The 144,179-nt window shown below is 39.4% G+C and overlaps 3 protein-coding genes across 3 annotated transcripts in view; 1 reads left to right on the forward strand and 2 right to left on the reverse strand.

The window, feature by feature from the left end:
- Window positions 1-13,304: 13,304 nt before the first annotated feature.
- Window positions 13,305-99,777, reverse strand: alphaSnap (Alpha-soluble NSF attachment protein). Its single transcript, XM_067098575.1, has 6 exons — window positions 99,454-99,777; window positions 46,444-46,640; window positions 43,737-43,843; window positions 41,345-41,503; window positions 30,194-30,367; window positions 13,305-17,446 (listed from the first exon to the last, which is right to left on the reverse strand). Exons 1-6 carry the CDS (start codon window positions 99,543-99,545, stop codon window positions 17,300-17,302), a joined length of 876 nt encoding a protein of 291 aa, XP_066954676.1. The 5' UTR covers window positions 99,546-99,777; the 3' UTR covers window positions 13,305-17,299.
- Window positions 99,778-106,240: 6,463 nt separating this feature from the next.
- Window positions 106,241-125,442, forward strand: LOC136835279 (ubiquitin-ribosomal protein eL40 fusion protein-like). Its single transcript, XM_067098576.1, is given in 7 exon segments — window positions 106,241-106,265; window positions 111,428-111,530; window positions 113,525-113,611; window positions 114,819-114,837; window positions 114,839-114,943; window positions 125,059-125,132; window positions 125,372-125,442. Coding segments are annotated over 5 exon segments (387 nt in total). The 5' UTR covers window positions 106,241-106,265; the 3' UTR covers window position 125,132; window positions 125,372-125,442.
- Window positions 125,443-126,132: 690 nt separating this feature from the next.
- Window positions 126,133-144,179, reverse strand: part of FIG4 (polyphosphoinositide phosphatase FIG4) — a 147,008-nt gene continuing 128,961 nt past the window's right edge. The window contains 3 exon segments of the mRNA XM_067099669.1: window positions 126,133-126,609; window positions 133,271-133,341; window positions 141,026-141,205. Of these exon segments, the coding sequence (XP_066955770.1) occupies window positions 126,419-126,609; window positions 133,271-133,341; window positions 141,026-141,205 (442 nt within the window). The 3' untranslated portion in view covers window positions 126,133-126,418.

The raw sequence follows: 144,179 nt of genomic DNA on the forward strand, positions 1-144,179 counted from the left end.
TTGGTTGGTCTATCTTATGGAGCCCTCTATGGGCCCATGAGGGTAACTCCTTTGAGGACTCACAGCAGCTACCAAAAATAGGTTTTCCCTATGTCAAAACCTGTTTTATGCACTTGGGGTTGTTACAATTCCAATATGAGGAATGATTGTCTGGCCCACATACAGCAAATATTTCTTTATTAGTGCACCTACATAATAGCATGACCGAATTTATAGCAGTGATGGCATTGCAGGGTCTTAAGAACATAATTTCGTACATCTGTATTCTGCCTATCTATTTTTAATTTTCAAGAGTTAGTTTTATCCACAGAATTTCATCTTAGCAACTCCAACATGTAGTAATTTGTCTTTTTTGCTTTTAATTGGTAAGGTCTAAAGTTAAGGATATTAATGTACCAAAAATGCAATACCTGTAATTCTAAGAGTAATTTCTCATCTAGTAGTTCTTCCTCTTATTGGACGCGAGTAAGGACAGTTCTGTGTGTAGTTTCTGTCACATTTCATGTTTGTCACCTTCAAAGATTTCTTTAATATTTTGGAAGGCTATAAACTGGATTATATTGTTTAGTCAACCACTCATATTCTTATTAGAATTTTTTTTTTGCTGGGTATTCCAATAAAAGTTCATTTTCCAAATTGGCCAAACACACTTCCATTTAGTTTCGTTATGTACTACTGTACTATAAATCTTGACTGTCTGTTATGTGTAAATACAGAATAAGAAGAGGGAGCCAGCTTTGGTTGAAAACCATGTTACCTCTTTTTGTAATTAATTTTTCTTTTTTACTGTATGTCTCAAGAGTAACAATACTCGAACCTTCAGTTTGTTTATTGGGAAAGTTATCTGTAGTAGTATTACTTACCATTCCTGCATCATCATCATTAATTAAAATTTACTTTTGATATGGACGTAATACATTATATCCAGGATGGATTCCCACCCACCAGGGGGTCCTTACCATGGGAAAAACAATGGGTACTGTATTTCCCAGTTAACAGATGTCGTAATCCACCTGAATACTGTATACAGTACACCTTACTCTCAGTCTTAGCCTGTTAAGCATGATTAAGCATGCAGTAATGTGGGCAACACCAAAACATCAATTATTTGGAATGAATCTTACCTACTGTTGAGTTAGCTTTGTCTTCCTGCAGTTTGGTGAGATCAGCATTTAAAAAAAAAATCAAAATGCACTTCGCTAACTCGCTAGGACTGTCTTTGTATTCACCTGTTTTCCACCTGATGGTGGTGGAATGTTTATGTTGTGTTATATTTCTTCATGCCGTACACAGTCATGATCGGCTTTAGACTATATTTTGATGATTTCTGGCTAATTTCTCCTGTACGGTACAGTATTGTGATTCTTTTCTGTTTTTGCTTTATGTCATATACAACAAGCAGAGATGAAAGCATTAGGCTGTATAGGAAAGAGTTTGCAAAAACTGATTGTTTAGGTTTTACCAATAACAACATAGCCTATGTTAGCAGCTATGTTAGACTAGCTGCGCAGGCTCGAGTCTGGTTTTCTTGATGTGTAGATTGTGAGTGTTTGATGAGGATGTAAATTTTTGTGAAGTATCGGAAGATGATAGAGGCAAATAGTTTACGCAGACAATTGGGGCACACTAACAGTGTACTCAGTTTTTTCCTTTTGTCTTCCAGTGTTACTTCTCCTCCTTCAGTAGCCTCACATGATGAGTTGTTCTCTCTCTCTCTCTCTCTCTCTCTCATTTCTATGCCTTCTTTTGCTCCCCTAGGTGGTTAGAGAAAATAATATGTTAACTAATGATTGGTTTTTAATCAAAATATTGGAAACCAAAATCTGCCCCTCCCCAATTTCGACTTCCTCTTTCCAATTTCCACATACGAGTACTTGTCAGAGCCTTGGCTTCTGTCTGTAGCCCCAACTCTGGAGCGCCATACATCGGTTGGTTGTCTCCTCTGATAGAGAACCAAGGTGTGTCTCAGGACCAAGGTTCTGTTCCCTTCAACAACTCTCTTCCTCCGTTTTTTCCCGTTCGGTTTTGGCACTGAGCTGCCGCACAGCTCCGGCCAGATGGGTCCCGTGGTTTGACTTGCGTTAGTTTGCTCCAGTGTTGCCAACTGTGACAACCTGAAATCTACTAAACATAGTGGTTTTTCCTTTAAGTTGGCAATACTGGCTGACTCCCGTAACATCCCTCTGGAAAGTGTATTGTGATGTAGGTGGTCGGTAGTGTTAGAATTTCAGACATTTTACATTTGCCCCAGTAGTTCTGAGCCGCACATCTTTTGCCGTTTCTTGCCCCTGTATTGTCTGCCGGACGGTAACCTCCCCCCTTTTGCTCAGTTTTCTCTTTCTTGTATTCGTCACCTTGTGACAATTATTTCTTTTTGTATAGCGGCTCATCCTTTTCTGCCACTTACTTATCTAGAGTGAGTTAGCCTGGTGATGGTCAGCTCTCACTTTTCAGTATTCGCCTCTCGGATACCTTCACAGTTACTTGATGACATGCAAGAAACTTCTTCCCCCATCTGTGCAGGCGACACCACGGTTGTCAAGGTGACGTCATGCAGGAACCCTCTCCTCCACTTGTGCAAACAGCTTCATCCAAGGCCACTGGGACCTTGCTTCATCTGCCGACTTGGTTTTGTGGTGACGTCATGCTTCCCCACACTCTGTCCAGTATTTACTCTGGCATCCCGTTATGTCTTTACTGTTGTGTTCCTCCGTTTCATGTTTCAACCGTGATTTGGTTGATTTTCCTTTAGTTTTTAAGTGGTGCATAGTTTGCATTGTTCGTTTCCTTCCCTTTTGCTGAGAGATGATTCAGTGTGGCTGACTAGTTTGCCTTACCTCAGATCCTGTTGGAGAATGCGTAAGTTACACACAATTATGGTGAGCTGCATTATCATGATTGAGTCTTTGAAATGGGTTGTCAGTCAAGAAACAAAACTGTTTGATGTTATTAACTTTGCTCCCAGCAGGCAGTGTTTTTGTGATGGCAACTGTGTTTGTAGAGTGAGCCTTTTATGCTAGCTCTCGGATACCACTGCATCTTTTTCCAGTTGTGAAGCTGCTTAGAGCTGGGTTAGAACTTGCATACAATATGCATTTTTCACCACCACCTCTTCAACTTCAGTTTCAAGTTCTGGGACCTAGGAAACAAAGACTCCTGGTAAGTTAATTTGGCTTAATTCTGAGGCAAAAGCACCTTTGAATGCAGTATTTAGTTCATAGTGTTATAGCCTGATTAATGTAAGAGTAATAAGTGTGTAATGTTTTTGCATGCATATGTAGATATGTACAGTATATGTAGCCAGTCCCCGCTTACCGGCAGCATTGGTTAATGCCGATCCAGTTTTACGGCGCTTGTCTAGCGATGTAATTGACTGGATTTTCGGCACCAGTCTCCAGTTAGTGGCGACAATATCCGGTTAACGGTGCCATTAAGCTGGTTATTAGTGCTGTTATCACCAATTTTCGGTTAGCAGAGCTCGGCCGGGAATGGAACCCCTGCCATTAACTGGGGACTGCCTATATAGCCTAGGCCTAAATTCAACATAGGCTACAATACATTAGGCCTAGGTCTAAATTCAACATAGGCTACAATACATTAGGCTAAGCTATCCCATGTTTACATACCTTAGGCTAAGGTAACATAGGCCTAATGCCACAGGTTAAAGATAAACACTGGCCTTGGCTTTGTGGCCAAAATTTTGGGACATAAGGGTAGATATATCAATCTATAACAGATAAATAGAATACATTAAAATATGATGTTAATATATAATAATTATATTAGTCCTGAAGATGATAGACCTACATCCAAGGCTAATGGGAGAAATGTCTTATTCCTTTTACAACTCAGTTGTAAAGTAACAAAACAGTCGTGTGAAATCATATACAGTAAGGTAGCCCTGCTTAACCATTAGTAGCTGTTTTTGACAGTGGTCCATCATTGTTTCCATAATCCCTTAGTGTTAAGGTCATCACCTAGATGTCTCGATTCAGATTAGAAATTCTTAGCAGTACCCTTGAAGTCTTCCCTATAGGGTCTTGGCCCTACAGCCTTAGAATTTTCCATTTACTCTCAAGTTCTGCTTCAGTAGAGTTCTGGCTCACATTCTCAGTAGAGAAATTTTACACATGTAACCTTAACTTTAGTTTTGAACTCTCAGTTCAAGTAGGCTGTGTAGGTGCTCAGTAGACCGTGTGCAGTTTTTTCAGAAGTGTCTGGCAAAGGGTCAAGTAGTTCATTTGGTAGTGATTGTTCTCAGGGAAAGATAATTTGCACTTTTTGTTATATTTTACCCGTCAACTTCCCAATATCCTTCTCTCCACACTCTTCACACAGAAAAGTTCAGAGTTTGGAAGGGTAGTTTGGACAGTTGTTATGCAAGAAGGCCATCGAGCCATGGGCATGTCCTGTCTCAACAAGTTTATTCATTTTATACTCCCTTTTCGGGGAATTATTCAGTTTGGTCCCAGCGGCTTTTCAGAAGAACAAAGGATAAGTTCTGTAGACATGTAGGACATGTACTTCCACTTCGCAGTACTCCTTCAGTCAAAGTATAGTATTATCCTGTGAGTTGAAGTCTAAGCACTATGGATTCATCTGCTTGGTATCAGAGTACAGTACTGTACTGTAGTTCTACCATATTTGCACACCTTGTTCGTTTCTCATCAGTTTGTGTTTATGATGAGAATTGTTTTATGCCTAACCTTAGGAGTGGACATTTTGTTCATTGTTGACTAACCATGCTTTTCTGACCCAGTCGGTTGTTTATATGGAGATGAGGCTCAACTATCCCTTGTTAGAAGTTTTTTCCTACAAGTAGATGGTTAACAATTTTCTACCGCTGTTGAGAACTATATGGCTTGGCCTGTAAACCTCAAGAACCTTTACACTGTCTCAGAGGCAGATTGAGGGAGCATTCTGAGTAACTAATTTTGATGTCAGAAAGTGGAAGTGTAGAATAATCTTATCCAAGTCTCAATTCTTACATCAGACAACAAGGAGACAGATCAAGAAATTTTTTCAGGCTAGCAGAGAAACTACCTTATCCTTTGGACAGAGTTCAGCAACATCATTCCTTTCCTTGTTTTGTCCTAGGGCAAGGTCTCCAATGAGATAGTCCCGTCTTCCTCAAGTTTGCAAGAAGTTGTGGAACCTTTAGGGAGACCCAAACACTCATCTGTTCATGACTGCCCAAATACTACACTGCCAGTTTACTGCACTCCATACCAGGATCCTCAGGCATGGGCAGCTGATGCCTTCTAGAATGGTCGAATCCAGACCTTTAGGCTTTTCCTCTGTTGGCTGTTTTTGAGGAAGTACTCAACAAGTTGTGAACTTGGAGATCACAAGGATGATTTTGTTAGCGCGTCCTTGGCCCCAAAGGGAATGGTTCTCCTAAATTTCTTTCCTGGTGGTAGATGTTCTTCGTCATCTTCCATTCTGGAAGGATCTTTTCAAAAACAATAACAGTGGTAATTTTTTTTTTTTTATCTTTGTGCTTGTCCTGTGTGAGATCTAGCACCCGTTCCACTAGGTATCTTGATTTAAGCTCTACCAATATCTCAGATATGCAAAGCATTTTTCTCTAACAGCAATCAAGGATCCCACTTTACATTGCTTTCAGTTTTACATCATGCTGACGGGAATATTTGCTCATGATTCAGAGTTTGAACAATTTTTCTGTCTTTTGTTTTGGGAATTTCTTCTTCCAATCAGGATTTAAAATGAAATTTAGACATAGGCCTTCAGGTGTTGACATAACCTCAGTTAAGCCTTTTAATAGAGCATCACTTAAGAACTTTGATGATCTTTCTTTTAGCTCTTTTTGCAGCAAAGTGTATTAGTGAGCTTCAAGCCCTTTCTTTTTAAGGGCTTTGTTCTGGTGGCAACTCCTCTATTTTTTTTTTTCCATACTTACAGAAAAGATATGGAGGAGTAAGCCTTTCCCAGTTTTGGTTACAGTGCCTAATTTAACTGCTGTGGTAGGCAATGAAGAAGTGGCTGTCTTAATGTCCAGATTAGACCTATTAAGACGTTATATTAGTGAGCTTCAAGCCCTGTCTTGTCCTTAGGCTTTGCTCTAGTGGCACCCTCTCTCCTTTCCTTCATTGCTTACAGAAAAGACTTAGAATTGAAAGCCCTTCCCAGGTTTGTGACATTGCCTAATGTAACTGCTTAGGTAGCATGGAATAATGGTTGTCTAATGTCCAGTCAGAACTCTTAAGGATTTACCTGGTCAGTCATTAACTTGTAAGAGAAGTTAAGAATTTACCTGTCATGTTAGAAAGCCAAACACTCTTATGTCCAAGATGGCTAAAGTCTACGCACACAGAATTGATTCCTGAGTATTTCGCCTTCTATCTCTGCAAAACTGGCCTTACTCACTTGGCCCTTTGGTATTGGAATGGAATTGGACAGGAAATTTGAGAGTAAAAAGGTTTCAGTTTAAAGGTGTAACAGGAGGAAATCCTCACTGTTATACTAAGAAACAATACTGTTAGGAGAGGGTGGAAAGCAAGATGGAAGAAACAGAATATGAACAAAGATACAGTAAAAGGAATGAAAGCGGTTGCAGCTGGGTACTGAAGGGATGCTGCAAAGACCCTTAAGTAATGCCTTCAGTGCACCACGTGAGGTGCACTGACAGCACTAGCTCCCTATGGGAATTGAATTGAATATAGAATTTAAAAATGTAGACAGGCCAAGCATCTAATAGCCAAAACAAACAAATCCCAGAAAGTACAACAAGAACGACAGTTAACCATGTTTAAGCTTATATATTCATTACATATTTGGTGTGTTACAATTTACTAAATATGAAGACTCTTTGGATAGCCCCACAATGGTTGAATGGTTAAACTACCAAATTAATAATAATACAGCAGCACAAATCTTTGGCCTTGCTCAGCCATGTCAGCATGCTGAGAATAACTATAATTAGTGCCTTGTTAGGATATCAGCACATTGGCAACCATGACAGAACAAGGAGAGAAAAATGTTATGGGAAAAAAGTTAAAAATCCCTGGCTAATTTGGCCAAAGCAACTATGTAAACTGAATCAAACTAGAGTTGCTCTCTGGTGCTCCTCAGCCACAACAAAGAGCTAGGAGTCTAGAAGGAAAATGTAGGGTATTTCAGCCACAACTTAGCAAGACAAAATTGTTCGTATACAGAACCAACCTTTGTTCTTAACATAAGGGAAAACTTTCTAGTGCCTGCTGGAGTTCAGTTTAAAAAAGTACAAGGATTTTGGTGGCAGTGGGAGTTAGCCAAGATGGCAGAAAGGAGGAGGGCACAGCCAACCTGCTTTAACCCAACCCAGCTACAATGCATCAGTTTCTCTTTGACCACCTTCATAGCAGGTCAGTGCTGTTACCCTCTCTGCCAAGAAGCCAGTTATTTTTGTCCCTCCTTGCCTGCATTACACCTTAGCATTCTGTTTTTTTCTTTTTTTTGTTTGCATTGTGTTCTGTGTGATATTGTGCTATTTGTGTTTTTTACCTTGAGCAGGCTATGCAAACCTACGAATCATCTAAGCTTCCCAAGCCTCAGAGGATATTTCCTTGGGTTGGTAACAGTCCTTGCTCTTGTTTCCTGCCTGCCTTGGATTTAGATCCCCATTCTACTTGTAGGAGGTGTAGCTCTAACGACTGTAGTGTAAGTAACCTATGTTCAGTGTGTGTTGCTTGGTCTCCTGGGCAATGGAAGAATTTTGGTAGGAATGGGAGTTATATAAGAGGAAATTGGCGACGCCATCTTGGGAAGGCTTTGTGTCCCAAGTATCGGTGAGTGCATTTATTCCTTCTTGTTCTGGCTCCTTACTAAAATCTCCTTACATTGCTGCTGCTTCCTCTCAGGAAGATTTTCTCCGTATTCTTCTATTGCTTCACCCTTAGAAGATTCGATTGGAGGTTCGGGAGAACTGGTAATTGATTTGGCTGCCCGTTGTTTTTGGGGAAGGCCCCCCTTCCCCCGTTCGTGCTTCTTGTGGAGCTGCTACAAGCCTTCTTGCTACCTCTCAGATCCGTTCTTCCGTCAAGGCACATGCAAGTGTTAACTCTGCCATGTCTGACGTTCCATGCCCAGTTTCTAACTCCGTGCTGCAGTATTTAGACAGATTCTTCCTCTAGGATCCCCAAATCTACAGATCGTACTTCTCCACAAGAGATCTCTGTTATATCACCTCCTCGTCCTGTTCAAGGTACAAGTGTTCTTCAAGTCCGTAGGAAGGACGATAAGGCCCCCCTTCAAGAAGTCAAAAGTGCAAAATCCCTCTCAGCACCAAGACTGTTCTCCTCGAAGGTCTTCTAGCTCACACAGCCGTGTCTCACATGTTGAGAGCCCTTCACAGTTGCATAACCTTCTGAGGCCTTCACCTCCACGTCATTGTTCGCGTTCACGTTCCCCTAGAAGGGACCTTGATCAGCATTCTCATTCACACTGCTGTGACTGTGATCTGCGCTCTCATTCACACAACTGTGACTGAGCTTCATGATAGGCGCTCTCGTTCACATGACTGTGACTGGTCTTCACGTAACAGGAGTCCCACGTGGCCTCATAACCAATTCGACGACCATCATCTCATAATTCTCGTCCCCATTCCCACAGACAGGATTGAGATCAAGACAAAGTTTCATCTTGTTCTTCAGATCTGCAAGCCCCCAAGGTAGTCTTAGGCCCCAAACGAGCCTACGCTCCAGTAATAAGTAAGAACGTTATGACTTCCCAACTTAACCAACAGGCCGGATCGTGACCCTTGCGGCCAGGAGGTGGGAATGCAGACCATCAAGAATTTTTGACTACACTGAAGTCGGTGATCTTATTCGTGAGTGTAACAACTAGCGAAGGAGACTGTAGCAACCAATTCGGATTTATCTTCAGATATTGAAGCCTTGCCGGGGCCTAAGAAAGGCGAAGACATCTGTAGGGTTGCCATGCTCTAAACATTCTGGCGTCATTCTTAACCAGGTGAATTCTCTTGTCCCTGGACAGGACAGTTCACTGTGTTCCAGATTGCTACCTCCACTTCTTGTCCAGCATAAACAGTTTTACGCAACCCCAATGGTTGCACTGCAGTTTAAACATTCTTCACCTTTCAGGAAACTGCTAGCTAAGAGTCAACTGCTTCATCGGCTCCAGATTGCTTATGGCTTGACCTTTGGTCAAGGGCAGTGGCAAAGATCTCTTCCACTGCTATGGGCAACTCTTGAAGAAAATGTCCCCTTCATTAGGTTGTTGCTGTCTGGCAGGAAGACCATCTCTTACTTGACCCATTTAACAGCTAACTTGTGGGCCAACTGGTTGCTTAAAAGAAGGGATGCTGCCCTCTTCAAGTTCTCAAGATATGTTAGTACAGATTCGGTATTAACCAAGAGGAATGGAGATATTTTAAGTTCATCATCTCTCTTTCTTAAGGACCAGCTTGACTCCGCAGTCGACAGACAGAGCAGATAATAATGACTGCCTTGTGCATCAAGCTGTCTCAAAATAATTATCTAGCCCTTCTCGTGCTGGCACTTCTAAACCCAGACCTCAAACTTCATCTTTCGTTTCCCCTAAGAAATCTCAAATCACGACAGGGCGGTACAGAGTTCATCAACCCTCTCCTTCTCCATCCAAGAAAACTCCTTAGCAATGGCCCTTTCAGCCCCATTCTTTCAGACCTGGGAGAGGGGGCAGAGGCAGGACAAGGGGAGGTAGACAATAGAGACAGCACCCCTCCCCACTTGCTGCCATTGGTGTAGGGGTGCGTGGAAAGCCATTGGGCAACTTGGCAGTAGCTCGGGCCAGAAACCTGGTAGTAGATGTTCTATGGGTGGGATATCTACCCCCTTTTGAGTTTCCTCCCTGTTCTGTGGGTGGGATATCTACTCCCCTTCGAATTTCCTCCCCCACTCTTGAAGTGTCCACCTCACCAATCGACTTACTCTCAAGAAGGTTCGGTGAAGCGTCTAGCTCTCCAAGAGGGAGTGAGGAAAATGATGGAAAAAGGAGCCGTGGAGATTGTGAAGGACCCCTCTCCAGGATTCTACAGCCACGTCTTTCTGGTCCCCAAAGCACTGGGTGATTGGAGACTGGTAATAGACCTGTCGACTCTCAACCTTTTCTTCAGGAGGACTCAGTTCAAAATGGAAACACCTCGCACAGTTCTTCAAGCCATCAGGGAGAAGGACTTCATGCTCACAATAGATATTCCAGTCCATCAATCTTCCCAGAAGTTTCTTCACTTCAGTCTGGGAGAGTTTACCAATTCAAGGTTCTTTGCTTCAGCCTTTGAGCAGCTCCACAAGTCTTCACCAGTGTGTTCACCGTAGTTTTGACATGGGCTCATTCTCAGGGAATGCGAATCTTATGATACCTTGATGACTGGCAAGCGCTGGCAAGTTCTCAGGTAAAGCAAATCCAACACAGGGACCATCGTCTTCAATTTTGTCACAGCCTAGGCATTGTGATAAATTTGAAAAAGTCAAACCTCACACCCAGTCAAAGAATTCTTTACCTGGGCATGCTAATAGACATGACAATAGCAAAGGCATTCCCATGAAACCAACGACTAGAAAAGTTCAGAAACTTTGCTCAGTCCTTCCTGTCCAAACAGAAGTAAACCGCTCATCAGTGGCAGGTCATTTTGTAGTTTACCTGTTGTCCTTTGAGAAACAAGTTCCTCACGGTTGAATCCACATTCGGTCTCTCTAAAATTTAGAGTTTTGGTTCCCTTCAAGGGATTCTCCCTTATTCCAAGTTTCTCTCTCAGGAGAAGTTGGGAAGGACTTAGCTTGGTGGCTGGATGACAGGAACCTGACCATAGGAGTGGCCCCTTCATTGTCCTCCTCCAGAGATTCTTCTGTTCTCGGACACCTCGTACAAGGGTTGGGGTAGCACACTTGGAAGATCTCCTGACATCAGGGGGTGTGGGATCACATCAACATCCTGGAACTGAAAGCAGCCTTCCTAGCACTTCAGAAATTTCAAGACAGTGTAATAGGGCACTCCGTGACCCTAATGTCCAACACCACCACATTGGTAGCTTATGTTAACAAACAGGGGCCAGTGTCTCGTCATCTTCACGACTTGACAGTAGAGTTGCACCAGTGGGTGGTCTCTCACTCGGTGGACCTCTCAGCCAGATACATCCCAGGCAAGAGGAACATGGTGGCAGACAAGCTGAATCGTTGAGGTCAGGTTCTGGGAGCAGAGTGGTCACTGCATGAGGAAGTGGTAGAAAGGCATTTTTTATATAGGGAAGGCCATCAGTAGACCTTTTCGCAACCAGACACAACAAAAAACTAGAGGTATTTTGTTCAGTCTTTCCAGCAAGTTATCAAGAGTGATGATTTCTCAGAACCTCAGAATGACCCATGTAGCTCCCTTGTGGCCACACGCATAATGTTATCCCAATCTACTAGCCTTGCTGACAGAAGCACCGAGAGGGGTTTCACCAGTCGGTAGGGTCCTCGTCATTTCATGGTTGGAGACTATCCAGTATCTCATGTGAGCAAGAGGCTTTTCTCGCAGAGCAGCGTCAGAAATGTCTAGTTATCTCAGGTGGTCTGATACAGCCATGTACCCGGGAAAGTGGGCCGCCTTCTGTATTTGGTGCTGTCAACGGGGTTTCTCTCCAGTCAGAACTGCTATTCAACAAGTAGTAGACTTTCTCATTTTTCTCCATAGGGAGAAACTCCTTTTGGTGTCAGCCATCAAGGGCTACAGGGCTGCTCTAGGTTCAGTTTTACGTATGAAGGAAGACCTATAATCTTCGTAGGAAATCTCTATGCTTCCGAGGAGTTTTGAGCAGTCTCACACATAGTCCATATGAACTTCTATCCCTTCCTTTGGAGATTTTGTTGGTAATAACCTTGACGAAATACTTTTATGTCCCATCAGGGCACTGCGTGACTATCTAAAAATGACTCTACATCTCAGACCAGGTTGTTGAAGACTTTCGTTGGTACAGGCTGGAAAAGAAGAAAGTGTCCAAGAATACTATCTCCTTATGTCTCCGTATGGCTTGCTTCACATTCAGATGCCAATACAGTGCAAACAAGAGCACATGATGTTAGGGGTCTAGGCCCTTCCATCGCTTTCAAAAAGAACTTGTCGGTTCAAAGGATTTTAAAGGCGGGTAAATGGCTTTGCCAAACCCCCTTCACATCCTTCTATCTGCAGGACGTTGCCAACAGGTCTTTGGACACTTTTCCTTGGGTCCAGTGGTGGCTGCTCAAGTTGTATAGCTGATCCATTGCCCTTAGCGGGACAGTTCGTATCTTTTCTAAGATGTTGGTGTTGAAAGAGTGAATGGAATGACTAGTCTTCTTCCTTTCTCTTTCTTTTTCTCATCTACTGGCATCATTGGAGAGAATTAATCCATCATGCGCTGGAACTGGTCAGATACAGGTGAGAGCGCTCCATTCCATTGTTTTTTTTTTTCTTCTTTTTTTTGTTCCTACACAATACAAACTATATATGGAGTCCCTTCCTCTCTCTTACAAGGGGAGCGAGGAAATGGCAACAATCAAGGTTGATGGCTAACGTAAGTTTTGTTGTCTCTTAACCTAGATGTCTGGCTGCTGAGTAACCTTTTACTTAACAGATCAGAGGCATATGACTCCTTCCTATGTCCTACTTTGGCCAAGAAGTGAGCCCAGGTGCATTGAACCTCCAGTTGGTTCTGAGGGTTTTGCTGTCCTCCCTCCAACAGTAAGTCTCCCATATGTTAAGACTAAAGGTTTGTTCTGTATATGAACAAAAGACAAATTTTAAATCGATTTGTATTTTACATAACTAACAAACCTGCAGTCTTAATGTATATGACCTACCTCAAGCCACCCCCTTATTTGGTTACTTGGGCTAAAGGAAACTGATGCGTTGCTGTGCCCTTCTCCTGTCTGCCATCTTTGCTAACTCCCATTGCCACCAAAATCCTTGTACTTTTTTTTTTAACTGGACTCCAGCAGGCACCAGAGAATTTTCCCTTACGTTTAGACAGTAGGTTTGTTAGTTATGAAAAATACAAATTGATTTAAAATTTGCCATTTCTTTATGTTTAATGGCTCTCCAGCCATGTGCAGCAGCTTGTTGAGGGACATCCTATGGATAGACTGTCCTGTTCATTATACAGTATATCTTTTTCTACGATGCAAGTTTTTCTAGAAAATTATGATACTGTCTCCCAAGTTCCAACAGAAATAGTACCAATATAAAATTAACTTTCATAATGCTAACACCACTGTATATCTGAGAATGTTATTTTAGTCTTCAACCTGAAATATGTCTGGTGTAAAGAACTGGACGAAATAAAACAGTTTATTTGAAGTTTGAGTGAATGGATCGTATTTAGATTATAATAGCGCTGAGCAGGGTAGATATATTTACAAAACGTAAGCACAAATACAATGGAATTATAGCATTAATTATTGCTACAACAAGAAACATGAAAATAAAGAACAGCCCCCACTAAAACAGCTTCATACATACCTATATGTCACCTAGGTGGATTTTTTAAACTCTCAGTGCTCCACCCGATATCCATTCTATTTACCTGCAAGTATGGGTTTCTCACAATTATGATTATGCAATAATTAAGTTATATTCCAAATAGAGCTCTTATGATATATGTAAACTTGTCCATAAGGTAACATATACCTTCTTTTATTAATGATTTCTTGTTAAAATATACAGCAGTTGATGTGATCATATATTTTTGTTTAAAACTGATGATCCAAACCTTGACTTTGTGCACTTAAATCCACAACCCAGTCTACATGTCATTACATAAGAGCTGTATTGTTATTGCATAGCTGAAAACCATTCATCTGCAGCTAACATGCAGGCTACTACTAAGTAGTGTTTGATATAACAATTTCCTTCAATTCAAGTCAGTAAAATTAATGATCATGTAAAATACAATTTACATTTCCCAAAAGTAAAAAGTTGAAAAAGTTTAGTGATATTCATGCCTTTGAACGAATGGGAGTTTTTCATTCAATATTCATTCTAAATAGAAATACACTATACTATATAAAAACCACGATGGCAAAACAGCTCATATGAACATAATATTTAGTATCTGAAAATAAACTATGTTCATTACAGAGCATGCAAATTTCTTCTGATACAAATCTTGATATGTAAAATAATGTGTACTTTTGCTTGCAAAACTATCTTTAAAATTACAAACAAAAGTAGAACTATTCCACTTGATTGAAATACTGTATTATAAAACTGGATCTGGTAATATTTTCTGATTGAACGAGACTCAAATATATACAAGCAGCAAATCAGATGCGTATGCACCTGAACTTCACAGTGGGGTCTACCCCTCCTGGGCAAAGGCAGGGTTTAGTGCCAATTTCTAACAGTATTGACTTTTGCACAACTACCTTTGATCCCTGTTTATAGACCATATATTCAAATCTGAAACGATATGACAATGGTAATACTGTTAGGAAATTCTATGACTTAAAGGCAACAATACACCAAACTAGTGTATTAAATAAGGATTCTGATGAATGTACTGTACGTACTATATATCTATGAATAGATATTTCACATTAGATATGAACTTTTCCTTTTGGCCTTGAAATGCTGAAGTATACAGCATATGGCTTATAAACTTTTTTGGAGATGGCATGAAAATACCAATATTTCACACCTGTAGTGTAATTTAAGAAACTTATTACACCACTAAAAACCCAAGTCTTATTTTACATAAATCAAACTAAATAAAAATCTCAAGAGTTTTACTGAAACTTCAGAGGCTCAGCAAAAAGTTGAATAGGTTACACACAAATCTCTTTCTTCTAGCTTTATACACTGTATAAAATTGTAACAGAAATTATAGAGATCAGGAACTTAATCTTCTTTCTGAAAAGTGACAAATCTTGTTACATATTACAGAAAAAATCATTTAAAGCACACAGCTTTCATTAGTCTACTATCAAAATAAATAAGATTAGTGTGCAGTTCCAACTACAGTGACAATGATCAATGGACTATCATCTATGATGCAAAACTATTTAATACATTGCTTAAGAGGAGATCGGAAGATTTCACAATACACCTAAATACTATGTATTTCTGTGAAAAATACAAAATTAACTGAAATAAAAAAGGAATAGCAAAATAATATATAGTATATTAATTTAATAAAAAATCTTATAACAAGCATGCACAGGTTAACATTCAACAAAAATGATGCTTACACTTCAACTGACGAAGGGCCTCAAAGTCTGAAAGCTTCAATTATATCTACAATCACAAATTATTCCAAGAGAAAGGTTTTTGTACCATACAAAATATATTTCCCAATCTGAATTACAATTACTGTAGATAATTTCTAAGTGCTAGTGTAAGAATGTCCTTAATACAAATTCCTATTAGAATAAAAACAGATAATGACCCCTACTTCATCTATGCCTAACACACAAGGAAAGTACTCTGCTGTCTAAACTTAAGTGTAGATCTTGATTAACAGCATCAGAAATAACTGGTAATTTATCAAACACATTATTCTTTTCCACGAGAGTTCTTATAAAACCTTACTTCCAAGATATATTTCAATTTGGTGATTGCAAATTTTGTAGGAATGTGGTGAAATTTACCATGGCTAATATACTAGAAAATTTTCAGAAAATAAAATCTAAATTTAGAAAGTACATATGTATATATATATAATTATTGGTCTGAAAATAAATTACAACCATCTACAGGAATAAAATTAAACATATACTGTATGTGCAAGTTTCAAATATTTTCCAGAGAACAAATAATTGATATAAACATTTTACTATGAACAATTCAAGAACACTAAAACTGCCTCTACAATTCTGAGTTAGAAATAACTTATTTCAAGGAGGAAAAAAAGACAACTAATTAATCTTTCTTATCTTCCTTCCCCCTAATTGCAAGAAGTCGATGTCTCAAGAAGGTAGCATGGTGCCACAAACAATATACCCAAAGATGACTTACTTCACCTCTTTCAAACTATTATTTATCAATAAACTTTGAAAATGCAATACATATATACTATGTAAATGTATTATATAGGTGAGCTTATCATCCAATTAATTCATGTACAGAATTTAGAAAATGAAAGTGCAAAGAATATGCTGTACATAAAATATTTCCTTATTCAGCTGCAAATTATATGCTGTACAGAAATATTTCCTTATTCAGCTGCAAATTATATGCTGTACATAAAATATTTCCTTATTCAGCTGCAAATTACTGACACCTCTCCATTTCACTTTACAAATTCAATTAAAAAAATTAAACGCAGTGAATAAATTCATTAGGTATATAGTGAATATCTAGCTGTATGCACAAAGTTGGATGCTATATACTGTATATATTTTCCAAGTTACTAGTTATAGTAAGAGCATGAACTCCATTTATCAGATACACATTCCTTGTTAATAATCATGAGCACAAACTAGCTTCTTAATACAAATAATTCCAGTCACCAGGTTTTCTTTCATAAGAACATACACTTTTTCTATATCTCCATGCAAAATTCTTATGAGCATACTCTCACAAATAAATCAGAGTTTAGATCTGCTTTTCATCACTAAATCTGCTACTCAAGGCCTTTCAATTTAAAATACCGGTTTAACATAAGATTGACTGCTATATATATTCATGTGGTCATCTCAAGAAAAATAATTCCAAATTCCAAAACCATTTTTAAATGTGGTCTACACAGTAAATACTCTGACAGACAGTAATATGTATCATAATACAGCTCTTCATAGACAGCAGTTATGCACAACCAAAATTCTGTAAAATCTAAAAAATTAGAAATGGCAAATACACTTTACTGCCTTTATCAAAGCTCTAAAAATCATTTCTAGGAAATATATTAGGATTCATTGATAGTATCAATAATTATCTGCTTTTCCACAGCGTGAATAGTGTGCCCTGATACTTAAGAGAGGTTATGATAATTCTTTTGCATGCAGTTTTACTTAATGGCTACAGCTGAACATGGGCGTTAATAATTCTTATCTACCACCTGCTCTTGTCCTCACATTTCAAAACTCCACTAAGTATCACAATAGTGCTAAATAAAAGTTATCATACTGAACTGTAGCATGCCACATTTCACTTTAAAAACTTAAAAATAATTAAAACTTCAATATACCAATAATGTCCCTATTTTAGTGATCACTTTTAGGATCAAGTACAAATGACAAAGCCATTTGTCATCAACAATCTTCCCAATCTGGCCATGACTATGCTTAACCAGATTATGCTGACCTTTAACACTGTTTATCTTTCTAGATCTCTCTTCAAGCGCCACTCAACAAAGGTCATCAGCATTGATGGATTTCTTGATCCTGAGCAGCATTGTTGTATACCACTGATCCAAACGAGAGATAGAGTCATACTCTTTGACTGTGTCAGTGAAGGCATCAACATTCTGTTCCTCCAGATGGTTCATTAGTGCCTGTATCAAAATCAAAAGGTATGATAGCTTTTGTATAAATTCTAAGGGAAGATTAACTTTATTTACAAAATTAAATAAAACTCTAAATGGTATACAAGTGGGATTTTATTTACATAATATTTATACAGAGGGCAAATTCAGCTCCTAATCCTCATTCTCTACCACTGTTACTAATATTATAATTATTAGCATATGAAGATTTCTTGCATATGCATGTAGAATTGTCGAAGAATATTACTACATAACAACAATACAAACTTCTTTAGCTTTGGAGGGCTACTGTCCCCATTGTTACCCAGCCCTTGAAAGCTAATGGATTCTGTATTGCTACCTACTTTAAAAATAAAAACGTTACACGAAAGGAGTTTTTTGCACCCTCATCACTGTACCCACACCAACAAAAATAACAGATAAAAAGCAGGGTCAAGACATCAAGACTCAACCCTATAGCTTTGCCAAAGGGTACCTTCATTTTGAATATCTATACAAGAGGCTGGACCTGGACTAGTGAACACCGTGTCTAAACTTGGGGTTTACTACTGTAGGCTGTCATCATTATTCAAAGAAAAAGTTGATGGATACACACACATTATTAGATATACTAAAATTATTAGCACAGTTAACCACAGGCTATATTTTTTCTCTTTTAAAATCTTTTCATACAAATCCATATTTATCCCAGACACTTAAGTCCCTTTTCAAGTAAGAGACAGAGAAAAACAGCAGTCAATCAGTAGTATTGAGCAAGAGTGAGGCAAATCCCAGTGTCTCACAAAGCTTGTCTTGTTACTTTAGTCATCTGATCCATAAGCTGTAGGAAATTAGCAGATCTGGATGATGGGATTGCACATAAGGATTGTAATGGGCTTCTATGAAAAAATCAGTTTTGTTTTCACACAATTTTGTGGAAACCCATGGATGGCTCCCAAATCTAGAAATGTAAAGGCAACTAAAATAATTTAAGCCATAAATGCATAAAATATGTACATATTCCATTTATAATTAAAATATACATACATCACACATCAACTAAAATATGTTAAAACCAACAACAGAGCCAAAATGACATTTTTATGATAAAATAAAACTTTATATATACTTGTCAAGTAATTACATAGTCAATTATTCTACCTCGCGCTGCAGTTTTTTTTTTAAATTTCACGGTAGCGACTTTTAATTGTTATACCTAGGTGACAGCCCCACCCTCTACAGGGGAATATTGGAACAACATGGCAGCCAGTTGAAAATTCATTTGTGCCCTTGTCCATGAGAGGGGAAGAGGGAGGGCTCTAATATAGTAATTTCTTGGTAAGTTTATAAAAAACTGTATTTTATCAATGTCATTTTTTTCAATGTCATTTTTATATAAGTAACTTACCACGTGATTACATAGGTGAATCCTACATTGAACGGAGGTGGGACACATGGGACATAAATCTATTCCAAAACATTACAGCATCATAATGACTTTGAAAGAGAAAAATCTGCCAGCACTGAACGCAATGCTTGTAGTTTCCTTACCAGGCAAGAGAGCTACTGCAGGCGAGTACTGCCTCTAGTTGGTGCTCATCTTGACCTATGGTGGCGTGGCAGTATAGCCCTGGGCGCAGTACCAAGATAAAAAAACCAGACAATGTTGTCACCTAAAATGAAGACGCTTGATGAAAACCAATACCCTATCCACTAAGACTGGTGGATACTCCAGGTACTTCGTACCCCAGGCTCCCCAAAAACTCGAAAACCCTACTTCAAGGCAAACAGATAGGAGAAAAAAAAAAAAAGTGCTTCCTATGATTCTTCACCTAATACCATGCCAGCCACCGATAAAGGCCCCAGGGGGCTGCAATCATTAAACACAGTTTCTACATCTTTCAAATAGTGAGAAGCAAAAACTGACTTGCACTTCCAGTAAGTGGACTGGATAATAGCGGACAGGGACACGTTATCTCTGAACGCCAATGAAGTGGACACCATTCTAATGTCAAGGGATCTTACTTAAAAGTTCGGTAAAAATTCCTCCTGGATCTGGGAGTGTGCTTCTTTAATTAAATCTCTCAGAAAGAACAACAAGGCATTCTTTGACAGAGGGCAAGATGGGTTCTTAACCGAACGCCAGAGGTTATTAGAAGTACCCTAATCTTTTCTGTCCTATGTAGGTAGTATTTCAGTGAGAAGTTCTTGACCGTGAAAGAGCAAGGCCAGGGCTTGGACGGGACCTCATTCTTCGCTAAATAAAAAACTTAGGGTGAAAGAACAAACTGCATCCCCTTCAGAGAAGCCCACTTTCTTATCAATGGCTTGAAGTTTGCTGATGCATCCAGCTGTGGCTAACACAAAGAGGAAGAGAGTCTTACAAGTCAAATTCCTAAGGGAAGAAGTCCTGAGGGGATCAAAATGATGGGCCTGACAGCCATTTAAGGACCACATCCAGATTCCAAGATACTGAAGAACTGCCCTTTTTAGGTTTCACCGTCTCAAAATGACTTCAATAGGTCCTTGATATTAGGGTTTGAAGAGAGATCCAACCCTCTATATTTAAAGACTGAGCTAAGCATAGCTCTATAGCCTTCAATGCTTGGAAAAGACAAGTTCCTTCTATTCCTTAGGAAGAGGAGAAAGTCTGCAATCTGAGTTACAGTGGTCGTAGAAGATGAGATATTGCAACTAAGGCACCACTGTCGAAAGACTTACCACTTAGCCTGATAGACGAGGCAAGATCTTCTGCACTGAGCAATTGCTTCTGCAGTTCCTCCTGAAAAAAACCTTTGCTCTGACCCGTTTACGGACAGTCTGAATCCTGTCAGAGCAAAGTGGTGTCTTCTGAAGTGTTGTCATCTGAGAAGAGACGGTTTTCGAGGAACCATTCTTGGTAAGCCTACCAGCAAACGAAGAAACCACTCTCACAAGGCCAAAAGGGAGCTATGAGGGGTCATGGTCATATTGCTGTGCCTCTGGAACTTGTTCACGACTTCCCTGATCATGCAGAAGGGAGGAGGGTGTACAAGTCTAGGTTTGACCAGTCTTTAGCATGGCATCCGTGGCCCATGCAAGAAGGGTCTTGGGCTGGCGAGCAATACAGAGGAAGACGATGGTTCCTGGAGGTGGCAAACAAGTCTATCATTGGTTTGCCCATATTGGCTATTCATAAAGTATCCATGGGTCAACCAGGTGTGACCAATTCAAACAAGATAAAAAGACTTCAGTGTGGCATTCTATTGGTTCAATGCATGCCTTCATTTGTTATGTTCATAATTCATTAAACTTTACCATTCATTACATAAATAATCACTGACTGGGATGGCTACAATTGATCTAGTCAACATAAATGAAGTTTTGACTGCTTTATTGGCATCCTCACTTCACCTTATGTCCACATGGGTATGGCTCCAACATTTGTAACAACTTTATATAATTTGTATGTAACGTGAACTAAATTTTCTGTATATAACAACTTTATATAATTCATGTAATGTGAACTAAATTTTCTGTATATGAGAATATTCTGGACAACTGTCCTGCAGGGTTTCAACAGCACTTCTCAAGTCACTGAAAAATAACAAATTTCTGTGGTGGCATATTTATAATAATCGAAAGTGCTGAATGTACTGCGCGCAGTTCACTATGAAAAAAATTTCCTGTTGTAAGGAAAAATTTACTCATTTTAATAAGTGAAATGGCAGAAAATCCCACACCTTTTAAAGGTTTGATGCAATCAATATAAATTGCATAGTTTGGACCTTTACTTCTTTTAAGTTCCACTATGTGCTGTTTATAATGTTCAGGAGTGTATCTAATATCTTTTGGACACATAATACAATTGAATAAAAGTTCTTAGCTTCTCATATTCTTGGCCAACTGTGTCTCAGCGCTTACAGACAGATGGGGCTACAGCTGGTGCATTGCTTTTAATCTTAGATAAAGGTAAAACTAACCACCACAACTGAAGACATTAGAAGTAAGGAATAACATTTTATTGTACAGTTAAACTTTGTAAAACATGGTATGAACATGACATCCTGAATGGAACATGACCTTAAAACCTGTAAATATTTTGCACACTTATCATATACGAAAAGTCAAATGTAAATTTCTGAAGATACTATCATAAAAATGCAACATTACAAAATTTCCCTGTTGTTTATGATTTTCTTACTATGGCAAGATTTACCAGTAAACCCTTTTAACATGCTACAATTTTATTTTCATCAGCTAACATTGTTTCCTTAAAAACAAGGTCATTTGAGATGACTGAAAATACCAATAATATTGGTAGACAACATTTAAGTTACCACTCTTCAGGTAACTCATGTGTTACAACCTGCCAGGTATGAATCTTTTTGACTGCAAATACTTTTTTTGCTCCTTCATGATACCATTCTTGATTTACTCTTTTAACCAAGAACAATGCAAACGCTTCATTCAAGGGTCATAAACAGGAGTTCAAATTACTGTCCAGCATAGTTAACCTTCTCCTAGTGTTAGGACAGGCTGATGAAAAATGTCACCTTTTGCCTTCAATATGCATGGTAAATTTCCAAGACTATGTCATAATTCTTACCTGCTGGAATGTATGAATTACAGTAATAACTGTGGAAGCAATACTGTTTTCTAGGTGGTGCTTTAATGCTAGTACAGTATCTGAAAATCCAGGTAATTTATAATTATATTCACAGGTTACTTCCTCATGCATCTACAATGCAGCTACTAGCTTATTTTCTTCAAGATTGATTCCTGAATATGATCTCCAATTGAAATACCTGTGCAATCTTCTCCATTAACATTCCACTGAATGATGCAGTCAGTGAAGACACTATTATGAGAGTGTAGTACAGTCTTCATTTACTAAAGTAGATGTTTTACTTTGGGGTTCATTGTAACTTGAATATTTATCTTTTCTTTTAACATTTTGTCTTATAAATCTTGATCATTTTCACTTTTATTTACAAATGTAATTTTTTCACAGGCTTTATCTACTGCAGATATGCAACTTTCTTGGTAATGTATCAAACATGCACATATGTTCCCATGAATTTCACATGCAACCATTTCCTTGGAATTTAATTTCTTATTTCCTTTGGTGAAACTTTTTATTGTGTTAATTAAAGCTTCCTTTGTTATTCTTTTCATCTTGCTGCATGTTTCCCAGAAACACATTACAGCCAGTTTTGACCAAAATTTTACAACTGTGGTTGTACTTGGTGCAGTTTTGCTATGGCTCATATAACTGCTGATGAGGTCATTCTTTCTCCAGGTATACAGAATATCATTCTTCTGTAATACATTGCCTCTTTTTTATTATGGTTTTAACAGTAATTTCTACATGTTGATATTTTACTTTATTTCTGGCTGAAGAGTGCTCAATTTGTTTTTTTTTTTTCCCTAATGACTGTATGAAGTTCAACGTTGTGCGGAATTTTGAAGTTTGATCTATAGAAGACCCGCCCGCCCCTCATGACGCCTCGATCTCTAATCCGTGTTGTCTACGAGTTTGGCCTCGCCTTCTGAAAGGGACACGCCCAAGCAAAGCAAGGCGTTACCCCTCCTTCCTTTGTTGCAGACTCTTTACGGTCTCCTTATAAGGAGCTCGATTTGGGAGTCATTGACAACCTATCAAACTATCTATCTACCTCATGGTCCGTGCCTTCCTTTCCCTGGAGCATAAATCCCAAAGAGTTTAATCTCAAGACTCATTGTCAATGAATCACCTGTAAATCCTGCCTGCCCGAATTCTATCGCTCCAGACACCTCCACCTCTTTTTCCCTTCGATCTGGGGAACCTTTGGCGCCTAACCCTTTATGCTTTCCAGCATGAAGGCACCTCCTATCGGGGTGGGGTACGGAGGTTGGTGGAATTGCATTTCTTCCCTTCCGCCTGGTATCCCCTTATCCGGGTTTTACCAGACTGTCAGAAGGAGCATGGTATCTATCTGGCAAGATCCCTAAGAGAGCCCTCATCTTCCCTAGGGGCTGGGCACATCGCCTCCGCTGAGAACTCTAACGGAGTGGCAGGGAGAATTCCAAGTTCACGCCAGCTTTGGGGTCTTACCGCGTTCTCTTTGGGAGACCTGCTTCCTACCCCTTGTGCCGAATGTAGCCCTCTTATCAACAGGCTTGTTTCGAACATAAACCGCTGATGCATTTCCGGAGACAGTTATCACAGATACGTTGACAATGAATCTTCTAACCCCGACTTCGCTTCTAATTTATTCAGCGCATAGCCCCTAAGCTCCGGAGTCAATTCCTCGAAACTGAAACAGGGTGTAAGGCAAGCTTTGCCAGGCCCTGGAATTTTTGACTTTAACAGAAACAATGTCAGTGGTATATAATGGCGTTCGTTGTTTCGGGTCCTGATAAAATCTCTCGCCAGGTTTTCTGTAGGTCCGCTTTATTTCATCAGTCCGTTGACAGCTGAAAACACATTTTTTGCCAGCCACGTTCCGCCTGAGCCGAAAAGTCTTATGAACAGTTTCACTTGGAGAATTATTCTTTCCCCAGGTGGGCGTTGTTACGGTCCGTCCGGGGCTACTAATGTTAATCAGAGCCTCCGCTCGTGGTGTCTACCTTACGGGCGGAAATAATCTGATCTTGCCGGGCCCTATCCCAAGTCCGCAAGAAGTTCATGTAGTTCAAGCGCCCCTGCTCAGGCGGTGGTGCAGGCTCTTCAGGTTCCTGCCCTGACAGCCGCCAGCCTCTCACTTTCAGCCTCCACCTCATGTGAGCGGGTTCAGCCAACACAGCCCCTGTAACCCCCTGGTGTCTCTGCTCTCCCATGCCTCCGCTGAGTTTTCTTTGCTTCATACGAAAAACCCAAGGAAAGAATTCTCACTAGACATTCTGCCAGAGGCTCTGACCTCGGGTTATCATAGGAGCAGGGAAGCATCCTGCTCCTCTCTCGAGAATTTGGGAAGGCATACGCTTAGGGGAGGCAATCAAGCCTCCTCCTAGTAGTATTTTTCATATGGGTGGGAGGTTGTACCATTTTTCGGGCCACTGAACTTCAGTCCCTGGGCCCAGAGTATAGTTATCAAGGCCCGGGTGGAGCTGACCATTTGTCCTCCCCAATCAAGTTCGGCCAGCCGTCGCCAAGGTTCTGGAGGACTTTGTGAATGGCCTGTCAGACTTTTTCAGTCTGCCAAAGAAGTTCCCTTCCACTGGAAAATTTTTCCGGGCGTGTCCCGCTTATTTTCCTCATTCAATGGCAAGTCTCGGTTGCTTACAGTCTTGTGGGTTCGGCTCCTACTGCTCCATGGTTTAACTACCTTATAGACCTTTCCACGCTCTTTCACATCTTGGTTGCAGGAAGGTTCTATCCCTTCTTGGGATTCAGACTCGGGAGCAGGGCGCACTTTCAAGTTCATGCCCTCCTCAATGCAGCCCCAGAATCTTTGCTAGCTTGAACAATACCGTAGTTCAACAGCTCCTGTATTAGAAGGTTATGCTAGCCGATATCTAGTTGCCTGGCTCATTTGGGCACCCAGCGCCGGAATTGCCTGAGGTACTGGTCATTATAATCGGTTTTCTAGAGTCTTTGGCTTAAGTACACACGAAGGAATCCCACCTGAATCCGGAGGGTAGCCTTCAGTAGTTGTGAATACAGTGGAAGCGGAAAGAGATAGCAAGGGCAACCTAACATGTCATCAACACAAGCATACCTCCGCCGCGCTCCAAGAAAAGGTCTTGGGCTCTCTCCAGTTTGCTTCAGTGGCGGTTCTCCTTCTGGAAGTCAAAGCTGGAGTCTATATCCGGGTATGGCGGAGTCAGGATGTGTCTCCCTGGTTCCTCCTGTTTGAATAATGGCCTCCCCGCCTGAACGGCTGTCAGGTGCTTATCGGCCAGTTCTCTTTTCCCCTCCAGCCTAAGTATTCCACACTGTCACCTCTCTGGGCGGGTGGGGTGGATATTTTTGGCCCCATGAAGTACATGGAACTTAGTCGGTCACGACCCGGCAGTTCCATATCAACGCTTTGGAGGGCTGTGGCAGTCTTCCTGTCCTTGCGGATCTTCTTCCTCCCAAGAGGATACATTTTAGGCTGGTTCTGAACAAACAGCAATAGTGCGCCATGAAACAAGTGGGTTCAAACCGAAGTTATCATTCAGGTTATGGTTCATTCTTCTCCATAACCAACAGGCACAAGTGCCTCTGTCTGCCACCCTTATCGTAGGGGTCCAAAAAGGTCACTACCTTTTCCCTATCCAGGGCCTCCCCTGGTGTCGGAATAGTCCTTAGACGGCGGCCATTCAGGTAGTCCCAGATCTTTTCCTGGACCTCAAGTAGGTCTGTTTGCAACCCAATCAGCCACAAACTATCAAGCTGCCATGACTGGTATAAACTCAGCCTGCGTCAGCCTCCTCAAAGTTCTGGTGCCCTGGCTTTGTGGTCTTTTTGTGAATTTTACAGTTTGGGAGGAAACTGATATTGGTCCTGTTATTACTGTTTTCCTAAAATCAGTCAAGGATCCTACTCTACTGCAGTATGGCTCTGCAGTTAAGTAACTAGCACTCTTCACATAGTTTTTGAAGCTACAGCAAATGATGCGCCGTGATTGGACCCGGGAAAGTGTTTTTGTTGGAACCAGACTCACAGGCCCTTAACTTTCATCCCTAAGGTCTGTGTTTGTCTGGAGACCAGTACTCCGTCCACATTGGTTTCCTGGTCTTTGAGTAATGTATCGGAGTTAGCTTCGTAACCAACAATCATCTTGTTCTTACCTTTCCTTGTTGGGGAAGACCCAAATTTTTAATCAGCTTAGCTTAGTGCTAGTTTTCATGTACTCTCTGCCCTGTCTAGCGGAACCAATCATTTTGGTTTCCCCTCATCAGGGGTAGTGTTGCGACATTCTCACCCTAACTTTCTATCTACAGTTGAGGGTCCTCATTTTCGTGGTCACCTTGGAAAGTACTTTCACAAGGTCTGTCTCTGTGCCCAGTTTTCTCCTTACAGGCTTTTTAGACAGGACCTCACAAATTTTGTCAGGTCCTCTTTATTTAAAAGGGGGTACTGTCATTGTGTCTGCTATTAGGCAGAAAGTATTTTCTTAATACAAAAAGCCTATTCAGGTTCAATTCTAAAGCTCATGATCTTAGACGGTGGCCACTTACATTATTTTCATTACATGAATTTAGAGGACCTTACTAATGTTCAGGGTGGAATTCTCTTTCTAATGTTCAGGTGGAATTCTCCCTAGTTTTCAACATCTCTATTTAAAGTCTTTAATAGCATAAGAATGATATTTATTTCTCTGTTATTATTTTTAAAGTCTTTAATAGCATAAGAATGATATTTATTTCTCTGTTATTATTTCACCGGCTGACACGGGACCCCGATCCAGAAAAAGGATTTTGACGAAGGAAAAATCTATTTCTGGGGAGGGGCCCGTGTCACCCGGTGACCCTCCACTGTTTTTCATTCTCTCCTCCCATGGTAAACATCATTCTAGTGGGGTGGGTGCTAACATGGAATGCGATTAGTGTTGCTCAGGTACAGTCCAGAGTGGTGCATGGGCCATCGCACCTCTCTCGTTGGGACTTTTGACATTGGGAATCTTTATAGGGCAGGGTCCCGTGATTGTGACAATCTCACCTTACCATATACGACTCCATTTCTTGAGTCGCTCTGGGGGGTAGTAACCCCAGCTTTACATTTAGCTTTTCTCTGGTATCTAGCAACGGAATTACCTAGAAATAAGTGCTGAATGGATTATTTCACCGGCTGACACGGGACCCCAATCCAGAAATAGATTTTTCCTTTGTCAAAATCCTTTTATTATTGTTTATATTTTTCTGCTTCTTGTTTAGGGAAATGCATTTTCTACTAGTCTTTTTTATTTTCTTTTACATTATCTTGCACTTGTAAATTATTATGGTTGTTTATTGAAAGTGTTTCTATAATTTTTTAACTACTGTGCTTTTTTTATTCTTTCTTAAGAGACAATGTCAAATGGTGTTGAAGTACACAGTTGAAGCAATTAGGGGAAGTGCAGATCCAGTTTGTGGTACGTTCTTCAAATCCACAAACTGCCATACCTAACTGCACATACCTCTTCACAACATTATTTCACAGATGCATATACAAAATTTGGAGCATAACTGACACTGCAGTGGATTAAGTATGCATGAGCATATTTCTCTACTCTGTTCAAGGATTTATTTTTATTTTTTTTTGTCCAGCAAATTCCATTTTAGCCATTTTTAAAGCTGTATTGTGGCTTGTTTTTACACAGAAAACTTACATTTCTAGTCATGGATTCTATTATAGCTTAAGGTTTGGCCTTTTCTTCTTTCTCTTCACAGTAAAGCAAAATTACTCTCCCTTGGATATGATTAAGCATACTGTGACTACCGACCATTACTCCGAGTCCTTGTAATGATTTGATAGTCTCAAAAACAAATGTCTGAGTTTTAATGGTAGTTTCTATCAACGAATCATTTGTTATTTGGGGTCGGAAGCACTCTTTCCATGTTTGATGTGGACTTGATAAATTTTCTCAAAAAAAGGAATCTTGACTAGTTATTTATTCCAATACAAGGTCAAAATGAACGCTAGGTCAGATCTAAAGTTTCTTTCCTCTCTTTCGTTGAAGTTTTGTTGGTATGGGTGCCACAGTAGTTATACTGGAATTTCACTTTTTGAAGGAGGGATATATCCAAACTCAAGCCCACTGTCATCACCTGTTTGTCACCAAATTTAGTTATTTTGCCCAGTATGCAATAAAACAAATTTCTTCTATTAACAGTCTCCAATCCACCAAGGGGTGCTACAGGGGATGAAAGTGGTTCTATTACAAATACTGGCCATCCTTGGGGAACTTCCTAGATATACACTTGTGCTCAGTGCCTTATGAGTAATCAGTTGTCAAGATGAGACCCAACACTAATGGCAAGGTTTGACATAATTCTTTTGCCTCACCAGACTACATCAATTGCAGCATAACCTTTCACACAAACACTCTTCTTATGGACACTGATGATACATGCCTTGAAAGTGAAAAAGATGGCAGTAGAAACAAATGTACCCTTTACTTCTAAAGAAGTGTCAAGGCAAACAATTCAAACAGATATCACAATGTATTTTTCAAAGGTAAACCCCATAATTCTGGCTCTATTTCCAACCCCTCCACCTCTTTCACACCTGCAATCCAAGAGGTTCCAGACTAGCATATTCTTCTCCTCCTCCTGAATGCACAGACAATAAGGATGAAGATCCAGTTGGCCTACCTCATTAAGCAAATTAATGATGATGAACATATAGTATATGAACATTTGTCTGTTGTGTGCATGTGTCTTTGCGTGAAGAACTAAGAACTAAGGGAAGGACATCTTCCCTATCACTTCCATCATCATCGTTAAACACTACCAAGTCACTGTATAAAAGAATTACTGAAAGTGGATAATATATGCATAAAGTGTGTGGTATTTTTAAGGATTTAGCCTTTTTTTCATTGGCATTGTGTTTTATAAATTTAATGACTTATATTATACAGTATAAAAAAAAAAAAACTATATATCTCTCTTTGACCCAACATTCTTGCCACTGTATTGTATACTAAAAAAAAGTGTATGATACTACTGTATTGTATGCAATTTGCTAAATAATCAACTGTTAATGGTGTTCAGCTAACTGTATTAGGACTCGACACTGGGGGCCTACGCCCACAAAGTCTGAGGGACAACTGTGCACCATTTTGCATTATATTCAGAAAATAGGGGAGATAAAGTGCAAGGCTCTAAAGTGGAATAGGGAGAAAGCCTCATAGCTGCACTAAGAAGTAATAGGGAGATTTGAGGAAAGGAAGTGGGAATGGAGGTAAAGTAAAAGGCTCAAAAGTGGGTGCAGCTAGGCACCAACAAAAAGCTTCAAACATCTTTTAGTAATGCCTAACGTGTACGAAGTGAGGTGCGCTAACATCACTAACTCCTTATGGTGCTGCTGTATGGGGTCCAAAGGGCCAGGGTCTGTCACTTCAACAACAGCTAGAGCTCCCACAGGAGGAGGGGGCATGCAAGTGGTCCAGAAGAGTACGAGTGGCATCAGTGTCAAAGAGTGGGCAGCAATTAGTGGTGGTGCCAACAGGATTGGCGGCAGCATGAATGGCTGACCCTCTACGTGACGTAGAAGGGGAAATATCCTCACCACCAGTATGAGTAGCATTGGCCTATTAGGCCTATCTAATGACCATCTGGGTGGCAATGAGTCACGGCACAAAGGTCTAGCGGTTGACAAGGTTGTGTCTTGTAGTTTCATTTTGCCAGTGGTGCAACTCATGCTACTGCAACTAGTGGAGGCATATTTACTGCCTGATAAAGTCTGTTCCTTAAAAAAATGGGGTGTTGAGTGCAAAACTGGAGAATGTTGCATGCTGGAGAGGATTATGCTTCTTGCAAGGCTTTCTGAGTGATGTTTACAACCTTTTCTGTACAATGTGAAGCCAGCAGTCACAATTCCACCTCTCCCACGCTTCACAAGCTTGCTGATGTGAACATTGCAGCTTCAAAAAACAAAGAGCCCAGATGATGGAGATCTTTACCCAACAAAGACATGAAGAGTTGCTGGCATTACTTGGAAACCTGACACTTGAGCTGAGGCATACTCAAAGCTGGGTCACACAAACATAGGAATAACCCTTAAGAACTTTATACTTACCTTTGTTACTTATGGTAAGGTGTACTTCAATCCAGTTATCAGAATAAAAACAACTATCCACTATATCTCTTATCTTCTGTTACCAAATACCTAGTGAACTGCCTTACCTTCAAGAGTTTACATTCTCGAGAATCTTGGAAAGCTGGGTACATTTCTTCATACTTCTCAACAGCAATTCTAGAATTGGTCAAATCTACACAGAGATGGCACAATGCAGCACGAAACATATATTCCTTTGCACTATATTTAAGTAAAGAACTCTCCAGTGAGCTGGTTGCAACCTGAAATTACATTAAATGTGATAGATTAGCATAACACTGTTTCAAATCATGTCTATGGCCAATGTAAAAAACCTGGAAATGTTATTACTAACATCATTCCTTTAAATCTGTGAAATGTGATAATGTTCCTAATAAACTGCAGTTTAAAACATTCTAACTTTACTGAATTATTAATAAGTAGATTAACCCTTAAACACCGACTGGACGTATTGTACGTCGACTAAAATTGTCTGTCGGGTGCCAAGTGGACGTACAGTACGTCGACTACAAAAAGTTTTTTTAAATATTCGCGGAAAAATAGTTATAGGCCTAGTTTGCAAAAGATTTTAAATCACGTGCCTTGAGGGATGCTCGAAGTTCACGGATCACGCTGTTGTTTTGTTTACAAGCGTTACCCAGCTGTGCATGCGCGAAATTCTTTCTTCTCACACTACAAAGCATCAGCGATGCATCTCAGAAATTCTTTTGTCAATTTGTCGTAATTTTTGCACCGTTTTATATTAGCCGTTATATAAAGTTTTATATATGAAAATGTGCGCAATTTCATGTAGAATACAACAAAAAACAACCCATAGCTTTTATAAGTTTTGAAATATTTTCATATAAATCACGATGTGCCAAAATTTCAACCTTCGGTCAACTTTGACTCGACCGAAATGGTCGAAAAACACAATTGTAAGCTAAAACTCTTACATTCTAGTAATATTCAATCATTTACCTTCAATTTGCAACAAACTGGAAGTCTCTAGCACAATATTTCAATTTATGGTGAATTTTTGAAAAAAAAACTTTTTCCTTACATCCGTGCGGTAACTGCCGAAAATCTCAGAAATTCTTTCATCACTTTGTCGTAATTTTTGCACCATTTTATATTAGCCGTTACATAAGGTTTTATATATGAAAATGTGCGCAATTTCATGTAGAATACAACAACAAACAACCCATGGTTGTAGCTTTTATAAGTTCTGCTGAAATATTTTCATATAAATCACGATAAGTGCCAAAATTTCAACCTTCGGTCAACTTTGACTCGACTGAAATGGTAAACGCAATTGTAAGCTAAAACTCTTACAATCTAGTAATATTCAATCATTTACCTTCATTTTGCAACAAACTGGGAGTCTCTAGCACAATATTTCGATTTATGGTGAATTTTTGAAAAAACTTTTTCCTTACATCCGCCCGGTAACTCGGCCGAAAATCTCAGAAATTCTTTCGTCACTTTGTCATAATTTTTGCACAATTTTATATTAGCCGTTACATAATGTTTTATATATTAAAATGTGCGCAATTTCATGTACAATACAACAAAAAACAACCCATGGTTGTAGCTTTTATCAGTTTTGAAATATTTTCATATAAATCACAATAAGTGCCAAAATTTCAACCTTCGGTCAACTTTGACTCGACCGAAATGGTTGAAAAATGCAATTGTAAGCTAAAACTCTTACATCCTAGTAATATTCAATCATTTACCTTCATTTTGCAACAAATTGGAAGTCTCTAGCACAATATTTGGATTTATGGTGAATTTTTGAAAAAAACTTTTTTACGTCCGCACGTTATGAATTCATGCATCATTTTGTGATAATATTTTCTCTGTGTTGCTTTGATCATTTTACAATTTGTTATATACCAAAATCATCGCAATTTAGTGTACAATACAACGTAAAAAAAAATAACTCATTAGCTTTAACCGTTTTGCTCACAGCGCGATTTGTATACAATTATATATGAAATTTTTTTTTGCGCTTTCATATATTTCAATATTTATATATGATAATGATATTTTTTATCATTTCTGGTGGTTGCATACTAAACTTCAGGCAATGAGAAAAAAAGGAGCCAAAAATGAACTCTTAATCTTAAAAACTAAGCGTGCTGTGATTTTTTGAAAAAACCTTTTTTCCGCTTCGGCGCTAACTCCCGAACGCCGCCGGCATACGGCAGACACTTTTGTAAATAAAGGCTTGGCGTTTAGGGTTAACCATACAACTGAGCTCATCTAATTATTGTCACAGGGTTGGCCTGAAGGATTTGTGTTTATTAAAAATAAACCTCAATTTATTTTCTAAATTACAGTTGTCAAAAAATTTTAATCTGTAACCAGGTTAACTGAAAATGGTAGTAACAAAATTCAAACAGCTCAAGCTTAATTTTGAAATAAGGAACTCATCATATCAAAAGAAACAGTACACTCAAGTAATTTTGACTTGTCTTAGAATTGGTCATTCTTGTTTGACCCATGGAAACTTGATGAATAGCCCACATGATCCAATCCCTGTATGTTCAAAATATAAAGTAACAGTTTATAATTTTTTGTTGTGAATGTCCATAACACAATTGACAACTAATATCACGTTTTGGGAACAAATCAATAAAAAAGATCTTGTAAAAATCTGTCACTTTCAATTAACCCAGTTAACTGAAAATTATAGTTTTTGGCAAAATTTCTTTGATTTAGTTTACAAAACTTAACTTTAGTTTGTCAATTATATTTTGGACATTCACACAAAAAATGATCAACTCTTAAGTGTTATTTTACATTCTGTACATATAAGATCATATGGGCTATTCATCAAATATCCAGGGTCAAACAAGAATGACCAACTCTACGACACGTCAAAATTACTTGAATGTATTGTTTCTTTTGATATGATGAATTCTTTATTCCAACACTGAGCTTGATCTGTTTGAATTTTGTTACAACCAGGTTCAAAATTCCATATATTATGGCATTCATTGATTATACAGTACTGTAATGGATTTTAGAGATGTCGAATAACCACTAATATGAGTATCTAAATGTGTTCTTATCACAGTAATATCAGCTTTTCCTGCTAGGTAGGTTTCCTTGCCTTTGTTAACATGAATCCAAACATATTTCTATATTTTTTGCCATCTTCATATAACTTGTGAAATGAAAATTTTATTTTGCAAGGGTGTTCTTTACTATTATTTTGGAGGGCTTCTAGACCACTTCTCGAGTTGTTGGAATTACAAATTTTTTTTATGGCATATCTTTACTCATTTTCATGGCTTATCATATTGCAAAAATTCTGCTATAAAAACAGAAGCATTGCTACGCAAGAAAAATTGGTATTTGCTGGGTGATACTACTACAAGTCCCATCCATGATGAAAATTTAGAACCATCCTTGTATATTAACCCTTTGAGGAAGGGGGAGGGGTCAAAATCTGTCGGCACCAGAACACACCCTTCACTTCACTGCGGAGTTCGGGTCGTTTTGGCCGTAAGTCATTTAATGCCGTAAGCACGTTTACTTGTAAAATGGGTACCGTGTTTAGTACCAGCCCCTTGGGGATGTACCTAAAATATAAAATAATAACTGTAAATACCATAAACATAACTTGTGTTACGGCCTAAATGATTTACAGCCGAATTGACCAGGACCATCACTTCATTATTATTAAAAAAAAAAAGTTTAACCAGACCACTGAGCTGACTATCAGCTCTCACAGGGCTGGCCCGAAGGATTTGGATGAAATGACAGGTCTAGGCTAAGAAGCCTAGCACTGGGACCACATAGTCCACTCGGTATGGTGATGAATGAATATGAAATTATAAGTTGCACAAAGGCATAAGCTCTCATACTGGTACACACGCACACACAATAAATACATTTATACTCACATTTCCATATATACTCACCAAAAAGGTATATAAAAATTCAAAATAAATTAAGTAAAATTTTCAAATTTAGTTGTTCTAAAATTCATTAGGTTTTCGTATTTTTATTATTTACTTTTTATATTTTATCAATTAAATCACAGCTCCTCATGAACATTAAAATGGGTATTACTGAAAATGTTGAAGATTCCGACAAAATTTCTTGTATTGATCTAATTCCAAAAATTTGATAATCGCTGCAGGTTATATTTTGGACATTCACACAATAAATGTTTCACAGTTGTAACACTTTGCAATCTGGGCACTTGGGAGGAGGGCCACATGGACTGTTCATCAAGTGTCCATGTGTCAAACGAGTATGGCCTATTCGAAGACGGGTCAGCATTACTTGTGTGTGTCTCTCTTTCTGATATGACGAACTCCATTTTCCGACACTGGATTTTATCTCATTATTTTCGGGTTCTTCCTTCTATATATTCTGCCATTCACTTACAATGATTGTTTTTATATATCTAATCTAGTCACTAAAGGGGATGTCTACATTTGCTCGTCATGTGGACTGCTTCTTTAGCTGTTCTATCAGCCTCTTCATTTCCTTTAATCCCTACATGGGCAGGGATCCAACATATTTCAACATTTTTTCCATTATTATACAATTTATGGAGTGAAAACTTAATTTGTTGTACAAAATTATTTTTTTTATAATAGCTTTGGATGGCTTCTATAGTGCTTCTGGAGTTGCTATAAAACACAAAATTATTACATGAGGCCTCTCTAATTATTTTTATGACTGATGCTATTGCACATAACTCAGCTGTAAATACTGAAGCATTATCTGCTAGAGAGAACTGATATGTTTTGTTTTGGGATACCGCAGCATATCCCACTCCGTATTGTGACTTAGATCCATTGATGTATATTGCGTAATGTGAACCTTTTCGGATTATATGTTCTACTGTGTTGTCTATGGTGTTCTGGGGTATATGAATAACTTTTAGATAAATATTTTAAGTGTGTACAAATTCTCATATTTCCATATATTTCCATATACTGTATTTCCATATATGGAAGGAGGTAATTTTACTATTAAAGGTAATTGTACATTTATATTTAGCGACCCAAACAATCTTCTAATTGGGAAAGGAGGTGGATGATTGTTTATAAACACATCTTAATCTAAATAATTTTTTGGTTGGAGAATCATTTGTCTGAATTCTCAGAGCACTCTTCATTGTTACTAGCTCTCTATGGAGAGAGTTAGTTCACCACATTCAACTTGTAAAGATGATGGTGATGATCAAAAAGCTCCGGAACATATTCTAAGGCCTTCATTATGATCTGGGTCTAAAGTTTTTAACGTTGCGTCTGATGCCGAGCTATATATTTCACTTCCATAATCAGTGATAGAGAGCACTGATGCTTTATGCAGTACAGTAAGGGTATGTATATCGGCTCCCCAAGTAGTGTTCGATAGTTTTTTAGTTAGGTTTAATGCTCCTTTACATTTTGATTTCATGTATGTTATGTGGGCTTTCCAGTTCAAGTGAGTATCAAATACTAACCCCAAAAATTTTGTTGTTTGGCCAATTGGTATGGAATGATTTCTGATTTTTATATCTATTCTTCACCTTTTTTTTCATTTTTTATTTCTATAAACATTGCTTGAGTCTTTTGTATGGAAAATTTGAAGCCTACAGATGAGGCCCATTCATCTACAGGCAGTCCCTGGTTATCGGCGGGGGTTCCGTTCTGAGGGTGGGATGGTAAGTGAAAATCGCCACTAACTGAAAATCAGCGATTTCGGGGCTTTTTTTGCGATTTTCAGGGCTTATCGACGCCGAAAAGCGCCGATTTTCAGTTATCAGCGCCAATTTTCGTTGCTAGACAAGCGCCGTAAAACCGGATCACCGTTAACCAGGGACTGCCTGTAATTTTATTATAGTTTTATTAATGATTCACTCTGCATGTTTTACGCGAGATGCTGAATAATATATGGCAAAATCATCCATATACAAGTTACTTTTAATTCCACTAGGTAGATTACTATTGATATTTATTGGTAAAGTAAACAGTGTACCACTAAGGACGCTTCCTTCTGGAACACCATTTTCATATGGAAATGTACTTGACAATACAACATCAATTCTCACTTGAAAAGTGCGATTTGTCGGGTAAATGTCCATAGATGCTGTTTTTATGTAATGTTTTTAACACTGCATATCTCCTTGTAGTATCATATGCCTTTTCAATGTTGAAAAAGACTGCTACAGTAATTTGTTTACCTTCAAATCCTCTTCGCATGTGGTCTTCCAAGTTAGACAGAGAATCCAGTGTAGATCTGTTACAGTGACCCAAACTGAGTGGGAGTCAAAATTTTATTTTCTCAAATGTGCCATGTTGATCGACCATTTACCATTTTTTCTAGTAATTTGCATAAGCAGCTAGTTAAAGAAATTGGTCTGTAACAATTTACATTACTGATCTTTTCCAGGTTTGGGATAGAATAATTATAGCTTTACGTCATTCCATTAGAAATAAATTTCGAAGCCATAAGTGGTTATAAACTCTAATAGGTATGTTCTTTGCCAAAGATGCTAAATGGCAGATCATTTCAAAACAAATACTGTCACCTCCAGGGAAGATTTATTGCTGTTCAACAGAGCAAATTCTAACTCTTCCATATTAAATTCCTTTTCTATTTTAATATATATCTTCTATTGTTGCAAAATTTATTGTTATTACTTCTATACTATTTTTCTTTGTGTAGAAATGCTCATCCTAATTTCTGTCACTACTTACTTTTGCTAAATTTCCTATTACATTACTTATTTCTTTAGGATCAAGTATTCTTTTCCCATCTTTTATTATGGCATGTCTAGGTGGTTTAACAAGGGTACCATTTATTTTCCTGAATTTTTCCCATATTTTTTGCATGGGAGTATTATTAGAGAGATCTGATACATATTTCCTCCATGAAATGATTCTTCCTTGAATTACTTCGCTTTTAAATTTTGCAGATATTTTGTTATAGAGATGTTTTAATGTATCAGTTTCTAATAATATAATTTTTTTTAAAGTTCCTTCTAATATCGGTAATGCTTTGTTTATTTTAGTGAACTTTCTATTCAAATTATCTAATCATCTTCCAATCTGGTGTTTTATTTTTATTAATTCTGCTAGTTTTTCAGACCACCATGGGACTTTGTGTTTTGTTGGATGAGATTTTCATTTTGGTATTGCTTTATGAGCAGCATTTTTAATGAAATCAACAAGAAATTTATTACTTTCATTATGGTCTTGTAAATATTCAAATGGTGGGATATTCCTAGTGTGGAATTCATATTGTTCCCAATCTGCTTTATAAATGTTATATTGAGGGACATGCTTGGTGGGATTATTTTGTAATAATGAAATTAATATTGGGGAATGATCACTTGTATGCTAGTCGTCAACTGTATTCCAATCCAATCTGTCAACTATGTTTGTTGTACAGAGAGTGAAGTCAATTGAGAAAATGTTCCATGTGTTTTAGAAAATATGTGCTGATTTCAAGTATTTGTTTATACAAAGTACATGTCATATGAATCTATGAATTCTTCTATTTTACTTCCTGCTCTATTTGAGTCTGTACAACTACAGTCCCACATCAAATTGTGGGCATTAAAATCACCTATATTAATGTAGGTTCCTTGACATTATTAAGTAATTATTAAGTTTGTCAAAGTCATCATTTTTATTAGCTTGGTTGTATAAATTATAAATTACATGATTATCGTTTTTTATTCATATTCTATTACTCTATATTTGCAGATCAGTAAAGTTTACAGGTACTTTGTCATAACATACTTTGTTATGTACATATATATAAAAGCACCTAAATTTCCTTCTCCCTCCCTAGATGAAGATGCTAAGGTATATTTACCTATTGTTGATATTGTTTTGTTGACATGTTGTAAACATAATATCATTGGTTTGTATTCTTTTAGTAATCGTATTTTATCATTGGTTCGCATTCTTTAGTAAATCGTTGTATTTCTCCTAGGTGTAATCTGGTCTGGCAGACCATTTACTGCCCATTGTATACAGATAGCTACTTGTGAAAATATTTTATTATAGCTGTTTTTTTTACTCTTTTTTTGTATTATCAACTCGATTTCTTCTAATAATTTACTCATGACATTCATTTTTGTTTTTTCTTTATAATATACTAAGTGCTCACATGCAACCTTTTTCATGGGTACTAAAATCTGTGGTTTCTTTTTTTTCTATATTTCATAAAATTTCTTATAATGTTTGTTGAACCATCTTTTGTTATATTTTTGTTATTATTGCACAATGCAATGAAACAATCATTACATCCACAAGTGGTGTCATGTATATTTCTTTCTTTATTTGTTCTTGTTGTACCAGTTATTGGTGGTGGAGTAATCTCTTCTCCTTTGACATACTCATTGTTGTCTATGGTACGGTTGTCTTCCACTTCTTCGGTATTTTGGATATCTGTATCCATAGGTTTTACTATTATTTTAGGAGATATGGTATATTCTTAACTTGCTTTTGTTTTTGTTCTTTCTTCATATCTTTTGTCTTTGATTTGACTGATGTTTCTCTAACAACTGTTGGTTTCTTTGTTTTGGGTGGTGTTCTTTCAGATGGCCTTTTTTTAACTTTAATTTCCAGTCTATCAGGTCCCTCCTCTGTTACTTCCGTAGTAGCATCCTCCTGTGTTCCTATTTGCATTAATATTTCAAATGAATTTGATAAAATGTTATCCATATCATTTGTATCTGTTTCTTTATTCTTTACCATTTTAGTTTTTCCCTTGGGCATTAATTTCTTCTTGCGATTTACTTTTCAGTGCTTCGTTACTTCAATTTCTATGTATTTTTGTTTCATTATTGGTTCCTGTTATTGAAGAATATGTATGTTTCTTAGGTCGATCTTGAATTCCTCTCACTTTTAATTCCAACTTAGCCTCTTTGATAGACATCCCTGTTTGTTCACATAATATTTTCAATTCTGTATTGTATATACAGTACATACATTCTTTGGACCTTGCATGATGATCTTGTCCACAGTTTACACATTTTGGCTCACTACATTTCCACTGTGTGGCATGTTCATCAGATCCATAATAAGCACATATTATAGGTTCATTTCGACAGTTTTTCTTCGTGTGCTGATATTTACTACAATTTTGACACTGTAGTGGCTTTGGAACATAAGGCCTCAGTTCTCTATTTTGGCCCAAAATTTTTATTTTTTGAGGTAGATCTTGGCCACAAATTTTATTTGCAAATTTAATACTTTATTATTCTGTTTACTTGGTATTATATATATAATTTACAATCTTGGACTTTGGTATATCTCATTTTATTAGACTCAACAGCATATTCTTATCAACCGGCTCACTATTATTTTCAGGAAGTACAATAGTACCCTGAATGCTGTTCATGGTGTCATGCTTTATTTTTACATTTACACTGTCGATATTTTTATGATAGATAGTCTTCAGACTGGTTTTTTGTTGTGGCTTACAAGCTTCACGTCTTCATTTTTATTTGTCTAAAACAACATTTCTTGTCGCTGAGTGTCTTTTTAATAATAAGTTTTCCAACTTTAGGGCTGAGATTTATTGTTCTGTTTCATATGTTAGAAATCCTTGACTAACTTTCACTCCCAAAGAGGAGTGAAAATGAGTCAGGTTGGGTCAACACGATATTTACTTCTTTTGGATTTGTTGTGCACTGGAGCACAAGGTTCCACTGTGATTACATTTGGATTCTTTTTTGTTTTTCTAAAGAGAGGTTGTTGGAGGAGGTTCCAGCAGTTGTCAACTGTGTCAAGTCACTACCACCAAAGGGCCCAGGGGTACTTGAATCTTTATTTTCACTTAGCATAAAGATTTGAGGGAGAGAAAAAAAAAAAAACCTGAAAACCTTAAAAAGATATCATCAGCTTTTCATGGAGTTTTAGTCTTCCACCAATGGCACAAGTGAGAACTGACTCCCAAATGTCCGCTCCCTACCCACCCCATGGGGATGGCACAACATGCTTGGAGTGGCCCAAGTGTAAGCCAAACCCGCTTTCTAGGGCTGAGAGTATTACAAAATACAATCATCCCCACCCTAATCATGTTATGGGCAATTCAGATAGAATGCCGAGAGTCCTATCCCCAGAACCAGACTGAATCCATGGTCCAGCTCTAAAGAATAGTTCTGCATTTGAGCTATAAATCTGATGACTCTCAGGTCTGAACAATGTTGGGCAGTTGATGGTCCTACCAGTTCCCACTATTTAGCTTCAGACATAAACCCAATCCCAGCTATGATAACTTTTTCTGTTTATCAGGTCCTATAAATTTTAGCTAAAGTGGAAAATTCCACAAAAATCAAACAAATATATAATGATATATGGGACTCTTGGACTCAAACCCAGGAACAAATTCCTGGTGTTCAAGAGCCCCCTCACCATGTCAAGGTGGTCCCATATTGAGAGGAGGGGACATCACTGAGTGAGTGAAAATACTTAGCAGTAATTTTCTTTGATCACTCTTTGTAACATTACACTTCATGCTACATTAATGGATTTGGTGTCCCTTTCAAGCTCAGGAGTTGAACTTCATCATATGTTTACAAATGTTAAAAACTTTCAAAAAATATTTATATCACATAATTAGCCATAACGAAAAAAAAAATTTTTATCATGAAAATTGGAGAAAAAAAAAGACATCCAGTTTCTATTTACACAGTGCAAAAGAATGGAAAATTTCCCTTCCAATGACATGAAATTCAATATTTGAACCACATATGATAGCACAAGGTTCATAAGAAAAATTGTACAAGTTCACAAAGATGATTAACAGTTTATGTCACTTTTTAAAAAAATTTGTCATAAATCAGAATACTGAATATACCAGTCTCCATGACAAGAACAAGCATCCATACATGTCATATTGAAATTTCATAGTTTCAATGCTCTTGTATTTACATAAGTTTATTAAAAAAAAAACTTTTAGGGATTGACAAATGGATGATGACTATAACCGTCATCAGAATCTCAGAGGATTAAGATTTTGGGCCCTTCAGTTTATATTGAATAATATGAAATTTGGTATCTTGCGTTCTATCACGTTTTTAGATAAATGTTTTACATGTGCACAAGTTTGTATCTTATGGATAATCCAAGGAGGAGGTAGCTCAAAAATAAATTTGAATGCCACATCTCACAGTTTTGCTTAATGCAGTTGATTCATTATAAACGAAAAACACAGCTAGGCAATGTTTTCAAGTTTATAAACTAAAATAATTTTCAAATAGTACTTACCTGCTCATATATCTGAATAGCTTTTTCATAGTTTTCCATCTGTGCGGCAAACATAGCAACCTTAAGTAGACACTTGTTTGCAGAGGAATTGTTCTCCTCCCCACGAAAATAATCTGAAGCTTGTTCATAATGCTGAATAGCCTTTTCCATGTCAGCAACCTGTGTACAGCCAAAAAGCCACAAGTTATTAATAGCATACACAAAAAACATTCGCTACAATACTGTATTTGCACACCACTTATTATTATTATTTTTTTTTTTTCTATCATAGTCATCCTATTGGACTGGGTGGTTTTTATAGTTTGGGGTTCTGGATTGCATCCTGCCTCCTTAGGAGTCCATCACTTTTTTATTGTGCATTCTGTTTCTAACAGCACACTCTTCTGCATGAGTCCTGGAGCTACTTCAGCTTCTAGTTTTTCCAGGTTCCTTTTCAGAGATCTTGGGATCGTGCCTAGTGTTCCTATGATTATGGGAACAATTTCCACTGACATATCCCGTATCTTTCTTATTCCTATTTTCAGGTCTTGATACTTATCAATTTTTTCTTGTTCTTTCTCATCTACTCTGGTGTCCCATGGTATTGTGACATCAGTGAGTGATACTTCTTGACTTTGTCAGTCAGCGTCAAGTCTGGTCTATTGGCACGTATCACCCTATCTGTTCTGATACCATAGTCCCAGAGGATCTTTATCTGATTGTTTTCTATCACTTCCTCAGGTTGATGTTCATATCACTTATTACTGCGAGCTAGCTGGTGTTTCTTGCACAGGCTCCAGTGGAGGGCTTTTGCTACTGAATCATGCCTATTTTTGTACTGGTTTTGTGCAAGTGCTGGACATTCACTTGCTATGTTATTCATGGTCTCATCTTGCATATTGCACTTCCTGCATATGGGTGAGATGTTATTTCCACTAATGTTCTTTGGGCTTATCTTGTTCTTAGGCCTGATCTTGTGCCACTGTTAGCATTCCTTCTGTTTCCTTCTTGAGTTCTCCCCTCAGCAGCCATTGCCATGTTTCACTGCTGGCCAGTTCTTTAGTCTGTCTCATGTACTGTCCATGCATTGGTTTGCTGTTCCACTCCTCTGTTCTGTTTTTCTTTCTCCTGTCTCTGTATATTTCTGGGTCTTCGTCTACTTTTATCAGTCCTTCTTCCCATGCAATTCTCAGCCACTCGTCTTCACTGGTTTTCAGATATTGCCCCAGTGCTCTGCTCTCAATGTTGACACAGTCCTCTGTGCTTAGTAGACCTCTCCTTCCTTCCTTTCGTGTTGTGTATAGTCTGTCTGTATTTGCTCTTGGGTGTAGTGCTTTGTGTATTGTCATGCTCTTGGGTGTAGTGCTTTGTGTATTGTCATGCTCTTGGGTGTAGTGCTTTGTGTATTGTCATGTGTTTCTTAGATTTTTGGTCTATGCTGCAGAGTTCAGCTTTCATCCACTCCACTACTCCTGCGCTGTATCTGATTACTGGTACTGTCCATTTATGGCTTTCGTCATGTTTCCGGCATTGAGTTTTGACTTGAGTATCGCCTTAAGTCTCAGCGTATACTCCTTCCTGATCGTGTCCTTTATCTCTTGGTGTTTTATATCCTCTACTCCTATTATTCCCAGGTATTTTTATCCTGTCTCATCTGTTTGATGCTATTCCCATCTGGGAGCTTTATCCCTTCAGTCCTTGCCACTTTGCCTTTTTGTATGCTGACCAAAGTACATTTTTCTATTCCAAACTACATCTTAATGTCCCCAGATACAATTCTTACAGTCTGGATTAGCGTATCTATTTCCTTGATGCACTTACCATACAGCTTGAGGTCGTCAATGAACATGAAATATGCAAATCAAACAATGGGCACCTGAATATGATTTGGATATCACTTGAGAATGAAATTACATACAAAATTAAGAATATTCATTTAGTATGATCTGCACTAGTATAAAGACATGAATCATGGTATGACAATACTATTTCTAAAAGATTTTGATTAAAAAAAAAACTTTAAGAATAGTGTTATACAGAAGGATAGTCAGAAAATATATCAGCACTATGGAGATTACAAAGTTCCTTATGGGCACGTAATCATGATGAAAGGGAGGTGGAGCTTGAAGATGTGGTCAGATTTGTGGAAGATAAAGCACAGAAAACATGAGTAGCAAAACGTCAAAAAGGCCCTTCATATCTCTCTCTCTCTTTCACATGCCTTTACAACTGATACAGTAAGACCACTAGATATTTTATAACAATAATATTAGCTGAGTAGTGTGCAACACAAAACTTAGGCTATCATTACACCAACCAGAACGTGTTAGGATAGGTGAATTTGCAACTGTTCAGAAAGAGAGAGAGAGAGAGAGAGCATACTTTCTTACCTCAGTTTTGCATACTTTCTTACCTCAGTTTCATAGATTTCTGCAATACTCTGGTGATGCTTGGCAGCCATGGTAAATTTTCCCATATCTGTGTAAATTTCGATGGCCTTTAGCAAACTATTCACAGACTCTGCAACCAGATAAAGGACACCAAATTAGTTAAACACTAAAAGCTGAGGAAACTCCCTCAAACAAGATCATAACAGAATATAAAAGCAGGCAATGAACTTAAAGAAAAAACTAGCTATCAGGCCATAATAAAACTCATTCTTTTAAGACAGAACGTACTACTTTTACTTTCATCAATGAATGATTAGAATAAATGTTATCTCACATTTCACACTTCCTGCAACCTGTCTTACTACAGATTTATTCTGGCCTTTTGCTGATTTTAGTAATTTACTGCTTGCATCAGAAACCAACTACTTTTACATAGCCTAATCATAAACCAACTACTTTTACATAGCCTAATCAAACGCTGGGCATGATACCTGGACAAACATCCAATAAAAGAATAAAATGATCAAGTTAGCAGCTTATGCATGTTTGTGCATTTTCCAACTGGTTAGCATCTCTTGAGATTCCAATTCTTCTGGCATGTTATGGAATACTGTTTCTGCCATGTTTCTTCCAACTGTAATTTATTCTTCCTAATTTTAATTTTCCTTATTATTGAAAATAATTATGACTTTTCTGCAAAACAGGGTAAACCCCCATATTCGCGGGGGATGCGTACCACACACCCCCGTGAATAGCTAAAATCCGCGAATACTTCGAACTCTTCTAAAAACACTTAGAACTGCCTATCTTGATAGTTCAAACACAAAAAAAAACTAAAAATGCTTATACAGGTATTATCCTACTCATGATGGGGTTAGGTTTAGGTTCCAAAACCCCCAACAAGGTTCCAAAAACCCCATTGTTTGTTGGAAAAAAAAGTATCTTGAATATAGCTTAGCCTACACTTGGGTATTCAGTACCACCATGCCTACACTATAAAATATACTCTATACATGCACGGTATAGTAATTACTGTATTAATATGAGCTAATTCTGGAGGTTTATGCAGTGTCTTATAATAATTCAATACAAAGAGAAATTGAATAACAAAGAAAATTAGCTTAGCCTACAATATGGTATATCGTATACATATATGGTAGCCTAACCTACTACAATATGGTATATCGTATACATATATGGTAGCCTAACCTACATTATACTGTACTCTATATTCACATATTATATTATACAATCAGCATAACAAATATGCATCTTTTCCATGGATCTTTTAAAATGTTATGCTTTAATTCAATGTATCCAATAATTTTGTATATATTCTTATACTGCTTTTATATTATAAACTGCGATCATATCGATCAATGTTTTGGTTTGGAAATCAATTACGCGATAAGTTTATTTCGCCATATTTAACTAAGTTCAGAGCGCTTTTCTTGCTTCTAGTTAGCGTAAATGAATCTCTAGATACTTTATTTATATGGGCCAAAGTGTTTTTAAGTCGAAACATAACTTAAATACGTCTCAGCGTGAAATCAATTTAGCAATTGTTTTCGTTAATAGATGACATTGGCCGTTCGGGTGCGTGTTTTTTCTGTGCAAAAAAAAAATTCAAGATTTCGTTCACTATTTTCACTTGGTTTCATCATAATACAAGCTATATGTATCTATCTTTTATCGGTGTAAAAATAGCAGCAATATGTGTTCTTCCATGCCCAGTAGTTTTTATTAAAATACTTTCTCTCCAATTTTAATTACTGTTGCGTTTCATCCATGTTGCCGATGCACGATAATTTATAGTCATTAGCAGCTTGTACATTGTTTTCTCAGCTTCAGCTACAACTTGCAGCTTAAATTTAGCAATATACTTCCTTGCCAATCTTTTATCCATACCGAATAAGGGTATAATGTAAAAATATAGCAGTCCTATTCTACTTAACATCATTTGTACTATAACTACGGTAACTGTTTACTAACGAATGATGGTTAAAATACAAGCAAAACAGCTGTTGTTATCCGATTCGGCTATAAGCACAACAACAGTTTCTCGTTCGGTTGTTTATGGCTGTACGCATTTACGCAAGAATATAACATTACTAACAATACTTTTATTATTCTCTTTTACTTTTTTAACTAGAAGATGGGATAAAGAGATGGAAGAAAGAAGTTGGTCTATTGTAATTTGGTCTCTCTCGCTGCCTGATTGTACGCTGCTGCCTGCGCCCGCACAAAATTTTAAAATATTTTATAAATCGCAAGATCAAATTATCATAACTGGAGCACTGCCTGGGTACCTGAGTATTTTATAGTTTTATTACAAAAAGTGCATTTAGTCATGAAAATCATATGAAAATACAGTAATTAGTGAATATTTCTCAGTGAAAAATACCGCAAAAGAGCAAATTTTCAGCGAATAATGCATATATATGTTCCATAGAGAAATCCGCGAATCATGAGACCGCGAATACAGGGGGGGGGGTTACTGTATTCAGTGTTGATTTGTGATTTACACCTAGTACAGTAGTCTTTTTTTTTATCACCGACCTTTTGGTCCTTATTTTTTGCCTTGTTGTGTAACACTATGAAGACTTCAATTTTATTACTATTTGCGTAACATTTTTCTAGAGTAAGTGTTGATTTTTTAAAAGCAAACATCATTTGAGAGAGAGAGAGAGAGAGAGAGAGAGAGAGAGAGAGAGAGAGAGAGAGATTTACCATTAGGATCAGTTTTCTTGTAGCAGTTTCCAGCCTCCACATAATTTGTAGCTGCATCTAAGCGAGACCCAGCTTTGGCATGAAGAGAAGCAAGTTCACTAAAAGCATGCCCAGCAGAGCTCCACTTCTTTGCCATTTTGAACTTATTTGCTGCTTGCTGGTATAAATCCATCGCCTCATCTACCTTTGATGATCCCCTGGAAAATACAGAAGTTAACATTATAAAACTCCTAGATTTACAGGAAATACAAAGATCACAAGGAAGAAAAGGATTAACCAAGATATGAAATTTGGAAGATACAGCAACCAGCAAACGTACACATTCACAATATGTGCACAGAGATACTGACCGTTCTGCAATTGCTGGTATTTCTCCCAGTTACAACTGCTCTTCCTAACTTGTTTCTCAGACACCCATAAATTTAATCAATTTTCATCGTTATTGAAACATGACAAGTATTTCAAGGGTTAATCACATTACTAAAACCTAAAATAAATAACAAAATGTTGATGTTTCACAAAAAATAAAAATTTTACATATTCTTTTACCTAATTTCACATGTTCTTTTATCTCCCTACAATAAATAAGTCACTCAAAATTAATTCTTCCAGTGGGGTACAAGTGAAAGCAACCACATGAAGGTGAGTCACCTTTATAATGAGAAGCAAGAGCAAGCAGGTCATTACTGTATTCTTCTGCAGTTAGGTGAATCCAAATAGTGAAAAGGTGAGGACGGCCAACTTTTTTCCTGAACATTTGTTTCACAATAAACCCGTCATTACTTTTCATAACTTATTTGTGTTCTATATGAAATCCCACACACCTAAACTGTCTTACTTCTTCTTGAGAGTGTTGATTTGTCCATAATCATAGGGTCCTCCAGACTTTTTGGACTTGTTTAGGATTCATCCTCATGCTTTTTTCTGTAATTATTCATTTACAGTGCACTTGGATGAAAAGATTCTTATCCCAGTCCACAAACTGTTCACAATACTTGCTGTGAATGCACTTTGGCAATGCCTTACTGGTTATCTTACCTCTCAAAAGAAGTTTGTCCTTGACAGCTGATTCAGGATCTGCTTCTTCCAGCTGCAGTTAAAAAGACTTTGATCTACATCATCCTATGCAAAAAACTTCTTGGCGCCCATTCATGGCAAAGCATAGGCTGCTCTTCCATGCTAGCAAGACATCTAAGACCTAAGATTAGATTGAATCTGGAGATCCTCTGACTGTCAGAAGCCTTTTAAATATAGACTGGGTAGTCATCTGCTACATTTTTAGGCCTCTGGAACTTGGTCCCATCAAGACAGGAGGACACATCATAAGTCAACACAAAGTCTGATAATTTGACAGCAATGGCTCACTGAAAAACTAACGAGGGTAAATGTCCCAAGGACTGCATTAAGTTGATTATAATAACAAGGCTTAAAAGCCAAGCACTGGGGTAAAAAGACCTCCCACTGCCCTCTGTTTTTAAAGTTTTAAAATTCACTAAATATATTCAAAGCTTTTGTCAATCTCTCATTAAAACAATATTCAAAGCTTTTGTCAATCTCTCATTAAAACAAGTAATAAAATGACATTTTTATGATAAAATAAAGTTTTCTGTACTCACCAAGTAATTTAATTGCTATTAGTTTCACTTGCTCGGCAGCTAAAATTTTTAAATTCGCGGACAGCGCTACTTTGTGTTGGGTAGGTGACTTGCCCCACCCACTTTCATGGAAAGAGAGGAGCAACTTAGCAAAAGAGCTTCAATTTATTTATGCCCTTATGTTCATGCGAAGGGGGGAGGGCAGGCTATAATCATGTAATTACTTGGTTAAGTATATATAAAACTATTTTATCATAAAAATGTCATTTTTTATATAAGTAACTTACCAATGCATGGGCATATCTACCCAAAAACATTAAGAATGGTAATGAATTTGAGAATAGAAAAAGTTGCTAGCATGATACAATGCTTGTTGTTGCCTTACCTGATAAGAGAGCTGCTGAAGGAAGATAATGCCTTTGGTTGACGCTCATTTTATCGTATAGTGGCATGGTGGTGTAGCCGTGGATCGCCTACATTTCAGTTGGTACTTTGCAGCAAAAGACAATTCTGATTGCTAGTAAAGAATAACATGTTGCCCCTGCCCTGAGCACAGTACACAATACACAACCAGAAAAGACATTGTTACCTATACCACAGAAAAGAATAAAATCCACCATCCAACCATAAAAGAACTGGAGGGTACTCCAGGTACACAGTAACCCCCCAGGCTCCCCTAAAAAACGGAAGGAATGCTTCCTACGCTTCTTCCCCCAACACCATGCCAGCCACTGAAAACGGAACCAATGTACTGCAATTATTTTATACTGTCTCTGTTTTTTCCTTTAAATAATGGGATGCAAACACCGACTTGCACTTCCAAAAAGTCGCCTGTAATATGGATGAGAGAGATAAATTATGTTTGAATGCCAACGAAGTAGCGACAGTCTTTATCTCACGAGCTCTCACTTTACAAGAGGGAAAGGCATCATCCCTGGTCAAGGAACACGCTTTCAAGATGAGTTTCTGCGGAAGAGTGCCAAGGCATCTTCAACAGTGGATGCGAGGGGTTCTTGACCGAACACCATAGAGCACTTGAAGGTCCATGTACTCCCTCTGTTCTGTGTAGGTAATACTTCAGAGCCCTCACAGGACACAGAGCTCTCTCCTCTTCACCTGGACCTAATATTTCTGATAGACTTTTAATGCTAAAAGAACGAGGCCAGGGCTTAGAAAGTGTCTCATTTTCAGATAAAAATCCCAGGGAAAAAGAGCAGACAGCATTCTCTTGAGAGATGCCAACTCTCTTATCCACTGCATGAATTTCACTTGCGCACTTTGCTGTCGCCAAGGCTACCAGGAAAAGGGTCTTCCTAGTTAAGACCCTTAATGAAATTGAGCGTATGGACTCAAATCAAGGGTCGGACAACCATTTAAGAACTACATCTAAGTTCCATGGGACCACTGCTACTACTGCTACCTCCTGTTTCGTGGTGTCAAAAGATTTAATGAGGTCTGACAAGTCCTGATTTGAGGAAAGGTCTACTCCCCTGTGTCGGAAGACAGAGCTTAACATGGCCCTATAACCTTTGACAGTGGAAATGGACAGGCTCCTAGAGGTTTACAAATGTAGCAGAAAATCTGCTATTTCCGCTACAGATGTCTGAGTAGATGAGATACCGTGACTTCTGCACTAGGCTCAAAGTATTGCCCACTTAGCCTGATATACTCTGTCAGAGGAATGCCATCTACACTTGGCAATAGCTTCCAAAGCTGGTCTTGAAAACCCCTTCTTTCTAAGGAACTTCCTGATAGTTTGTAGCCTGTCAACTTTGTAGCTTGTCAGGGCCAGAGTACACAATCCCTGATGGAACCACCTGAAGTGAGGCTGTCTGAGTAGATGGGATTTTTGAGGTAGCAGTCTTGGAAAATCTGCCAGCAGATCAAGGAGGTCCAGAAACCATTCCTTTAAAGGCCAAAACGAGGCTATTAAAATCGATACATTTTGACAAGTCCAAAATTTGTCTATTATCTCACCATACTGAGAGGCGGGAAGGCATAGAGGTCTTTGTTCGACCAGTCCTGTAGCATGGCATCTGTGGTCCATGCTAAAGGATCCGTGACTGGCAAACAAAACAATGGGAAACGATGATTTCTGGAGGTAGTGAAAAGATCTAGGATTGGTCTCCCCCACAACTTCCACAGATCTAAGCAGACCATAGGATCTAGGGTCCAATCTGTGGGTAGAACCTGCTGCTGGCAGCTCAATTCATTCGCCAAAACGTTTAGTTTCCTTTGAATGAAACGTGTCAGAAGTTTGGTGTGATTTTGGTTCGCCCAAAGAAGAAGGTCTCTTGCTGTTTCGTAAAGGGAGAATGAATGCATTCCCCTTGATTCTTGATGTAAGACAGATCAGTCGTGCTAACTGAGTGGACTGCCACTGTCTTGCTGATCACTTCCGACTTGAAGAACTGGAGTCCTAAATGAATTGCTTTCAATTCTTTGACATTTATATGCCAGCTTCTCTGCTCCGGGGACCATGTCCTGGAGACTTCCTAGCTCCCTAGAAGAGCTCCCTAACCTAGATCTGATGCATCTGAGACTTCCTTGCTGCCTAGAAGAGCTCCCTAACCTAGATCCGACACATCTGAGTAGAAGTCTAGGTTGGGGCTCAGAGGAAGGAGTGACTTCCCTTCCGACAGCCTGAACTTCAAGACTCCACCAAAGCAGGTCTCTTTTTATCTCGGGAGTCACAGGAAAAACGATCCTGTCTGTACTTCCTGTCCCAGCTGATCCTTGGGAAAAACTGCTCTAGGGATGATAACATTCCCAGAAGACTCATCCATTCGTTGGCAGAGCAGTTTTCAAGAGAGGAACTTGTTCACTGTCCTCAGACAGGACTCCTCTCTTCAGGGATGGAGAAGCCCGAAAATTCCGAGTCTATCATCATCCCTAAACAAGGAATCTGTTGAGAACGCGTCAGCTGGGATTTCTACATGTTGATCATTAAGCCCAGATCCTGGGCCAGGAGAAGGGTCCTCTGAAGGTCCTCTGAACACTTCTCTCTCAATTGAGCCCGAAGGAGCCAATCGTCTAGATATAGGGGAGATCTTGATTCCAATCAGATGGAGCCATTTTGCAAGGGGAGCGAGAACTCTCATAAAAACTTGTGAAGCTGTCGAGAGACAAAAGCACAGAGCACAAAACTGGAACACTCTGTCCTTGTATACAAACCTGAGATACTTCCTTGAGTCCAGATGGATAGGGACGTGGAAGTACAGTATGCGTCCTTCATATCGATGGATGCTATCCATGGCGAATGGATGGCTGGACAGTTTGGTTTGTCTCCATCCTTATCTCTGTCTTCTGGACGAATACATTCAGGGCGCTACTCCCAGGACAGGCCTCCAGCCTCCTGACGCCATGGGAACCGCAAACAGTCGGTTGTAAAACCCTAAGAAGTTCAAGGCCTCGACTAACTCTATTGCCCCCTTCCTGAGGAGGGATGAAACTTCCTCTGCGAGGGCTAAAATCCTTTTTAAGCTTATGGAGTAGGCTGTAAATACTACTGGCATGCTGACCAAAGGAGGCTTTTCCTTGAAAGGGATGTCATAACCCTCCCCCAGAAGAGAAGGAGTCTGGCTCCTAACAGTCCAGAGGAAGCTCTAGTTGAGGAATTTTTAATGGCACGTGAATCAAAACGGATACTAGAGCGAGGTCTAGAATAAGCTCTCTGTCTGCTGCCACAAAAGGTACGCATCTGCAGAAGAGAGACTGTCCTAGGAGTATGGGTGTTCATCTCCTTAGACCGCCTAAAGGACTGAGTCAAAAGATCCTGGGTGCTCTTCTTTTGGTGATCTGATGCTATCCCCAATACTGTGGTCTGTGGGAACAAATGGTGACGGTCCAGAGAGGAAAACAGGAGTACCGACTTCTGTGAGGGAGTAACTTATAGGTGTAAGAACACCACAGTTCCCTCTTCTTAGTACTCCCATTGTATAGAAGGACTCTTCTTAGTACTCCCATTGTATAGAAGGAACCCAACTCTTGGGAGCTATCCCTTATACCCTTGTCGACACGAGAGGACCCCTAGCCAGTCCGTAGCACTATCTTCAGGCACAACTGAACAGTTCTTGATCCTACAGGCCAGAGAGCCCACTGCCCAGTCAAGGAAGCTCAAAACTTCAAACACTTTGAACAAGTTTTTAAGAAGATGAGCTAACTCTGAAGTGTTGAACATAATCTTTGCTGAAGAAAATGCAGATCTTTGGGACGAGTCTTTCAACCTGGAGAAGTCCCCCTGGGAGGAGGCAGAAACTCCCGGGGAATGAACTTCCCTGGTGGCATACAACAAATATCTCCTCTTAGATAACCTGGAAGGAGGATAACTGAAGATGGCTTTTCCTTGATCCCTCTTCTCCATTAGCCATCCACCAACTTCACTCAAGGCTTTCTTCACTGAGGAAGAAAGCTTACCAACTTGAGCAAATCTGCAGATTTAGTAGTCTGAGATTCCATTAAAAAAGAGCAGAAGCAGGTGAAGACAGGGCTGCTGGAGAAAAGAAACTTGGAAAGGTAACAAGGAGATACCTCAATAAAGGCACATAAGCCGATGGGCGAGCATACTAAACTAGTACTGTATATCATCTTCCTCGTCAGAGGATACTGGAGACAAGGACAAGTCTGGTGGTTGAGGAGCTGATGGAGCCTTCTTGAGTAGGCTCAAATATTGTCCAGCTTATTTTGAATAGGGTCCACAGCTCCGGGTGCCTGAGAACTAGCAGCAGGATTAGCCTGAAGGAGAGGAGTCGGTTGTGCAGAAGGGAGCACTGAGCGTAGAACTGCTGAAGCCCCCAACCAAAGAAGACGGAGCTGAGAGTGCAACAGCAGAAACCAGATGATCGGTCAAAGATGGACATTCAGGCGCCAATGGGCGCTCTGTAAATACTTGGACATACATGCGCCACTGAATGTTCAGACATCAAGGGGGACCCGGAAGATCTATGGAGCTCAAGAGAAGATGGGCGCTCAGGTACTGAAGGACAATTGGGCACTAATCAGTGCTTTGACATTCTCGGGCGATACCGGGTGCTCGACCCCCAAGGAAACTTCAGGAACTGCAGGGAGCTCAGGCACCAGAGGGACCTTGGGTGCTGGAGGCCTCTCGGGAGAAGACACCTTGGGAGATGAGGAGCACTTACGGGAAGCGGAGCATTTGGGAGCCGAACTCTGACTCTCCACCAAGGGGGGGCACAAGAAAAATGCTCCAGACTGTCCCAATGACTACAGGACGGACGAGGGCTACACACAGGCTCCTTGAATCCCTTACAAGGCACTGGAGGAGAATGCGTCACATTCACTGCGCAATTTTTCAGAGGACGTGATTCGTCCACAAAGCGCCATTGGCTTCTGGGACTAGACTCCTCCGAAATTAACTAAAGGCGATGCACATCCAAAGATACGCCTTTCCAGTGGCGCTTGGCTGCAACCTGGGATTCAGCAACAGGTTCAACTGAGAGGGCGACTACCCGTGGGCAGACCCCACCGACCTCCCTTAGGCTACCAGTTTGACTCCTCCCAGGTTTAGGGGAGTATGCCACTGACCTTTGCCTAAGAGAATCGGCGGGACGAGCAGCCACTTCCTCTGCTAGTACTTCACTAGCACTAGGCGCTACTGGGCACTCCGAATCACTCTTTTTGTCCATTAGGACTTTCACTGAAGATGCTAAATGGGCAATGGATTCCACTATTAATTCAAACCTTTTATCAATCTTCAACTCGAGGCTGGCAATGGGGTTGGGTTCGGAAACAAGAGAGCCAGGTAAAGGAGAGGGTGGAGCAGATGAAGAACCGAGAACAGGATTCACAGAAATCACAGGAACATCAACATTGACATTAACATTAGAATTAGGACATTCCTGGCTAGCTAAAGACTTACTAATCTGTCTAGCAGTCACCTTCCTCTTATTGTCCCTAGCCAGCTTATTCAAATGTGACCTCAGTCTTCCATTTCTTATTGTCCCAATATGAACACTCCTTACATTTCAAATCAAATGAACATAAATACCCCCCTACAGTCTGTGCAAATCGTATGTGAATTATAGAATTCTTTAGTCAAACCAGTATTGCTACCTTTGCTGCAATAATACTGGCAGCCTTCGCTGCAATACCTAAAGCTAGGTGAACTTGAGTCTGACATCATGAAGAAAACAAATCAACTAAATGTCACAATCAGGAAAAAAGTCATAAAATCAATTAACAATGTTTCAAAAAGAAAGCTAACGCTATGTACTGTAAGTTTGCCGCAAGGCTACCAATGCAAGAATACTTCCAATTGACAAAAAGGACAATCGGAAAGTAACGAACTCCAAAACAAAGCTGCTGCTAATAACTGGTCTACAGCCATCAGCCAGCAAAAACAAATTGAAGCTCTTTTGCTAAGATGTTCCTCTCTTTCCCTGAAAGTGGGCGGGGCAAGTCACCTACACTTAAAACAAAAAAGAAAACGATAAGCGGAATTTCAAAAATTTTAGCTGCCGAGTGAGTGAAACTAATAGCAATGTAATTACTTGGTAAGTTACTTATATAAAAATTGTACTGCATTAACTTCAAATAGCACATTACTGTATTCTTTTTCTGGTCTAGAGCCCTAAGGCAATTCACTGATAAACCTGCCATGCAATGAACTGACCCTTCTTTCACAGTTAAAATGCAAAAATTCTCATAATATACTCTGTTCTGTAAAATCTGTCCAGTAAATATTACAATATGGAATCAGCTTTTCCTTCTCACTCTGCATAAAGACCCTGTGTAAACATCTATTGTTAATGAAAACACTACTCAAATTTATATTTACTCTTTATTTGGAGATCATTTAATTCCACTTCCTTAGCAATGGTTTTATTTTCAGTTTCTGATTTGCTGTCAGGCTATTACATCTTCCTTAACCTAGATTTAAACTATAATTCTGGATGGTTTCTTTAGGAATACCTATTTTGGAAGGAGATGCAAATACTATAGCCTCTTAAGCTGCCCTGTATGCCTCCTCATTACCCTCAACACCCCCAGTTTATTAAGACTAAACTTCCATGCCATTCCCACTTCCGAAGGTTCCATCAGAATTATGGAATATTCAACCTCTGACAGAGATTTTTAGTAAGGAGGCAGAAAGACCACAGGTAAACCTCGTGGAAACAGTAAAATCAATCTGGGCTAGTTAAAATGACATTTTAATAATAAAATACAGTTTTATATATACTTACCAAGTAATTACGTAGCTATAGTTTCTACTTTAAACAGCAGCTTAAGAATTGCAAATTCGCGGTAGCGCTCTTTGTTTTGGTGCAGGTAAGTGCCCACCACTTTCGGGGAAGAATAGGTACAACGTAGCTAAAGAGCTCAGTTCGGTTATGCTCTGTGTCCATGTGTGGGGAGGAGGGGCGAGCTCTGTTCATGTAATTACTTGGCAAGTATATATAAAACCTTATTTTATTATAAAATGTAATTTTTATATATGACACTTACCAAGTAATGGCATAGCTGAATCCGACATTGACAGGAGGTGGGAAGAATGGACATGCACTACTCAAAAGACATTACAGGCAGTCCCCAGTTTATGATGGGGGTTCCGCTCTTACGCCGAGTCGTAAGCCGAAAATCATTGTAAACTGAAAAATTGTCGAAAATTGTCAAAATTCCTAAGAAAACCCTACTTTTAATGCTCTGGGTGTATTGGAAACGATGTAAACTGCATTTTCGTTAAAAAAAAATCAAAATTTTTATTATTCTGCTGTTTTGGAGCCATATTTCTTCCATCGGATTGGCTTACGATGCGTCATAACCCTGGAGCTTGCGTCGTAAACCAGGAAATAATTTCTGATGAATATAACTATGTGAAAAGCGTCATAACCTTGCAATGTCGTAAGCCGGACCCGTTGTAAACCAGGGACTGCCTGTATAAAGGAAAGCATTTGAAATAGAAAAAGGCTAGCATTGTGGTAATGCTTGCTGTAACCTTACCTGGGGGGAGAGCAAGGGCAGGAAGATACTGCCTCCTGGTCATTGCTCATCTCGCCCCGTAGGGACATGACCGGTAGTGTCAGGACTGCCCCTACTTCAGTTGGAGCTTTGTGGTCAGGGAGAGTTCTATGACTCGACAAAGCTTAAACAAGACATTTGCCCTTGCCCTGGGCGACACATAGATATCAACTACCACACGACCATAAAACTATATTACCTGTACACCATTTAAAACATATATAGTAATACCCATTGTTAAAAACGAGATGGAGGGCACCCGGGTACTAATGCCCCGGCTTCCCAAAAACTCAACAACCTAAACCAAGGCTAGGAGACAGAGAAATGCCAGAATGTCTACCCTCATTCCTTAAGTGCCATGCCAGCGTGACGGACCAGCGTGCTGCAGTCCCCTCAAACACAGTTTCAACGTCCCGTAAATAATAATTGGCGAAGACCGAGCGACACTCAATAAGTTGACTTTGGATGGTAGCAAGAGAGGTTGAGTTTAAATGCTAACAGTGGCTACTGCCCGTACCTCGTGCTTTACCTTAACAATAACGGTAAATTATCTGAATTCCCAAGTGAGACTCTACAATGTCTCAAAAAGAGAGAGCCTTAGAGATAGCAGCTAGGGGCAAGGGACGCGTTGCAAGAGCCATAAGGTACCTACATTGCCGCGCATGAGGTGCACTGATGGCACCACCCTTCACGTGGGGCCGTGTCCTTTGGGTTCCAATCCAAATCACTGAAGATAAGGTGTAATCCATTGGACACATTTTCAGTGTTTGTTGCCAAACATGGAAATAGCAACAGGTTCGGCTGAGGAAGCAACTACTCATGGGCAAACCCCACCAACCTCCCTTGGACTTACAGTTTGCCTCCTCCCAGGTGCAGGGGAGTTTGACAAGGACCTCCGTCTAGGAACATCGGTGGAACGAGCAGCCACCTCCTCCACAACACTAATCCAGTGCCGGCACTAGCACTTGCACTAAGATCTTCATTTGCTTTGTCCAAAAGAACTCTTACAGATGCTCCTATCTGAGCAACAGTACTTACTAAAGCATCGAATTTCTTATCCATCCGAGCTTCAAGACTGACGATGGAACTAGGTTCAGAGGGAAAGGAGCCAGGTAATGGAGTTGTAGGGAGAGCAACAGAAGCAGGAATCAGGGAACGAGATGTCAAAGGTGTAGAAAAAGCCAGTTTAGGGGTAGAGGACACATAAGCTCTAGCCTCGGCTCTAGCAGCCGCTTTCCTAAGCCTAGCTTTTTCTAATTTATCCAAATGATTGGTCAACACTTTCCATTTACTTATGTCCCAATCCTTACATTCCTCGCAAGTCAAGTCAGGGGAACATACTTGTCCATGGCAGTGAAAACAAACAGAATGTCCGTCATATTTAAATGAAGTCAACCTAGTATTACAGCCTTTGCTGCAATATCAGTTACTGGTCACACTTGTGTCTGACATAATAGTCCAAAAAACTGAAAAAAGGCTAAGCTAAACTAAGCTAAGCTATGAAAATATAGCTCAGAGGCTACCAAATGAAAGAATACTTCACCGAGTCCTACGATAGAAACCAAACCATCTGGTGAAACTACTCCTGAATTAATAAAACACAGGTGCTGAATGACCGACGTTCGGTCATCAGCGGCAGAAACGAACTGAGCTCTTTAGCTAAGTTGTACCTATTCTTCCCCGAAAGTGGGCAGGGCACTTAACTGCACCAAAACAAAAGGCCGCTACTGCAAATTTTCAATTCTTAAGCTGCTGTTTAAAGTAGAAATTATAGCTATGAACTAATTTGGTAAGTGTCATATATAAAAATATTGGTTAACCCTAAAACGCCTACTGACGATTACACAACTAAAATTGTCTGTTGGGTGCCAAGTGGGCGTGCCGTGCGTAGGACATACAAATAATTTCAACCTTCGTCAAACTTTCACTCGACCAGAAATGGTTGGCAAACGCACTAAGCTAAAACTCTTACATTCTAGTAATATCAATCATGTACCTTCATTTTTGCAACAAATTGGAAGTCTCTTTGTACAATATTTCGATTTATGGTGAATTTTGAAAAAACTTTTCCTTACGCCCGATCTTGTGTAATCCCCTGCCGAAAAATTTCAGAAATTCTTTCGTCATTTTATCGTAATTTTTGCACTGTTTTATATTAGCCGTTACATAAAGTTTTTATATGAAATGTGCAATTTCATGTAAAATACAGCAAAATACAACCCATGGTTGCCAACTTTTATCAGTTTGGAAATATTTCCATATAAACCACGATAACTACTAAGATTTCAAGCTCGGTCAATTTGACTTCGAGCAACGAAAATGGTAAAAAACGCAATTGCTTCTAAAACTCTTACATTCTAGTAATATTCAATCATTTACCTTCATTTTGCAACAAATTGGAAGTCTCTAGCACAATATTTCGATTTATGGTGAATTTTGAAAAAAAACTTTTCCATACACATCCGCCGCCATAGAAATTCTTTAGCCACGTTGTAAGTAATGTTGCACCGTTTATACGTTAGTGGGTACATAAGTTTTATATATGGAAATGTGTGCAATTTCATGTAGAATACAACAGAAAATAACTCATGGTTGTAGCTTTTAACAGTTTTGAAATATTTTCATATAAATCATGATAACTGCCAAAATTTCAACCTTCGGTCAACTTTTCGACTAAAATGGTAAAAAACGCAATTATAAGCTAAAACTCTTACATTCTAGTAATATTCAATCATGTACCTTCATTTTGCAACCAACTGGAAGTCTCTAGCACAATATTTCGATTTATAGAATTTCTTAAAAAAAAATCTTTTTCATATGTCTGCAGCGCAGTAACTCGCGAACATCTCAGAAATTCTTTCGTCACATTGGTTTTAATGTTTGCATCGTTTTACATTAGTCGTTACATAAACTTTTATATATGAAATGTGCGCCGTTTCATGTAGAATACAACAGAAAATAGCTCATGGTTGTAGCTTTTATCAGTTTTGAAATATTTTCACATAAATCACGATAACTGCCAAAATTTCAACAACCGGTCAATTTTTTAATTTCGACGAAATGGTCGAAAACGCAATCGTAAGCTAAAACTCTTACATTCTAGTAATATTCAATCATTTACCTTCATTTTGCAATAAATTGGAAGTCTCTAGTACAATATTTCGATTTATGGTGAATTTTGAAAAAGCATTTTTTACGTCCTTGTAACTAGCAAACAGACATCTCAGAAATTCTTTTCATCACGTTGTCGTAATGTTTGCACCGTTTATATTAGTCGTTACATAAACTTTTTATATGAAAAATGCGCATTCATCTACAATACAACAGAAATAACTCATAAAGTTTGTAACTTTTATCAGTTTTGAAATATTTTCACTATAAATCACGATAAATAGAAAAATTTGACTTTCGGTCAGCTTTAACAAACGACTGAAATGGTTGTAAAACTACAATTGTAAGCTAAAACACTTACAGTCTAGTAATATCTAATCAATTAGCTTCATTTTTTCAATAAAATGGAAGTCTCTAGTACAATATTTGATTTATGGTGAATTTTTAAAAATACATTTTTTACGCCCACACGCTACGATTCATGCATCATTTTGTGATAATATTTTCTCTGTGTTGCTTTGATCGTTTTACAATTTGTTATACCAAAATCATACATGAATTTAGTGTACAATACAAAGAAAAATAACCCATTAGCTTTTTTAACCGTTTTTTTGCTCTCAGCGCACTTTATAATTTTATATGAAAAAAATTTTTTATGTGTCATATTTCAATATTTATATGATAATGATATTTTTTCATTTCTGATGGTTGCATACTAAACTTCGGGCAATGACAAAAAAAGGACAAAATGAACTTCTAATCTTAAAAACTAAAGCGTGCTGTGATTTTTGAAAAAAACTTTTTTTCCGCTTCGGCGCTAACTCCCAAACGCCGCCGGCATACGGGAGACGTTTTTGTAAATAGAGGCTTGGCGTTTAAGGGTTAATGGATAGAGTCCTGATCCGTCAAGGCCTTCTCTTCAGGTCTTAGGTGACTATAATGTTCCTAACACACCAGAATAATAGGCTTACTACTTTAAGAGACATCGCACATGTTGCACAATAGTACTTGTATTCCCATTCCTCAAGCCTGGTAGTTCAGAGGTGTCCAAGCAATACCCTTTTTTCATTATCTCAACAAACTCATTATGGCATCCAATTAGATGCAGAATTTACAGAGTAAAGGTGAAACTTCCCTTTGTTCAAACAATGACAAAACCCTGTGTTGTGCCATGGAGCAATGGGTTCTGTATAATCACCTCTCCCTAGATCTAGCTCCCTCTGGTTCTTCAGGTCCAGTTTTTGACAGTGCTGACATTTTAGCAGATCCAGTACCTGCCTCTAGACTGATGTTCAGACTATGTTAAAAGTAATGCAGTGTGGTGAAACAAATGTAATTTGTTAAAAACAATATTAATTTTCATTAAAAAAAATACATTTAACCATGTAATTTGTTAAAAACAATATTAATTTTCATAAAAAAACAATACATTTAACCAATGCCTGCCTTCCAACACCACTGCAAGTGTTCAGACTAAATACAAAGTGAGAATATCTGAAACTGAGGGACTCTGGAAGTACTAAGTTCATGCATCAACTTCCTAGGAACTGATCAGCTACATTATTCTTCTATCAAAAAGGGAGTTGTCTGGGATTTTGTATGGCGCACACGAAGGCTACATTAAAAGTAATTTATTTGCAACAAAAAATTATTCTTTAAAGAAATACATAAACAGTAATCCCTCAATTACATGAAGCACCATTATCTGGAACTCCAACATTATCCCACACACCCAGACCAGGGACCAAGGCCCAAAGATAAATACAGGCGGTCCCCGGTTCACGGGTTCCATTCTTGCGCTCGGTCAGAACCGAAAAATCGTCAGAAGCTGGAAAATCGTCGAAAATCGTCAAAATCATAAGAAAAACCTTACTTTTAATGCTCTCTGGTGCATTGAAAACGATGTAAACTGCATTATTATTGAGTTTTACATCAAAAAACCTTCAAATTATGATTATTCTGCCGCTTTAGCCATATTCTTCCGTCGGATCGGGCGTATTTCCACGTTGCGTCGTAACCCCGAACATGCGTCAAGTCGGGAAATAATTTCTGATGAATATATATGAAGTGCCGCCGTGAACCTCGGAACGTCAAGCCGGAAACTGCCGTAAACTTGAGACTGCCTGTATGTAAATTTCAAACATTTTTTAAAAACTGCTCTCCAATGGTATCACTACCATTTTAGCCTGTACAGTAACACTTCACTTTATTTATACTTTATGCTATTCTCATTTATATTTTTTACTGTATTTTCTTATATTTTTACTGTACAGTATTTTTTCATTCTTTATTTTTACAACCCAGAAGATAAATGCAATCATGTTGTAGGGTACGTACGTAAGCACACTCATTTGCTGGCATTGGTGAACTTGCTAGAGCTTATTCTGTTTTGTGTTTTTAATCTTGATTTTCCATATTTTATTAAAGGGTATGTACACTGTTGTACAACAACTTGTCATGAAATACATCTAGCACAAAGAAAAAAAGAAGAGAGAGAGAGAGAGAGAGAGAGAGAGAGAGAGAGAGAGAGAGAGAGAGAGAGAGATTGACTAATTTATAGATTTTAGGCATACATGCTAAGCACAGGGGCAACAAAGACCATTCAGCGCTTAGAATCTAATATTGTATTATGAATTTAGCTAAAATTCATGCAAAACTATAAATTAAGATTAAAAAAATTTTAAATATCTAAATAGTCTTTAATAAGAACTTAAATAAATCTGTAGACTCTGATAAAAAGTTAAAATCTATTTCAAAGTTAACTTTCTTTAAAAATAACATTAGTTTTCTGACATAGCAATTATTATCAAGTACCTAACTCATGGCCTTGCCATATACTGAGGTAGCTTCCATTCTTGGTTAAAAACTGGACAATCAATTAACCCTTAAGGGACAGGCTAATTATGTATCATGTAACCCCCAGACCAGGCAAACTTTAAGGTTGGCCAATTTAAGAAAAAAACACAACAGAAAGCAGAAGATATGCAAATGCACATGGTGTAAGAAAAAAAACTCAAACAAATTTTCCCTACCTTCCATGTGAAGTTGAAAGTGACTATTTACAACCCTGTGTGTGGCCTCTTTTACAAAACACTCGTAAATTTTACCAAGTTATAAATGTTTTTCCTATTAATTAAATTTATTTTATTTTGTAAAATTATAATCACAGCTCACACAATATCATAACAGATAAGAACTAAAATCAGTAACAAATTCTGAGTATATTTTCTATAAAATATTTATGTAAATTTACTGAGATCGGGCGATGAATAACTTTTTTGGAGGTATACATGTTTTTTCTAATATTTCATTGCACTTTTCTTTGCAGAATTACAATTATAACTGGCATCATATCATAAAAGATAAGAACTAAAGCCAACAGCAATCCCCTGGGTATATTTATGAGCAAATAAATAAAAAGACATCATAGGAGAGAGGAGCAAGACATTCACCCATCAAGTCAAGAACAATTGTGAGTCTCCTGAGATGCCCACTGGATTGAGCTTAGCTGAATTCTAAAGTTGCCACCATTCATTTATGGCCGCATGAGTGATGGAAACTCTTTCCGCTCAATACAGCCAAACTCATTGTAAGCGCTAATATTAATACTCTCAGAGGGGATCATCCACCCAAAACCTGTTTTAGAACCTCTCATGAGGGGATCCACCCTCTAAGGGTTAAAAAATGCTTTACTGTTAAAACTTCGTGACAGAAACTGCAGATTGGGCCTGTCCCCATTCTCCACCTCACATTCAGTATCTACGCATAGCATGCATGTTCCTAAATGCAGCAGCCTTGTTACAATAATGCTAGTCCTCCAATCTGAACGATCTGACGACTGCCATCTCCTACTGTAGGTCGAATGGCCTTAAACTTCATATTACCAATTATGTTATCCCAGCTAATTTGCCACTTCCTAGTTATATAAATATGAATAATTTGCTTAAAATCAGAGTGTGGGAGGTTTGTGAGTGCCTGACTATGTAATCTTATTTGATTCTTTAGCAGCCTTATCAGCTCTCTCATTTCCATCTATACCCATATGAGCAGGTACCGGTACCCAACAAAAGCTCACCCTGATATGCTTGCAGAAGTACATGTAAAGCTTCAAGCATGGCATATAATTCAGCCATGAATATTAAGCAGGAGGGATAATTTCTTCTTGACTGCATAATTTCCTACTACTACTGCACAGCCAACTCCATCCTCTGACTGAAGAGCCATCAGTACATATAAGCCTTCCTATTTCTAGCCAGTTTCTTAAGATGTGAATCTACAGTTTTCCAATTCTTTAAAACCCATTCACTACATTCCTCACATCGTAAATCAACGAACATGTTTGCCACCTACATTGAACACAAATATTGTGAGAGTCATAAGATTCTTCAGTAAGCCTAGTATTGCAGCCTTTGCTACAATACCTAATACTAGAACTACTAGTGTCAGACATCATGGAAAACTACAAAGACAAGTCCAAAAAAGAGCAAAAGTTAAACTGATGATTAAACTCGCTAACACTACCTAAATTCAGCGCCGGGAAGGCTTCAAAAATAAATTTCACTGATTGTAGATAGAACAAACAACCAGCAAAGTATAAATTTCCAATTACGCTGCTGTAACCATAGTCCTTCAACCACAGCTGGCAGAAACAAATTGAAGCTCTTTTGCTATGTTGTACCTCTTCTTCCCCCGAAAGTCGCCATAACCAAAACAAACTAGCGTACCCGCAACTTCAAAATTTTAAGCTGCCGGTTAAAAGAAACTAATAGCTATGTAATTACTGGGTAAGTTACGTATGCAAAATATCATTTTCATTGCCTACACCATCTTAAATACAACTGTAATCGCTTACTTGACTTATGCAAATAGTTACTGTTGGTGTAACACCCAGCCTAGGTCAATACAGTAATGTAGTTCACACATAAACATTTTGTATCTCGTGTCTGGTAATACAATATGGTAACATTTGATGAAGTTGCTGCATAACAATACATTAATGGTGATAAAACCTTAATAGGCTGTAGGTAAACATAGGCAGGCTGACTACCTACTGATCTGTGTCATTTACGAGAGAGAGAGGGGTTGCATTTTTTCCAAGTGTATTTTTGCAGAATATTTTATTACAAATATGGGGAAAAAAGATAGATAATTGCCTTTTGCATAAAGTTTTCAGTTTAAAGTGTGATAGTTGTCGATTACATGCATACTGAGTGTTCAGAGACAAGGTTAGGTGAGGAAGGGTATGGAGTTGCCCTTGAACACCCATACATTTTTTTATTTGCCCTTATCTGGAATTCACCATTATCCAACAGGCCCTTGTTTCTATTAATCCGGATAACTGAAGGATTACTGCACTGTTTATATCTTTGGTCCCTGGTTCAGTGCTGCCAAATAATGTTGAGCATTGGATAATGAAGATCCGGATCATTGAGGGATTGCTGTAATACCTCTTGTTATATAGTTTCAAGTCAAGACATTTCCAACGTTACAGCAGTTGTTTGTTAACTACAAGGGAAAAGTTATAATTTTCATGATAAAATTAATTATTTGGATACTTACCTACTGTTAAAGTTAGCTTACATCTTCGCGCCACCAGGTGTGATCGACATTTAAAAAAAAAAAAAATACGTTTGGCTACCCGCTAGGACTGTCTCTGTATTCACCTGCTTCCCACCAGGTAGCGTAGGAATGTTTAAATACGAATCAGAATTCTTCATGCCCACTCATTAAGATGTGGGGAGTTTGGGTGGGTTTACATTTTAACAGTAGGTAAGTGTCCAAATAATTAATTTTATCATGAAAAATATTATTTGGAATGAATCTTACCTACTGTTAAAGTTAGCTGACTACCACACTGAACGAGGATAGTGGTTAAGAGCAGCCAGAGAAACAACATTCAGCCAAGTATACTAAAAGCTTTTTAATGGGGAGAAAAAAGCTTCTCAACATTCATGCCTGTTGTGTGATCCTTACTGGCCAGTACTGTAGTCAGACATTGGAACCACAACAGGTGTAAGCCCCTCATAGCGAGACTTGTCAGATGATCCTTACAGGGAAAAAAGGACTATCTCGCAGAGTACAGTACTAGCAAACCACCAAGCTGAATGAGGTACATAAAGTGCAGCCAGAGAAACAACCATCCAGTCAAGCTAACTACAAGCTTTTTTTTTTTTACAAAAAAAGCTTCTAAACATTCCTGTCTGTTGTGTAATCCTTCCAGTTAAGTACTGTTGCCAGATGATGGAACCACAGCAGGGCATAAGGTCCTCATAGCAATTTTTGTCAGAGGATCCTTGCAGGGAAAAATAACTTGCAGAGTACTAGTGACTCCTGTGCCTGAGTGGAAACCCCATAAAAACAGTCCAAAACTTAAGACAAACAACTACCTTCAGATATGAAGGTGCACTCCTACACACCAATGGGTACCTTTATTATGCTCTAAAAATTCAATACCAGGATTTCCTGACAACTAACAACAAGAGAGAAATGAAGGTTACTCTCATATCTGATTCAGAAGAAAGCTTCTCCACTGCAATGATAGGACTAAGGGCTTTATAATTCTCATACGAAATCTGAACGTTTCGCAAATAATGTTAGGCAAAAACAGATATACATCTCTATTGAGCTGTGTTGACAACCTTCTCTAGCGAAAGTTTTAAAGTTGAGAAAGAAGTAGAAGAAGGAGAGAAAGGAAAGCAGCCACACTCGGAATAACCACCAGAGACCTACTGCTGACGTTGGACAGGTGGAGAACATACCAATTGGTCCAGTACTCAAAGGCGTTTCTCAGGACAAGCTACGAGCTGCGGAACCAATGGGGACCGAAGGAAAATTACCAGCTACTCTAGTGTGAAAACGAGGATCTCTTAGCTTCCAGCAAGCCTCTACCTCCTTCAATGCTTTCTTGGCGTGGAGTACTACTAATTTGGGAAGGGAAGTGGCAGGACATTGTTTTCCCAGGCGCAGCGTGGAAGTCCCGGGAAAGAGGGGGCTGTCGGCTGAAAATGTTGAGACGATGCAGCAGAAAGCTGAGTAGAGAAGCATTATGAGAAGAAGGCACTGAGTGTGGGACCTTCCTCTTCACCAGAAAGAATCGGTTCCGTTGCCAAGATCAATCCCAGGAGTTGAGGTGGAACAACTTCTGACTCCCAGGAATACCAGGGACTTTGCAGACTACCTTTTCCAGCTTCTCTTCCAGCAGAATAGACTCCTGGGAAGGCGAGGATGAAGCCAAAAGACAGACACTTCCTGTGTAGGAGGAGGAGGAAGAGGCCGGGCACTTGAGGCGGACCTTTCTGGAGGGCTAGGCATCTTTACACCCTAGGTGACCTGGAGAGGGCGTCTGAAATCTGTCTTCTTGATGGAACCCCACACTGGTAACCAGGTATAGGGCTAGCTGTCCTTTTCTTAAAGAGTTTAGTAACCCTAGGGCAGGAATTATCAGAAGATTGCCTCTTTAAGGGTCGAGAGGCATGATCCCACTTACATGACAAGGAGGGGGATCTGAAGAGCTGGAAGATGAAGAGACTGGGAAGATGAACTGCTACTCTCACCTGAAGGACTTAACCTTAGGTAGTGCTGCCCGACAACGACCGTCTTACGAAGATTTTGGGGACACGATCCTGCGATGGGCGATGGCGCAAGATCGAAGCGTCGATGGAGAAACACTATGCGAACTTTAGCATCCACGACCCTCGAGATCTTGCAGATTCGCTTTTGTGGCTCTGACACCCGACACTTTGTGACGAGTCAAGCACTACTTTCACCACCAGGCCAAGGCTTTCCTGTGCCTTAGAGGCCGAGCCTTTTCGTGGGCAAGAATTTCTGACCTTTTGCCAGCGCCGGACTGTCTTCAGCCTCAGAGAAGCGCCCAGGACAGCTGCCTTTGCTCAAGAGTCAGAAAAACGAGCAGACTCGCCTGAAACACGATCGCGAACAACCACATTGTTATCACCAACACTAACGCCGGACTATGGGCGCGAGCGCACTAAACTTAAAGACTGACTCCATGAAACTGTTCATTTTGCTTTCCATTTGATTTCTGAAAGAACGAGTTCTGATTTATCAGCCTCGAGGCTGGGCTTGGCTTTAGGAAACCATGCTGGGAAGCTTGGTGATGAAGAGGGAATATGGGAGGGGAGAGCAGAGGTAGAGGAGGGTAGGAGAGGAGGAAGGAACAGCCGGTAAGGAGATGACGATGCCACCAGCGAAGAAGATAGCTGCACCTTCCTTACACTTTTAAAAAGCTTTCCCATCCCTATCCCAACCAGCTTTACCAGTGGGGAACTGCACGTTTGCCAAAACTCCTGACTCCATTCATACACACTGCATGTGTTCTCCATATAGAACACTCCTGAGGCTACATGCCGCATGCCAAAGAATGGCGGTGCATTTAAGTTTGACCAGTTTGGAAGAGCACAAATTCCTGCGCAAACTCTGGATCCAGAGAAACTGGGATCCGACATAGCTACACAAATTCACAGAGCTACTAGCTAGATTAATAAACAGGATCATTGAGTAATTTCACCAAAGAGAGACACTTAAGAAGCGTAACGATGAAGGAAACTGTTTTGAAGGAAACCAAACAGTTTGAGACGGACGGACGGGCAGATCGTTCACAATACACCCTGAGATTGAAACTGACCTTGGGTTTACTGGGTATGTCGCCTTCCATGCCATACCACCACACGGCATCCGGTGGGTTGGATCTCCGCTAATTATATCAGCGTTCCAAACAAAGTTTGAAATTTATATCTCAGACGTGTCGAATTTTAGGAGATAAAAGCTTTTACAGTGTTTTGGTAAACACTAAGTATAATGAAATTACCAGCTACTCTAGTGACAAGGAGAGGCTGAGGACACCATCGGTACTGATACATTCAACGATGACGCAGCCAAAACGCCAAATGCCGTAGCATCCGCAAGAACCGCGGTGGACACATTACATTTTAAACCCAGTAAAGGAAGAAAATATGGAGTTGCGGAAGACTCCACAACAGCCTGTGAAGCATCTGGACCAGAAGCCTGAGAAAATTACCGGACCTGTGTAAGGTGTGAAAGAAGACAGCCCGCCAAAGAAGGCAAGAGCGCAAAAAAAAAAAAAAAATAATTTCTTAATTTAGCAACGCTGAATACCTGCCCGCGAAATTTTGCATTGTGAGAAGAATAGCAGCTGTGCTGTCATGCCAGAAGACTGATATTTAGGAATTAGGAAGTGCTTTGCCAGGGATTTAGCTATGTGTGTTGTTCAAAAACCGTTACTGCAGAGGAAGTGTACAATTCCTGTGTTAGTGAAGTCTAGTTCGAAAATTCGTGTTTGTTAAAATAAATGTGACAACATCTACCAGCTCGCCTCATGTGCCTGCCACCTCAAACCCCCTGAAGAGAGAGAGGGAGCTGCTGAAAACTCCAATAGTGCAGGGTTGCACCAATGAAAATTCTTTGCTCTGCTGACTTAACGGCAAAGAAAACAGGATGAGTGAGAGAAGACTCCGAAGAGAGACCCGATAAAGAAGACTGTGTAAAGACATTGGAAGAAGGCTTAGAAGAAATCAGTGAAAAAGGAAAAACTCAGAAGCAGCAGAAGAGGCCATAGTTTTTTTTTTTTTTTATTAAGAAACTAGACCGACTCTGTTCCCCCTTGATAGAAATCACTAGCAAACTCAAAAAAATTCAAGACATGATCTTGAATACTGAAAACCCAAAACTGAAAACATTGCCTAACTAGTAATCTATAACCCTGTGACAAACCCAACAATTCTGCATTATACTGAGCCAAATTGAAAACCCTATCACCAGAATTACCACCACCACAAGATGAACCAAACTCACCCACCGAAGGAAAAGGAACCTTCGAGGACGAAGGAGCATTCTCCAACACTACAGAACCCGACAAACCCGAAACCACATCCGAATGATGAACCACGGACTTAGAAACCTTCTGTTGTAAAGAACTCAAAGCAGGAACCTTCTGTTGTAAAGAACTCGAAGCAGGAAATAAAACTGAAGATGGATCCAAGAAGTCGTCACACTAGAAACCTCAACCGAAACCGAACCCGAAAAAGACTGCACCTTCCCCTTCTCTTCCTGAACTCTTCCTAACCTATTTTCCCTACTCGTCTGTGTCTTACCTAACTCTACATCAACCTTAGAACTTACACCTTGAGTGGGAAGGGGGGAACCTGCAGCCAACACTGCCTGCTCTGCACCGGGGTACCGGCAGAACCTACCTTCGAGGCTTGCGGTTCTCCATGACCCCCGGCATCCGTTAGGGCTGGTTCTGGAACAGGCAGGGGGGCTGAAAAAGGATGATTAGAATCAACTATGCTACTACTATCACTATCTGTATTCTCTATTAACTTACTTATCAGGCTAGAAATAAGGCTAGACATATTGGATGATAAACTGTCCTCTAACGTCTTGAATAACTCTGAAACTAACACTTCCTTATCTACTGATTGTAACCCTCTTCGAGGCAAAGGATTTTCTGTGTTTCAAATAATCCTCCATTTGATCCACTGACCAAGACCAATACTCATCACATCTCTGACTGATAGTACACTGAACCTTCCTATACAATACAAAAACAGAATGTCAATCGTGTTTGAGGGTATTATTCATCGCTTGCAGGACATGCAGGACCGATGAGTGCAGCATCTCCAGCAGTAGAAGGATCGGTCATCAAAGGTAGATGAAGTGGAAGCAGGCTAGCGCTAGCAGACGGCGGCATCTTGCCTTGTCTGACTTATCCAGTCGAGTCCAATGCGATCCAGTTAAAACCAGGAGAGAAGTTTCAAATCCAGTCCAATAAAGTATATAATCCAGGAGAAAAGGCGCTGAAAACAGTCCAAAATCAGAATCTGATGTCCAAATTCTTTAAAATGGGGGTCGGGCTAAATGATTAAAAGTTAGCGCCTGATGTGGGGACACACCCACAACAGCGAACAAAAAGCAATTGGGGATGTCGGCCTCTGTCGGCCGGTATTTGCAGCAGCGTTGTCAAGTAATCTCAGGTAACTCATTTGACAAGATTTTTTCCTGTAGTGTTGGGAACGCTTTGACAGTTAATTACCCACTTTGTGGGTAAAATTATGGGATATAGTTCACTGGAAAATTAAAAGAACAGGGCAGGCTAATTCAGGTGTTCAGGAGTGTATTGCAACATGAGACAGGTTGGTGACCTGACCTAACTAGTTGCTTCCCTTCTCTTCCTATACTAACGAACTTCCGCAGAAAGTCCTTCAAACATCCCTGCTTCTTCACATCTATTCTCAAGATCACACTGTATACCATTGTAGCTGGCGCAAACAGTGTGTATGCACCTCCTAAAAAATCAACATCCTGCTATCAATTATTCCTACAGAACCCGACATTCTTCTTCTTAGCCTTGATTCCAGTGGAAGGCATCATAGGAAAAATTAAAATATGCAGTACCGTGACAGCCGCAAACATGCATGAATTACCAACAACTGCCTACACACAATGGCAGCAAGGATAATTCTGACAAGAGCTAAAACATTCACAACACACCTAATGGAGAGCAGGTGTACTGGACAGTCATCCGGGCAGCCATTCGATCTTTTGTTTAAATGCCGACTTGTCTATTGGTGCAGAGATATAAGCTATCTTTAACTGTAGGTAAGAATCATCCCAAATAATTAATAAAACCCAAGAGAGCCATATAATTCCACCTGGAACAAGACACTAATTACCTAATGATTAGCAGCCATCTGCTGGTATCTGACACCAAGTGAGGACTAATTCTTTAGGTAGCAAGGCTTCTGAACAATGCTGGAGGGTCCTTGCTAGGGATACCACTCTCACTTCAATGCTCCAATGCAAGTGGGACACAAGGCCTTGTGCCTAAGCCAGCAGAGCAGCAATGGTAAAAGAATGAAGGCCCCTACATAATACAAAATAGGTACCTTCATACTCCAAAACTCAACAGTTTCCTAACTAAATAGGAAAGGTTAGAGTACACCTACCCTAATTGTTCAGGATATGAATTCCGCTGCCATAATGAGGGGCAAAAGAGCTCTGCTTGAATCATACTGAATTTTCACACCTTGCAGATAGTGTGAGGCAAATACGGAGTAACACCCTCACTGCACCACATTGACAACTTTCTCCAGAGAAATATACTTAGGGAAACTGAAAGTGGTCACTACCACTCGCACATTCTGAAATCTTACTTTAAGCAGAGGTAATGAGTAGTTTTGCATGTGCCTCTCTGAACCAGAGCCTTGAACAGAAAAGACATGGCATTCTTGGACAGAGGTAAGTCATTTTTCCTAGGGCTGCTAAAAAGCTTGTTGACATTTCATCTGATTTCCCTAGTCCTTTGCACATATACGACCTCTGACTGGACACAAGAGGTTCTTTCTCATCTCGCATCAAAGAGGATAGACTGGGGATCATGAAAGAGCAAGGCAGAGGACGTGACTTAATCATTCTGGGCCCTAAAAATGAAGGAGTGCTCCTTGAGTAACAAAGCCCACACAGCATGAGAAAGCCTGAAGCACACTGACTTTTTTCTAAGGCCAAGGCTAACAAAAACAGCCTTCACTGTCAAATCCTTAAGGGAGGATGTGCTCAAGGGCTCAACTGGGGGGGATGCTTAAATACTAGACACAACGTCCAAATTCCAGCCCAAGGGTATTTGGAGACTTAGAAGCAGGTGGCCTCCTTAATATCCATGTTAGGCAATATATATATTAGATGCACATGGCCTCCTTAATATCCATGTTAGACAAAATATCTAGGCCAGCATGCCTCAATACAAAAGCTAACATGGCTCGATACCATTACTGGGGGGGATTGAAAAATGTCTGTTGTAGCATGGGGGGGGACTGAAAAATGTCTGTTTTAGCATAAGTCAAGTGAAAAATTTACTGATGTTATTCACAGAGGTATGGGTACAGCAAAGCCTTCTAGCAGAGCACCAAGCCCTACATACTGCCCACTGTCTTTGATATAGTGCATTAGTCGACTCCCTTCTGGAGTTAAGGAGAGACCTCCTGCATTCCGTCAATAAACCCCTTGCTCGCAAGAGACAGTCGAGTGCCTCCAAATGGTCAGTTGAAGCATGGAGAAGTTTTATTGAAACCTCATACCTCCTGGCTGTTTGAGATCTTTCCTTTATGGAAGAAGCCTTGGGCAATCTACTAACAGAGGCAGGAAGTCTAGGAACCATTCTCTGCAACCCCTTGCTCGTAAGAGATGGTTGAGTGTCACCAAAAAAGTAAGTATAGCTTAGTTTTACCAGACCACTGAGCTGATTAACAGCTCTAGGCGGGCTCCGAAGGGATTAGACTTATTTTTGTGGCTAAGAACCAATTGGCTACTTAGAAACGGGACCTACAGCTTAGGCTGTAAGGAATCGAACCACATTATAGAGAAATGAATTTCTATCACCAGAAATAAATTCCTCTAACTCTTCATCAGCCGGCGGCGGGAATCGAACTCCGGCCCATCGAATGACGGTCTGAAGCTCAACCAACTCGGCCAACAAAGTCACCAAACAGTCTAGCTGAAGCATGGGGAGTTTTTGTTGAAACCTCAAACCTCTGGGGTGTTTGAGATCTTTCCTTGGTGGAAGAAGCCTTGGGTGATCTAATAACAGAGGCTGGCCTGGGAACCATTCTCTGACTGGCCACCAAGAGGTCAAAAAGTCATGTGTGAATTCACAGCCACACGGATTTTGCTAGTACCCTTTGTGTAACAGCAAAGGGGGAAAGCATAGAGGTCTACATAAGACCACCCAAAAAGCATTGCTTCGACTGCCCAAGGTAGAGGATCCTGAACTGGAGAGCAATACACACTAGCAGCTGATTGTTGAACTTGGTGGCAACCAGTTCCATTAGAGGAGTGCCCCCATAGCTTCCACAAGTCCTTGCAGACTTGTGGATGCAAAGGTTCATCGGGAAGACAGAATCTGGTCCTTCCTGCTCAGTTGGTATGCCACAATGTTCATTTTTCATGGCACAAACGAGGGCAACAGAAGGATCTTCCTTTCCTCTGACCAAGTGAGAATGTGACTCGAAAGGAGCAACAAAGCTTCTTTGTGCCTTCTTGATTGATCAGATATGCCAACGCTGTTGAACTGTCGGGAAACAGCGCTACCTTTTTGCCCAGCACTAGATCCTCCAATGCTAGAAGGGCCTTCTACACTGCCAACATCTCTGATTTATATGGAGTTCTCGTTCCTCTGCGGACCAAATCCCTTCTACAACCACTCCCCAACCTTTAATAATGCGTTGAAATATAACACGAGGTCAGGGCTCTTCAAATGAAGAGATACTCCCTGCAAACTCCAAGGTCAATGGTTCCACCACCTCAGAGGGTTCCCAACTCCCTTGAGATCTGAATTTGAACAGAGTCTAGCTGAACTTCCTGGTTCCAGTACCTCTTGAGAAAGAACTGAACTGGCCTCATTCTCAGCCTGGCATCCTGAACCAGCTTCTCTAGTGATGACATGTGTCCTTACAGGACAACCATTTCTTGGCTGGCAAAGTTGTGAAGGATAGAAATTATTCTAGAATTAAAAGAAAGTTGTCTACACATTTCTCCTTATGAGAAACCACGAAATTTTTGGTATCCAGAAGTGGATTCCCAGGTAACAAAGGTTCTGAGTTGGTATTAGATTGGATTTTGAAAGATTTACCAGTATTCCCAACATACTTGTCAACTTTAAAAGAGTATCTCTTGCCCTCAGGCTCCCCTCTAAGCTGGATGCTAGAATCAGCCAATCATCCTAGTAGAGAAACATCCAAATGCCTAACAAGTGAGCTCACTAGCCCAACTGCAATAGGACTCTTGTAAAAACTTGGGGGACTAAGCTCACACCAAAGTACACTGCCCAAAACTGGTACACCTTGCCCTGAAATACAAACTGCCAATATTTCCTCGAACTTGGATGAATTGATTCATGAAAGTATGCATCCATCATGTCCACTGATTCCATCCAATTTCCTAGCTGAATTGACATTAAAACTGAACTGGCAGACTCCATGGTGAACAGAGGCGAACAAAATGGTTCAACTCAAGAGACATCAAGTACCAGCCTCCATCCTCCCGAAGCTCTTGGTACCAGAAACAGGCGGTTGTAGAACCCCAGGATGAGTCCAAGACTATTTCGACAGCTCCTTTTACCCAAAGAGAGAATACTTCCTCCTACAGGATCTGGAGCTTCTCATTGTGGAGATAGGAGGGAACTCCAAAGGAGAACTAGCTAGAGGGGGCTGGGAAAGAAAGGGAAATGCTGTATCCCTCCTTCAATACCTCCACCACCCAGGCATCTACCTCCACATCCTGCCAAACTGAATAAAAGAATCTCAACCTTCCTGCTACTGGGGACTGAGGGCTTGATACCTCATTTTTTAACATGAGCTGGATTTTTTCTTCCTGAAAGCCTGAAAGGGCTGGCTTGAGGGCACCAATGACTTACACATTTGCCCAGGAGGAACCTTGAAACTTTTGAGTTGACTGCGAAAGCAACTGCTGCCATGGTTGTGTATACCTAACTGTTTAAGAGTGAAACAACAAAGATCTGGTTTCCCCTTTCTCAACCTCTTGCACTATCATACCTAATGCCGAGGCACCCAGTAAGGAATAAGGGGTGATGAGCAGTAACGTCAGCCTTCTGAGTCAAAGGGACACAAGGAGCCAAAAAAGAACACAATAGCTCCCTATGCTTAACAAACACAGTAGTAAAGGCATGCACGAACTCCCCAAGGGAGCCTGAAACTACTCTATCTAAGCAGCCAAAAATATCCACCAAATCATTCCTCAAGTGTTGTTTCTCTCAACCCTTAGTGGACGGATTGAGCTTCAGTGTGAAGTAAAACAGGTCTGGGGAGGAATGGATTGCGCTTTAGTGTGAAGTAGAATTGAGCGCACTAATTGTTATTAATACTGATTCAAAACAAGGTGCCAATACTTATATGCTATAAATTCATTAATGTAACTTTTATGCCAGACGTGAGTTGGGCCAGTATCAGTAATGCTTATGACTTCAAGAGCATACTGCATCTCTCTCTCTCACGAGTCTTTGTAATTTTGAGCGTAAATATAATGTAAGAGGCTGGTTGTTGTTTTTTGTTTTTGCCTTTACAATAGTATGTCGGTTGTAAAATGTAATTTTGGCAAAGAAAATTGCAAAGAAATATTAGAAAGTATGGAAAATAAAAAAAGTTACTAATCTTCTCCTTCTCAGAACTTACGTGAATATTTTACAACAAATATGCAATTTGTTACTGCTTTTATTTCTTATGTTTTGATATTGTGTGAGCAGTAATAATAATTTTACAAAATCCAAAAAACTTACTTATTAGAAAAAACATATATAAGTTGGTAAAATTTACGATTGTCTTGTAAATGAGGCCCCACGTGGGGTTGTAAATAGTAATTTTCAACTTCTTGCAGAAGGTTGGGAAAATTTTTTAGAATTTTTTTATTTATACAGTGTGAATGTACATGTCATTCTCTTTCCATTGATGTGATTTTTTTTTTTATTTTGCCGACCTCAAAGTTTCCCCAGTCTGGGGTGCTGCACATTGATAAATTATGCTGTCCCTTAAGGGTTAAAGCAGCGACAAGGAGGAGGTTACCTCCGTAAACTTTTCAAATGTAGCCCTAAGACTAGCTACATTTGCCTCTAATTTGCCAAACCTCATATCCTGAACAATACAGGGAGCTTCAAGAGGAGAAGAAATTTTGAAGGAGAAGCGTTACTAGAAAAACAGGAAGAGCAGCTATCTGAAAGGTTGCGAAAAGACGAGAAACACTTACTCATAACCTCACTTCCTGCCCTAGAGTTAGAAGAATCTTTTTTCGGTCTTTTCCTATTCTTATCTGCTTGTTGCATCTGCTTATACTTTAAATAAATATTCATTATTTCATCTGACCAATCAATACACTGATCACAGCAATTGCTAAAAGAGCAACCCTTCTTCCTACATTTAACACATAGTAGGTTGTGACCAGTGTAAACTGAAGAGTATGGCCAGGCACAGTATTATGCCCTCTTAACCTACACACTCAAAACAACTTGTCTTTATCTTCTTTGGATGACATCCTAAATTACGATAAAAAACATGAAAACCAAATTAAATCCAGAAAACGATCTAATCACTAACGAAATCATGTAACCACTGTCCAGTGTGTTCTTGCAGGCCAATGACAGATAAAAAACTGAATGGAAAACTATGGATGCTCAAACCACCTGAAATGGATGGGTCAACAGACAATTCAAACTAAACGATCATATTAATTTTTTACTTTTCACACTATTGTCCTCCACCCCAACACAGGAAGTACAGCTATCATAATACAGAGGTAAGAGTCATTTTTATAATGCATTTATTAATATCTTAATTGTATATTACCTTCCACATATCATTTGCAAAGTTCATTTGTTTATCTTTCACTCAAATTTAGAAGAAATGTTGTTGGAGTAGCCATTAAAACAACTGAAGTTCAAACTAAGAAAAGGGGAGGATGCCAGAGTTAACAGTTACATGTACAACCCTTACTCCAAAGATTCCAGGAAATTTTTTATTAGTTTGCCTTTATGTACCACTACAACATGCTATGTTAATTCAACATTTTTTAAGTCATACATTACATAGGAATATTTTCCAGCACAAACTGAAATGGGTCAATCAAACTTGGTAACAAGGTGGTTAACTGGTGGTAGGAGGGTGAGTGGGAGAAAGCCCAACTGCTACCTGCCCCATACCCTTGTTAAAAGGGAGAAAGGAGAAAGTTGCATCTAAGCTGCAACACTCAAGGACACAAACTGGGAAGTAGGGTTATTTGAGGCTGATTTAAGCTGCAAATCAAAGCAAACACAGGTGGAGTTACCAGTGCAGGATGAGCTTCTTCAAGTATGACAGGTGACCGATGATTACCTACCAAAGCTGAGCTGGTTGTTCCTGTCACAAAAGGAACTGTGCTGACACCCCCGAGCTTACAACACATGGATATGAAGGAAGGACTATTGCTGCTGCCGTGTTTGAGTATGCCCATGTACTCTGCCTGCTGCTTGGGTATGAGTTCTGACTTCTTCCAGTTTATCATAATCTCCAGGTAAGGACAAAATTTAAGAATACTGTCTCTGTTGTGAAACAACTGCACCTCCAAGGATGGCAGGATTAGCCAATTGTCAAGGTAACACAGGAAGTGCAAAAACCTAAAAATGGCCTTAAGCCAACACCAAGGTGAATACACACATGAACACCTATGGGCTTAAACAGATAAAAACACAGAGCTCTAAGCTAATAGACATTCTTGTGGTGCTGAGGTATTCCTGGAGGAGTGATGGAAGGACACTTGAAAGTGCACATAACCAAAAGCATGAGGTCACCCTCCCTGATTTTCCATCCTGAGCTGAGTCTGTAAGATAAACTTGTTCACTGGAGAGATTGATGACCCACCTCTAGCTGCTAGTCCCATTCTCTGCCAGGAACAAGCAACTGTAAAAGCCCATGTATTGGTTGTCTACAACTTCTAGTGCCTTCTTCCAAAATCCCATTACCTCTTCCAGCAGAGCTAGAGCTTCTGGAGATTCTGGAGGGTAATATGGGGACAATATGGGTAAACAAGATGGGAGAGGGTGTTGGTCTTTGAAAGGTAGTCTGTAACTGTCCCAAAGGACACAGACACCAGGGTTCCAGCCCATCTCTGCCACTCTGCCTAATTGCTTAACAGGCATCCCTGACTCAGGTTGCTAGAGAGGAAACTGCCAACCTCAGCATTTCGCATCTCTTCTCCTCCTTTTACCTCCCTTCCTAGCCAGAGTTACGTGGGGAGATTGATAGGTTTAGAATGATTCCTTGCCCTTTCTAGAGAAAGAAGCCTGGGTTCCTTTCTCGATTTTGTGGAAGGGAAACCCCTTGACCCTGGACAGAAGCTGAGGTTGCCCAGAAAACTTGGCCACAGTTCACTTCATCACCTGGAGGACTTGAAGGAGACCACATGGTGGCTGAAAGTGTCCTACCAACTCTACACTTCATAAGTGTAAAGAGGAACCAAAGACCAATCCATTCCATTAAGCAATGTTGAGTTCTTTAGCAGTAAGATCAAGAGCAGATGGCACAGTTGATGTGGCAAGGATAGGCAAAGACAAAGAGTGCACATGTGCAGGAGTCACGCCCAGGGAGAGAGCCCAGTGTGCTTATCTGACTCAACACTAGGCAAGAGGGTGTACAGGCCATTAACTCCAACCCCCCTTATAAGCTAAGAGACCAAAGTACACATGGAAAGAGAAGGGGGAGGTTTAGGGATAGAGAAGGTGGGCCAGTAAATGATGAATGTAAAACAGGGAGTCTTCTCTCCTGCCAACAGACACTTTTTAGCCTTCCTCCTTTTATCCCAAAACCTTTTCCAATGACAACTGCAGATCCTACCCCTAAAAAGGAGCAATAATAGCTTGGATCCACCTAAACGGAGGACATGAATTGTCACATACTCTCATGTCCTTCACATCTCCATGGTTCACACTATTTATATATGTTAAAGTAAACAAAACAATCAAAACAATTACATAATTTCCAACTTGGCAGTCAGTAAGAATATAGCAAACCACCTTGATGACAGCTGACAATGCTTTGTGACGGCAGATAGGATCAAAGCAATCTTCATTAAGTTTAAAAATGCCTGGCTCAGTCTGTATAAGAATACTCCTACGAATTCGCAAATGTTTTATATAACACACTATAGGAACATCAATTTCCCCAGTTTGGTTACATAACATGCCAGTCATGCAATGAACAAAACACCCGAAATCAAACACAAGTTTTAACAGACCCAAACATGGAGTACAAAGGGAACCATTACCCACGAGAAAAACCTGAAAAAGATTAAAACAACTTAAAATTTGAAAAAACAAATTGAAATTATGACAAATCAATCAAGAGAAACTGAATTCATATAACTGATAAAATTAACATGCTGCCAAAATATAAAAAAAACTACTTATGTACAATATAAAGATTTTAATGCAGGGTAAAAATTTTTACAGCACTTAAACATTGAGTTCAAAATGATGCAATACACTCAAGGGAAACAGCAAATTCAGTGAGCAAGCACCTCCAGGTAAATGCCAGTAGTTGAATTCTGAGATAACATAAGAATGCTACCAAGGCACCTCATCTAATTCAATTACAAATACATAAAATAGCAAAACAACAAAACTAGACTTCTACTACAAAGTAACAAATAATACAGTAATGTGCTGCAATAAAAATTATTTGAAAAACAAACCAAAACATACCTTAAGGTCATGTACAAACCAAGGAAGGGTACATTTGTCATATTACAAACAATGAGTAAAAAACTAATCTACCAACAATTCAGGACTCCATAAGAAGAAAAACTTATGTCTGTATATTTCTTAAATGTATAATGCCTACACCTTCTTCACTAACCCATTAAATAACAAAATAATAATGATTAAATTTATAAAACTACATAATATATTAGAACTGAATCACCTGTCCCCTATTCACGTGAATAATGAAACTTAAAAACTGACAGATAATCACACTTATCTCCTCCCTCCCCCCAACTTCTTCTTATGCTAATCCCCTCTAATCTCCATTCTCCAATTCTTTACTCTACGGAATTTGATATTTTCCCCTGAAACTCTTGCTTTAGGCAACACATCATCTATTTGATGCTTTCCTTTTATCCACCTCACCTTTATTTCTCCAGATTCTAATATATTATGTAGTTTTACAAATTTAATCATTATTATTTTGTTATTTAATGGGTTAGTGAAGAAGGTGTAGGCATTATACATTTAAGAAATATACAGACAGTTTTTCTTATAGCTGCAATATCAATTTTTAATCTCTTACTACTTACTCCTGTACTTGTAAACTAATTGCAGTCATCAATGTTTTACTGTTTTAACCAATGCTTCTAATTTTCTCTCCTACTACCTCTTCCCACAAACATTTAAAATATACCAATCCTTCTATGGCCTCTCCCACACTCCAAGATTCTACTTCAATGGTAGATTTTGCTACTTGTCTTGATTTTCTGGATTTCCACCATATGGGACTTCTCACCTTACCATCTGTCAAGGATATCACATAACCCAATCGTGTCTAACCATCTTCAGTATTCCAAATGAAGCATCTGCATAGGCTTTGCAATAAATCTTTTCTTCTTTTAACTCACTTATTATCACTTCTCTACATTATGTTCTTGGCTTTTCTCACTATTTTAATCAGCTTTTTCATATCTTGGGTTGTTTGTTCTTTAAAAGTTTTGCTTAATTCACTAACATTGTATGATATTTCTAGCTTGGTATTTAGCGATATCCAATTCAAATGTCCCACCACTGATCTATACTCTGTTAACTCCTTTTGTCCTGACACTCTATTACCTGTAAATCCTCTAGCTTCTGGTTCTCTTATAGAATTTATATATTGCCACTGACAAATTCTATTTTCCTTTTGCTATACCATTACTCCTATATACTTAGGAAGTTTTACTTTCTTGTTCTCCTAATTGCAAATTCCCTTTCAATTTCCCAACTGTTTCCTTTAAAAATCCTTCAGTTCCTCCATAGCAAAAATCATCTACAAGTGCACATAAAATACCATTCAATTTATTGTCTTTCCTCCAAAAGAATATATTAGGTTCTCATCTACTTCTCTCACCTTTAAGCTCTACCACCAATGTTGCCACCTTACAATACCATGCTTTTGCTGCATCCTTTAGCCCATAAACAGGTTTCTTCAATTTCCATAATCCACTCCAACCATCTTCACTAGGCAGTTTTAAATACTGTATACCTCTCTTTGTATTTCATCACCTTGTAAATATGCAGATTTTACATCTAATGTATAGAAAATTACATTTTTATAATAAAATAGTTTTATATATCCGACTTAGCGGATAGTACCCTAAATAGCTATTACTTTCATTTATCGGCAGCTTAAATTTGAAAAATTCTCTGTAGCTATCTCTAGCTTTTTTGAGATGTACACCTAAAGTCTTGCCCCGCCTACTTTCGGGAAGGATAGGTACAACACTACTAATCTAGCCCAATTTGTTTATGCCCTATGCCCATGAGAGGGAGGAGGGAGTGTGAGGGTCATGTAGTTACTGGTAAGTACTGTATACATAAAACTTTATTATAAAATGTCATTTTTATATAAGTAATTTACCAAGTAACTATTAGCTGAATCCCACATTGACAGGAGGTGGATGCATGGGCATGTACTAGTCATAAAACACTCATGAATGGAGATGAATTTTTAAATAGTATCTAGTTAACATTAAGAAATGTTAGCTAAATGACTTCTACCTGACGAGAGAGCAACCAGCAGGAAAAAATACTGCCTCTGATGCGACCTCATCTCAACACAATGGTGTGGCACTGAAGCCATTGAGGCGCTTTCTACATTAGTGGGGCTTTGCAGCCGAGGAGTACTCCCATGGCCGCCAAAGCATACAAAATACAAAAGCCCTTGCCCTGGGCACAGTGCCAACTGAAACCATAAAACACAAGTTACATCGGATACCATAAGCCATTCATATCACAACACAACAAATGATGGGGGCTCCAAGTACTCAGTACCCCCAACTACCTGTACTCGACAACATAATTCAAGGCGAGTAGATAGAGGAGTGTAAGGTTACCCCCTACCCTTCCTCCCCCAATACCATGCCAGCCACGGATATGGGCCAAGGGTACTGCAGTTCTCGTAAACAGTTTCATTGTAAAATAGAAGATAAGGATAAATTCCTCTTGAAGGAAATCGAAGTCACTACTGCCCTAATTTCGTGGGCTTTAACCTTGCAAATTGGCAAGTCTTCTTCTTGAATCTTAATGTGCGACTCAGAAATCACGTCTCTCAAGAAGAATGCCAATGTGTTCTTGGACAAAGGATGTGTTGGATCCTCAACTGAACACCAGAGGTTCGGGAACACGCCTCTTAGTTCTTTCTAAATAATACTTAGCTCTCTTACTGACAAAGATCTCTTGGTCCAGGGAGTTGAATGCGATCTGTTAGAGCCTTTGATTGTAAATGAACAGGGCCAGGGAACTGGGACAGTGTTTCATTCTTCACTAGTTTGAATCCCAAAGTACAGCAACAAACTGCATCTCCTGTGAGAAGCGTCTACCTTCTTGCTTAGGGCCTGTAACTCACTAATTCTTGTGGCAGTAGCTAGAGTGATTAAAAAAAGTGTTTTCTTGTAAGATCCTGAGGATGTGGATGTGTTCAAATGGCGGACCTGAAAGCCATTTTAAAACAACATCTAGATTCCAGGATATGGAAATATGACTTCAATTGCAGTATCTAGTGACTTGATAAGGTCAGTTAAGGATGTCCTTATCATTAGATAGATCCAGACCTCTATGTCTGAAACGGAGTTGAGCATCGTTCTGTAGCCTTGGATAGGGGATGTAGCCAATCCTCGAGAAGACCTTAAAAATAACAAGAAGTCACTATTTGGTCAGAGGTGAAGAAGATGATATCTTGTGTCTTCTGCACCAGTTGCAGAATATTGTCCATTTATTTTGGTAGATGCTGGAGAAAGACTGACGAAATAAATCTGGCAATTGACTTGATTGCTGATCTCAAAAAGCCTTCATCTGAAAGTTTCCTGACAGAAAGCCTGTCAAACCAGAGTGGATTTCCCATATGGAACCAGTTTCAGTGCAGTTGCTCGAAAGACTGGGAGTCGATTGAAAGAAGCAAGTTCTTGGGAAGTCTACTAGGAGGTTGAGGGCTCTGAAACCACTCTTTGGATAATGGCCAGAAGGAGCTACCAGGGTAAAGACACATTTTTGATGGAAGAGTTTGAATTTGTTGATTACTTCTCTCACCATACTGAATGGTGGGAAGGTGTATCATCCAGGTTTGACTAGTCCTGGAGCATTGCATCCCGATGGAACTCAAGCAGGTCCGGGGCTGGAGAGCAATACAAAGGGAGACAGTGATTCCTTGATGTTGCAAACAGATCTATCGACGGCTTTCCCCACCGTTTCCACAGATCGGTGCATACCTGTGGATTCAGTGTCCATTCCGTGGGTAGGACCTGCTTGCAATGACTTAATTCGTCTATTATGACATCGAGTTTGCCCTGTATAAACCGTAACAATCTTGGTTTGATTTCCCTGCACCCAGATAAGGAGATCTTTGGTTGCTTGATACAGTGAAAAGGAGTGTGTCCTCCCTGATTCTTTATGTCAGCCAAGCTGACATATTGTCCAAGTGGACTATGACTGTGGATTTGTAAGTCGCTGTTGAGAAATGTTGAAGACCCAGGTATTGCCTACAACAGCTCCTGAAAACTGATATGAAGGACTCTGCTCGGGTAGTGACAATGTCCCTGGGACACTTCATTGTTTTCAGGAGATTCCCCAACCCAGATCCGATACATGTTCTGAGTATAATGTGAGGTTGGGGTTTCATAGGGTGCAGAGATTACCTTCCACAAACCTTCCTGTTGCAGGCCACCATCGAAGGTCCTCAAGATCTAGGGGTGATTGGGAAAACAAACGAAAGGAGGAACTTCCTTGCCAACTGGCTTTCAAAAAGAATTGTAGTATTCTTTGTGAAGTCTCCTGGAAGGGGAAGGGAACTTTTCTATGGATGAGAGAATTTGGTAGACTCATCCATTCAGACGAGTTAATGATGGGAGAGAGAGCCAAATTCTGAACTGTTCAATGCAGAGCTTTTATTCTCTTGTCGGACAGAAAAGCCTGAAAGTCCTGAGAGTTGATCTTCATTCCCAGGAAAGAATTGATTCATCTTGGGACTTGATTCTAGATTTATAGTAGGCCCAATTCTGGGCTAACGCAAGAATCTTAGAGATTAGTCCTCCGTGCAACTTGATTCTGAGGGGGAGTTAGGGGAGCCAATCGCCTAAACAGAGGCAGATGTTGATCCCCATTCGTGAACTGGGCAACATGGAAATAGGCATCCTGCATGTCTAAGTTATATCCAGTCCCCTTGACGGATGGACGACTGAGGTGGGTTGTTTCCATTTTGAATTTAGCTAGAGGTCTGAATATAGAAATTCAGGTGCTGACATCCAGAACAGGCCTCCAATCTCCTGATGATTTTGTTTGACAATTTAATTAAAATATTGGGCGGTTGTATAACCCTGATGCGTTTTGACATCTCCGACTATTTCTATGGCTCTCTTAAAAAGAGAGAACTTGTGTTTGATAGGACCCGAATACCATGGTTGAGTCTAAAGAGAAGGCCGCTAACTGTTGATGGGCTCAGGACACTAAGGGAGGTTTCTCCCTGAATGGATGGAGTATCCTAAAGGTATGATTACCTTTAAAACCTAAGGGTTCACATCTCTGTCCTTCCACTTGCTCCAAAAAATTGAAGCCCTGGCCCCCACTGGCATGTGGAGGATAGTATCCTCACTTGCAAGAGGAAGATTTGCTTGCTGACTTCTTAATTGGCTGAACGGACCTAGAATATGCTAGGGAACAGGGCTGGAATCTACCTCTACCTCCTTGAAATGTTTACTGTAGAGGAGAAATTGTTCTGGGTGCGAACGAAGCTGAAGATGCGGAACGTCCAGACTCCTTAGGACGTTTGGTGGACTGGGTCAGCAAGTCTTCTGTGATTTCTTTTGCAACTCTGCTGCAATATGTTTCACTGCAGCGCTGGGAAAAAGTTCCTGTTGATTTAAAGGATTTTAAAAAGGAGGTGGATCTCTGTTGGGGAGTGAGATTAAAGTGAATGAACAACACTGCTCTCTCGCTTCTTAATTACAGTACTCCACCGAACAAAGAAAAGTTCCTGGGCTCCATCCTCATCGCTTTATCCATGCATGAGCACTCCCAGCCAGCCTGGTCATTCGCTTGGAGAGAGGATAGTCTTCTATTTTATTGGTAAAGAGCCAACAGTCCAGTCAAGAAATTTAAGATCAGAAGACCTTAAAGATGTCCTTAGTCAAACACTTGAGTTGTGGAAGGCCATGGTAAACCAGGTCTTGAAGAGGAGAAGAGATCTCCTTGATGAGTCGATTAAACTGGAGAAAACCCTTGGTAGGAGGCAGTAACTCCCAATGACGGCACTTCCCTAGTCACACAGGATAAGTGATCTCTGCTTGGACAGAGAGGAGGAGGCAGAATACCGCTTTCCCTGTTTTCCTTTTCTGTCAACCAACTCTCAATGCTTGACAGATTTCAGCGACTTCAATAACACCATCTTAGGCAAAGCAGAGGCATCCATAGGCTGTCTCAATGAAAGAAGAACCCATGCTAAAAGGGGAATCACTGGAGAAAAGAAGTCCGGGGACAAAACAAGAAGTATTTCAAAAGGGAAGAATAGGCTGAAACAGATTAGGGATCTTGTTCCACGTCCCCTTCTGCAGGAGAATGGGCGAGTCAAATTCTCAGGCTTATGAGTCACTGATCTTGTTTATGTATTAAAGGTCCATGATACTGTCAGTCTTTGTTTAATGGGTTCCAAAGCTGGATCCTGAACCCTGGACTTAAGAGAAGAAGGTAGGTGCCTATGCCCATTCGCTCACTGGAATGGGCATGATCGGCACTGATGAACGCCGCGACTCTTCTTGAACTGGGTCAGAGGAGTGGATCCTTCTGTGTCCCACTGTGTGTCTAGATCCCTTGATCTGGACTTCAAAACACTTGGATCCTGTAGATCCCACTTGATGAATGGATCCCTCAGATCCACTGACGACTGGATCCTCGGATCTCCGATGGATGCCTGGATCCCTCGGATCCCGATGGATGCCTGGATCCCTTGGATCCTCAAATATCTGGGCGCGCTCTGATCATTCCACTAGGTGCCTTGATCCACCAGATCCCACTAAACTGGACCCCCTTTGCTCGGATCCCTTGGATCCAAAAGTGCGATCTCTTTGTTTCTTAGGGATCCGATGGGTGACAGAAACTGACGCCTGACACAGACACTAACAAGATCGTTAGATGGATCATTTAAAAACTGCAATAAGATTTGGGACTCCGGATCCTCGATCTCTGTTCCACTTGCTGGGATCCAAATTCGGACTCAGCCGCAGCCATCATTTTTCAATGGCCTGATGCACTTTGAAGCGCCAGCTGTGTTTCTGACTCGCTTTGCACTTGGATCCGTCAGATCCCGAATCCGTATCACTCGACGAAAGTGCATGAACTCCAACATGGACACCTTTCCAGTGGCTGTCTGCCGAGTCCTGGTACTGTAATCCCGAATGACAGGCTCGTTTGAGGGGGCAACTACCCGTGGGCAAACCCCACTGACCTCCCTGGGACTTAAGGTTTGCCTCCTCCCAGGTTCAGGAGTTTGTGGGACTCAGTTCTAGGAGCATCAGTGGGATGAGTAGCCACCTCCTCCACTGACGCAACATTTGCATCAACGTCACTGGCGCAAATCTGATCCATATGGCCTCTCACTGAAGCTCCTTTCTGAGCTACAGTGTTCACTAAGAGACTGATTTTCTGGTCCATTCTGGCTTCCAGACTGGCGATGGCATTGGGTTCGGAAGGCTGGAAGTTGGATAATGGAGTCACAGGTAAGGTTGGAGGACTGGTGATCGGGGAGAACGCAAATATGAGAGTTGGAAGGGCATGCAAAACAGGAGAACCCTGATTAACTGAATTCTTAGCTTCGGTCTTAGCCCCCTCTCCTACATCTGTTTTTCTCAAGTTTGTCTAAGTAACTAGTTAAAGTCTTCCATTTCCCCTGATCCCATTCTTTGCATTCGTCACAGGTCAAGACTGCAGAGCAAGTTTGTCCTCTACATTTACAACAGATGATATGAGCGTCATAATTGATAGAAGTGAGTCAAGTATTGCAGTCTTTGTTGCAAAACCTACTACTAGCAGAACTAGAGTTAGACATATTCTGAAAAAACAAAGTCCAAGCTAAATAAGTTAATGCAATTAGCGCAATCGCTACCAAGACAAGGAATACTTCACCAAATAACGATGAAAATCATCCAGCGAATTGTACAAAGTAAAAAACAAGCTGATGTTAACAAACATGTTGCGCTGTCAACCGGCAGAAACGAATTGGGCTAGTTAGTGGTGTTGTACCTATCCTTCCCCGAAGGTGGGCTGGGCGAGTTACCTACACCAAAATATTGTAACGCTAATGCTCCAACCATCTTTCAAATTTAAACACACTCTCGATAATTTGAAACAATAGCTATGTAGTTACTTGGTAAGTACAATTTTTCAATTTAATTGTCAAACAAAATTTTAAAATCTCGGCATTGCACATAGGAGCATCTTTTTCCAATTCAGCCATTTCTTCTTCAAAACCTCTAGCTACCAATCTTGCTTTACATATCCTTTCTCCCCCTTTTACCATTTCAGTTACTATCCATCTTGTAGATAAAGCTTTTTGTCCAACATCATTTACCTCTTCATATACACTGTTTTCTCTTCAACTTTGTAGTTTTTTTTTTAGTTTCAATTATGCTTTTATTTTCAAATCCTAGTAAAACCTCTTCTTCATCTTCAATTTTTTTTCTACATGACTATATACAGTAATCTCTAAAGTTAATCCATCCCTTGTCACCTGACTGTGAGTCTTGTACATTGTACGAATAGGCAAATTTAGTACATTATACAAATCGGCAGAAAATTTGCTTGATCTTTTTCCTGCAAGATTTAATATAGTCCATTCTTCTACTTGTCATGTATTTTTGCTTATAGCTCTAACTCTATTTCCCTTTTTTAATTGGGTATCTATTCCATTAACTCTCTTTCCCCTTCATCTTCCAGTGTTTCCTCCACCACACCTCGTCCTGTATCCTCCTCTTTATCTGCATTCCTTCTCCAGCCCATTACCATCTCTTTTTCCTTCCTGCCCATCTATATTCCCTTCCTTTGATGCAAAGGATTCATCCTTCACAGTATTTGTTTTATATTTAATGTATCTTTTTCTTTTTCTGATGACAGGCTTTGAACCCTAATTACTATACTTTCTTCCATACCTTTCTTTCTGCTGGCAGGACGTCCAAACTCTCTTTCTCCCAATAATCCCTTGCTTCTTCAAAAGATAGGGTTTCCAAATGCTTATTTTGGCTATTTTTGAGAAACTACATATTATTTGTTAAGCAGTTCCTGGCACTCACAACCCATCTTAATGCTACTGACCAATCCACTTCCTCATCCTCTGTCACCTTTAAGCTTTCTTTGATTGTACCTACTGTCTTTTCACATATTCCATTACTCCATGGAGATTCAGATGCTGTGACCAATACTTTAATATTCCATCTCTTTGCCATCCTCCTAGTTTTTCCTTTTGAAATTCTCCCCCAATTGTCCGATAATATTTTAGACACTCCAAATATTGCAAACCACCCATCAAAAAGTGTCTATAGTAGTTTCTGGTGTCTTGTTTTTTATCTAAAAAGTCTGACAATACCTCGTTGCCATATCTACCATTAACAAGAACTTTTTCTCTTCTATCTCTCCCAAACCCATTGTTACAACTTCATTAAATATTTTACTCCAAGAAAATCCCACAACTGGTTTGGCTGGATTCCTTTTGTATCTTTTACATACCTCGCAACTTGCAATCAAGTCTGTTAGTAATTTTTTAATTCCTTTTCTTTTTCTCTCAAACTTCTTCCATTAGCTTCCATATTTTATCATCACTTCCGTGACCAAACTGTAGATGTAACTTCATAACTGCATCTTTAATTTCCTTTAGACTCTTTCCTTTCCATCCCTCCAATAACAATTCTTCCTCTACCTTCCTCCTCACAATTGGTACTTTTAGGTGACCCTGTTTATCTCCTCTTAACTTCACATTCACTTCGTCCAATACTTTTATTTTAACACAATTCTCTTTTAAACTTACAGTCATGCTCATTTTACTCATGGCTTTCTTACCTATTAACCATGGTACATCACCCTACAAAATTTCTGTCTTTAATTAAAACTTTTCGTTTTTCAATATCACCAGTATTTCCATTACTCCTTTCGACTTTTATGATGACTCACCGAAATTGATTACTTTATTAGACTCTTTCTTCATATCATTCATTCTCTTTAACTCTTATGATTCAAATCCACAATAGTGCATGCTTGTCACAATTCCCCACAAACTGTCGATTTCCATACATTTTGTGTCTAAAATCTCATCAACCTGTTCCCAAGATAATCCATCTATTTCACTTCTCCTATATAAACTTTTTCCTCTTGTCCAGTTTCTAGTTACGTATTTAGAAAATTCTGAGGACAATCCCTAGCCCAATGCCACTCCGATTTGCATATTGCACACAATGTTACTTTGCCTTCTCTATTTATAGGATTTCTTCCACCTCTACCTCGATTCCATTTTCCATGATATCTTTGTTCTTCTCTCTCTCCCAAAACTTGCATAACCTTCTGACACCCACCATTCATCTTCCTCTTTATTTCCTAATCCCTCAAATATTCCTTTCATTATCTGTGATACTTTTATATTCCAACTTTCCTTGATCACAAGCCACTAATACCATTTGTTTTTGATTGTCTGTGAGACTTGCTTGTTCTAATACTTGAAAACCCTTTGCTCCTCCTTCAAGCAAGCTCTTCCCTACTGCTCTACGAGACACTAATTCAGCCTTCTCATGCCTAGTTATAAAATCTCTCATCTTTTCACTAGATTCTCTTTCTGTTTTAAAATAAGTTTTCATTTTACTGTAATTTTCCATTACAGCGTCTCTTAGATGTACTTCATTTAGTGTAGATATCTTTGAACCCACTTTAAGTTCTTCTCTAACTATCCCTGCTGTCACTTTCTAAGCTTTTTCTTTTAAACTCATTCTTATCTCTGTCACAGGATATTTCACTACTTCTCCACACACCCCAAGCCAATCTTCAACTTATCCACTCCATCCTTTATAGTCACCCTATATCCCGCTAAATCTAGGACATTCTCTTCTCCACTTCCATTTCTGACTAACCACGCTCTGCTGCCACTTGAATAAACACCTAGCCTAACTAATATTATTTAATTTATTTACCTGCTCTTGTTGTACTGTTCGCCTAAGTCAGCTCAAGACCTTAACAAACGAGAAAGACTTACAAACCCAACTGACAAACCATAATCAAGAGTGTTCACAACCTTCCCTTACCACCGCAAACTTCTGACTAACTCCATCACTATTTGTTTTTCCAACTACAGTCTACCATATGTCTTATGACGCCACAACAACCACCATAGCCCCATTGCCAGAGGAATGGCTTTACAAACCCAATAAAATTAATAGCATACTTTGTCATTACTTCTTAAATGTATAATGCCTACACCTTTTTTACTAAACCATTTAATGAAAGCAACAAAATAATAATGATTAAATTTATAAAAATACATATAGGCAGTCCCTGGTTACCGGTGGAGTTCCGTTCTGATGGCGTGACAATAACTGAAAATCTGAAAATCGCCGATAACCTAAAATCAGCGATTTTCGGTTTTCAGCACCTCTGTTAGGTATGTATCGGTGCCAATACCCAATTATTGGCACCAATAAGCGGAAATCGGCAATTTTCGGTGCCGAAAATTGCCGGTTTTCATCGCTGGACAAGCACCGTAAAACTGGGGACTGCCCGTACTTTATTAAAACTGAATTACCTGTCCCCCATTCACACGAATAATGAGACTTACCGTAAAAACTGACAGATAATCGGTGTATGCCACAAAATGTTTTGGAAGAGTCAAAAGCAACTTCTGATTCTGGCTTTCACACCTTTACTTCATTTATAAATAAGGTAAGTTGCATTTAAACCCAGCTTTGATAAATTACGAAAAAAATGAATCTCCGAGATATTTCATTTAGCAACTAGTGTCTGTTTGGATATCCGTAAACCGCAATCAGCTGATGGTTTTAAGAATGTAAACATTACCAGAATGCAAATTGTGCCTGATCGCTATTTTCATTTATAAATCAATGATATGACAACAATGCATGAAAAATAATTGCATACATTACATAAAACAAGTTTTATTAAAATCATTATTCTTAATACGGTGTAACAACCTAACTGGGGCCAATCATGTGCAGGTTTAAAGAAAAAAAGCAGCAGAAAAGTTTGGAGTGCCAAAAGACACTGAAAGGTGCCAGGAGGTCAGAATTCAACAGGGCACTTATTATGGTTTAGGCTCTAACGTAGTGAAGGTGTAAACATTTCCAAAGAGATGCTTATGGAGCAGGCCAGAATTTTCATAAGGAATGACAGTGATTATTCATAAGCTTTGTTCTACTTTTGATAACACAGCAATAAATGTGTGGAATGAGCTGGCAAGACTTTGTTTACATATGGGGTTTTTTAGGGGTGATATCTGCCATCTGGGATTTTCTGTGGTCTGGCAGTGGCCTGGTCCCAAGGGTGCTGGTTTTAAGAGGTTGGACTGTAATGCACATGGCTCACAAAAAATTTTTTTTTTTATTTTCCTCGAAAGAAAACAAACAGAAGGGACAAAAGAACAAAAAATAATCTAAAGGAGTTCTTTTATTTCCCTAAGCTTCAATGCTTTCCGAAGGTCCTACTGCCCATCTTTAATGGAGTCCCCACTGACTGAGCTGGCTTCACAGGTTAGCAAAGAGTTTCCACTGACAGGGCATCTCCATAAATCTAACCTCCTTACCTCCCCCCCAACCCCAAACCTTCTCAGTCTCTTTATGAGTGTAAGCAGTATTACCAAGATTTACTTAGGCTGTGCAGCAATGCCAACCACTGGAAGGTGGTTTTTTTCAATTTTTTAAAAATCTATGTACTGTATATACTATATCTTTTAGTCCCTAGTACAGTTGTGTCAGATAATGTCAAAGTGTAGATAATCAAGAGATTACTGTATAATACTTGACAAAGATGTTTAGAAACAGAATATTAGCTTATAAAAGTGATATCAGGCAACTTCTCATTAACACAAAAACCAACCTCACAATGATTTATGTTTTCTTTATTTGAGGCATTTCTCAATTTTTCCCTTTACAGCTCTAATTTTAGTTTTGCTACATTATTGTAGCATTATCTTGATAAATTTCAAAAGTTACTTTTATACTTACGCTATCAGAATTTGTAACAATTACTGTTTTCATCTAAGTGACATTTGTAAACATAAGTCTGTGAAATGATATATGCAAGTTATGTACAAAACTTTTCATAAAGGTTGATACACTGAATTATTTTATTCTTTGCATTTTGGATACAGAAATTTTTAAGATAAAATTTAGTTTTTAAATATTTACCCCCCGTATGTTAGCTAGGGGTTCCATTCCAACAGGGTGATAATAAGCGAAAATCTCTGATAACATTCAGTGCTTATCGGCGCCTCTGTTAGGTATGCATCGTGCCAATATCCGATTATCAGCGCCGATAAGCAGAAATCGGCACATATCAGCACCAAAAATCTCGCTAGACAAGCACCGTAAAACCAGATCACCAATAACCAAGGACTGCCTGTATTCCCCATGCCAGACAGGACGACGATGGTGTGAAAACTAAACATCAACAGGATCATTTAGTCTGAATCATCTACAGTATGACCAATCCCTTTGGGATGAACCACTGTTTTGAGCATCTAAAGTTTTCTGTTACAGTTTTTTCTCTATCCACATGAGTGAGAAAGTTAGAAGGGTAGTACATAACAGAGGTAAGTATTTGAAAAATATAAATACTTTAAGATTTATTTTCTAAATACTATATAATGGAGAGCCATTATATAGCATTTACTTCCGCACCAGCGGTAGTTCGACAGATTGAAATAAAAAAACAAGAATACATGTACTTGGTTTTCTATGAATATCCATCTTCTATCCATCTACTTCCCTCACCCACACCAGGGGACCAATAGGTACAAACACTCGTAGCTGGTCTGTCTATTTTGTCCACCTTGAATGTGGCGAGGTAGGGGAGGTAAATTTATATAATGGAGAGGTATTTTAAAAAATAAATCTTAAATTACGTTTTATTTTTTTTAAATGAACCTTACCTCTCCACTATATAGCTAATTCCCACATTTGAAAAAGGAGGTGAGCAAAGTGGAAATCAGCCAACCCCTTAAAGGCTCCTTAACAAAATATTTTGCACAAAACAAGTGTTTGTTTTAACCGTGAATTCAATCCATAGGCTGTTACTGCTGCCTTGGGAGGATTGTCACTCGGGTACAAGAATTTCATCATGAAGATGGCTGAGGTCTCTTTGGAGGATGCCCCCTTCAGCAGAAGGAGGGGTAGGGTTACTGTGCTAAAACCCTGCAGAGCCAACGATGGGTAAGAGTTAATGTTCTGCAATAATCGTATTTATTCTCTGACTGTTCCTTGGGAAGTAAAACCCACATTGTAGGATAAGGCCTGGAGTTCACTAACATTTTTGCTGAAGCCAAGGCCAGTAAAAAAAAATCTTGACCATCAAATCTTTTAAGGAGAGTGAGTTTATGGGTTCAAATGGAGACATACTCAAATACTTCAGCACTACAGTATATCTGTCCCAGCCTAGAGGTTTAATTGGAGATTTAGGAATCTCAATCTAAAAAGAGTTATAGTGCATGTTAGAAGATATCTCCTCAGCAGTATGTACTGATAAGGATGCTAACATGGAATGGTACCCCTTAATAGCAGGAACAGACAAACCTTGAGTACAATGCAAATTATTAAAAAACTTAAATTAGGGCTTTTGAGGTATGAGAGCAGGAAATCCTACTGGAATAGCACCAAGCTCTATAAATAGACCATTGCCTTTGGTACAGTGCTGTAATGGGAAAATATGCCTTTAATTATTTAGTTATTTATTTAGGAATTGATTCATCATCCTTCTCTAATATCTTTATACTACTGTTGTGAGAGTGATTGGGACTATAAAATGTTTTCATTTTCGTTGTGGACATAGAATGCATAGAAGTGTAGCCAGTCCCTTGTTTTGTTTTTCTTTCACTCTGAGTATGGGAGCGCTGTCCTGAATCTTTCATCTGCATATTGGTAACACTAAAGAAACGTAAGGACTAAAAACGCTGTTGGTGTGGAAAAGGACGTCAAGCGGTCCACCCTTCATCTTGGCTATTTTACCAAATTATTAATACAAGTTATTATCTATCCCTTGCAAGGTAAGCTTTTAAAGTCATAATATTACCGTCAGTTCATTAGTTGGAACAGATCACTATCATGAAAGAACAGTAGCAGACGAAGATTTAAGTGCAGCGTTGTTGCATGCCCAGTCAAACGTGATTGCAACGCCTTAACGTGAAAATTTTTGTAGTGAAATATTCTTCACATTCATTAGTTGTCATGATATTTTGCTGTGTTAGTTTGAATTGTAACTTGCCATTTGATATGATTGTTATAAGTATTTTGTTTATGTAAAGTTTTTATAGATACCACAAAATGGCCGTCCAACAAGGCATCTTGGGTTTACCCCTACCTCCCTCATGGAAGTTTCCACTGCCGATCACGATCTTAGACTAGGCTATACAGTAATTTAAGAAGGCCTACCCTAGACTAATCCTGTTTGAATGAGGAATTATGACTATTTTTGTTACAAATAGCTTAGGCTATACAGTTTATGTAAAAGTTCATGAAAACTTAATTACATAGGACTTAGCCTATACCCTCATTAAACTAACCTAACTTGTGGCCTATTGTAACCTAGTCAAAAATCAGCCATGTAAACTTTGCATAGGCTATCCTTAACGATTTCTGAAGAGGCCTAGCCTAGGCTATATCCTGTTAAAAGGCACCTTAGCCTAGTTTTACCTCATTTTAGTTTAAGTGTTTCTCAGAAATCTTTCAGGTAGTCTTATCCATTGACATATGTTGTGTACAAACATTTAGTACCGTATGGAGTAGGGTATCAAATGATTTACACCTTACTGTAAATTAATTGATTCCAGGGCTGCTCCATGTTTGATACTTATCCTATTATGAAGGAAAAGCAATTACCATAGTATGTAGTTGATATATTTTTTGAAGTCTCTCAATATAAAGAGTTATTTTTTTTGTTGTTTTAAAATACTCACTTGTGTTGTTTTTCTTGAAATAAAATTAAATAAAAGGAATATTTCCAGGGACCTAGTTCAGGAGTCCTGAAGAGTATGTAAATTGGATCTAGTCCAAGAGTTCTGAAGACTGTAAATTAACCAAGTCCGGGAGACTAGACCTGGGAGAATTTTGGCATGATGTAATGAGTAATAAAGAAACGAACTGAGTACCAGGGATTTTCTTCAATACCATCGTACCTTACCACTAAAAATGGAAATCAGCACTTCAATTGCCTCCCAGTGGGAAGACATCACCTGGCCTCATCAGTAATAAGACCCGTACACCCAAGGAATATCATGTAATAGCAGGTAGGACAGGCCTACCCTAATTCCCAGGCAGCGTAAACGTCAGTAGTCTTCATACCCACCGTGTCAACTATGACACAGGACCATTCGCCGACCCCTGTCTCCAGGCAAGAAGACTGACAACAGTGCATCTGGATAGTAGTATTATTATTCTCTCTTTTCTCGTATCATAATGTCTTGGTGGGGGAAGAATCCTCCCAAGACAGTGCAATAGTTGATTGCCTTCTCAAATTAATGATAAATCTCTTGCACTCCTAAGAAAAACCTCTTGCTCCCAAGAGACAGTGAAATGTCTTAATGCAACCTGAAGAATGGGGAGGTTCTGTTGAAACCTAATGAATCCACACTGTTTGAGAAGATCCCTCCTTAGTGGGAGGAGTCTTAGGGCCTGCGTTCAGAGAAAAGGAGGTTGTTGACTCCTAAACATATGAGACACTACAAAGACCTGGTTTCTGATTACTTCTTGCACAGCAGTGCCCAAAGCCAAAAAATCCCATAAAGCAGATAAAGGATGCTGTGCAATTATACTGGGCTTCAGAGCGACAGAAACTGAAGGGATTAGGAAGGAATAAAGTTTTCCTACCAGTTAGCTATGGAGTTCGTAAATGAGTGAACTGACTCTCCAAGAGCATTGGATACAGCCTTGGTATAGGCCACAAACAAAAAATCTATGAAGTCATTACCCGACTAACTGTTGCTTCTCCAAAGGAAGATCTGAAACGATTTCCCTGGCAACCTTATTAGTAGTTGCAATTGCCACTTCAGTACAAGAGATGATTTCTATAAAATCAAATGGCAACTTGGCGTAAAATTCTAATTCTACACAGATTAAAACCACTTTCCCAGAAGAGACTGCCATCTTATTGGGATTGATGAGAGAGAAACAATTTGAATTCTTCAGAGATGGAGGAAAATCCAGTAACTGCTTTGTCTCACATGGTAAGACTCACTTGATTTTTATCTGCCCACAGTAGAAGGTCTCTTGCTGTCTGGCAAAGAGAAAATGAGTGAATGTCACCTCGCTTTCATATGTACATTAGGGCTGTGGTATTGTCTGAATGGACTACCACAGTCTTGTTGTGAACTAGGGTCGAGAAGCACTGAAGCCCAAAGTGAACTGTTTTCAGCTCTTGGACGCTGATATGAAGGTTCTGTTTTTCCAGCAACCATGTCCCAGAAACTTCCCAGTTCCCCAGTAGGACTCCCCAACCTAGAACCGAGGTGTCTGAATAGAAGTCTAGGTCTGGGCTCAGAGGATGAAGGGCTTTCCTTCCGAAAGTATTCGTTCAGACAGCCACCATTGCCGGTCCGACTTGATCTCCAGGTTTATGGGAAACGTGTGGGTGTCCGCCTGTGTTTCCCTATCCCAATTGGCCTTGAGGAAGAATTGCAAAACCCTTATATGCCTTGAGGAAGAATTGCAAAACCCTTATATGAAGTTTGCCTAACTTGACAAATGTCTTCATGGGCGACAGAGTCCCCAGTAGGCTCATCCACTGATGGGCCGAGCAAGGCGAAAGGGCTAGGAACTTGTGGACCGTCTGAAGGCAACTGACAATTCTCTTGTCAGATGGTGGTGCCGTAGAGAGGCCGAAGCGGAGACCCCGAAACTGGACGATTTACCTGGCACTGGACGCTTGGGAGCTGGTGCCGGGAGCTCGGGCGGTGCCAGGTGCTCCGAGAGGAGACAGACATTTAGACACTGACATGGGGAACCTGAGTGTCCTGGAAGATTTGATTAATCTGGTTTTGCAACCTCTGCTACAGTAGCAAAAACTAGATGAACTTGAATCAGACATATTAACAAAATCTAGAAAAACTGATCCTGAAAGCTATCAAAGCTTGAATAATACTTCACTGAAATCCAACTATTCAACCAAAAACCAATGAAAAAAAGCTGCTGAAAACCCCCAATGTTTACTTGAAAGCTGGCAGAAACAGAATGATGTTTTCTGCCAGGTCATTTCCAGTATTCCCATTAGTGGGCGGGGCTTTTCACCCACGCCAAACAATTGAAATGCTACCATGATTTTTTAAATAAAAGGCTGCCGCACGAATATATGAAATTTTCTATTATACCCATAAGACTAGCTACATCTGACTACAACTTTCCAACCCTCATATTCTGATCGATGTGGGGAGATTTAACATGAGATGGAGAACAATATTTTGAGAGAGAAGGACTGCTATGCAAAGGAGAAAGAGGAGAGCGACTATCCAACAGGTCACACCCAATAGAAAGGCTCTAGTTTTAGAAAAGTTCCTTTTCTGACATTTCCTATTCCTGTCAGCCTCCAACTTCCCCTTATATTTCAAGTAACTATTCATGATACTAGCTGACCAATTAACACTCACTACAACAGGCAGTAAATGAACAATCCTTGCCCCTACACCTAATGCAAAATTTTTAAATGTTGTCAAGTAAAATTAGGTATTACACCCAATTACCTTACAAACTCTATAGGATTTATCAATGTCTTTATCAGACATCTTAAATAGTGAACAAAGCTGATCAATATCAAACCACAATCCCAAAATGATCTTGGGTTCAGCAATAAAAAAAAAAGTAAATTAAACAACACCCTGTCCACTGGTCATCTCACTGCAATGACAGAAACAAAACTTAGAACAACTGCTGCGGGAACCACAGTTCACTCCGAAAGGGAGGGGTCATTTGACAGTATAACGCAGACATTCTAAGCAAAAATTTTGATTTTTATACTCTGTTGTCTTCTAGCAGGTATAGAACTTCATAGCTATCATAATGGAGAAGTAAAATTCATGAAAAAAATTCATGAACGTAAGCCATGATGACTGATACAAAGATAGTTGGTTGAAAAGCCCTCAAAATTAAATACCATTAAGACCCTAAATTGGCTAATACTTGGCTATTTAACCTTGAAAAAAGAGATTCCCAAAGAAAACAACTGCTAGTACCTCAATGTGAGCCTTTTCTTAAATAAAAAAAAAATTTAAATGCAGTCACCAAGAATAATATGCACACTGTTCCACCCTGTTGGAGACCTTTGCAATATAAATACACACGCAGCTTTCAGCAGGTTAAGCACTGAACTATGACAAAAATATCCTGATGATCTCAGATAAATTGCAACACCTTCCTACTATCAATTCTTAAAGTGAGGAAAAAACTCTAAAATTTACCAGAACCCTGTTACACAAGGAAGATAGGCTGTTAATGAAAAGTGGGAGACTGAAATCAGGGGGAAACTTGAAAATAACATATCTTGATGGTTTTACTGACTTAAGCTAAAAAGACAACAAAATTATCAGCAGACAAGAGATTATGAAGTGGGAGGAGGAAATCAGGAAAAACTGGTAGACTAACTATGTATAACACATTTGCAAAGAAATCACCCAAGAGACCATAAAAATACCTCATGACACTGAAATGATCAAATCAACTAACAAAATTTATGAAGTCTTCCTACATCAACCATTCCATAAGGATAAAATATCTTAATCATCTGCCATATTTCAAACTGCATTGACACAAATTTATCCTCCCATATTTTAAACACATGTTTAGACTAACTACAGAGCAGAATGCATATCAATGGTCCAGTCTAAGAAACCACAATAACTTCAAAGCCTAGTCTGAGCGGGTGGGGTGTCATTTAGATCCCATTTCACAGCTGGGGTTAGTAACCTCCACTTGTACAGGCCTATTCATGCTAGCAACAGTAACATTCGAAAAACCCTGGGTGAGCAGTCACCCAAACCTGCCTACTTCCAGGATTTTCAACTTAACCTAGGCTGGTAAGGGTACCCTAGCCTAGCCTTGGCTATAACTAGCCTTGATGGTTACCTGGGTTGGGTGACACCAAATATGCTCTAGTCTTTATAACATTAACAAACTTGAATAGACATACAAAGAACTATAATTTCAACTCCTTGCGAGCCCAACTTTGCGCGTCAATCTCAAAGGCGAATAGCCCATACCCTGTTATGGAAACATCGTCTTTGCTCAGGACGACCCTGCCTCATTCGCCACCCCTTCAGAAATAATGAATTTAACATACCCAAACAGTGATCCTAGAAATCCTTTGGATGAGGTCAGCTTCTTCTCGGCCTCAGCCATCAGCTGCATGGCCTTTTGTTCCGCGTCAGCCATTTCTTTAGAGAATATTCAGCAATGCGTCTTTAGATATGACGTTTCCACTTCACAGTGACCAAGTTCGTCTGCCTCCTAGTTATAAGTGAAAGTGTGATTTGTCAAGACACAATCCATGTAATAACATACAGTCTTAGAACTTTTATACTTAGACTCAAATTCTATCTTCTGTCAAAGAGACAGCTTACAATATGAATCCTTATATCGTCTATACTCTCTGTATTGACTAATCGATTGTAAACACGGTGCTAACCAATAGATGGCGCGAAGGTAGCATTGACTTTCGTTAAAGCATAACACACCGGAGGAGGTAATGTTTATATTGGACCAGGAAATTTATAATAATCAGTTAAGTTTGATATATATTATAATAAAATGTACAAATTAAACGAATTTGTTATGAAGAGGAATCTCATCGTAAAACCAGCTAATTACGTACATTCGTCAGACAATATGCTTTTGTGATTAACACAAATTTTTGTAGATATCGCCCAGACAGATCTATGTACTTTCGTGTCTCAGTTTTCTGGTAACTAGAACATCTTTGTACATCTGTGGTAGTAAAATAGGCTAAATTTGTCATTCAAATCTCCGGGTAAAGTGTTTGGCACCAAATAATGTAAAGGAGATGGACCATTATAAAGTTTCTTATATGAAAATTTCATCGTTATATTCATTGCAACTGTAACCTGCGACATAAGTGTATAGATTCATTCATCTTATTTCTTATACCCCTTACGGATACCAGAACTTACACTTTACTTTCATTTTGACATTTTTTCATGCTACCGAGCAAATCTTATTGTGAAGTATCTTCGGTTGCACGATCTGAAGAGGATCATATGTGATCATATATTACCTCACAGAATCTATAGATTCCGTAAAGTAATACAACCCGTAATTTTCCACATTATTTAGTCTACAGTATTTGGTTAATTGTGTGTGCTTTTACCAGATTCTCCTTTGATGGGATATAAACTACTTCAGAACAATGTTACTGATTTGCAATAATGACGCTCCATGCTGTGCCAGTCTTTCTACAGACGAGTAAATAATCCGTGAGACACTAGACAAAAGCTACGTAATTTCCTCGGTTTATAAGGTCTATGTTTTTATCTTCTTTTAAACTGAATTGAAAGGAGGCTCGCACACTAAATTGTGGCATTCATACGAGTTTGAAAATTTAACTATTTACAGTCTTAGCTTTTGTTTTACAGTCTCTCGAAATCTAAGTGATGACGATAATATTTCTGACTAGTTATATATTTTTAAACTGTTTATAATGGGATTAAGGCTGTAGGTCCTATGACAATTGCCACAAGTCTGCGCTGTTGGGCAATACAGGCAAGGTACTGCTAGGGAAGATGCCACTGATGGGAGGCCCATTCAAGAGAGTAGCTGCAAACCTGACTAGGCTTTTGTCACAATGTTGGAGAAAGGCAACGGGCACCTACTGACAGTGGTAGATTTCACTACAAGGTACCCAGGGACAATAGCATCCCTAAATAGGAACAGAGTGGGTAGCGGGGGCACCAGTTGAAGTTCTCAGTAGAGTAGGATTTCCCAAGCAAATGCTTAGCAACCAAGTTACCCAGCTCACTTCCAACATGATAAGAAAGGTGAGCTGCTGGTGAATACCAAGCGACTGTTTAATACTCCGTATAACGCAAAAGATAAAAGATTGTGCAAAAGGATTAACAGTGGGCTGAAATCTATACTGAAGATAATTTGCCAGGAGAGATCGAAGGATTGGGATCGGTATCTGCTAGTGATCCTATTTACATATCTAGATGTATCACAGCCAAACACTGGATTCTCATCATTTAAGCAACTGTATGGAAGGATAGTGACAGAATCAATGCAGATTCTTAAGGAATTATAGCCCTGAGACTGTGAGGATGAAGTGCACTACACTACCAGTATGTGAGGAATCATCCGGAAGAGACCTGTCGACTAGCCCAAGGAAGTCTATATGCATCACAGAAACGCCAGAAACATTACTACAAAACAGGAAAACCAGATACCATCAGTTCAAGGTGGAGCAGACTCTGTTAGTGGTACCACTAATTGAGGCAAATAAACTGATGTTGCAGTGGAGAGGACCTTATAAAGTCAAGGAGGTGGTTAACCACATGGACTACACGGTTGATTTTTGGCAGAGAATTGACCAGCTAGAATTGGAAGGAAGCAAATGAAGCAGTAGCAGCTATCATCAAAGAAGACATGCCTGTTACCATCATTAAGGAAGGTGATGAGGACCAAGTCATCCCAGATGAGGGCTGGCTGGAACTTCGATAAAAGAGGGACTTAAGCAAGCAGCAGCAGAAGGAGGAATTACTGTTGCTGAATGAAAATCAAGATATCTTGACCAAAAATCCAGGAAGGAGTTTGTTGGGAGAACAAAGCATTGAAATGATTCCAGTAAGTTAGAGTGAAAATAGATCCCTTCCATATTCTACTAGGGAACTAATCCACCCAGAGGTTGAGAGGATGATCGACAAGGGAATCATCGAAAGATCAACTTCAGCATAATGTTTGCCAGTAGTGATGGTGAGGAAGAAGGATAGGAAAAATAGGTTGTGTGTGATTACCATCGACTTAATGCTATAACGACCTGTTTTAGGTCATTTGTCCTCCCTTTACTGGAATACTGTTCTCCGGTGTGGATGTCTGCATCTGCCAGAGATTTATCTCTTTCAGATAGAGTGGTTCGTGGTGGTAGGTTTCTGTTTCCTAATATTAACAGTTTTGACTTGGACCATCGACGGATGGTCTCTTGTTTGTCAAGTTTTCATAAATTGTATCTTGACAGAGATCCTTCACATTCACAATTGATCCCTGATCCCCTTTTCCTGCCGAGAGCAACCAGATTTGCTGAACAGCAGCACCAGCATGCAGTAAATGTGCATCGCTGTGGAAATTCTCAGTTCCAGAGGCCCTTTATTCCTCACCCGTTGGACTGTGGAACAGTCTCCCTGGGAATATCGTGCAATCAGAACTTCAGAAGGTCAAGAGAAAATGCAGTTCATTACTACCCTAATATAATTCTCCTTATTGTTAAATAATTTACTTATATTTTTATTTACTTATTCATCCATTTGTTAATTTATCTGTTTCTCTAATAACTTCTATCTTCTTTCTGTATTTCCCATTACCTACTGTTACTTCTTTCGAATGAAGATCATATTCTTTGGAAGCTAAAATTTCAAGCATCCTGGTCGCTGCATCATCTTTAGTGACACCAACATTACTATTAGAGGTAACTGTAATATCTTTAAGGATCTAAGCAGACTATCTTTTCGTCCCAATGATTTTACCCGAAGCCTGTGTAGATCTTGTTACTGATAAATCTTTCTCCTTGGCTTTATCTGCATAGGTTTCTTCTCTATATTTCAATTTCTAACAATCCCGGCTTCTTCGTGAGATTACCAAACTTTGACAATAACCTGGGAAAAATTCACAGTCATCGTCTGTCCCCTCCCACAAACTTTGAAGTTCAGTCATTTTCTCATCTTGTCCAGCAATCCCTTGATCTCATCTCATTTTCTTCCATCATTGCAAGTATTTTTAATCTTAAATTTTTTTCCCATTCAGTAATGAGTGTATCCTATCCATGCATTTGGTGCAGAACCACTTTATTCTCCAAAATATTGCAGTCAATAATACGCCAAGGAAACCATATACGGTACAAGATTCAAGGAAACAACTGACTTTATTAGTTGTTTGAGATTTAGCTGGCTTTATTCAAACAAGCGCTCTTGCTCCTTGAGCAGCCCATAAACTATTTGCAGGCTCTGGCCCATTTTAATACGACATGCAGCTTGCATAGTCGTTCCGAGTGATCGGTGGCTCACTTAATCAAGACAGTGAGGAAAGCGACGTCAGTGATGATGTATGGGCTGGTGGTTGAGAGACCTGGCAGAAACCCACCGAGGCTTGGAAGCCACAGTGTTCTCCTCAAAAGAGACAAAGGAGAAATGTACAAGCGCTCATGCGTCACTGCGGTTGTTGGCAGTGCCATCACTATAGACACATTTCCATCATTACATTTGCATCCTAAATAATGATTAGCTTTTCCTCTGTCGAACCCACAACTGGGGCACAGCGATCCCCTTCTGCCAGTAATAATGCAGCACCCAAAGTCTATTGATTGGCAGTATCACGTCCCTTGTTTATGAACATTTTTCATTCGAGACACGGTCTACATGACGTCTGTGACGGGACGAGCCAAGAATTAAGCAACAAAATGAAGCAAAACCGGCGATGAAACTCAAATACAAGTTTTTTCCACTCTAAAGACATTATAAGTGAATTTTAATAAAGACATTTACACGTGGAATGACATCAAGATCTTGAATCCAAGACCACATCTGAAAGATATAAACAGTAAGACTACATACAGTGTAGTAACAAGAGAAAATGCTGTTTCTTAAAAAGGTACCGATTCATCTCCAAACAGCAATAACAAAGCAAACAGATTAAAGAATAAATACATCTTGGTAAAATGAGGCGTCAATCCACAGATTAAAAACGATCCCAGCAGATCATTAAACAAAGTTGCATATGGACAAACTATTAATCTAAACTTGAAAAAGATTTAACCCATGGAAGAAATTACTGTAACTAAAGAAGACTAGAGAAACCAACTGGGGAAGAAGAAAGCAAATGTAGCACCTGGGCCAGCCTGCCCAAACCAACATTAGTCAAACTTTCTGCATAGCCCCATTCTTACAAAGGAAAGCCATTTCAAGTCTAGAACAGCCCTCACACTAAAGAAAATATACCCCACTGTAAACGATCTTAGATCAAAAACATTAACGAATATGACATATTCGTGGGGATCATGAAGACGAAAAAAGGAACGCACATTAGAAATATAGGGAAAACTCATAAGTTACAGTTAGGTTTCACTGCACAAAGAAGAGCGACAGATAATTTGTACATACTTGAAAACGTATACAAGAGACATAACAGAGAAACCCCTTATTCATAATGTCAACAGATTTCTAAAGAGCTTTTGACTTTGTGGGTTGCAAAGATACATACAAATGACACAGTAACACTATGTCTCAGTAATATAGAACAAGAAGAATTAAATGTAACAAAAAACAAAAGGAGGGTGTTTATGGGTTGACTATAATCTTCCTTTTTGTAATTTACTTGACTGAGGAAAACAAGTACAAACGACAGTAGGATTTGGAAACGAAATTCTAAGAATCATGACACTCTCCCATGAAGATGATGGATCGATCCTAGGTCATTCTTTGGAAGAAATGGTAAAAGCCATAACAATTTTATATAAAAAAAGAGTTAGTGAATGTGGCTTAAATATGAACAAGGATAAAAGTAACATAATATTCAGTGGCTGGTGCAGTATATATGACCTAGAAGACATGCAATACTTTGAAGGAATAAGAATAGCAAAACAAATCTGATATGTATGCGTCACAGTTAATAACTTAAAAGATTGTTTCAGAGATCAACTGAACAGGGCCAAGATCATAGGAAAAAAAATGTTAGATATGGTTAACTCAGACACAGGTAAAAGTTGTAGCAGGTGATGATTGGAGGCTGTTTTGGTAAGAACTAGTTGTGCCAACGTGCTATTGAAATAATAAAATTCAGCAAAATAAAAAAAGGGAAATAAATGAATTGCAAGTTGTGTTTTCAGCTTAAATAGGAACTTCATCCAGATTAAACAGGATCTTCATCCACATTAAACCGGAGCTTCATCCAGCCAGTCAATGGATGTGAATAAACAAGTCTATCTGATCTATACACCACAGTAACTGGAATAGGCTCTTCTATGCGATAATCTACTACCACTGTAACAATAAGAAAATACCTTGGATTTTGCAAAAAAAAAAAAAATTTATAAACTTGAATTTACGCAATACTGAGCCGATTAAGGGAAATCAATCAACGTAAATGATAGGAGACTTGTCCAAAAAGTAGGAAAGAAAGGAACAAATGAAAAATCAACACTGAAAATCTGTAGGAAATTTAAGAAAATTAGAAGAAGAACCTTGGTACGATAACTCGAAAACAATGCTGATAGGTATAGCTAGACTGAATATGCTAGAGCTAGATGATAAGAAAAGATAAAAAAAGGGAAGATGCTAAGCGTTTGAATTGAAACCTGAGCATTGCTCATCATGCAGCAGTGTTAGGAATAAATTTATAAATTTACGCAGAAATGTATAAGGGAGATAAAAAGGAGCTCATAGCTAAAATCTTATTTTTCTAGAGATGAAACTGAAAATGTGGAAACTTTTATTTGAAAAAACATATTGTAACAGAGAAAATATACTTAAACCAGCGCAACCGTAGCTAATGCAGAACGACCATGCGAACTGTCTCAATAGCATACTTCTACTACTACTACTACTACTAGTACCCTACCATTACTACTACTACTGTTTCTGGAGCTGTGTAATGAAATTTTAATTTCTTTAGATACTATTCCACCCGCTTAATGGCCATATGGGATTGGGAAGATTTTATGAAACATTCATAGTTGTACTCTTCAAATGAATAACTATATTTTTTCCCACACTAGACCTCTTGACAGCTGAGAATCGTCGTCGTTTTCTTCTTTCTTACCCACAATCCTTTGCGTTTGCGACCTTCCCCGAGCAACCGCCAAAGTAAGTGTTACCCTGTTGTTCCTGGAAAACTTTTTGCTCATTTATTTTAAGTCAAATCTGTGAATATTTTCTTGTAAGTTTTATTGCAATCTATTGCCCTTTGAATATATTAACCAAAAACCTGTTAATACTGAGGGTGATTGTAAACGCACAGTTGATGAAATGCGATATGAATGTATCTCGGTAGAGAACGAACGTCTGTTTGATGCGTGATTTTTAGGTAGATAAGTCTATGTGGCTACGCTTCCATTGATAATTTGGCGTACTGCTCTGTTCTCATATTGTCAGATACGTTAAATTTTATTTCCGAAATATTAACATTGAAGCATCTGAATTCATGAAAGGAGAATGAAGTGTCCAACGGTCGAGTTGGCTTCCTTAACTAGAGCAGTCGCTTTTTATCTTTTGCACGAAGGGAAAGAATACTGTTGCGAAGATGCCCTCTCCTGCAGCCTATTCTATTTGCCCATTATGTCAGCCCTAAGTAGCCCAGACCTATACTGTTGATGTGAAATATTTGTATTTGCGTTACCCCAAAGGGTTGAAAACACGGTGTACAGAAAGACCAAAGGTCGTGGACTGGTGGGATTTGGGTGCTGGTTCCAACCTCCGAGTTTTCCATAAAAATCGGCTGACCGCTCCATCCCTTGAATAATTCTCGATAGCCTAAACTGTTAATCTGATTAATTTTTTGCCATAGACACCCAGAAACACCCTACCTATGGAAGACAGCCTGTGGAGTCAGTGATGGCCTAAAATTCCCTCTCCGGGATGTTGAAAAATCGTTTCATAGGCAAGGAAGTCGTTGCCCGATTCTATAGAACAGGGCCAGCTTAAGGTGTGGTTTTTCCAAAGGAAAGTAGAGTATCCTTAACACCAAGATGTAAAGTAAAGTTGCAGACTTCAGAGTCAGTTGAGAATGAGGTAATTCTAAGTTTTAGCTCCATGCCTGTTGTTACCTTGGAAACTGGTTTTTTCTATACTTTTACAGCTTCTGATACTGGCGGTGCATTTGTTTGTTGTTGGCAAATGGAATGTCCCTTCGCCGTGTTTAGTACTGGCCCAGGGGCCAGTACCCTTACGTTAACAAGTTATTGCACTTGCTGGACGGGATATGAGCCGTTACGGTAGAATTATATAGTAGCTCCGTGGCGGCGATGGCACTATAACTTTACTTTTTCTATAGTTTTTTGGTTGCTAATTATGAATTTACTTGACTTTTTCTGTAGTTTTTTGTTTGCTAATTATGAATTTACCTTCAATTTTTGACATTCGAGTGTAATTAACCTGTAATTAACCCCCTGAAATCCATCCAACAAGTGGTTTCCATACGCGATCTTCACAAGACAGAGCACGGGTACGTCCGTTTCAAACGGTTCATATTCCATCTGGCAAGTGCAATAGCTTGTTAACGTATGGGTACCCAACCCCCCCGGGCCAGTACTAAACACAGCGAAGGGACATTCCATTTGGCCGACAACAAACTGATGCACCGCCAGTATCAGAACCCCTGAAAGTGTAGAAAAAACCAGTTGAAAAGGTAAAAACAGGCACGGAGCTAATATATAGAATTACCACTGTTCCAAACAGACGTACCAGTGCTCTGTCTTGTGAAGTTGCGTATGGAAACCCCTTGTTGGGTGGACTTAGGGGTTAATTGCAGGTTAATTACATTCAACCCCCCAAAAATAACGTCAACTAGTAAATAAGCAACCAGAATACTGTAAGAAACTGCCATTTCTTGCTATATACTTGCCGTGTATCTATTACTTAAATCTATTGAGAATGATGGACACAGGTCCTGCCAATGAAAAAACCCTAACTAGACCTTGCCCTCCAACCTGGCTCGGGGTGCCGTGGCCTGACCTGAAGAGTTGGGGGGGATGCTTTGCCCCTTCCTGGGCCTCCCCCTCAAACAACACTGAACACCAGAAACATCGACAAAGCTTTCACTTGGAGGTAGTCGTAGAACCTGCTCCTGTTGTTCTCAGAACTACCCAATACTTTTACCACACCCCTGTAGTTCAGTAACTACCACTGAATGCAAGTTAGGTGCTGTGTTTGGCACCAGCCCCTTGTAGATGAACATGAAAACAAACATAAAGGACAGGAAATATCATTAGGGTAGAACTAAATAGTAGCTCCGTGGTGGCGACTGCCTTCTAACTTAACTTTTTCTACAGTGTTTTGGTTGCTAATTATGAATTTACCTTTAATTTTTGGCGCTCGAGTATAATTAACCTGAAATTAACTCCTGAAGCCCATCCAACAAGGGGTTTCCATACGCGATCTTAACGAGACAGAGCACAGGTACGTCTGTTTCGAACGGTTCATATCCCGTCCGGCAAGTGCAATAACTTGTTAACGTATGGGTACCCCCGCCCCCCCCGGGCCAGTACTAAAGACTGCGAAGGGACACTCCATTTTGGCCGACAACAAACAGATGCACCGCCAGTATCAGAACCCCTAAAAGTGTAGAAAAAACCAGTTGAAAAGGTAAAAACAGGTGCAGAGCTAATATATAGAATTACCATCATTGGCATGAATGCCGATAAATTGTGGATTAGCCACCTACATCAGCCCTATAGCCTAGCTTAGCAGTTTGCAGAAAGGGGGTGACTGTAGAACAGGACAGGTTCTGGAGATATAACAAACTTAACCTTTCCTAGAGTGCAAGGTCCTGACTGTACCAGACCTTACCTTCCCAACCTCACTTATGCTAGGCACTGTATCCTGACCTGGCTAGGGAACTCCACCTCTCCTTGATCCCCAGTAAAATTAAACATAGGAGACAATGGACTTGGAATCCGTTTAGAGAGGTATAGGGACGTCGATCTGCAAACTATCCCAGGGTGCAAAATGGGTGCAATGGTAGTTTGCAGAAGATGGGACCACCTTCGAATGGAAGCTAACCCCATTGTCTCCCATGTTAAGTGTTTTTGGGGGGGGGGTCCAGGAGGGCCAAAGACCCCCTGGGCCAGGTCAGGGCACAGCACCCTAATTGAGGTAATGAAGGTAAGGTCTGGCCAAGTAAGGACCTTGCATTCTAGGAAAGGTTAGGTTTGTTCATGCCTGTGGAACCTATTCAGTTCTACACTAGGCCTGGGTGCCAAGTTTAGTACCAATCCCTGGAAGATGAATGTAAAAAAAAAGGTTTACAGTAGTGTCTGACTGGCAGGAATCAAGCTGCGATAGTCTGCAATTTTATCACCCAGGGAGGCAGTCAAGTTTAACATTCCTACTAGCCTATATCCAACAGTTCTAGGGGACCCCAGTGGCATAAGGATGTTTTGGGTAGAGGGAAAACTGAAAAGTGTTATGAAACATATTATGGCCTTATTGTTATGCAATAATTGCGTTTTCACATTGAATTAATAGATAACTATGGAGCATGTATTTCACATTGAATTAATAGATGAATATGGAGCATGTTAGGTTGCCAGTTCGTGAAATTTGAACAAAATCTTAGGCAGTCGTGTAGCATCAGTTCTGAGCATAACTGTAACAGTCCCCTGGGGATGCTTAAGGTCAGTTTTGGATGGTTTGAAACACGGAACAATTATAAGGGCTTGCCCCTATAACCTGTACGCTACCCTGCATACTGCTTGTAACTAGGCTGGTCATGATCTGAGATTGTGTGATGGCCTTCACAAGTCCTTAGGTCAGAATGGGGTTATGTGGGTTATAAATGTTCACAAAAGATCTGCACTAGCCCCAAGTAACATACAGGTAACAAACAAAGAAATATCTCTTGAGCTAGGAGAAATATTCTCCCTCTTGTTACATTTGGCACTGATAACAGGTGAAAGTTGAGGTTCATGGTCCCGTCAGAACAAATTTGTATTTTCATAGGATATGAACCCCCACTTTCAAAGGGTAGTTTTTACCCTCTATGTAACAATCGTGGTTCCAGTTTTTCCCGGCCATAGAGTTGAGCAGTACCACAAATGGGCTTATTCACAAAATGGGTGGGCTAACCCAGCTCAGGTCACAGGTGACTTATATCCCCCCCATTAGGCATTTGTTTTTTAAGTCAGCAGAGAGCCGCAACACACTTTGACAACTGAGTGCTTTACCTATTAACGTGTAGGTTCGTATCGTAGGAAAAATACAAATTACAGGCAGTCCCCGGTCTACGACGGGGGTTCTGTTTTTATGCCGCGTCGTAAACCGAAAAATCGTCGAAAATCCTAAGAAAACCTTACTTTTAATGCTTTGGGTGTATTGAAAACGATGTAAACTGCATTTTTATTGAGTTTTTCATCAAAGAAACCTCAAAATTTTTATTATTCTGCCGTTTTGGAGCCATATTTCCTCCGTCGGATCGGCGTACGACGCGTCGTAAACCGGGAAATAATTTTTGATGAATATATTTGAAAAGCGTCGTAACCTCAGAACGTCGTAAGCTGGACCCGTTGTAAGCCAGGGACTGCCTGTACTTTGAATGTTGTTTGTCTTGGTCAGTCGTTGGAAAAGAAAAGCCAGTGGGTGTGGACCAGATGATTTAGTTTACTAGAACTACATTCTAGAGTATAATAAAGGGGTAACGTTTCTCAGAACTGTCGACAGCAATGTGTCAACTATCTGTTGATTTTCAAAAACATTCCTTCTCAGATTTTTAGGTAACACTTATTAGATTTTGTAAAAAGCCCATGAATGCAGCCCCCCCCCCCCCAATGATGAGATAAGGTAGTATAAACATGAATTTGTTTTCTTGGTTTGAGGCTATAAAAATAAATCCCACAGAGGCATGCCACTTGGTTTTGTGCATGACAGTCCAAAATTGAATTGGTATATATACAATGTACTCAGGAGTGATATTAACTTTGTATGAAATCCATCTGTGTGTCACCTACTCCGAGGTGCTAGTACTAAACATGGCGGAAGCTCCTTGGGATGCCATGTTTAGTACTAGCCCCTTGGGGATCAAAGTATTATATGCACTCATTTGTGTATTGTGTGGTCGACAAATTATATTAATAAACGATATCTTCATGTGGCTGTCTACTTTACTTAGCATGAGTTTACCCCGGACTTTTAACAAAGGTGGATACATACCAGGTTAATACCCTCAGGGGCACCCAACATGTAAGTTGAAGAAAACTGATATTCAAATGGTAGTTCTTTGTTATAATGGTTTTCACCAAAAAGAGGGAAACTAGGTCAATTTATTGTAGAGATCTTAAAATAATTGAACTGAGGTCCTAATTGATAATTTTTCTCATTGCCTTACAGATGCAGATATTTGTGAAAACCCTTACGGGCAAGACGATCACCCTTGAGGTGGAGCCCTCAGATACTATTGAAAATGTAAAAGCAAAGATACAAGATAAGGAAGGTAGGTTCATTACAACTAAAGATTACAGGTAGTGTTTGAAGCTATTAAGTAAACTAATGGTAATTCAGTGTATTTTTCTTGTTCTCCAGCATTTATGCAGATTTAGTTTGCCTGTTCTCCACTGTGTGTGTTTGAGATGTTTTAATTCTAATCAGAAATATTCTTGCCATCATTCAGGATGGTAGTATGATATGCTAGTTACTGTTGGTGGTCTTTTCCTGATATTGTAACTTTTTTCACTTGGGATGTCTTCAGTTTTCCAAGCTAACACGTTGCATTATGCAGTAAGTATGCTCGTTATATCCTATAGTGTATTCTGTAGGCAAAGTATGTGCTAGTTGTTTGAGGGTCAAAAGAGAGTAGGGAGTGATCAGATAAAATAGGTGGTGTACAATAAGTTGAGTCAGATAACGGAAGACACATTTAATTTGGCCAGAGATAAACCTTTACTTCCATTCCTGCTTCATTGCTAGTTCCCTCATCACCACCACCACTGCTAAGATCTGGCTCTGTTTTCTGCTACCCCTTCAGTTCAGGAAAAGCATATTTTAGTGTTAGAGCTGTTAGTCTTATTCTGGAAGCTGTGAAGGCTCTGAATTGTGATTTGCAAAGCCAGTCCATGTTCCCCATGGTGTGCATTCTGTTTCTGTCGTCCTTTTCCAGAGGATAGGTGTTGGACTGCCCGCAGGACTTCATTGTCAGGGAACTAAGGTATGCCCCTGGGTGCAGGTCTGTGCCCTCAGACACTTGTCTTATCTGTCTCGATTGGTTAGGAAGTTGGCTCTCTCACCTAACGGTCAGTAGGATAGCATTAATCATTACACCAGTTACTAGTGTTGTCTTTGTTAGAGACTATTGTTAGGGAGGTTTGCTTAGTCTTCGCTCCAAAATTAGGAGAGAATAACAACAGTGGTAATGTTGAGAATTGTTATTTGTTCCAGTTCTAATAATAAAATTGGTCAGTCTATTTGTTGAATTTGTTTCAGTGGTGTCTGTATCTCTTATCTCATTCTTTTCCTTCCACTCCATGATTCTTTGTAATCTGTTTATTTTCTTGTAGTGTCCTTAGGTTCAGCTGTTGATGTTTTTTGCCCTGGGGGACTTAATGACCTTGACAAATGATTTAAAGAGATGAGGAGGCAGCACATAAACCATACCAGGAATATTCCTGCAAAATTTTAGAATGGCAGTGCTGCAAATGACCTTGAATGGCTCTGAACCATTAGAGGGATTGGTTTAACATCGTTGGTGCTAGCTTTGTATGTCTTGGGACATACATGTGAACATTCCCAAGACAGGTACAAAGATGACTTCCGTGCCCAACGTGCACTGTCACCTTGGTGCCACTCCTTATGAGTAGTGCTTGCATTGGACCATATTGAAGTATATGTACTGCCCAACTTATGCTTGGTTCGGGTTCAAACCCCCCCTCTCTCTCTCTCTCTCTCTCTCTCTCTCTACTCTCTCTCTCTCTCTCTCTCTCTCTCTCTCTCTCTCTCTCTCTCTCTCTCTCTCTCTCGTTGATTGGGCAGTAACCCACTACATACCTATCTGTTACCTTTAACTACCATGTTACCAAGCCTCAGTAACCACCAGATCTTCCTTTGTTGATATCAACTGGAGTTCCTATAGGTGTAGGTGTTTAGGTTTTACTTGTCTTAATGTTAACAATGATGTTGATTTATATAACCATGAGTACAGATGCTAAGGTAAATCTTGGAAATCTGTATTCTGGTGATAATAGCAAAGTTCAAATGGAGACCATATATGGATACTTGCTTGTTACTGGCTTTACTAGTATTACTCCTTTATCAAAGAGCTTAGTGCAACTGAAGTAGATTTTATTTTTGTAGAAAAAACTGTGCTTTACATTTGAAGTATGGTGTATTTGCTCAACTTATTAGTGAATAGTTGGCCTACTTTTTCTTAGTTGCATAATAAGTGTATATTACTGTCCACAATATTATGTATCTGATAATTTTTTTAACTTCCAGGAATTCCTCCAGACCAGCAAAGATTGATTTTTGCGGGAAAGCAGTTGGAAGATGGCCGCACATTGTCTGATTACAACATTCAGAAAGGTACAGTTGGTTTTCTATATTTGAAAAATGTTTTGAGGGCTTTTTCTGGATTATTGTCATGTGCAGATAGATTTTTGAAAACCTTTGTTAGCAAGGTCATGTATAAAAGTATTTTTCTTGTGGGATTTTAATAGTTGTACTGGCATTGAGGTTAAAATCCAACACATTCCATTGGAGTTCACGTTACTATGTTCAGGAAGGCACAGTCTTTTTTTCTTTTTATTTACTTCTCAAGAGTAGACATGAGCCATATATTACTTTATTATAACTCCATATAGTACAGTACAGGTGAGATAACCTTTTTCTATTTTCTTTAGTAACTCAACTTTTTATAGCATAGATAAAGATTTATGCTTGCACTTAACTCAAGCGTGATCTGATCTCATGGGAGAAATAAAAGTTTTAATGCAGGATGAAGACTGCTAGGAAGGCCCAGAAGATTGTAAAAGAAGTCCATGTGTAAGACACAGACCAAATGGCATTTTTGACCAAGGTTCAATTGACCTACAAACCTCATATCACCCAAGGTTCAATTGAACTACAGACCTCATTTCACTTATAGCCTAGTTATCTTTTAGAAATGTGAATGAATAATGGTGGAATATATCAAAGCAAAAATGGAAAAAAGGTAGGAGTTGAACCATGTTGATGTAGGACAACTGACCTTGAAAAGGATGAAGATTTATGCCACCTAGAGGATGCTAAATTGAGAAATGGGTATTGGAAGGGCAGTAAGATCAAGCAGTGGCAAATTGGGTGTTAGTAGCTTAACATAAGCTGTTGCTGCTTAAGAGAATCCTATCAGTAAACAAAATGCATTTTTCCTAACATACAAACCCGAGGTCCTTTACTCAGGTTACCCACCTCAGCTGCTTTAAATTTGTAAGACCTTGACACCATTATGCTGCAGACATTGGAACTTGGGAAAGCTGGGGAGGTTTTGAATAGGATAATAAGTCCATGCAAAATTTCAGTTAGATCTAGCCTTTATATGTATTTGATTGTAGGGTGGGTGTATGTCTTATAATTTGGAATAGTTGTAGCCTATGTTTATGTAGCCATATGTTGTAGTTGGAATTTTATCTACTGAAATTAATAGATATTATATATATATATATATATATATATATATATATATATTATATATATATATATATATATATATATATATATATATATATATATATTTTTTTTTTTTTTTTTGCAGAATCTACATTGCACCTTGTGTCGTCTCCGTGGTGGAGTCATTGAACCTTCCCTTAAACTCTTGGCAGAGAAGTACAATTGCAATAAGATGATTTGTCGCAAGTGCTATGCTCGTCTTCACCCAAGGTAAAATATGTGCACTATTTCATAGCAGCTTAGAAATAGTTTATATGTAAATAGTGTGGGAGTCGGAGAACTACTGAATCAGCTTCCTGAACTAATTTTCAGACTAGCCTTTAGCATAACAAGACATATGACTTGAAGTGAGAAGTGATCAGTATAATGTTAGGAAATGATATGGCAGGTCCTTTAATATCATGTAAGCATTTCATGAGGTGAAAGAGGAAGACTTCAGTTGTATTTTTGGAAGCAAAAATCCAAAGCTCATTAAAGATGAAAACATAAAATTTTTTAAAATTGAGGAGTTGAAAACTATTAGAGGATTTAGGAACAATGGAGCTACCAATAGGATTTATAAGGGTCACCAGAGTATAAACCTGAGAAGCCCAGGACTGTTTAGTACAAGCAGCAGGAGTGGCCAAAATAATGAAAACTTGACAAAGGAAAGACATAGGACCAGGCGTGAAAGGAGAGCTCAACAGTAATGATATAAATACAAAGGAAAATAGGATACACTGGAATGTGTTAACCCCCAGTCTGGGCTAAATATATATTAAGCACACCCCTAGACTGGGCTAAATTTGAGGATGGCCAATTAAAAAAAAAAAAAAAAACAGTGGGAAGAGGAAGATACTGTATTCATATGCCCATAGAGTAACAAAAATTCTAAAAAAAAAAAATTTTCCAACCCTATGCATGGCCTCTTTTCCAAGAGACATTCATGAAAGTATGCTAATTTTACCAAGTTACAATTTTTTTTTTATAATTACAGCTTACACAATATAAGAACTAAAAGCAGTAACAAATTCACAGTCTATTTATTGTAAAATGTTTGAGACATCTTTGAATGGGAATTTTTGGATTACGTTTCCCTACATCTCAAGGCAAACTGATCCCTCTCGGCTGTACCACTAGGTATTAGAGTTGGGGTAAGAGTTGCCATAATTCATTTATGGCCCTTAGAAGTGAATAGAGCACTTCCTGCAAAATTTGTTCAAATTGTATGACCTGAAATCATGAACATGTGTTTCGCAGACTCCACCACAAACTTATATGGAAACATACAAGTATGTTACCCGTCCACAAAGGGTTAAATATGCCACGAAATCTTGAACATGTGTTTCCTGTGCTCCACCACAAACCTATATGTAAAATACAAGTGTTACCCATCCACAAGGGATTAAGTACTATAAAAGTGTGTGTATACTTTTGTCACACACCTCTCTGTCTCTCTCTCTCTCTCTCTCTCTCTCTCTCTCTCTCTCTCTCTCTCTCTCTCTCTCTCTCTCTCTCTAGTGTTGTAGTTGTGGTGACTCTGGACATTTTAATCCAGATCAGACATGCCAAATTCCTTTAGTTTGTAATGAAGTAAATGCCAGTGATTCAAGTTCAGGTTGTTTGGAGGTGGTAAGATGAGACTATTTCACTTCCTGTAACTACAGATAGCTGAATTTGAGGGCTTGTGCTTGCACAATGAAACAAAATGCATGGTGCAACTACTTTAGGAAAAAAATCATTGGATAGAGGAAGATATGCAGTAGGAAAAAAAATCACTATAGAGGAAGATATGCAAATGCACATGGTGTAAGAAAAAAAATACAAAAAATTTTCCCCTACCTACGATGGGAAGTCGAAAGTGACCATTTACAACCACCCTGTGTGGGGCCACTTACAAGACACTTGTAAAAATGTTAAATTTACCAAGTTATATATGATTTTTCTAATAATTTGTTATATTTTATTTCATAAATTTATAATTACAGCTCACACAATATCCTAACAGATAAGAACTAAATTCGTAACAAATTCTGAGTATAATTGTTGTAAAATAGTTACAAGATTTACAGAGATGGGGAGATGCAGTAACTTTTCGTGAGGTATACATGTTTTTTCTAATATTTCTGTGCACTTTTCTTTGCAAAATTACATTTCTAGCTGACATAAAAGATAAAGAACTAAAACCTTCAGCAATCCCTGGGTATATTTATGAACAAATAAATATAAAAATCTTATGGGATAATGAGGGGCAGTACATTTCCCCTGTCAAGTCTCAAGGCACACTGAATCCCTCTGTCCTGTGCTTAGCTACTACAGTTCCCGTAAGTCATTTATCGACCATTGAAGTGATATGAACATCTTTCCCCCCTCCTCCAGTATTGGCCACCTACTAAAGTGTGATGACAAGAAGTTCGAGAAAATTATAAGTAAAGGAACCTGCATATGAAAAATGGGTGCTTATGATCTATAGTCTTAGTATGGACGGAAAGAACACTATTAAGAAAATTTTAAATAAAGCAAACTGCTTATGAAAAACTGGTGTTTATGATCTATTGTCTTAGTATGGACGGAAAGAACACTATTTACAAAGTAGTTTAATATTTTCAGAGTATTTTTGCAACTATCGTAGCCTTATATGGGCACTACCCTTCATTTATCATTATTATTTTTTATTGTATGTAAAAAGCTGATTTCATGTGGGTGAGAGATTTTTTTAGTTTTGTAGGAAAAACAAAGAAGCTGATTTCATATGGATGAGAGAGATTGAGAGCGTGGCAAGCTAATACCATGAAGTAACATCACAACAGGGGTCTCTGCTCTCGAGAGGCGGGGGAGAGGGAGAGAAACTAAATGAGTCAAGTACTGTAAATTATTGTTGCAAGCAGTGATCCTCAATGCACAGGAAGAGGGAGAGGCCAATTCTCATGACTGTTAAATAACATTGTAACAAAAGTATCTCTTTGTAGAAAGAGAGAGGAAGGGTGATACAAAAGTAACTGTTGAAGAAATCGTTCAACCATGCGTGTAGCTAATGGCTGGTTCTCCATAACCAGAATTTTATACCTTAGCTTTTATTGTAAGCACTATGTTGTTGAAAAGGGACTGAGCTCGTGCTCACCTTCCACAATGATACAACTGTGTTGACTTTGGAGATAGTACTTAGAGATAGGGCAAGAGAACGAACTGAAATAAGGTTTTGAGTTAGAGGTATAAATTTAAGAGTCATGGGAATGTTTAACATGCCTATTTCAATTCTGGTCCCTCATCAGTTCATACCTGATGAAAAGTAACCTAACCTATAAATCCAGGTCTTTTTACATGGAATATAGTTTGAGACATTAAATATTAAACTGTTTTCTATGGATCAGAAATGGTCACACTAAGTATTATTGGAGAGTCTCTTGAGATTTTCGTAATCTTTAGAACTCTCTTGGTATTGAGAGTATGAGTATTGAAAAGTAGGCATAGAGAAATTGTTGTTATGCAGCATCTCTTTCCGTTTTGAGGAAAGTGTGGTTGCTTTTAACTACAAATCTATATTGTACCTCTAAAGCATGCAGTGAAGTTCTAATGCTTGTGATTTTTTTTATTGAAAATTAATTTAATTAGGAAATGGAGTGGGTCTCTCTTATTTTTTTTATTGAAAATTAATTTAATTAGGAAATGGAGTGGGTCTCTCTCTTATTTTTTTTTTATTGAAAATTAATTTAATTAGGAAATGAAGTGGGTCTCTCTCTCTCTCTCTCTCTCTCTCTCTCTCTCTCTCTCTCTCTCTCTCTCTCTCTCTCTCTCTCTCTCTCTCTCTCTCTCTCTCTCTCTCTCTCTCTCTCTCTCTCTCAAATTTGGATAAATTTTTACTGAAGCTGACTAGACTGTTGCACTATTTTTTCCTCTTTTCTTTTCTGATACAATTATTTTTAAAGCCACAGTGACCTTCTCAACTTCATCACCCAATTTAGATGCATTTATCACTGCAAGCCTGCCTCTTTAGCCTGTGTTCTAATCTTACATGGGAGGTGAAAGTTTCATTGTCAGTTCCCACAAACAAATAGACTAATCAGGGCATCCCTGTTTAATTGTGGCACATCAGCCTTACAGGCCAGGCTAAATGTATACATTAACAATGTAGTAATACCTCGAACTTTTGCGAGGTCAGGTTCCAGAACTCCTCACGTAAGGCGAAGTTTCGCTAAATTTTGGTAAGGTCACAAAAAATGCAAATAAATGCTCTGCTCATTTTTAGACACTAATATGACCCTAATCATGCTCCCAAAGTATTAAGCTAACTTTTAAATGGAAATAAAGTTACTGTAATTTCATTTAAAAGTTAGCGTAATACATTTTATCCTTAAAGAAATAAATGGTTGACTTAAAAATTGAGTGTTGTACAATATCGTAGTAGCGCATATGCAAGAGGTACGTATGTATACTAATGTTACTCCTAATACATGGGATTGTCTTGATTTTTCACTCTGTAAAGTAAAGAATTTTCTTAGCGTCATTAGGTAAACTTCATGGTCGCAGTCATAAAGAAAATGTACATTTTTATGTTCATTGAGGGTACAGGTAAAATTCAGTCAGTTTAAAATTGTGTACATTAAATCCCCCACATTTGCAGTCTCATGATTCGTGGACTTGCCTATTTGCGGATTTCTCTGTGGAACATATATACGCATTTGATGAAAATTCATCCATTCATGGTATTTTTCACTGAGAAATACTAACTAATTACTGTATTTTCATATTTTCATGAATAAATGCACTTTTTGTGATAAAAGTGTTAAAATACTCAGGTACCCAGATAGTGCTCAAGTTAAAATAATTCGCCTTACGATAATTCGATTTTGTGATGGGGTAAGCAGTTAAACCGATACAACAGTATTTATAAAATATTTTTAAATTTCGCGCAGGTGCAGGAAGCAGCATACAATCAGGCAGCGAGAGACCAAATTTCAATAGACCAACTTCTTTTCCTCCATCTCTTTATCCCATCTTCTAGCTTAAAAAGTAAAAGAGAATGGTAAAAGTAATGTACTCTTGCGTAAATGCATACAGCCATAAACCACCGAACGAGAAACTGTTGTTTTGCTTGTAACCAAATCTGATAACAACAGCCGTTTTGCTTGTATTTCAACCATGGTATGGTAGTCAGCAATTACTGTAGTTATAGTACAAATGACGTTAAGTAGAATAGGACTGATATATTTTACATTATACCCTTACTCGGTATGGATAAAAGGTCGGCAAGGAAATATAATGCTAAATTTAAGCTACAAGTTGCAGCTTAAGCTGAGAAAACAATGTTCAAGCTGCTAATGACTATAAATTATCGTGCATTGGCAACATGGGTGAAACTTGACCGTAATTAAAATTGGAGCGAAAGTATTTTAATCAAAACTATACTGGGCATGAAAGAACACATATTACTGCTATTTTTACACGGATAAATGATTAATACGTAAAGCTCGTAATATGATGAAATTCTCTCTCTCTCTCTCTCTCTCTCTCTCTCTCTCTCTCTCTCTCTCTCCTCTCTCTCTCTCTCTCTCTCTCTCTCTCTCCTCTCCAAAACATTCTCTCTCTCGCTATGATCTATGATGCAATTTATATCTTGATTTAAGAATATACAATATTATTGGATACAGTGAATTAAAGCATAACATTTTAAAAGATCCATGGAAAAGATGCGTATTCGTTATGTTGTTTGTATAATACATATGTGAGTATAGAGTACAGTATAATGTAGGCTAGGCTACCATATATGTATACGATATACCAATTTAGGCTAAGCTAATTCTTGTTTGTTATTCAGTTTCTCTTTATGGAATTATCATAAGTCACTCTGCATGAACCTCCAAAATTAGCTGATATTAATAATTATACTGTGTATGTATAGCTTATATTTTATAGTGTAGGCTAGGCTACCATATATGTATACATGGTACTGAGTACCCTAGTGTAGGCTAGGCTATATTAGAGGTAAGTTTTTTCCAACAAACGATAGGTTTTTTGGAACCTAACCCCATCATAAGTAGGATAGTACGTGTATAAGCATTTTTAGTTTTTTGTGTGAACTATCAAAATAGGCACTAGTGTTTTTAGAAGGATTGTAAGTACTGTTGTGTATTCGCTGGTTTTAGCTATTCGCAGGGGGTGTAGTATTCATCCCCTCTAAATATGGGGGTTTACTGTACAGTAAAAATGTACAGAGAAATAATAAGTTGGAAAAGTGTATGTAGAGTGCTAACTACGAGAGAGAGAGAGAGAACTGTAACTGTCTTTTGTAAGATAAAAAAAAATATAAATAAATTTTCCATACTGGTTTTACACTTAAAAGCATGAAAACTTTAAAATACTTCAAAAATTAAACAAACACTTTCTGCAGGGGTATCATCTTTGAAAAGTGCAGTAATTTTGCTAATGGGTATCACATCTTGTAGAAGTACACTAACTGTACTTGCTGCAATACCTTTGTATTATATTTATGCATGTACAAAAATAAAAATACATAAAAGCATGAAAACTTATAAATTACTCCAAAAATTATACATAAACACTTCTGCAGGGTTTCTTAAGGATTTCGTAAATGTAGCATCTAAAAAAAGTGTGTATGCCAATTAGTTAGGTTCCAGTGAAAAGATTGCATGACTGTGAATTCACCCAACTCGAATCGCGTTAAGCAAGGTATTGCTGTACTCCAAAACCAGTCAAACTTAAGGTCGGGCAGTTTATAAAAAAAAAAATCACCGGAAAGAGGAATATACGCAAAAACATGGTATAAGAATACAATTAAAAAAAAATTGCTGAAAAGAGGAAGATAGGCAAAAACATGGTATAAGAATAAAGTACAAAAAAATTAGGAAGTTGAAAGTAAATATTTCCAACCCTGTGTGGGGCCGCTTTTCTAAGAGGCTTAAAAATATATTAATTTTAGCAGGTTATACATGTTCTTTCTAATATTCTTTTTTTACTTTATTTTGCAAGATTACAATTACACCTCACATAATACAAAAAAGATAAAAACTATAATCAGCAACAATCCCTGAGTATATTTGTGGACAAATATTTACAAGATGTACTGGGATCGAGAGATGTACCTTTTATTGAGTTGACGTGTTTTCTATTTTTTTTTTTTTAACTTTACAAAATTACAATTACAGCTTACATACTATGGTAAATGAAACTAATTAAAACCAGCAATAATTCCAGAGTTTATTTATGGGCAAATATATACAAGATGCACTGGGACAGGGAGGTATAGTAGTACAGTCCCCCTTGAAGTCTGTCAGACTATTTTCCCCTCGTATCTTGAGCTTAAGTGTAAGTGTTGCCTTATAGTCATTTATGGCCTATTCAAGTGATTTAACAAACATCATGGTATGAAATGACGAGTCTTGAGCCATTTTGCGCATCATAGGATGTGTACTGCTCTGAAAGGGTTACTTCAGGGATATGTGCTTATCTCTGGTTTATAATAATCTTACCCAATTCTGGTCAGTTCATCAGCTTATATCAGATGAAAAGCAGGCTAACCTTTAAATCCATGTCCTTTTACATAGAATGTGGTTTGGGATGTGAAAAGTTAAACTTTTCCAAGTACCAGAATAAGCTATTGAAATTAGGAGTACATGCAATCCCCACTTACCAGCGGCATCAGTTAGGTGTTCCAGTTCTTGGCTAATGACATTAACGAGATTTTCGGCACTGGTAAGCGGTTTATCAGCACTTATGGCATCATAAACACCGTTTATTACCATAATTTTTGTGATGTTCCAGTTAACGACTAATTTTGGGTATCAGCGCTCAGCCAGGAATGGAACCCCTGCCATTAACCAGGGACTGCATGCATGTATATTGAAAAGTAGGCAAGCGGGGAGGCTCCAGGTGAGATGGAGACAGCGCTTCTTGAGCTGTTGCAAGTGGGGTGTGCCTAATGGACCCGTGGATGATGTGGAGCAGAGGAGTGGATGTTGTCAGTCCTCAGTCAGGGTCACAGTCTGCCCTTTGGGCCAGCTAAACCTCCATAGTCCCAAATTTTCATCCCGTTTCCATCCTATCGACCCAACTCGCCAAAGGGAAGAGCCCTGTAGGCGAAGGAAGAAGGGTGCTGCAGAAAGCAGTGTGACTAGTGGAGGGCAACTCCCCGGGGTTCTGTATTTGACCATGCTTAATGGAGACGGTATGAGGGGGGGATTTGGTGATCGGTGATGGGACAGGATGCATACGTCACATACCCATCCACCTGACCTCCAGAAAGTATCTGCAATTTGTTGCCAAGGGTGATGCGTATCAGACCAGGCTGCTATGCTTTGTTTTGGCAATGCTACCCTAGGTCTTCACCGGATTGTTCCAGCTGGAGTCGTCCTGGTCACACTCAAAGGGCCTTAGGCTGAATAGGTGCTCGGAGTGCTGGCTAATCCTCACCCCATCTCAAGAAGAAGCAGAAAGAGCCAGGGACCTGGGCGTCATGAACACCTGCCCAAGACTGATTTGTCCCTCAAAAACAACTTCAAATACCTGGGCTTGAGGACCGACATAGAGGTTATGAGGGCCTACCCATGGGAGAGGGTGGACATCCTTGTGAACATCTCCCATGACTTTTTTTACCAAGACCTTAAAGTTAACAAAGAGGTGGCAGGTCCATCTAGTTTCCCTCAAGAATTTAAGTTTCGAGGGGTAGGGTGCACATCTGGTCCCTCCAGTGGTGTGTTTCAGGAATATGGGGCTTGATGAAGGGCATGTTAACCATCCTGGAGTTGAAAGCAGCTTGGCTTACTCTCCAACACGTGGTGACCCATGTGAACAAGTACATTTCAGGAAAAAGAAACAGTCGATCAACTCACAGTAAGGACCATGTCATTGGTACACAGTGGTTGACAAACTGATGGAACTTTGAAAGGGTCCAGTTATTGACCTGTTTGTGAAAGCCAGCATTGCCAAGTTGCCCTTATGTTGCTTCTCAGGCCCAGAAGCCGTTACTTAAGGTTCTTTGCAGCATCCCTTCGGCCCCTAGCTGCAACCCCTTTCATTACTCTACCTCTGTTCATATTCTCTTTCTGCTACTTACCATCCACCCCCTCCTAACAGTTGTTTCATGGTACAACTGCGAGGTTTTCCTCCTGTTACTTTGCTCAAACCTTCCTACTGTGTTTCCCTTTCAGCACTGAGTGACCACATAGGTCCCAGTGCTTGGCCTTTGACCTAAATTCTGTATTCCATTGTATTCCCAGATGAAAGAGTTGTGATGCCGGACCCCTTCCAACATCCATGGGACAACAAGGATGGTTGTCTTCCTTCTTCAACCAGGTGAGAAGGGTCCTGAACAGGTTATTCCAGTCCCAGGGCCTTTGAATGTTAATAGCACCCCTCTGGCCACAGCAGTGGTATGCAGAGAAGGAAGGGCTTTATGAATGGGGTTGCAGCAACAATCACAGATACCATCAGACCATCCTCCATAGGTATCTACCAAGGGAAGTGGAAAAGTGAAGTCCTACTATATCAGGGATATGCCCCTCTGACACCTACAGGGAGAATCACTCCCTACAGGTCCTGAAGACAGGTGTGTGGAAGTGGTAATCCATGATCCCTAGGATTTCTTCACCCAGGGTCCCTTAGTGGTTGCCCAGCAGGTGGTAGAAGGGTGTTCAGCCCCAGAAGTGGAAAGCACTTCCCTTGAAGTGTACAGGGTCATCAGAGAGTGTGTCTAAAGTGGTGAATAATGGACGATGTCTTTCTTCTTTCAAGACTTGGTTGAAACTTGTGGTAATAGCAACCTGAGGTTTTTAGAGAACCAATTTAGTGCAACCCAACACCACAGGGTACCCCCCCATGGTATATCAAAATAGGCAGTAGAGGGGTTTTAAGTATTCGTGGATTTTAGCTATTCGCGCGGGGGGCATGTGGTACCCATCCCCAGTGAATACGGGGGCGGGGGTTTGCTGTAGTAGGAACAAGATTGCCATCCCTCCTAAGGGTGTGTCTATTTATGAAAGTGTAGGTTCGTATTCCTGTATGAACATAATATTAAAACCAAATCTTATTTTTCCTAGGATACGAAACATAGCCTTCAAAGAGGAATTTGCCCTCTTCTACCTCGCTTTGTGATCTTGACCATCATAGTGTTGGATAATGGGAGCAAATTCGTTGAATCTCACTGTGGATGAGATAGACCAACACAGGTCACTTGCCCTCAGGCCTTCCCGATAGGACTTAGTTTTTCTAGTTAGTCGGTAACAGCTGAAGCACAGTTTGCACTAGTAACTCCGTGTATGAAAGCTATGATTCATTCCCTGGAAAAAAATACAAATTATTACTTAGTGTAATTATTTTTTATACATTTTCAGGGCTACTAACTGCCGTAAGAAGAAATGTGGTCATACCTCTAACATCCGCCCAAAGAAGAAGATTAAGGGTTAAGGTGACTGGATGGAGTTTGTTTTTGATAGATAGTTGGCATTAGCACATTTATTTTGTTTTTGTGCAGTAGAATATAAGTGGGTAAAATACCATTTTGTTTTTGTGCAATAAAAGTGGGTAAAATATAATTTTTGTTTTCGTGCAATAAGTATGTGGGTAAAATATATTTTGTTGTGCAATAAAATATAGGTAAAATAAATATTCAAGGAAATGTGTTGATGAATATTTTTAATTTTACAGGTTACTTGCTGCAAAAAAGTGTGTTGTCTAGACACAGCAGAAGTTTTGAAAATATAAGAAAGACAAAAGAACTTTTTAAGTATTTATTTAATCCTTTAGTGGTATTTGTTATTTGGAAAACTACCTAAGCATTACAACTTGCCTGCTCCACTTTTGTTGCCACATGCTCTGGAAAGACAGGAGCTAGTATTTAGTTGTCCTGTAAACAAGTAAATATTTAGGCTCGAGGAAGCAATTGCCAGGTAACTGTAGTGCATGTATGAATATGTTGTAACATATCTGAGGGTTAGTAATATTACATATAGAAAGGTATACGAATGCGAAGCTTATAACAAGGCTAAATCTAGTGTTTCTGAAAGTTGTAACCAATTGTTCATAGCATGTGCAGAGTACAGTGCAAATAATTCCTGTGTGAACCTATAAATAGCCCCAAAAAGCAATTGCACACTCTTGGTCTATCACAACACTAAGTCTTGTCATATTTGAACAAAAACTTGCTCTACACCGTTCACTATGTTCCTTAGTATTAAAGGCCTTTGATTTTTTTCAAAAATCCCTCCCCCCTTTTTTTTCTCAAGATTTTTTTTTCCCCTTAAGATGCAGTAAATGCCAATCACAAACAGAAAATGATTCCCATTTTCAAATTGATTTTGAAAATTCATAGCAAGTTATAAAAACTTTAATTTTAATTTGTTAAAAAGATAACTTTGAACTCTCATGAATATAATTCTGGTTTGTGGATCTGACAAGAAAAGTAAACCTGAATATAAAACTTTATTGAACAATATATACAAACTTGTCAAATACAGTTTTTTATTGAAATGTCAGAAAGCATAGATTGTAGACGTTCCCAAGCAAAACTTGCAAATTTCCTGTACATAAGGAGGTCCCCCTCTTGGTGTGAATATTTTAGAATTGGATCTGACAAGAAAAGTAAACATAAAACTTGATTGAACAAAATATACAAGCTTGTAAAATACAAAGTTTTGATTAAAATATATTTCTAATTTAAAATATACTGGAAAGCATAAACTATAGGATAAATTCTCAAGCAAAACTTGCAAATTTCCTGTACATCAGGAGGTCTCGGTTAGCTGGTGGTTGTGTTCCTTTTGTTGCCTTGGCAATGTAACTATTATATAATTCACGAGAGCGTCGGGGAACAGTAGGAGGATCAGTTTCTACAGTTGAATCTAAGCAGAAGCTTGAACGCTGAATAAACACCAGAGGGACTGCAACTGAAAGAAATTCCTTAGCTATTAAAACTGAAAATGACAGTGGTACCCAACACACAACTCTGGTCCTAAAAAATTGATTAAAAGAATTAGTCAATTCTTTATTAAATATCTATTTTCAAAAAAGTACTTTGTTCATCACTTTTTTTTTTTTCTAAAAGGATGGATGCACTTGGTTCATCACTTTCTTTCTAACAGGATGGATAACAATCACTCAAAAATGACTGACTGGTTAAATGGGACCTACGTGATCTAAGTACTAGAATCCTTGTCGTTCAGACACCAAGATGCAACGAGACAAATACCAATACGCAAAAAGATCTCGAGACTGTTAATCCAAATAATCCAAGTTGCAAAGTTCACTTTCACTTCAGACCTTTATGGGTAGAACACTATGGTGGGGAACGGCACTAATTTTTGAAGAAGAGGAAAACAAGCCTGCTAGTGCAGTCATAATAAATATGGGTAGGCCCAACATGTTGAACAATCTAAAATGGCTGGGAGCAAGGACCACAGTACCTAATACCTGGTCTTGGTGACTAAGCTTGTCTGCCACTACGTTGTTCTTGACTGGATGTATCTGGCTGACAGCTCCACTGTGTGCGCTACTGCCCACTCCTACACCTGAACCGTCAATCTGTGGAGCTGAAGGGATACCAGTCCCCCTCTGCTTGTTGATGCATGCCACTGCTGTGGCATTGTTGCTCATCAACCACTGAGTGCTGCATCAATCACTCCTGGAACTCTTGAAGAGCTAAGCAAGCTTCCTTCAGTTCTAGGGTCAGCAACTCTTGACAGATGTGCGCCCCATCCCTCGGTCAACGTATCTAATAACAGAAGCATCTGGGGAGGGGGGGGGAGTGTATGACACTTAAATTTACTATGAGGTTCCTGTCATCCAGCCACCTCTCACTTCCTCTTGAGAGAGGAATGGAAAGGAACAGGTGTCCCTTGCCGAAGACCAGCTTCTCTTGAGGACAACAGGTGGCCGAGAACAACTTGCCAATGCTGAGCTGGTTACTCTTGTCAAAACAGGAACAACTGTGCTTCCTCTGAACATGCTGATAGAAGAGTCAGAGGGGTAGACTCTCACTGCTGCCATATCTATCAGCATACCCAGATACTTTATCCTCTGCTTGGGTATGAGATCAGACTTCTCGAAATTTATCATGACTCCTGGGCTGCAACAAAATTTGAGAAGTCTACCTTCCCTATAGCAAATGAACAGGAGTTCACCAGAACTAGCCAGTCATTGAGGTACCTCAGAAGACATATTCTGTGTGAATGGGCCCAAGTTGACACAAGGGTGAACACTGGTGATCACGTGGGGAGCGGTTGAAAGCACAAAACAGAGTGCCCTGAACTGGTACACAGTCTCCCCAAGGATAAAGCGGAGGTACTTGCAGACCTGATGGATGGGTATTTGAAAATACTCATCCTTCAGGTCCACCAAAAACGTGAAGTCGGACTCCCTGGCTGCGAGCACTGAACGTGTCGTTTCCATCTTGAACCGAGTTTGGTGAAAAAATCTGTTCAGGGGATAGAAGTCTATGACCAGTCTCCATCCAGTTTCTCTACAAGAAAGAGACGGCTGTGGTACCCCGGAGAATGGTTCGTTATAACTTCTATGGCATCTTTCTTCAACATCACTTTCACCTCCCCCCATAGGGTGAGATCCTTCAGCGAGCCGGGAGCTGAACATATGTGCAGAGATGGACTGGATGGTTAGTGAGGGGTGGCAGGAGCTTGAAGGAAAGTTGTTATCCTACCTGAAAGACATCCACTACCCAAGTTTCTGCTCTGTATTGCTGCCCCTAGCGTCCTCCTCCCTTCTTACCCCTGCCTCCTCTCCCAGGTTGGGAAAGGGGTGCTGCTACACACCCTGACAGGGGGAGAAGACTGAGTGTTCCTATGGGACCTTTGGAAATCTGGGACTTCCTAGGACCCTTACATGAGGTGCCAGCCTGACCTGAAGGTTGGGTTGCATCGGCACACGGAAGACCATCTGTCCACCACAGCTTCCACTCCTCTAGGGAAGAGGGCAGTGGAACCCCGCATCGGCCCATTTTGTAAAGCCCAAGGCTAACTCAGAACCGACGAACCAGGTGATCCAATTCAAGACAGCGTCTCCTCTTCAACACCAGGTTAGCTGTCTAGTGGGCTAGGTAGTAGATGACCCTACCTCTAGACAGCATTAGTCTCTTGAATATGTCTTCCTCTTCTGGGTTCACAGCACCCGAAGTGCTGAAAGGGACCAGAGATCGATCCAAGAGACTGGAATGCTGCCATGGCAGTCGATTACAGCGCCGCTGTCTTCTGCTGTGAGAGGGAGATTTTCTCTGCATTGAGTTGGTCCAGTGACAGACCTGGGCTCTGGCGAACTAGGACTGGGTCAACCTGTTTATTCGACAAGTTTCTCCGATGTCACTTGGTATCTCTTCTGACGAGTGAGAACCCCTGGGCAACCTCTCCGCCACTTGAGCATATGACCAGTCCAGTCTGAGGACTGTACCCAAAACGCAAGTTTTCTTGGATGGGGTGGGATGGGAAGGTGAACATTCCCAGTATTGAACCCTAGACCTGTCTGACTCCCAGAGTGGAGTGGGGACAGATGAGCACCCTTCACAGACCTGCCAGAGGCCGAAGCCCCAATAGGTAGGGAAGGCTGTGGGTGGTCATCAACCTGCGGTGACAACAACTGCACAGATTGGGGATAGTGACCCGTTCACGTGGACGGGGACTATCTCGAAGACGTGCTACAATCTGTTTCGAGGCTTGGACCTGTACTGGTGAAGAAGACTGGACAGGATGTAGTGATAACTAAGAATTCTCAATATTCTAAGTGTTAATCAAGAATTTTCAATATTCTAAGGAGAGAGGTTTAGAAGAAACAAACAGAGAGAGAGAAAGAGAGAATTTCAAAACATCTGTGTTTTGGCTATACCGTGATGACAGGGCCAGAACTCAGGAACGTTTAGTCGACCTGGAAATCGCAAAGCAAAACCTGTGTTATGATTATAAAAGCCAAACTCAGGAACATATGATTGTATCATGGCTACGAAGCTATTATGACTGTACTTAATCGAGTTGGTAATCACGAAGAATTCGTAACAAAGCAAGGTAGCCTTGTACTGGAATAACAGCCAGAAAAATTCATAATTTTGGTGTTTTAAAAACTCTTCCCTGAGGGAGGTACAATTCCAAAAATAGGGCATTTCAGGTAATCTGCATGACCAATTAAGCATCTACAAAGGTGGGGCAGAAACAAGATCCCCGTCTACTGGGGGTTGGACAACTAACTTCCAGAAATCTTTAAAAAGTTCAGCACAGCAGAGCAGAGAAGAAAAGACAGCAGATAAGCAGGAGACAAGGAGCAGCTAAAAGACAGCTGATAAGAGAAGGGCCAGATAAGCAGGAGACAAGGAGCTGCTAAGGCACAAAGAAGAAGGCGTGAGGTTGCAAGCCTCGCCAATTGTGGGTTGATATAAGAAGACAGGCCCACATTGACTCACCCTATATTTTGTACTGCATATCACCATGTACTTCTATGGTAAAGTTATTTCTTTGGTGCTAATGAAGAAAGAAAAATCAATTGTGTCTTCTTAAAGCATCCTGGGAAAACTACGCTACTACATAACAAAGCCTGAAAGATCAACATCTGTAAAGAAGTAATCTTTTTAAATGAATAGCAGATATAAACAGAAAGAATAATAAAAGGGAACACTACAAGGGGGGACCTCCTCTGCTTTTCCCAGTGTGCAGACTGGTGGGCCGGCATCACCTTTCCGGGACCCTGGCACTGTTCCCTTGCAAAAACATGCAAAAAATGAGGCAGAGCCTGCACGCTGAGCACTCACTCTCTCTCGTTGGGCCGGGTCCAGATCTGTAGCCCAGGAACCCCTACCGGTGTCATAGGGGTCCGTGGAACCTTGTGCAGCAGTAGAAGAGTCTTTACCAACCCTGGAAGTGTCTTCACAGGACTGGTACCAGTGACATAGGAGTCTGTGGGATCTTGTGCACCTGTAGCTCCCATGACACGGGGTCCATGTAGCCCCATGCAACAGTTGCTTCTGATACAGGGGGGTACATGGAATCCTGTGCAGCGGTAGAAGGTTCTTTACTGGCTTGGGAAGGTGACCTCCCTGGACCCGTTTAGGTGACACGGGGTCTGTGGAAGCCCATGCTCGTGTGGCATGGGGTCTGTAGAACCTCATAAAGTGGTTCCTGTGCATGAAGACAGAACTGGGAGAACATGTGAGAGATCTCTTAGCCTCTTCCATGGAAGAAGGCTGACCATTAGAGGCCCTAAGGGCCTTCTTACGGCTGGGAGAAGAAACGTTCTTCCTCCACTTGGAAGCTTTGGAAGAAAAAGGGGAGGGGGCATCAGCACACAACAAAGATGAAGACATATGACAACAACTTTTTCTTTGACCTCTTCTTGCAGTCACGGCAGGCCTTCTCAAGAAGGCTTGGAGGACATCTCCCCAATGGGAAGACGGAGGGAGCACTGCAGGGCACACAGCAGGATGCATGACTGTAGGAACCACCGCTGTAGTGGTAGCCTTAGATCCGGTCAGCATTGCAACCACTGCCATAGTAACGGTCACATAAGCAGCAGTCACAGGAGGGCATCAGAGGCCCTCATGTGAGAAATCAAGCCCTGCACATAATGCTCCCTAAGGAGGGCCATAGCTCCCTAAGCCCCTCAGGCTCCACCAAGCCTGCCCCTTGATTTGGGACCACCTTGACATGGTGAGGGGGCTCTTGACCCCCAGGAATCTTGTTCCTGGGTTTGAGTCCAAGAGTTCCATATACCATTATATTTTTCTTTGAATTAATTTTTGTGGAATTTTCCACTTTTGCTAAAATTTATTGGACCTGATAAACAGGAAAAAATATCCTAACTGGGATTGGGTTTATATCCGAAGCTAAATAGCAGGAACTGTGGTAGGACCATCAGATGCCTGATAATATTGGGACCTGACAGATATCAAGCGGAACTATTCTATAGGGCTGGACCATGGATTCCAGGGGGGGTCCGGTTCTGGGGATAGGACTCTCAGCATTCTATCTGGTTTGCCCACAACATGATTAGAGTGGGGATGATAGCATTCTCGTAATACCTTCGGTATTAGCAAGCAGGTTTGGCTTACACTTGGGCCACTATAATCATGTGCCATCCCTTGTGGGGTAGGGTAGGGACACGGACATTTGGGAGTCAGTTCTCACTTGTGCCATTGGTGGAAGAATAAACCCCATGAAAGGCTGACGATATCTTTTTTAGGTTTTCAGGTTTATTATTATTTTTTTTTTTCTTTACCCCTCTCAAATCCATGTTTAGCATTTATAAGGATTTGAGTACCCCTGGACCCTCTGATGGTGCTGTTCTAGCAGAGATGACGACCTCTGCACCCGCCTTGGAGACTGAAACTTCTCCAAATATTGATGAACCAGGTGATCCAATTCAAGACAGCATCTCTCCTCTTCAACACCAGGGTAGCTGTCTGGTAGGCTAGGTAGTAGATGGCCCTACCTCCAGACAGCATCAGTCTCTTGAATATGTCTTCCTCTTCAGGGTTCACAGCACTCGAAGTGGGTGAGGAAGCGATCTTGGCCACTGAATGGGACCAGAGATCAATCCAAGAGACTGTCTGGAATGCTGCTATGGCAGTCAATTCCAGCACCGCTGTCACCTGCTATGAGAGGGTGATTTCCTCTGCACGGAGTTAGTCCAGTGACAGACCTGGGCTCTGGCAAACCAGGTCTGGGTCAACCTGTTTATTCGACAGGTTTCTCCGATGACACTTGGTATCTCTTTTGGCGAGTGAGAACCCCCGGGCAACCTCTCTGCCACTCGAGCATACGACCAGTCCGGTGTGAGGACTGTACCCAAAACACAAGCTTTCATGGATGGGAAGGCGAACATTCCCAGAATTGAACCCTAGACCTGTCCAACTCTCAGTATACCCCTAAGAGGTGGAGTGGGGACAGATGAGCATCCTTCACGGACCTACCGGAGGTCGAAGCCCCGATAGGTGAAGAAGGCTGTGAGTGGTCATCATCAGGGTGCTAAAGAAATACCACAAAACCTTTACTGCCTGCAGTATGCCAAATAAGAAATAATGTTGGTAAAGTAATACTGTACTTCTTAAAAGCAGTAGGTATGATAACCAGCCTTGCTTTCAAGTATACACTCCATGACTCTTATAAGGACTAATGCCACTTCATTTTTTTTTTTGTCAATCTGAATTGGTCTACTGTTTCCATCAGCAGTAGACTGAGCATTGGTATAATGAAAACTGATGTACTGTTTCTTTCTGAAGAAAAATTTGTTATCACATGGTAAAGGATTTGGACTTGAGTAGCAAAGCTTGGCAACAACAGATGCTTTTCTATCATGAAATATACTCTTAACTATAAAACCTGGATTTATAACTTCATGAAAAAAAAATTCAGGCCCCATGACATTAATATTGTAAAACCACATTTTAAGTTGAACTAGAGCTAAAAAGTAACTCGCTAAAATTTACAGTCATCTCTTTTGACTGAAAACAAATTAAGCAAGTGTGGTACACACACATGCGTGCAATATCTCCCTCTCCCTCTTTCCAGATAAATATATTTTCTTCAGTAAAACTACCTGCAACAGGTGAAACCTACATACCTCCACTACTGCCACTGCACACACTAGTCTTTTGCACTGGTCCACTTGTTGACTTATAGATATGTTCAAACCTGAAAAAATTATAATAACCTCATGAATTATCTAGCATTATTTCTTGAAAATGACTTGCTACTGTATTACCTTGTACGCTGAGCTACACAGTACCTCAGTAAAAATATATAATCTTAAAAATAAAATCTTTTTTATACAAACCACCACTTATGTTAAGCCAACATCTGTGATATTTACAAATCCTAGACATCTCATCCTTGACTTAAGGTAAGATGAACATTTGCAGACTGGGGAGCAGCACTGCGCATAAGCCCCATTGATCCTTAAGCCCCAAGAAAGCAGCAACATCTCACAAACTGGCAAAGATCCCTCACACATCCCAACTGTGCTCTGGAACATTTTCAAAGACCGTGAAGATGAAATGTTGCAGTTATCTGCTGAGGAAAGCTAAATGTCTAGTCTTAAGCTCCTGTAAAAAGTTTATCCCTCAAATTTATTCAGTTAGGCATAATTGTTAAAATTGCTAGCAGGTGCACCTGTCAAGGTGGGGATTTTGGATTTAGACTACGACTTGCCTTCTGCTTTTGCTGTCAACTTGACAATTTTTAAATCTCATTAACTGGGAATTTATCTAAAAAGCATTAGTCAATTTTTTTTAATCAGTATACTGTACTGTATTTAGATAATTTTTTAGCCTAACTTTTTGGTTACAAAATGTGACTTGGAGTTTCCGGGTATGGCTTAGTTTTAAATTAAATAAATATCCCATGTTTATTATACTACGGCTCTAATAATTTGGAAGCACTTTAAATGAAGTATACACTACAGTATATAAATTTCCCCCGTTATCTTTAATATCGGGTTTTTGTGTTGTAGGGGAATGGAAAATGTGTTTACGGAGATCTACTCTTAGTATGTATTATTCCACCAGGTAGTGATGTCACAACTTTTTTTTAAATAGCCTAAGAAGTAAAATATGGCTCTACTGTACCTAATAACTGAAATTAACAGTTTCAATGATATATTAGTTACCAGTGTAATAAGAGGAGCCAGAACATTTAAATAATTGCAACAGCAAATGAAAGCTGAAGAGTACAGTACCATCCAATGTAATATGAATAGTTAGTGTCAACTGGTTAGGCAAGTTTCAATTGTGTAGAAAAATCTCACTGAGCATTATTTAGATAGCTGAGGTATAGTACCACCTGTTATAATATTGGTGGTACTTTAATGTTGATTTGTTAGGTCAGTTTCAATTATTTAAAAATGCATCTCATTGAGTGTTATATGGTCAAAAATAACTTAAACACAGCACCAATCAATTTTTGTTAGGCTATTGTTCATTATAAAAATACGCTAGTCTACAAATTTCAGAAATAATCCCGATACTCCCATTCAACTTACAACAGACATGGTAAAAAAAAAAAAAAGATAAAAAGAAAATAGTTCCCATCTTAAATTTTGTGTTACCCAATAAGTTTATAATGGTGGTATTTTAAATAAGATTTGCTAGGCTAGCCTTTAACCCTTAAACGCCGAGCCCCTATGTACAAAAACGTCTCCCGTATGCCGGCAGCGTTCAGTGAGTTAGCGCCGAAGCGGAAAAAAAGTTTTTTTCAAAAAATCACAGCACGCTTAGTTTTTAAGATTAAGAGTTCATTTTTGGCTCATTTTTTTGTCATTGCCTGAAGTTTAGTATGCAACCATCAGAAATGGAAAAAATATCATTATCATATATAAATATTGAAATATATGACAGCGCAAAAAAAATTTTTCATATATAATTTTATACAAATCGCTGTGAGCAAAATGGTTAAAGCTAACAAGGTTATTTTGTTTTTCTTTGTATTGTACACTAAATTGCAATGATTTTGGTATATAACAAATTGTAAAACGATCAAAAGCAACACAGAGAAAATATTATCACAAAATGATGCATGAATTCGTAACGTGACGTAAAAAAATGTTTTTTAAAATTCACCATAAATCGAAATATTGTGCTAGAGACTTCCTGTTTTGTTGAAAAATGAAGCTAATTGATTGAATATTACTAGACTGTAAGTGTTTTAGCTTACAATTGCAGTTTTCGACCATTTCGGTCGAGTTAAAGTTGACCGAAAGTCGAATTTTTTCTATTTATCGTAATTTATATGAAAATATTTCAAAACTGATATAAGCTACAACCATGAGTTATTTTCTGTTGTATTGTACATGAAATTGCGCATATTTTCATATAAAAACTTTATGTAATGACTAATATAAAACTGTGCAAATATTATGACAACGTGACGAAAGAATTTCTGAGATGTTGGCGAGTTACGGCGCAGAGCGCAAGGAAAATGTTTTTTCCCAAAATTCACCATAAATCGAAATATTGTGCTAGAGACTTCCAATTTATTGCAAAATGAAGGTAAACGATTGAATATTACTAGAATGTAAGAGTTTTAGCTTACAATTGCGTTTTTACCATTTCGGTCCAAGTTAAAGTTGACCCGAAGGTTGAAACACAGCAGTTATCGTGATTTATGTGAAAATATTTCAAAACTGATAAAGCTACAACCATGAGCTATTTTCTGTTGTATTCTACATGAAATTGCGCACATTTTCACATATAAAAGTTTATGTAACGACTAATGTTTTTTCTTGGCAGGACTGAGATTACCCTTCTTTACTTGTTAATATATTAGACTATTTGTACCTGGTAATGGTACCTCTAATTAAATTATGATTTATAGGAATGACATGGACACATTAATTATACTATCTCTCTCACCCAGCTGTCATGGCCATATTTACAAAAGTGTCAGTTCGTTTCATGCCAGTGTGTTCTGCTTATCTGATAGGTGTATATGGCACGCATTTGACCATTTCTCATGGCTTTTGTCTTTCTTTACTACAGTTACTAATATGCTAAACCCAAAGGTTGCTTTCCCCAACATAAACCGACATACCACCTGCCATCAGTTGAGTTTAGGTAGTTTTTGGACATGTGCAAAATAAGCAACATGCTCCTGGCAGCAAACCATGAAGGCAAGGTTTAATTTAGACTAGCCCTTAAGTCTAAGGTTTCAGAGGGAGCATAGTGGGAGAAGAGTACATATGTCTTTCTGGCAGAGCTCTTGCCGAGAGCATTCCCCTCTGTTTCCAAGCAGATTCCATGTCCTGGCCAAAATGCCAAGATACTGAAATTGACAATCCTCCTGTATGACTCCTGATCCAATGGAGATCAAGAGTCATACACTGGAACAGATGTCTCAATATCGGGCATGAAGTGAACCTTGCCAATGAACTTTTCCTTCCTGAATCTGGAAGACACCGGGGCATTAACTTTGTTTTTGCATAGGAGGGATCCTTTAAAAGAATATGTAACGAGGCTCCCATATACAATAATGTGATGTTAAGGACCCTAACAGGGCTACTCTCCTCTCCCTGAAGTAGTTTTTTTACTCGTGCAATAACCTGATGTTGAGAAGGAACCTCAATAGGGCCCACCCTTCTAACCCTGAAGTTCCTGTCCCTTCCAGGGACTATGGTCTTTCATTAATTAGACTTCAAAGCCTTTGCCTGGCAGTGATAATGTGGCTACCCAGGCCAAACTTCCCAAGGACAGTGGTACATAATAAGGAAAGTATGCCTGAGGCTTTTTAAGAAATTCTGAATGAGATAACGCATAGTATCTGGGAAGCCCTCAATACTAAGCACCACTACTGTACATAAGTATTGCTGTTGAGGATTCCCAGTGGGAATTCAAATAACCTCTGAACACTGAGTCAGAGGCTATCTTCAAAACTTTTTAAAGTCCTCCAAAGAGAGACTAGAAAATCTTCAAAAGTCACCTGTGCAGGGATTAATCTTTACATGAAAAAATTTAGTTCCTGGGAGCAAGCTAACAAAAAATCTAAGGATAAAGAGAAATGAAGACTGTTGCTTAAAGCCGCCACTAATATTCAGTTATACCTGCACAGTTATGACTGCACAGTCGACCTGTGCAGGCAAACCTTCACCACTAACAATACAGTCTTTTTCCTCAGTCCTCGTAGCAGCCACAGCATCAAAATATGATGCTCTAGCTGTAATTGGCTTGCTGATAGCATAAAAATCATAAGCATCAAGTAAGACATCCAGTGAAGAGTGGTTGAAAAAACAAATTCCATACTCCCGTGTGAATTTGTTAAAAGGGCTTAAATTTACCCCAAAGGACTTTTATACTGTTTACTGAATAATTTACACGGAGCAGGAGCAGGAACAAACATGGCAAAATATTGCAATTTATTCCAACACATTTTGCATTCAGATGAATGCATCTTCTGGGTTCTGTACAATAAATAATGACCAATATAAATTATATGAATTTGCAATTGTCTAAAAAATCATTTATACACTAATTAAAATGAAAACCAAAACTTCACACATACATAGAAGTACAGTAAAGACTGACAAAATTACACAAGAAATTAAAAGCACATATGTTGATTAAAAGTTCATATAAAAATAAAAAAAAATTTTTAAATTACAAAGTTAAGAAATATTTGAGGAGCACCGGGGGTCGAACTACCATGGCAAGAGATAAACAAAACCTAAAAGAATGTACACAAAAACAACAGGTTAAGAAAGGTACAAGGGCATGGAGGTGGACTGGGTGCAATTGCAGAACAAGTTGTTTGATGAAGAGACTCGAGGATCAATAACTCATTTGGGCTGGAACTTTGACCCACAATACTGTAATAAAATCGTCATATTTAATGGGAACTTTACATTTTTTGCTATGTTCACGTATAATGGACTGTTCAGGATTTGATAGTGAACATCCAGTACAGAAACTAACTCCCTTGTGGCAGTCTATGTGAACCCTCATCATCCTCTGAGAACCCACATAAGTTTCCAGACTACATCTGGGACAAAAGTATTTCTGAACTATACCAGAGGACATGAGGGGGTATAAACGATCATTAAATCGAAACAAGGAGCCAATTGTGAGTGGATTTATAGGAATAAGTTTAACATTTATTGAACCAACATATTTTTGTACAATGTTAGTAAATTCGGCCCTAAAGGAATCATTGTACAATATGGGAATCAGGCATAAAAGGGAAGCTTAGGAACATTTAACAGGATTATTTACAGGGTTATTAATAAAGTTTTGACTAGCGCTAATAAAATAAATAGTTCTAAGCTTCTCTTTTAAGCCCGATTCCCAAATTTGCACGATGATTCCTTTAGGGGCGAATTTACAAACACTATACAAAAATATTTTGGTGCATTAAATGTTAAACTCCCACTTCAACTCATCCAATGGAGATGAAGAGACTTTCCTTGGGAGAGAGGTCACTGAAATTTCCCTTCTGAATCAAGAAGATCTAGGGAACAGTCGTCTGCTTCACATGAGACAGATACCTCAGATGAAAATCTTGCCTCTCTCATGCAGTAATCAGATACTGAAGGGGACCATGGTAAAGTCCACCCAACCCCATCGGAAGTGTCTACCTTTTAGCATGCAGTGATTTGTCCTGGACTTCTATACTGCCAGACAGTGGTGATACAGCTGCCTTGGCTCAGTCAGTTGATGCAGGCTTCACTGATAGGAAAATTCTGCTTGCTGTACTTTTCAGAATTCCGGGAGGAAATCATGAGCAGTAATAAGCATGACCTTGCTACTGAGTGTCAGCATATCAGAGATGCTATCCATGACTCCCAAGAGGAATTCAGGCTTGTCCTGGTTATGGAATAGGATGTGATGTATAAAAATTTCTCATCCTTTAAACTAGAGGATACAGAGGATGCCCAGGTGGAGATTGGTTTTCTCACCAAAAAACTTATACCACAGGAACGAGGTGGCAAAAAGACCCCAAGCAGCTGAGTTCCCTGTTGAAACCAGAATGGGTTATAAGAGACAGCCTACTCACTCCCAGAGCTCCAACTGGTAATAATAACTAGACCGTCGGACTATACAACCTAAAATCAGTGTGCAGTACGGGCACCAATATCCGCCCGCGGCGAGATGCCTCAGTGTGCATCCTTTCACCAAGTGGAAAATTGGTTATGAAATTTACAAATAATTCATTGTAATTCATCCACATAATTAACCAGTCTATAGCTCATTTGTTAGATCGACATCTATTCAGGTTGGGAATACAAAAAGACAATCCGTTTTGTTTTACCTCAGGTTTTGACACTACAGCCTTCGATTTGCTGCAGCAAGAGATGAGTGTTGCCAAGTAACTATTACCCACTATAGAAATAATTACCTATTCACACTATAGTAAATCTTGCCATGGGTCTTCTCGCTTGTATACAAGTGGCAAGCTGTAGCACAAATGCAGTCTTGCAACCACAGGGACAATTCCATATCCTGCTGGCCATTATCAATTTGTTGAAGCCTAAACTGTGTAAGCATATCCATTCACTGCCTACCTGTTGGATGGGCAGAGCCTCATGATGTCAAGTTTACGTCACGAATGGTTTTAGGACCCTTGTCTGTGATTTTCTCAGTTCTGGCATTGGCAACTTCATTTTACTCTATAAATATCAAAACTATCAAACTTAGGTACTAAATAATACTCGCAAAAATTAGTTAGGCTTATAAAATATACACTTGCCAACTTTCACCTTTATCCGATGCTTCGATGAAAAGGTGTTGCCAAAAAACCATGTTTCATGGGCTTTGAATTCCTTAACAGATTCCTGTCATTCCCTCAATTCAGTGGGCCCAATTCAACTATAACTCACATGCTCCAAAAGGCAGTCTTCTTGACTACTTTGGCATCAGCACCTAGTTGTCATTTGCTGTTGTCCCATGGTTTATTATTCCTGGCCTGGTATGAGAACATTTTAAAGGGAAAATCCCCTTTTCTTATAAGGGAACTCAGTATTTCAGATAAAATATTATGCCCAGTTCAAGCACTCAAGGTTAACCTACAGTAGATGTCAGGGCAAACATCCCAAACAAACCACTCTTTCCGCATGGGCAGTGAATTATATTAGTGTCCCTCATTAAAAAGGCAGGCCCTCACTCCTTTCCTAAGTTGCATGACATCCAAAAGGTGAGTACATCGTTAACTTTCTTTGGAAATATTTCCTTTGAAGAAGTATCCAAGTGTACTGGGTGGTTATTAGAGGCACTATTCCTGAACTGGGGTAGGTACTATAATCCTGTTGCTAGATTCTTGCCAACCACCACAGTAGGTCGTTTCTCACTTCTGTCGACAGAGGGACTTGCATGTGAAGGGAATCTCTTGCTGGAGACCAGTATTCCTTTAGTCTCCACTGTAAGGACCAAAGATGTAGTCGGCCATGTGGAACCAGCTTCTCCAAAGAAGTTAACAGGCCTAGCATAACCTGCCGCTGATGACACTAAAACACATAAGAGAAAACATGGGCATAGAAAAAAAAAAGACCTGCTTTAGGGAGGAGAGAAAGGAACGAGATATCCTCACTTAAAGGCAGTAGAAGAATAACTAAGGCATCAGGAGATCAAGCTTGGGTCAGTGGTGTCACCCTCCTGGTCCATGACAGATGCCAGAGGCCACCAATTCCTTGCATATACAATTATAGGTTTCCACCTGGCGCCAGAAGATTTATCACAATGTTAAGACCCAAGTTTGTTCTGCGTATGAACGAACAACCTAAAGTGCACCGCCACCAACTGCAAACTTGTTAACTAATTTCAAATGAATTTATGCAGAGGAAAAGTGGAGTACTGAATTTTGAAAACACTCACCTTTTATATATAGCATTGTCACTCACCTTTTATATATAGCATTGTCAGTTCTAGATGGTTCATGTAAATAATCTCCATAAGTATCAGTCATAGGAGGAAAAAATGATACTAAGGACAAGGTAGGGGCTGTGCTGTCTTCTTCCTCATCACTGACAGTACTTGCAATGGATAATTCATCTTCATCACTGGCTTCACTTTCAGTAGAACTAAAAATAAAAAGTTATGTCATTCAATCTAAGTTACCTTAATACACACACAAACAATAAAGATACATTTAGTAATAAAAGAACACACTGTAATTACATAATATAGTAACATAAAGAGGAGTAAAGCAGTCAAAACAATTACAAATACTTTACATGCAGAGTTGGACATAAGACATGGAAGAGGGTTAAAAGCCTTTACTGCAAAGTGGATATACAGACACAAATTTCAATTTAATCATTTCTTGACATACTACTAACAGAACACTACATTTAATCTGTCAGCTTCAGGGAAACTGGAGCTGCTTAACTTGGCTATGCAACTAAAACAAATTACCATGATAGATTGAGACACAGTATTGCAGATAACAAAAGCTCTCTCTCTGAGCCTTGGCTGGAAAACCTCCACTGTGAAGGTGTAAGGACAATGACCGTGAAACTTATGAAAGTGGGGCTGTTGCAGAAGCATCCTCCAGAAGGGAAAGACCCTGGGCCTCTCCATGATGAAACAGAAGAGGTCAGTAAACTACTTATGTTGGGGCCAAAACGAAGCAACGATAGTTATCTAAAAGTTTGATGATGCTTACAACTTTACATGGACCTTCCTGGGATACAGACACAAACATTTAGACTGTCCCAACATTGCACTTCAAGTTTTTGGGTCCATCTAAAGTGAGCAATTCATTGACTAGAGGTTGACTATAGGGGTACCCAGCACTTGCCAAACATGTTGTAAACGGCCTGTTTAGAGACCAATTTGACGAGAGGATCTAAAAGGTCTTCAAGACCTAAATTTCATAACCAATCAATCCATCAACCTACTGGAGTGCTGGTGACCATGTTTCAAGCTCTTGAAGTAACCTGGGTACTGACTACCAAGACAAGGATTTCTAAGACTGTGACAAACTGATTCTGCTGGTATCTCCCTGGTTCTTGGGGTAAATGATGGTGATAGTGCCTCAGGACATGACCCTCAATGCTTTTCCCTTCCAAGGATGCTGCAAATGCTTAGAGACATTTAGTTCCTAGAAATTTATATGCAAATGCTGGTCCTCTTGTGACTAAGAACCTCTCAAATGAAGCAGCCTAAAGCTAAACTGATACATCCAAGAACATGAGAACCACTAGTTCTTGAGGAAATACAGAAATTTGCCTTGCTGAAGAATCTCCTTCTGCCACCACTAATGGAGGTTCTGCAATGCCTTATCTGCTACTGGACTAGTAACTCCTTGAACACTGAAGATGCCCTGCAACAATTAGCTAGCTTGAGTTGGAAAGTTTTGACAAAGAGACAGCCAGGTGCTGAGTCTTGGCAGATAGTAATTGGTCTCCTGGTATCCTTTGAAGTGTTGGTCCCACACAACCATACCAACTTGAATTCCTGGTATGGTTGTGTGGGACCAACACTTCAAAGGATACTTGGAGACCAATTACTGTCTGCCAAGACTCAGCAACTGGCTGTCTCTTTGTCAAAACTGTCAGTTTGACAAAGAGACAATGAACCCTGTTCTCTGAAGGTTGGTGAGTGAGCTACTCCTGATTGGCAATCCACATCTCCATGTAAATGGCTTCCTTAGAAGGGCCACGTTGGAATTTCTTTCATTACACCTATAGATCCATGGAATGACAGAGCCTGAGGAGAATGGAAAGCAATGAAGTGAATCACTCCTTGACAAGGTCATAATTAGCCAGTAGTCATGGTAATGGCACAGATGAATCACTGCTATGTGGGATCATGTTGCAACAAGTTCTGGTAAACACTTGAGCCCTTGTCAACATGCCAAAGGAAAGGAAGTGGAACTAATAAGCCTTTCCTTCTCACATAAAATAAGAGAACTTCCTTAATGATGAGTAGTTGGGATGTGGAAGTATGTCCTTAAGATCCAGTGCGATCATAAAGTCCCCCTTCCTTACTGATCTTACAAACTTCATTGTCTTTATCCATAAAGATGTTATCTGAAGGAATCTCCTGAAACTCTTGGTGTCCATGACCATGAAAACCCCATGGTCCTGAGGAACTCACTGAAGAATCTTCTTCTGCTGCCACAACTGAGAGTTCCGCAGTAACTCATCTGTAAGTGGAACCAAGAACTCAGTGAACAATAAAGACAGATGACCAAAACTTTTAGCCTTTTCCAATACCAGAATACACAGAAAAACAGCTTCTGACACAGGAAACCCCAGTTTTGGTAGCTGCTATGGGTCCGTGACAAACTTGACTAATGTCAAGAGTTCTCTCATAGCCAGTCTTAGGCCAGAGTAGAGCTACTGTGGGCACAGTGTTGGAATGTAAATGGACCTGAAGGCAAGAAGGCTCTTTATCTTGCCTACAGTGGCTATCTTGATGATCACGATTCACCCATTCTTCTGCAGGTAGACTGAATCTTTGACACTGCTACTTGCCAGGTCTGTAAATGAAGCATAAACCAGAGATTCCTATTCCTTTTATGTCAAGGAAAGCATAGGGGTTTGAGAGGCCTTTCCTTACATCAAAACATGTTTTTAGTTAGTGTAGTTGCTGCTTGTCTCAAAGAAGCAGATAAAAGAAGAACATGTAATGAAATGGCCTATTTCCTAAAGACAGAACACCCAATTGCCTAGAAGAGAACAGTTAATGGCAAAAGTCTTGGGAGGGATCACCTATCCTCTTCTATTCGAGGTAGCAGTGTGGAATTAACAGTGAATAAAAAAGGATAAAGAAACTGTAGGTGTGTTAACCAAGACAATAAATTAGTCAACAACTGTCAGCATGGAATGTAGAATAATTACTCTGTTTTGATGATTCTCAAAAGAAACCAAGCACCACAGCCATGTGAGGGATCTTTTATTCAGTGCTTCTGTGAGAAATTACCAGCCAATACAGAGGGATACAAAACTGTACGTATGTTAACCATATGACAATCTGTGGGTATGTTAACCATATGGCATTAAGAAGACTTACCTAACAATGTTTGGATGGAATATGAGATAAGCACAA

The sequence above is a fragment of the Macrobrachium rosenbergii genome, chromosome 55 (genome assembly GCF_040412425.1).
Source record: "Macrobrachium rosenbergii isolate ZJJX-2024 chromosome 55, ASM4041242v1, whole genome shotgun sequence".
Lineage (NCBI taxonomy): Eukaryota > Metazoa > Arthropoda > Malacostraca > Decapoda > Palaemonidae > Macrobrachium > Macrobrachium rosenbergii.

What these genes read in the sequence shown, in the direction of transcription:
- alphaSnap (XM_067098575.1), bottom strand. Translation starts at nt 99,545, where the DNA reads ATGGCTGACGCGGAACAAAAGGCCATGCAGCTGATGGCTGAGGCCGAG. An exon ending in CAGAAATCTATGAAACTGAG is followed by an intron (nt 41,504 to 43,736) that starts GTAAGAAAGTAT and finishes GGCTGTACACAG; the next exon opens with GTTGCTGACATGGAAAAGGC. An exon ending in GAGAATGTAAACTCTTGAAG is followed by an intron (nt 17,447 to 30,193) that starts GTAAGGCAGTTC and finishes ATTTTGATACAG; the next exon opens with GCACTAATGAACCATCTGGA.